The following is a 105,746-nucleotide window of genomic DNA, read 5'->3' on the forward strand; positions in this document are numbered from 1 at the left end:
AACTAAGCCATGCCCAGGGGGCCACCCAAGATGGGAAGGTCATGGTGGAGAGGTCTGACAGAAAGTGGTCCACTGGAGAAGGGAATGGCAAACCACTTCAGTATTCTTGCCTTGAGAACCACATGAACAGTATGAAAAGACAAAATGGTAGTATACTGAAAGAGGAACTCCCGGGTCAGTAAGTGCCCAATATGGGACCGGAGATCAGTGGAGAAATAACTGCAGAAAGAATGAAGGATGTAGCCAAAGCCAAAAAGAATACCCAGCTGTGAATGTGACTGGTGATAGAAGCAAGGTCCGATGCTGTAAAGAGCTATATTGCATAGGAACCTGGAATGTCAGATCCATGAATCAAGGCAAATTGGAAGTGGTCAAACAAGAGATGGCAAGAGTGAATGTCGACATTCTAGGAATCATCAAACTGAAATGGACTGGAATGGGTGAATTTTAACTCAGATGACCATTATATGTACTACTGCGGGCAGGAATCCCTCAGAAGAAATGGAGTAGCCATCATGGTCAACAAAAGAGTCTGAAATGCAGTACTTTTGAAATCTCAAAAACGACCGAATGATCTCTGTTCGTTTCCAAGGAAAACCATTCAATATCACGGTAATCCAAGTCTATGCCCCAACCAGTAACGCTGAAGAAGCTGAAGTTGAACAGTTCTATGAAGACCTACAACACCTTTTAGAACTAACCCCCCCCCCCCCAAAAGATGTCCTTTTCATTATAGGGGACTGGAATGAAAAAGTAGGAAGTCAAGAAACACCTGGGGTAACAGGCAACTTTCGCCTTGGAATACGGAATGAAGCAGGGCAAAGACTAATAGAGTTTTACCAAGAAAATGCACTGGTCATAGCAAACACCCTCTTCCAACAACACAAGAGAAGACTCTACACATGGACATCACCAGATGGTTAACACCGAAATCAAATTGATTACATTCTTTGCAGCCAAAGATGGAGAAGCTATATAAAGTCAACAAAAACAAGACTGGGAGCTGACTGTGGCTCAGATCATGAACGCTTTATTGCCAATTCAGACTTAAATTGAAAGAAAGTTAAGGGAAAACCACTAGACCATTGAGGTCAGGTATGACCTAAATCAAATACCTTATGATTATACAGTGGAAGTGAAAATAGATTTAAGGGACTAGATCTGATAGATAGAGTGCCCGATGAAATATGGACGGAGGTTCGTGACATTGTACAGGAGAACAGGGATCAAGACCATCCCATGGAACAGAAATGCAAAAAGCAAAACGACTGTCGGGGGAGGCCTTACAGATAGCTGTGAAAGAAGAGAAGTGAAAAGCAAAGGAGAAAGGGAATGATATAGGCATCTGAATGCAGAGGAGCAAGGAGAGATAAGACAGCCTTCCTCAGTGATCAATGCAAAGAAATAGAGGAAAACATCAGAATGGGAAAGACTAGAGATCTCTTCAAGAAAATTCGAGATACCAAGGGAACATTTCATGCAAGGATGGGCTCGATAAAGCACAGAAATGGAATGGACCTAACAGAAGCAGAAGACATTAAGAAGAGGTGGCAAGACTACACAGAAGAACTGTACAAAAAGGATGTTCAAGACTAAGATAATCACGATGGTGTTGATTACTCACCTAGAGCCAGACATCCTAGAATGTGAAGGTCAAGCGGTGCCTTAGAAAGCATCACTACGAACAAAGCTAGTGGAGGTGATGGAATTCCAAGTTTGAGGCTATTCCAATCCTGAAAGATGATGCTGTGAAAGTGCTGCACTCAATATGCCAGCAAATTTGGGAAAACTCAGCAGTGCCCACAGGAGTGGGAAAAGGTCAATTTTCATTCCAATCCCAAGAAAGGCAATGCCAAAGAATGCTCAAACTACCGACAATTGCACTCATCTCACAGGCTAGTAAAGTAAGCTCAAATTCTCCAAGCCAGGCTTCAGAAAATACATGAACCTGAACTTCTAGATGTTCAAGTTGTTTTAGAACAGGCAGAGGAACCTGAGATCAAATTGTCAACATCCGCTGGATCATCAAAAAAGCAAGAGAGTTCCCATAAAAGCATCTATTTCTGCTTTATTGACTATGCCAAAGCCTTTGACTGTGTGGATCACAATAACTGTGGAAAATTCTGAAAGAGATGGGAATACCAGGCCACCTGACCTACCTCTTGAGAAACCTATATGCAGGTCAGGAAGCAACAGTAGAACTGGACATGGAACAACAGACTGGTTCCAAACAGGAAAAGGAGTATGTCAGGGCTGTACAGTGTCACCCTGCTTATTAAACTTCTATGCAGAGTACATCATGAGAAACGCTGGACTGGAAGAAGCACAAGCTAGAACAAGATGCTGGGAGAAATATCAATAACCTCAGATATGCAGATGAACATCACCCTTATGGCAGAAATTGAAGAGGAACTAAACCCTCTTGATGAAAGTGAAAGTGGAGAGTGAAAAGTTGGCTTAAAGCTCAACAATCAGAAAAAACGAAGATCATGGCATGTGTCCCATCACTTCATGGGAAAATAGATGAAGAAACAGTGGAAAACAGTGTCAGACTTTATTTTTTGGGCTCCAAAAGCACTGCAGATGGTTACTGCAGCCATGAAAGTAAAGACGCTTACTCCTTGGAAGGAAAGTTATGGCCAACATAGATAGCATATTGGAAAAGTAGAGACATTTACTTTGCCAACAAAGGTCCATCTTGTCAAGCCTATGGTTTTTCCAGTGGTCATGTATGGATGTGAGAGTTGGACTGTGAAGAAAGCTGAGCACCGAAGAATTGATGCTTTTGAACTGTAGTGTTGGCTAAGACTCTTGAGAGTCCCTTGGACTGCAAAGGAGATCCAACCAGTCCATTCTGAAGGAGATCAGGCCCTGGGATTTCTTTGGAAGGAAATGATGCTAAAGCTGAAACCAGTATTTTGGCCACCTCAATGCGAAGAGTTGACTCATTGGAAAAGACTCTGATGCTGGGAAGGGACTGGGGCAGGGGCAGAAGGGGACGACAGAGGATGAGATTGGTGGATGGCATCACTGTCTCGATGGACATGAGTCTGAGTGAATTCCGGGCGTTGGTGATAGGCAGGGAGGCCTGACGTGCTGCGATTCATGGGCTTGCAAAAGAGTCAGACATGACTACCCGATTGAACTGAACTGAACTGAACTTCAACTGATATAGGTTGCCCTTAAGGACATATTTGACTGATGCTCTCAGAAAACTTATTCCTACTTCTAGTTCCCTTCCATTGTTGCTTCTAATTCTTAGGAATTTCACAATGTGGCAGGGACTGGAGGATTTGAGAGTCAATAAAACTGGAGACTTTTAAATATCCCTCATCTGGTGTAGAACTTCTCTGTTGCCACTTAAACATCTGCCAACCAGGCACATGCCACAGCGAGCTAGCGTCCTCAACCCTGTTAGCTTGGTAAAACGTGGTCTTCTAGCTGAGTGAGCATTCCTTCAGCTCTTCATAGCCCCTTCTCCCCACAGGAGACAGAGAGGATTCTAAGTATCCTTTCAGCTACATGTTTCTACAATTTCTTTTTAAAAATTTTATACCTTTATTTTAAATTGGGAGAATAATTATTTTACAATATTGTGATGGTTTTTGTCATTATAGCAACATGAATCGGCCATAAGGTATACTTGTGTCCCTTCCCTCCTGAACCCCCTCCCAACTCCCACCCCACTCCATCCCTCCAGTTGTCACAGAGCACCTGCTTTAGGTGCCCCTGGCCCTGCCTCAGTACCTCAAACTCACACTGGCTATCTATTTTACATATGGTAACGTATATGTTTTCAATGCTGTTCTCTCAAACCATCCCACTCTCTCTTTCTCCCACTGAGTCCAAAAGTCTGTCCTTTACATCTGTGTCTCCTTTGCTGCCCTGCATGGTAGGATCATCAGTACCATCTTTCTAGGTTCCACATGTATGTGTTACTATTACAGTATTTTTCTTTATCTTTCTGACTTACTTCACTCTGTATAATAAACTCAAGTTTCATCCACCTCATTAGAACTAACTCAAATGCATTGCTTTTTATAGCTGAGTAATATTCCATTGTGTATATAATTTCTTAAATTTTTTAAATTTTAAAAGCTTAATTTTTAAAAATTTAATTGAAGTAAAGTTGATTTACAATGTTGTGGTACTTCCATGCTTATAGAATTTCATGTAGAAATACATGTTGGAAATGTTTGAAATCTGCATTTTTGCACTTTTTTTAAGGGATACGTTTTTAGAAAGCACTTATTGAATAAAGTGAGATTCAACCAGTCAAGGAGATCTAATCAGTCAATCCTAAAGGAAATCAGTCCTGAATATTCCTTGGAAGGACTGATACTGAAGCTGAAGCTCCAATATGTTGGCCACCTGATGCAAAGAACTGACTCATGAAAAGACTTTGATGCTAGGAAAGATTGAAGACGGGAGGAGAAGGGGACGACAGAGAATGAGATGGTGGGATGGAATCACCCATTCGATGGACATGAGTTTGAGTAAGCTCCTGGATTTTGGTGGTGGACAGGCAAGCCTGGTGTGCTGCAGTCCCAAGGGGTCACAAAAGAGTTGGACAGGTCTGAGCGACTGAACTGAACTGAACCTACTGAATAAAAGGAGCAAAATATAATTAATTTCAGTTCCATTGTTATCGTTGGTTAGTCACTCAGTCGTGTCCGACTCTCTGTGACCCAGAGCTTCCCTGGTAGCTCAGATGGTAAAGAATCTGCCTGCAATGCTGGAGACCTGAGTTGGATCCCTGGTCTGGAAGATCCCCTAGAGAAAGGAATGACTGCCTACTTACAGTATTCTGCCTGGAGAATTCTGTCGATTAGAGAAGTAACGTGGGCTACAGTCCACGGAGCCAGAAAAGAGTTGGGACATGACTGAAGAAACTAACGATTTTAGTTCCATAGACAGGAACAAGGTATGAGTTTTGGAGATGAAGGTAAGGAATGTGGATGAAAGGGAAACACCAGCGCTGATGGTCTTAGAGGGAAGGACCACGTTGTGAAACTGGCTTACCACAGCGACCCTGGTGGCCCGGAAATGTAAGGAAGCCAAGGACTGACTGACATAACAGCCCTGATACGTGCTGAACCGGGAAATTACAAAATGGGAGCCAGACAGAAGAAAGGTATGACAGGAAAGACAATGCTGCAAGAAGCTAGAAAACAGAGATTCAAGAGCCCTCTTACTTAAACCAGGACATTGCCAAGAAGTGTCAAAACTATCCTTTGAAGTGAGACGAGTTATTTTAGGTATTAACTTGTGGAAGCTTTGACTGGTAAAAAAAATTATTTTTTTTTCTTTTTTGCAAAATTTCTTCTCTAACTCAGGGGACATTTTTTTTTTTTTTTACATATTTTATATCGGTTTATGTTGTGAAGCCCATACTAATGCACCTAGAATTTTTCACGTTGAATGAGCTTCAAATATTCTGTAGACTCCTACTCTATAATTAAGTGTGGTTTAAAAAGCAAACATATATACTCATGCCCATAGCTTCGTGTTCAAGATACATTATCATTGGTTGTCACTGGCAGTTAGTCCTTTTTATTAGATATTAATATTCCCAGCCTTTAAAAGTATTACAAGTCTTTAGCTTAAGAATGATAAAGAGAAGAGGGCTTAGATCATTTGGCTTGCCTATAAATGGGGAAACAGTGGAAACAGTGTCAGACTTAGTTTTGGGGGGGCTCCAAAATCACTGCAGATGGTGACTGCAGCCATGAAATTAAAAGACGCTTACTCCTTGGAAGGAAAGTTATGACCAACCTAGATAGCATATTCAAAAGCAGAGACATTACTTTGCCAACAAAGATCCATATGGTCAAGGCTATGGTTTTTCCTGTGGTCATGTATGGATGTGAGAGTTGGACTGTGAAGAAAGCTGAGAACTGAAAAATTGATGGGTTTGAACTGTGGTGTTGAAGACTCTTGAGAGTCCCTTAGACCGCAAGGAGACCCAACCAGTCCATTCTGAGGAGATCAGCCCTGCGATTTCTTTGGAGGGAATGATGCTGAAGCTGAAACTCCAGTACTTTGGCCACCTCATGCAAAGAGTTGACTCATTGGAAAAGACTCTGATGCTGGGAGGGATTGGAGGCGGGAGGAGAAGGGGACGACAGAGGGTGAGATGGCTGAATGGCATCACTGACTCGATGGACATGAGTCTGAGTGAACTCCAGGAGTTGGTAATGGACAGGGAGGCCTGGTGTGCTGCGATTCACAGGTTTGGAAAGAGTCGGACACGACTGAGCAACTGAAGTGAACTGAACTGAACTGAACCAAGACTTTGGTTGAATTTAAGCTGAAAAACTATGCAGTTTTGCCGTTGTCTATTTCCCAGGCTACTGATAGCCCAGATAAACTTCAAAATTATCTTACAATATGAAGCTAGATTACCCAATGAAATTTTAATTTTTAAAAAATTTAGACTGAGATGCTGTCAAATGCTGGTTAACATCATTTGAACAAAGCAACCATTAAAAAAAATGAGGCAAATGGAAGAAATTTGCATATAGACTGGATAATTTATATTAAGGAATTATTATTGTTTCATATGAGATAATAGTACTGTGTTTCAGTTCAGTTAAGTTCAGTCACTCAGTTGTATCTGACTCTTTGTGATCCCATGGAGTATTGTGTTTATGTATTTTTAAAATTTATTATTTTTTGGAAATATAAATGGGAGGGAAATGGATAGTAGTTTAAATGAAACAACACTGGCCATGTAATGATAATTCTTGAATCTGAGCAATGTTTATATGGGTGTTCATTCATACTCCTACTTTTTTGTTTGAACTGTTTTTCATACTAAACCATAAAAATTTCATCAGAACTTTTGCTTCTATTTGTGAATTTTAAAAAGACCAGGCTATCCCAGAACAATTCTAACGCTTTGCAGTTTATCTTCACAAAAAATGTAATACCAGAAGGAAATCAAGTCTGTAGCTTCCACAATGCTTTTCAAATGCATTTTCTACCTCTTAAAACTTTTATATATCATGCCATCTGTGAATTTCATGATGACCTTACAGGACCCCACCAGGATACTACCAGTGGAGGAGGCAGAGGTTATGGGAAGTCAGATGTGAATGAAGTCAAGACATATTTATATGCTCCTGGTAGTTAGGAGGATGGTCCAGATTGATTAAAAGTCAAGTAAGGACTTTGCTGATACCAGTGGACTGGGTGATCTGAGAATAAACACATACCCCAGAAACTGGAAGTGAGAAGGCAGTACAGCATAATGAAAATTTGAACTTAAGTCAATCATAGATTCATATCTTGATTCAATCAATTGCTAGATGTGATCTTACTATATGTTACAGAGCATCGGTTAACTCATATGGCAGTCCATATAATAGGGGACTGTTGGGGATTAAATAAAATATGTGAACGTGAGGAAGTTGTTAACACAGCAGGTCTGGTTGTTTGGTCCTTGTATGTCAAGGGAACTGGAAACCATGATTTGAGTATTGGTCATCCCTGGGTGAATGTTCTAATGTTAATTGGTTTGATGATCATGTTTTGTTCACCTGATTGCTTGGCACAAACATCAACATCGATAATGTGCATCTGGTGTCATTGTTGGGATCCTGAGTTTCACTTGCCATGTCTGGTTATGGAGCATGATGTACCTATGGGACCTGTTCTCAATAAAAGCCTCAGATGCTGAGGCTTCCCTGGGCAGAGCCATGTTGCACACATGCCTCTAGTTTGTTGCTAGAGAAGAGAGAATGTCCTAGGTGGCCCCAGAGGGGCAAGTACTCAAAAGCGCATGTCCAAACTCTCTGATTCACCCAAAAAGATGTCTTTTTCCTGTTGCTCTTGATTTTGTATATTTTGCTCTAATAAAACCTCAGCCATGGACTATAATCTGCTTTTGAGTCATGTGAGTCCTTTTCTAAATCTGTAAAATTGAGGGGAGGGTGGCCTTCAGATATCCTGGACATAAAGGGACTTAGTACAATGTCTGGCAAGTAGTACACATCCAATATATGCTAGCTATGGAATTTAACTGACCCTGCTGAATGTGACAGGGGACTGACTTCACTGTACTAGAATATAGGCTGGGACTGCAGGATTTTGCCTGTTTTTCTGAACCATGCTCTTGGAAGTGGCAGGGATAACCTCTCATCAGTGAGGAAGCTAGAAAATATAACTCCAAGGTTTTCCCCTGGCCTCCCAGCCCTCTGGATTCTAAGTAAGAAGGTACCCTGTGAAGAAAATGGGTAGATATCCGACCTCTATCTGGGCCATTCTGAGAATGCACAACAGGACAAACTCTTTTTATTCATTTGAAGGGTAACCAAAAGAATCAAAAACCTTGAGAGTGGGGCTGGAGCCTGGACCCTTACTTTGGTAGCAAGTCATCAGAGGCAGTGGTATTAGAAATGAGTATTGGGACTTCCCTGGTGGTTCCAGTGGCTAAAACTCCACACTCCCAATGCAGGGGGTCTGGGTTCTATCCCTGGTCAGAGAATCACATGCTGGCAGCCAAGGGTTTGCATGCCACAACTAAGAACTGGCATGGTCAAATAAATATGTTTTAAAAAGGAAATGACTTATCAGGAATTTCCCCAATGCAGCCAGAATCAAGCACACAGAGCCATTCCGCCACACACTGGGCACCAGAGAAAGACAGTCTTAAGACTGTGAGGACACTCTGTCAAAATTTAAAAAGGATAGTTGGGTTGAACTTCACTTGAGGGTTAATCCAAGGGAAAGAGGAGCCCAGGGCATCCATCTTGCAATACCTTTCTATATTTGTGTGTGTGTGGTGTGTGTGTGTGACTGGTTCACATTTAACCGTGTGCCTGTGTCCAACTCTTTTCGACCCCATCGACTGTAGCCCTTCAGTCTCCCTCGGTCCATGGAATTCCCAGGCAAGACGACTGGACTGGTTGCTATTTCCTCCTCCAAAGGATCTTCCCAACCCAGGGGTCAAACCCACATTCTCTTCCATTGGCAGGTGGATTCTTTACCACTGCACCAGCTGGGAAGCCCATCCAAGTGACCAGATCTACGTTGTTGTTCAACCATCAAGTCCGTGTCCAACTCTGTGACCCGTGGACTGCAGCAGGCTGGGTTTCCCTGTCCTCACCATCTCCCAGAATTTGCCCAAGTAGATCTAAGATACCTCCCAAAGAGATTTATACCTCTAAAATACAATAATAATTACAACAAAATCAGTGTTATGTCACCATTTATGTACTATTTTAATAAATTGCCTCGAGATGGATATAAGTCTAATCTTAATAGTGATACCAAGTGGAGTTTCGTCTACCAGGTTCTTAAATATGGTGAGCATATAATAGTTCATAGAAGCTTGCTTCTTCTGCATGGGTGGTCTTTCTTTTTGATCCCTTAATTATTTTGGGAGTTTTTATAGATGTCTTCCTTGCATTTTATATTGCAGATTATAATCACCTCCCTGTCACTCTCACCATCACTGTTGTATGTTGTGATATCACTGTTCACTCATGTTGCCATACAGTGTGTTGTATTTGGGTTGTTTCTTTTTATATGACTTGTAAAAGTGCTTCAATTCGCGTGAAACAGTGGAACTGGAACATGCTTTTTATTGGCGTCTGAAACATGAGTGATGAACGGCTCAGAAACAGCTCTGCAAACAAGGCACTTTTCCTTGTAGCATCGACAAAACTTCCCTGGTTGAGGTCTAGATAATATTTCTGCCCTACCTGCACTAGCTGGGCATTTTAGTTTAAGATATCTCTGGCGTTTGGTCAGTTTATCTACACTTGATTGCTCAGGGAAGCTCCTGATTCTTTGGATAGGGTAGAGGAGTTTTGGTTGGCTTGGCCCGACACTGTAGACTTGGTGGCCAAGTTGGCTTGATGGCTTCTCTGGATAGGATGGACTGACCTGACCCGACTAGCTTATGGGCATGAGCCTGCCTATGTGCCTTTTTTGGACTGCATGTTCTATGCAACTTTTCCTGGGAGGGGGGTGATCCTACACTTTTTTGGGAGCTGATGGCTTGGATGGTTTTTTGACTCGAGCACCTGACTAACTTTTCTGCACTTGAAGGAACTTTTTTGTGGACTTGAGGGCCCAGATGACTTATCTATTCTGGATACACGGATTGTCTTTCTGGATCGCCCAGACCAGCAGTTGGTGACTTGGAGTAGGTAAATGATATTTTAGATGACCTGGATGCCTTGATGGTGATATCTTCTTTCTTGTCCCTGAAAATACAGAGGATTTGGAATATGACAATTTAAATCAGAGGAGTAAGATTACTGTTACCAGAAAATATGGGCTATTGTGTCAATTTAGACTTGTGGTCTTTTTGTGGCTCTAGCAGGAAAATTGAACACAGTAAGAATCAGAGTGTGGTGAAAACTATGAGTCAGGTTACAGTGTTGAACTCGTGTTGAATGCTTTTTCTTTTTCTTAATTTTGCTGTTTCAACCACAATGGATAACCATATAGTCTATATATGCAATGACACAAACTTGTTTCAAATCTACTGTTGAGAGGGAGAGAGAGAATTTATCTAATCCAGAAATTATAGTTTTTACAAAAAAGCCACAAGTTGATATGCAACTGAGGCACAAATGTCACAACCTGTCACATAAAAAAGTCTTAGACCAAATTCATTGTTTTCCTATCATATTTACACCATCAAGGTTTGTAACCATACATATTAATCCTCACATGCTAACTTCTAAAACTGAGGAATAGAACAGTGGTATATTTCATACCAGTCCTTGGATTGGGAAATTTTTTAGAGACCCAGTATACCAAGTGCCAGCTGATCCTCCTATATTAAAGCCAGGGACTAGAATCACTGAACACAGTTGAAATTTTTCATGTTATTACATTCTCAAAATGATAGATTATCCAAATGTGTTACTATCTTTGGAATGCAGAGACCCAACTCCTTCTCCCTGAGAAGGTTTTGATTCTGTCTTATTTAGATAGTCATTCCTCTTTTCATAGACTCAACTTACAATGAAATTAGCAGCCTGGGGCTCAAGTGAACCCTGAATAGGATATTTTGGCTAAAGTTGATAATGTACTTGAGATCAATTTAAGAGCTTCATTTAAGTGAACATATCCAGCCCACAAGATGTTGGTAGCTCTTCTGAAGTCTAAAGTTATGGTAAGTAACAAAACAACAGTGAACCCGCTTACGTGTGAGTGCACATGCGTGTGCAGGTACAGTTCCTCATGCGCGTGCACCCATCTCCTCACCTCACCCCTACACCCCGCCACTTTGTATTTTTAGCTCAAAGGTGTAAAGACTTAATGTTGCTGCTTTGGGGACTTCCCCGCTCTCACAGTTATAGAGTATAGTGAAGAACACGTGCCTCCCACAACCTTGTACTTTTATTCAAGGTGTAAGACTTACTTGGTTGCTTTATTGGCTTCCTCGCTATCACAGCTATAGTGAAGAAGCAGGTACACGTGACATATAGCCAGTGATAAGGTACCAATTATATATAATGAGTAGACGTCGCCGTAATTCCTGCAGTTTGGTCTGCTTGAATTCAAGCATGTGTATACTATGAAAGAACATGTATCATCAGAACTGTGCTTGGGAACCAAGTTGCTTCCATTTTGATGGGGGTGTACTGTAGATCCAAGTCAAATCTCATCATCAATTATTTCTTTAAGCAGATAACCACTGTCATTTTCCTCCCTCTATCACCTCCCAGCCCAGCCACAGTCTACAAGCCAAATCTGGGAGCTGTCTTTGGCTAATCAGTATAATTATCTAGGTTACCCCACGTCGTGGCTTGTTCAACCCATTACCTAGGTATTTGAATGTGTGAATGCACTGGAGTGTTGATGTGTGCTGTGAATGTGTATGGTGGAAAAGGGATGGGACAAGAAACACAGTTCTTGAAACCTACTATGTGTTAGGGTACCATGCTAGATTCATTCACATAGAATTTCTGGTATGGCTGGTGGGGGAGGGGCAGGGGTTGGTGGATTGGGTGGGGAAGGGGAATGAAGGGGACAGTAAGGCTGTACTCTTCATGTTTCTATGTTTGGAATGTTTACACAGAAGTAAAACTTTCAGGTGTTGTCGTAGAAATTCTCGAAGACCTACTCATAGTAAAGTAGAATAAACAGCAGATTTCTTATACAGCAGCTAGCTTGTTTAAGTACTGGAATACATTTAACATATAGATCATAATTTCTAGGTTTTTAAGGTTAGGGACATACTGCAGTAGCAGATCCATTGCTTTCATTTCTATCTAAACAACTACTTGTCCAAATTGATAAAGGGAGACATAAATGAGAGATTCATGTCAGGACCTTGTTGTCCTGTTTCCTCTCCCAAGGGAAACTGCTGGATTTAAAATGGGCTCAGCTTGTTTTAGGGGCCTATGACTTCATAATCTTCTGTGTCATATCCTGACAACATAATCTCACCATGGTGACACATTGAGCTCCTAGGTACAAATATTATGAAAGAATTTTAATCTTTATTTCTCCATACTCAATATCTTATCAGATTTGAATCAAAAGTTTGAGACATTATTTAAGCACGAGGCGAGAAATGAGTTAGCTCTAGAAATGAAGAACGATTTTCTTTGTAAATGTTAAGGGAGTCACCTTACAGCCCTCTAGTAGTCGTTAATGTGTTTTAGAAGGGTAATGATCCTGGGGTATAAGTTTGTAGGAATTTTTCTTACAAATATTAAGATTTTGAATATCCCTCAAGCTTTTTATTGAGCTGCTTTTAATGGGTACCCAAGATCATGGCATCCTGTCCCATCACTTCATGGGAAATAGATGGGGAAACAGTGGAAATAATGTCAGACTTTATTTTTGGGGGCTCCAAAATCACTGCAGATGGTGACTGCAGCCATGAAATTAAAAGACACTTACTCCTTGGAAGGAAAGTTATGACCAACCTAGATAGCATATTCAAAAGCAGAGACATTACTTTGCCAACAAAGGTCTGTCTAGTCAAGGCTATGGTTTTTCCTGTGGTCATGTATGGATGTGAGAGTTGGACTGTGAAGAAGGCTGAGCGCCAAAGAATTGATGCTTTTGAACTGTGGTGTTGGAGAAGACTCTTGAGGGTCCCTTGGACTGCAAGGAGATCCAACCAGTCCATTCTGAAGGAGATCAGCCCTGGGATTTCTTTGGAGGGAATGATGCTGAAGCTGAAACTCTTTGGCCACCTCATGTGAAGAGTTGACTCATTGGAAAAGACTCTGATGCTGGGAGGGTTTGAGGGCAGGAGGAGAAGGGGACGACAGAGGATGAGATGGCTGGATGGCATCACTGATTCGATGGATGTGAGTCTGCATGAACTCTGGGAGTTGGTGATGGACAGGTAGGCCTGGCGTGCTGCGATTCATGGGGTCGCGAAGAGTCGGACACGACTGAATGACTGAACTGAACTAAAGACTTTCTGTCTAGTGAGTGACATGGTAAGTTCTCCATTTTAGAACATCCCCCCACCCTGGTCTTGTATGGGGCACTAGGATTGCTGGGGTTAAAGTTATTTAGACAATTAGAGGCTGTTATGTAGGTTCCACCTAGATAGAGCATGGTGGCTTGAAGCAGAGTGGTAAAGATGCGAGAGTAATCAATGCATTGGAGGGAGTCTTTTGATGTGGGATAGGACTTGAGGAAGGGCAGGCCATAGGGCTTGAAGGAGAGAGAGGTAGCAGGATGATTATTGCTTCAGAAAAGCATGTTGGAGATCTATGGCAGGAATTTTTATGTTAAAGCATGGAGCATTCAGACAGTTCACAGTCCCCTGCCTTGGAAATCTAAAGAGAGAGACAGACACATAAATAACATCACTAGGTTATGTAATGGGCTTTCCTGGATAGTTAACTGGTGAAGAATCTGCCTATAATGCAGAGCTAGGTTTGATTCCTGGGTCGGAAGATCCCCTGGAGAAGGTAGACTACACCATTTCCAGTATTCTTGGGCTTCCAGGTGGCTCAGCAGTAAAGATCCACCTGTAATGTGGGAGACCTGGGTTCAATCCCTGGGTGGAAGATCCCCTGGAGGGAGGACTGGAACCATGCCCAGTATTCTTGCCTGGAATCCTCATAGGACAGGAGGAGCCTGGCGGGCTGCAGTCCGTGGAGTTGCAGAGTCAGACATGACTGAGCAATTAAGCAGCAGCACAGCGAGCACAGCACAGCACGAGGTGTTTATATTATGGGCTTTCCAGGCCGTCGCTAATGGTAGGAACTCGCTGCCAATGTAAGAGATGTGGATTCAATCCTAGGTTGGGAAGATCCCCTTGGAGGTGGGGGAACGGCAACCCACCCAGTATTCTGTCTGGAGATCCCATGGATAGAGGAGTCTGGCAGGCTGCAAGTTCCACAGGTCACACAGCGTTGGACACAACTGAAGTGACTTAGCACACATGCACACAGGGTGTGTAATGTCATATGCAGGCAGTGATGTCACAGGATACAGTGCCACAAGATCATGCAAAAGGACTATCTCTTCAAAGTGGGGAGTCCTGGAGGAGATGACCCTTGATCTGAGGTGGGTTTTTTTGGGTGTGTGTGTGTGTTTTATTTCTATTTATTTATTAAAAATTATTTATTTTATTAAAGATAGTTGCTTTATAATACTGTGGTGGGTTTGCCATACATAGCATGAATCAGCCATGGGGTAGATGTGGTCCCCCCCCTAATCCTGATGCCCCCTACCCCTCCCTTCCTAACTCCATCCCTCATCGGCCTGTCCCCTACGACGCCACCTGGTTTTTGAGTCGCCCTGCTTGACTTCGCACACCTTGGACTTGCAACTGGGTTCATCTATTTTCACATATGGTAATATACGATGTTTCTTTCTTTTTAAAAATGTATAAATTTTATTTAATTGGAGGCTCAATTACTTCTACAATATGTAATTGGTTTTGCCCATACATTGACATGAAATCCACCATGGGTACTAAACATGTGTTCCCCGATCCTGGGACCCCCCTCCACACCTCCCTCCCCCATCCCATCCTTCTGGGTCATCCCAGTGCACCAGCCCCAGCACCCTGTATCATGCATCCAACCTGGACTGGCGATTCAATTTTCACATATGATAATATACATGTTTCAATGCCATTTTTCCAAATCATCCCACCCTCACCCTCTGCCACAGAGTCCAAAAGACTGTTTTGTGCATCTGTGTCTCTTTTGCTGTCTCACATACCGGGTCATCATTGCCATCTTTCTAAATTCCATATATATGCATTAGTATACTGTGTTGGTGTTTTTCTCTCTGGCTTACTTCACTCTGTATAAGAGGCTCCAGTTTCATCTACCTCATTAGAACTGATTCAAATGCATTCTTTTTAATGGCTGAGTAATACTCCATTGTGTATATGTACCACAGCTTTCTTATCCATTCCTCTGCTGAAGGACATCTAGGTTGCTTCCATGTCATGGCTATTATAAACAGTGCTGCGACGAACATTGGGGTACACGTGTCTCTTTAAATTCTGGTTTCCTTGGTGTATATGCAGAGCAGTGGGATTGCTGGGTCTATGGCAGTTCTATTTCCAGTTTTCTAAGGAATCTCCACACTCTTCTCCATAGTGGCTGTACTAGTTTGCATTCCCACCAACAGTGCAAGAGGGTTCCCTTTTCTCCGCACCTTCTCCAGCATTTGTTTCTTGTAGACTTTTGGATAGCAGCCATTCTGACTGGCATGAAATGATACCTCATTGTGGTTTTGATTTGCATTTCTCTGATAATGAGTGATGTTGAGCATCTTTTCATGTGTTTGTTAGCCATCTGTATGTCTTCTTTGGAGAAATGTCTGTTTAGTTCTTTGGCCCATTTTTTGATTGGGTCGTTTATTTTTCTGGAATTGAGCTGCAGGAGTTGCTTGTATATTTTTGAGATTAATTCTTTGCCAGTTGCTTCATTTGCTATTATTTTCTCCCATTCTGAAGGCTGTCTTTTCACTTTGCTTATAGTTTCCTTTGTTGCACAGAAGCTTTTAATCTTAATTAGGTACCATTTCTGTATTTTTGCTTTTATTTCCAATATTCTGGGAGGTGGGTTCCAGAGGATCTTGCTGTGATTTATGTCGGAGAGTGTTTTGCCTATGTGTTCCTCTAGGAGTTTTATAGTTTCTGGCCTTATGTTTAGATCTTGAATCCATTTTGACTTTATTCTTGTGTATGGTGTTAGAAAGTGTGTTCTAGTTTCATTCTTTTGCAAGTGGTTGACCAGTTTTCCCAGCACCACTTGTTAGAGAGATTGTCTTTTCTCCATTGTATATTCATGCCTCCTTTGTCAAAGATAAGGTGCCCACAGATGTGTGGATTTAACTCTGGGCTTTCTATTTTGTTCCATTCATCTATATTTCTGTCTTTGTGCCAGTACCATATTGTCTTGATGACTGTGGCTTTGTAGTAGAGCCTGAAGTCAGGCAGGTTGATTCCTTAAGTTCCGTTCTTCTTTCTCAAGATTGCTTTGGCTAATCAAGGTTTTTTGTATTTCCATGCAAATTGTGAAAGTATTTGTCCTAGCTCTGTGAAGAATACCGTTGGTAGTTGATAGGGTTTGCATTGAATCTATAGATTGCTTTGGGTAGTACACTCATTTTTCACAATATTGATTCTTCTGATCCAGAAGATGGTATATTTCTCCATCTTTTTTGTCCTCTTTGATTTCTTTCACCAGTGTTTTATCGTTTTCTATATATAGGTCTTTTGTTTCTTTAGGTAGATATATTCCTAAGTATTTAATTCTTTTCATTGCAATGGTGAATGGAATTGTTTCCTTTAATTTCTCTTTCTGTTTTCTCATTGTTAGTGTATAGGAATGCAAGGGGATTTCTGGCTGTGTTGTATTTATATCCTGCACTTTACTGTATTCATTTGATTAGCTCTAGTATTTTTCTGGTGGAGTCTTTAGGGTTTTCTATGTAGAGGATCATTATATCTGCAAACAGTGAGAGTTTTACTTTTTCTTTTCCAATCTGGATTCCTTTTATTTCTTTTTCTGCTCTGATTGCTGTGGGTAAAATTCCAAAACTATGTTGAATAGTAGTAGTGAGATTGGGCACTCTTGTCTTGTTCCTGAATTTAGGGGAAATGCTTTCAAGTTTTCACCATTGAGGATAATGTTTGCTGTGGGTTTGTCATATATAGCTCTTATTATGTTGAGGTATGTTCCTTCTATTCCTACTTTCTGGAGGGTTTTTTTTTTTTTTATCATAAATGGATGTTGAATTTTGTCAAAGGCTTTCTCTGCATCTATTGAGATAATCATACGGTTTTTATCTTTCAGTTTGTTAATGTGGTGTATTACATTAATTGATTTGTGGATATTGAAGAATCCTTGCATCCCTGGGATCAAGCCCACTTGGTCATGATGTATGATCTTTTTAATATGCTGTTGGATTCTGTTTGCTAGAATTTTGTTAAGGATTTTTGCATCTATGTTCACCAGTGATATTGACCTGTAGTTTTCTTGTTTTTGTGGCATCTTTGTCAGGTTTTGCTATTAGGATGATGGTGGCCTCATAGAATGTGTTTGGAAGTTTACCTTCCTCTGCAATTTTCTGGAAGAGTTTATGTAGGATAGGTGTTAGCTCGTCTCTAAATTTTTGGTCGAATTCAGCTGTGAAGCCGTCTGGACCTGGGCTTTTGTTTGCTGGAAGATTTCTGATTACAGTTTCAATTTCCATGCTTCTGATGGGTCTGTTAAGATTTTCTATTTCTTCCTGGTTCAGTTTTGGAAGGTTGTACTTTTCTAAGAATTTGTCCATTTCTTCCAAGTTGTCCATTTTATTGGCATATAGTTGCTCATAATAGTCTCTTATGATCCTTTGTATTTCTGTGTTGTCTGTTGTGATCTCTCCATTTTCATGTCTAATTTTGTTATTTGGTTTTTCTCCCTTTGTTTCTTGATGAGTCTTGCTAATGGTTTTGTCAATTTTACTTATCTTCTCAAGAACCAGCTTTTGGCTTTGTTGATTTTGCTGTGGTCTCTTTTGTTACTTTTGCATTTATTCTGCCCTAATTTTTAAGATTCTTTCCTTCTATAACCCTGGGGTCTTCATTTCTTCCTTTCTAGTTGCTTTAGGTGTAGTTAGGTTACTATTTGACTTAGTTTCTTGAGGTAAGCCTGTATTGCTATGAACCTTCCCCTTAGCACTGCTTTTACAATGCCCATAGGTTTTGGGGTTGTTGTGTTTTCATTTTCATTCATTTCTTGCATATTTTGATTTCTTTTTGATTTCTTCTGTGATTTGTTGGTTATTTCAGCCGCATGTAGTTTTTCAGCTCCATTATGTTGGAAATTTTTATAATTTTTTCCTGTAATTGACATTCTAATTTTACTGCATTGTGGTCACAAAAAGATGCTTGGAATGATATCAGTTTTTTTGAATATGCCAAGGCTAGATTATGGTCGCCGGATGTGATCTATCCCGAAGAAGGTTCCGTAGTTGCACTGAGAAAAAGGTGAAATTCATTGTTTTGGGGTGAAATGTCCTATAGTATATCAATTAGGTCTAACTGGTCTATTGTATCATTTTAAAGTTTGTGTTTCTTTGTTAATTTTCTGTTTAGTTGAACTATCCATAGGTGTGATGGGCTATTAAAGTCTCCAAATATCTGTGTCATTGTTAATTTCCCCTTTCATACTTATTAGCATTATCTTACATATTGTGGTGCTTCTATGTTGGGTGCATATATATTTTATAATTGTTATTTCTTCTTCTTGGATTGATCCTTTGATCATTATGTAGTGTCCTTCTTTGTCTCTTTGCACAGCATCTGTTTTAAAGTCTATTTTATCTGAAATGAATATTGCTACTCCTGCTTTCTTTTGGTCTCCATTAGCATGGAATATCTTTTTCTAGCCCTTCACTTTCCGTCTGCATGGGTCCCTTGTTTCGAGGTGGGTCTCTTGTAGACAACATATGTAGGGGTCTTGTTTTTTTTATCCATTCAGGCCAGTCTTTGTCATTTGGTTGGGGTATTCAACCAATTACATAAGGTAATTATTGATAAGTATGATCCCATTGCCATGGGTTTGAGTTTATACACGCTTTCTGTGTTTCCTGTCAAGAGAAGATCCTTTAGCATTTGTTGGAGAGCTCGTTTGGTGGTGCTGAATTTCTCTCAGCTTTTGCTTGTCTGTAAGCTTTTGAATTTCTCCTTCATATTTGAATGAGATCCATGCTGGGTTCAAGTAATCTGGGCTGTAGGTTATTTTCTTCATCACTTTAGTATGCCCTGCCATGCCCTCCTGGCTGAAGAGTTTCTATTGAAAGATCAGCTGTTATCCTTATGGAATCACCTTGTGTGTTATTTGTTGTTTTTTCCTTGCTTCTTTTAATATTGTCCTTTGTGTTTGATCTTTGTTAATTTGATTATATGTGTCTTGGGGTTTCGCCTTGCATTTATCCTGTTTGGGACTCTCTGGGTTTCTTGGACTTGGGTGACTATTTCCTTCCCATTTTAGGGAGTTTCAACAATTATCTCCTCAAGTATTTTCTCATGGCCTTTCTTACTGTCTTCTTCTTCTGCGACTCCTATGATTTGAATATTGGGGCATTTAATCATTGTCCCAGAGGTCTCTGAGGTAGTCCTCATTTCTTTTAATTCTTTTTTCTCTGTTTCATTTATTTCTACCATTCTATCTTATACCTCATTAATCCTATCTTCTGCCTCCATTATTCTAGCTTTTGGTTCCCTTCAGAGTGTTTTTGATCTCATTTATTGCATTATTCATTATATATTGACTCTTTTCTATTTCTTCTAGGTACTTGTTAAACCTTTCTTGCATCTTCTCAATTCTTGTCTCCAGGTTATTTATCTGTAACTCCATTTTGTTTTCAAAATTTTGGATCATTTTCACTTTCATTCTTTGGAATTCTTCATCAGGTAGATTCTCTATCTCTTCTCTTTTGTTTGGTTGATGGGCATTTATCTTGTTCTTTACCTGCTGGGTATTTCTCTGCTTTTTCATCTGCTTATATTGCCTGGTTTGGGGTGGCCTTCCATATTCTGGCAGTTTGTGATTCCTTTTATGTGGGAGTTTTTTGCTGTGATGGGGTTGGATGGATGGATTGTCAAGGGTTCTTGGTAGGGAAGCTTGTGTCAGTGTTCTGGTAGATGGAGCTGGATTTCTTCTCTCTGGAGTGCAAGAGTGTACGGTAATGGAGTTTTGAGATGTCAATGGGTTTGGTGTGACTTTGCGCAGCTGTATATGAAGCTCAGAGCTGTGTTCTTGTTTTGCTGGAGAATTTGCATGGTATGTGTTGCTTTGGAACTTGTTGGCCATTGGGTAGTGCTTGGTTTCAGTGTTATGTATGGAGGTGTTTGATGAGCACCTATTGATTAAAGCTTCCTGGATCAGGAGTTCTATGGTGTTCTCAGGATTTGGACTTTAGCCTTCTGCCTCTGATTTTCAGTCTTATTCTTACAGTGCCTCAAGACTTCTCCATCTATAAGCACTGATGGTAAAGACAGCTTGATTTATGAGGAAAAGTTTTTCCACAGTGAGGGACACCCAGAGAGGTACACAGAGTTACATAGGAAAGAAGAGGGAGGAGGGACATAGAGGTGACCAGAGGAGAAAGAGGGGGATCAAAAAAGGAGAGAGCAGGCTAGCCAGTAATCAGTTCCGTATGTGCTTTCCTCAGTCTGGATTCCTCAGAGATGTTCACGGAATTACACAGAGAAGAGAAAGGGAGGAGGAGACAGAGGTGGCCCAGGGGAATAAGGGGGATCAAAAAGGAGAGAGACCGATCTAGCCAGTAATAAGTTCCCTAAGTGTTCTCCACAACCAGGAACACACAATGAGATTCACAGATTTGGGGTGGGAGACGAGAAGTGGGAGGGAGGAGATAGAGATGATTTGGTGGAGAAAAAGGAGAGTCCAAGGGGGCAGAGAGCAATCAAGCGAGTAATCTCACTCCCAAGTAAACATGGGTACTGAAGATTTGGTTCTTAAATGCTACAAATTGATAACAATACCAAAAAGCAAAGGTTAAAATTCAGAGTACAGGTTAGATTCTCAAAAATACAATATTAAGAAAAAAACAAAGTCACAAGAATTATAATATATATATATATATATAATATATATATATGAAGTTTCCTTTAAAACTAGGGTCCTTTTTTTTTGCAAAGTAATAGTAGGTTTGTAAAAATGAAATTAAATGAAGTAATAGAGGATTAAAATGAAAAAAATTTTTAAAGATTAAAAAAAATGATAATAGTTAAAATATATCTAGAACTTTTCTCTGGTGTTGTTGTGGGACAGTGTGGGGTCAGTTCATTTCAGATAGTTCCTTGATCTGGCTTATAGTTCTCAAGATCTATGGGCCCCTTCCTATGTAGTTGGTGCTAACTGCAGGGTTTAATCTATTGCACCTGTCACTTGCCAAGTGGGTTCCTCTTTTTTTTTTTTTTTTAGCTTCTTCTGTTTGCTGGTCTCTTCAGTGTCTTAATTTTGGCTCTGACACAAGAGGGCAGTGGTGGTCACTTTTAGGCTTACTTCTTCAGTTGAACTGTAAGGAGGGAGGAACACTGCAACAAATATCACCGGCGTGTGTGGGGATTGCTCTCAGTGTCTCCGCCACCCTGGGCTTGGCCCTGCTCATGGCGTGTGTGCTTTCCCAGTCTACATGTTTAGGCTCTAGGTTGCTCTGCCAGGAACCGTCTGAGGCGGGCCCCTGGGTTTGCATGTACTTCCCAGGTCTACGCCACTCAGTGTTCAGGTTCTCAAGGTACTCCCAAAGGGGCACACTTTGGTTTGGAGCCTGCGTTTTGTGCCGTCCAGGTCTGAGGGCAACCTCAGTGCTGATCAGGTGCTTGGTGAGTGCAGCGTCTCCCTTAGTTGAGGGGCTGTTGTCTTATCGCTTCCCCACCCCAGCCACTCGGTTTTTCTCGGGTGTACAACCAGCACGCCTTCTCAGGCATGCCATGTGTTCTCTTTTGGAGGCTTGATCTCTGGCTGCACACCTCTCCAGGCAGATGTCAACCATCCATAATCCCAGAAGTCTTGGTTAGCAATGAAGCCTACTTGCAGTTTGGTAGATGATGCCTCTCTGGGGCCGTAATTTGCCCCCTTCTGGCTCTGGCTGCCCTCGCCTGCCTGTCTCCAGCAGGGATGGGCCGGTCTGCAGCCGGCTGGCTCTGTTCAGTCCTTTGTTCTGTGAGAGGGCCTGGCAGTGTCTTGAAAGTGAAAGTAAAGTCACTCAGTCATGTCCAACTCTGCAACCCCATGACTGTTGTCTACCAGGCTCCTCTGTCCATGGGATTTTCCAGGCAAGAACACTGGAGTGGGTTACCATTTCCTTTCTCCAGGAGATCTTCCCAACCCAGGAATTGAACCCGGTCTCCCACATTGTAGGCAGATGCTTTACCGTCTGAGCCACCAGGGAAGTACGTATGCACGTGGGATAGCTATCCCACAGACTGGGTTGCTATCTCAAGTTAGTTCCCTCAGATTGCCCTTGGGGCATTCGGGCCTTGTTCCTTACCCTAATCAACGCAGCCTGCACCTCCCTATCCAGTCCCCGCTTGCTAGTGGCAGATGCGAGCGTCTGCACTGCTTTTCCGTTGGGAGTGGCTGTTAGGCACATAATCTGTGGGTTTTAATAATTTATTTATTTTTCCTCCTGGTTATGTTGCCCTCTGAGGTTCGAAGTCTCACCGCAGACCCGCCGGTGAGTGTTCCCTGGTGTTTGGAAACTTCTCTCTTTTTTAAGACTCCCTTCCCCGGATGGATGTCAGTCCCTACCTCTTTTGACTCTCTTTTTGTATTTTATATTTTTTCCTACCTAGTTTTGAAGACAATGGGCTGCCTTTCTGGGTGCCTGATGTCTTCTGCCAGCATTCGGAAGTTGTTTTGTGGAATTTACTCAACGTTCAAATGTTCTTTCAATGAATCTGTAGGGGAGAAAGTGGTCTCCCTGTCCTATTTCTCTGCCATCTTAAGACCGCCCCCACAATATACATGTTTCAATGCTATTCTCTCAAATCGTCCCACCCTCTCTTTCTACCACACAGTCCAAAAGTCTGTTCTTTACATGTGTCTTTTTTGCTGCCTTGCATATTGGATTTCCATCACCGTCTTTCTAAATTCTATGTATATGCGTTAATATACTGTATTGATGTTTCTCTTCCTGACATACTTCACTCTGTATAATAGGCTCCAGTTTCACCCATCTCATTAGAACTGACTCAAATGCATTCCTTTTATAGGTGAGTAAGAATCTACTTCTGCTTTATTGACTATGCCAAAGCCTTTGACTGTGTGGATCACGATAAACTGTGGGAAATTCTGAAAGAGATGGGAATACCAGAACACCTGACCTGCCTCTTGAGAAACCTATATGCAGGTCAGGAAGCAACAGTTAGAACTGGACATGGAACAACAGACTGGTTCCAAATAGGAAAAGGAGTACGTCAAGGCTGTATACTGTCACCATGCTCATTTAACTTGTACGCAGAGTACATCATGAGAAACGCTGGGCTGGAAGAAGCACAAGCTGGAACAAGATTGCTGGGAGAAATATCAGTAACCTCAGATGTGTAGATGACACCACCCTTATGGCAGAAAGTGAAGAGGAACTAAAAAGCCTCTTGATAAAAGTGAAAGAGGAGAGTGGAAAAGTTGGCTTAAAGCTCAACATTCAGAAAATGAAGATCATTGCATCTGGTCCCATCACTTCATGGGAAATAGATGGGGAAACAGTGGAAACAGTGTCAGAATTTGTTTCTTTGGGCTCCAAAATCACTGAAGATGGTGACTGCAGCCATGAAATTAAAAGACGCTTACTCCTTGGAAGGAAAGTTATGACCAACCTAGATAGTATATTCAAAAGCAGAGACACTACTTTGCCAACAAAGGTTCGTCTAGTCAAGGCTATGGTTTTTCCCTGTGGTCATGTATGGATGTGAGAGTTGGACTGTGAAGAAGGCTGAGCACCGAAGAATTGATGCATTTGAACTGTGGTGTTGGAGTAGACTCTTGAGAGTCCCTTGGACTGCAAGGAAATCCAACCAGTCCATTCTGAAGGAGATCAGCCCTGGGATTTCTTTGGAAGGAATGATGCTAAAGCTGAAAAACTCCAGTACTTTGGCCACCTCATGCGAAGAGTTGACTCATTGGAAAAGACTCTGATGCTGGGAGGGATTGGGGGCGGGAGGAGAAGGGGACGACAGAGGATGAGATGGCTGGACGCCATCACCAACTCGATGGACGTGAGTCTGAGTGAACTCCGGGAGTTGGTTTTGGACAGGGAGGCCTGGCGTGCTGTGGTTCATGGGATCATAAAGGGTCAGACACGACTGAGTGACTGAACTGAACTGATATTCTATTGTGTATATGTACCACAACTTCCTTATCCTTTTGCCTGCCAATGGGTATCTAGGTTGCTTCCGTGTCCTAGCTATTGTAAACAGTGCTGCAATGAACTTTGTGGTACATGTGCCTGTTTCAGTTCTGGTTTCCTCTGCGTGTATGACCAGCACTGGGATTACTGGGTCATTTGGCAGTTCTATTTCCAGTTTTTAAAGGAATCTCCACACTGTTCTCCATAGTGCCTGTCTCAGTTTGCAATCCCACCAAAAGTGTTAAGTGAGTGAAGTTGCTCAGTCGTGTCTGACTCTTTGTGACTCCGTGGACTGTAGCCCACCAGGCTCCTCCATCCATGGGATTCTCCAGGCAAGAATACTGGAGTGGGTCGCCATTTCCTTCTCCAGAGGAAATCCGGACCCAGGGATCAAACCCAGGTCTCCCTCATTGCAGGCAGACGCTTTAACCTCTGAGCTACCAGAGGAGACCCCGTGTTAACAGTGTTAAGAGGGTTGCATTTTGTCCACATTATCTCCAGCATTTAGTGTTTGCCAGCTGCAACGGACCTCGCAGAAGCGTGACTGAGAGGAGCTACCCCCACGTCTGAGGTCAGGGGCGGCAGCCAAGAGTAGCTAACCCATGTCCGAGGTCAGGGGGGCGGCCGAGAGGAGCTGTCCCACGTCCGAGGTCAGGGGTGGTGGCCGAGACTGCCAGGCTGCGATGGCACAGGAGCAGCCAGGAGGAGCTACCCCACACCCGAGGCCAGGGGCGGCGGCCGAGAGGAGCTACCCCATGTCCGAGATCAGAGGCGGCGGCCGAGAGTGCCAGGCTGCGAGGGCGCAGGAGCGGCCGAGAGGAGTTACCCCACGTCCAAGATCAAGGGCGGCGGCTGGGAGTGCCAGGCTGCGATGGCGAAGGAGTGGCTGAGAGGAGCTACCACACGTCCTAGGTCAGGGGCAGCGGCTGAGAGGAGCTACCCCAGCCCAAGGCCAGGGGCGGAGGCCGGGAGGAACTATCCCATGCCCCAGGTCATGGGCAGCGGCCGAGGGGAGCAAGCCCATGTCCAAGAAGTGGTGGCTGCGTGGGCGCAGGAGGGCCGAGAGGAGCTACTCCACGTTTAAGGTCAGGAGGGGTGCAGTGAGGAGATACCTCTAGTCCAAGGTAAGGAGCAGCCATGAAGAGATATCCCACGTCAAAGGTAAGAGAAACCTAAGTAGGTGTTGCGAGAGGGAATCAGAGGGCAGACACACTGAAATCATAATACAGAAAACTGGTCAATCTAATCACATGGAACCACAGCCTTGTCTAGCTCATGAAACTTAACCATGCCATGTGGGGCACCAAGACGGGCGGGTCATGGTGGGAGGTCTGTCATGACTGAACGACAGAACTAAAATGAACTGAACTGAGACTTTTTGATGGTGGCCATTCTGACGAGCATGAGATGATATCTTATTGTGGTTTTGATGTGCATTTCTCTAATAATGACCACAGCTCAGAACATCCAAAGAGATTCATTAGAGTTATATAGAATAGAGAAGCGGGAGGAAGGAGATAGAGGTGACCCAGAGGAGAAAAGGGAGAGTGAAAAGGGGAAAGGGCAATCAAGCCAGTAATTAAAATCCCTAATTAAATACTGAAGATTAGATTATTAAAGGTACAAAATTGATAACAAATACCAAAAAGCAAGATGAAAAACCTAGAATAGAGGTTCGACTCTCAAAAATACAACATAAAAAATTCAAACAGAATCGATCACAAAAATTTAAAAATATGTATGGAATTTGTTTTAAAAAATGTTTTTTTTTTTTGGAAAGGTAATCAGTTCAGTTCAGTTCAGTTCAGCTGTTCAGTCATGTCTGGCACTTTGTGATGCCATGAACTACAGGAATAGTAGGCTTATAAAAATGAAAGTTAAAGGAGTAATAAAGAACTAATTTTTTTTTAATTAAAAAGTGATCATCGGTAACAATTATATCTAGGAATTTCTCTGGAGCTGTTGCGTGGCAGCTCAGACAGTCCATTCCCTGCTTGTACTTGTTCTCCGTTCCTGGGTGCACTGTGAGGGCACGTCCAGGTGTGCTATGTATCTCCTCTGGGAGCTGAATCTCAGGCTGTGACTCTCCTGGGAGATGTGAACCTTCCAGGATCCAGGAAGATGTTGTTAGCAACTGCAGTCTGCTCACAGTTTGGTGAATGATGCAGTCTCTGGGGCCGAGATTGCAGCAACCCCTTTCCTTCTGGCTCTGGCTGTCACACACCTACCTCTCTGCTTTCCAGGAGGGAGGGCCCTAACTGGGCAGCCAGCTTGCTCTCCTTTGGTATTTGCTAGGATGCAATCCATTGTTCTGTGATCGCGCCAGGGGTCACCATGCAGCATTAGAGTTTTGGGTGGGAAAGGCCCTTTCTTTTCTTTTTTGTCTCTCTGGAGATCCTAAGGTTTGGGTTGCTCTGTTACATTAGTTCTGTCAGATTGTTCTCAGGGCGTTCAGGCCCAATCCTTACCCTAAGGACCAACCAATGAAGCAGCCCACACTTCCTGCCCAACCCACACTCGCTGGTCAAGGACGCGAGTGTCTGTGTCACTTTGCCGCTGGTATTTGCAGTTAGGCACGTACTCTGTGGGTTTTTTTTTTCCCTCCCGGTTTGTTGCCCTCTGAGTCCAAAGCTCCCCATAGACACGTCTGTGAGAGGGTTTCCTATTGTGTGCAAAGTTGTCCTTTACGACTCCCTCCCCAGGGACGGGTCTCCGTCCCTAAATCTTTTGTCTCTGTTTTCCTTTTCTATACTTGTCCTACCTCGTTTTGAAGAGATTGGGCTGCCTTTCTGGGTGTCTGTGTCCCCCGCCAGCGTACAGAGTTGTTTTGTGGAAGTCGCTCAACATTCAATGATCTTTTGATGAATCTGTGGGGGAGAAACTGGTCTCCCCATCCTATTGCTCCACCATCTTGGAACTGTCCCCCGGGGTTTTTAATTCATTTATTTTTTAATGTGAGTAGGAATTCCTTGAACCCAAATAGGAAGGAAAGAACAGTGCATGAACTTGTGGTTGAGGGAACTTTGTGTCCAGGTGGCCAAAATGAAGATTCCGGGAAGGGGCTAGCTGAAAACAAAGCCGGAGTGGGTAATCAGGGTAACCCTTATAAACAGGTTGTGTGTTAAGAATCTTTCTTTAAGTCTGTTTCTCCATCTTTAAAATGAATAGAAAGAGATGAAGGGGTAAGCCTGAATGGGTAGCAGTCTTTGAAACCATTATTTGGGGGTCATTGGAATAGAACAAAATTAAATATTCTTTGGAAAAATAAAACTCAGTTTTGCCCTGAAGCTCTAAATAATCCTGCTCTTCAAATACTTTTAACTGTATAAGATCAGAAATGCTAGTTTTATGCAATGTTACGTGTAAGTTATATCTCAATAAAGCAAGGGAAAAAAACTAAAAAGAGAAGATGTTACTTTATTGCTTTTTGAATCAAATAATTTTAATTTGGTGCTTATGCTGCTAAGTCGCTTCAGTCGTGTCCCACTCTGTGCGACCCCATAGACAGCAGCCCACCAGGCTCCCCGTCCCTGGCATTCTCCAGGCCAAGAACACTGGAGTGGGTTGCCATTTCCTTCTCCAAATGTATGAAAGTGAAAAGTGAAGGGAAGTCGATCAGTCATGTCCAACCCTCAGCGACCCCATGGACTGCAGCCTATCAGGCTCCTCCTTCCATGGGATTTCCAGGCAAAAGTACTGGAGTGGGGTGCCATTGCCTTCTCTGTTGGTGCTTATAAAGAAAAGAATATCTGTCAACTCTTTTTTCAAAAAACTCAGTATTTTCCCTAGTGGTGGATAGATGATAAAAATATGTTAAAGCCAATATTTCAGAAATAGCTTCCAGTTAATTTATCATTAACTTCACATTGCCAATGGATATAGGAGCTATGGTGTATTTTTTTTTTTTTGCTTTCACATAGATTTATATGATTTTTTTTAATGTGAGCTCACATGCCTAACATGTTAGAAATTCAAATTCATTTCAACTCAGAAATTCTGGGGTACAATTTTGATTAAAATCATGCATAACAGATGTGCTTTAAATCCCATTTTCTTGCTTCAAATTTGTTGTTATTCTTTTTGCTAGAACAAGGATGAGGCTCAGAGACTCTTGCCTCTGGCAGAAAACTTAAGGGGTGTTCAAACACTCCATAATCAAGAAAATAACATTTTCATGTAATATTTTAAAAATAAAATGAATCCACAAAAAATTCATGTTGTAACAAAATAATGAAGTAACTTTAAATAAAAGACAGGATCTGACCCTGTGCTAGCCCCTGCCGATCCAACTCTGTGTTTTAAGTTTGCAGGGCATCCTTATCTTGTCCATTTAAAAAGCAGAGGGGCAGGTTCCAAGGACTCAGTCACTGCCTCTAAACAGGCCTGTGGAACCAAGAGCTCTAGAAATGTCTCTAGCCTTCTGCCCCAGGACTCTGCTCCTGGGCTTGTGTTTGATGATCCTCTGTGAAAATGTCTTTTCCTGCTTTCTCTCCCCTAGATCCCTCTAAACTTTTCTGATTCCCCTCTTTTATCCACTTGTCTTGCTCCCAGAGTCTAGCCCACACCGTCCTCACTGGAAAGTATCTGAGCTGTCCTAGCTCCTTCTTGGCTAAATTATAATCCTTTTCCAGGTGAGAGGAGGAAGAAGAACCTTTCCTGGGTTTCCACCTCAATGGCTTTCTACTGCCTCCTCTGGGCTTCAGTTACCACTGCAGTTCCACTGCAGGCCTTCAGTTCATTTTTCCCATTAGATATTTTTCTAATTAAAACAGCATATGCACCTTATAAAAGTTTCAAATCACACAGAAGTACTTTCACCTTTTCTTTATCCCTTCAGTTCTTCGGACCCTTGAAAAATTGCTTTAAATATTTGTTACCGATAGCCTGCTAAGATACCTTTATTTTATATTGCATTTTAAAATTCTGTGAGAAATGTTTGAATCTATTCTCATTATGAAAAATCAAAAATATAGAAATATGCAGAATAGGAACTTCTCTGCTGGTCCAGTGGGTTAAGACTTCTCCTGCCAATGGAGGGTGCGCGTTGTATCCCTGGCTGGGGAACTAAGATCCTAAATGCTGTGGGGTCCAAAAACAAACAAACAAACAAACACAGAACACAACATAAAAGAGAAGCAGAATGTATGCAATCAATTCAAATAAAGACTTTAAAAATGGTCCACATCAAAAAATCTTAAAGAACTATACAGAATAAAAAGTTACAGTCTTGGCCCATGGGGGAAGGGCCTCTGCACCAAAGGGGCCCAGTCAGCCGGTGGCAGACTCCCAGTGAAGGCACCTGGAAGAGTAGGCCGTGAATCCGCAGGCTCGGGTGGAAGCCCGGCCCGTCCCCAGACCTCCCTGGGGACTGGACTCTGACCAAAGGGCTAGGGTGTGTGGTGAGGCAGAGGCAGCCTAGGGCCTTGTGCTGTATGCTGTTTTGTTTTTTTTCCTCCTGGAGCTTGGTCCTGGCCTGGGAGTGCTTTCGGCTTCACATTCTGTACCCTTGGAACTTTGGTTTAGTAATGCTGGCAACGTCTGAGTGGCCCCAATGTGGAGGTGACACCGGGTTTGTTTTTCTACCTGAAAATGAAAAGCTCTGGAGGGGTATACATTCTCTACCAGATTATGAGGTTTGCACACTTTTGGGCACTCTACTCCCTTGGTAAAGCAACTTCTTGCCGTGAATAGATGACTTTCTACTCCTTGTGAAGACTTTGTTAAGAAGCAGGAATAGCTTGAGGAGTCCTCTAAACAGACAGTGGTCTAGAAAACAGAAATATCTAGAAAACGAATAGTGTATATTTTCAACCAGGTACATTTTTACATTTCTGTTGAGGGCTGTGTCTGCTACTGCATCTGATGGTATCTTAAGAGGGCTTCCACTCCAGAACCTAGATTCACTTCTTTCCCTATGTCCTCACAACACTATGGTTTTGAAAAGCTATCCTTAAACTGCATTTGCTGGTGTTGGCTCATTTCAGACTTAACAGTTGATAGAACTATCAAATGAAATTCACTTTTATGATCCAGAATGATTCCAAGATATTTGTTCTTTTGACACATTACACCTTAGTTCTGCTATGGGCTTTTTATAGTCTTTTGGTTTGACACTTGGAAAACTCCAAAAAAAAAAAAAGGATAATCCTTATCAGGATCCAATATCTGCTTATTGAGCACTTGTCCTGTGCGAAGTAACATGCTAGCTCCTGAAAAAAAGTCACAGTCTTTTCTTTGAATGACCCCATTCTTTTCCCATTCTAGAGGTGATGACACAAATGTTTTATGGGCATTCCTCAAATCGTTTTCTACATATTTAAGTAACTACCAAGTACATGATAGACACAGCCACATAACGTACATAAGTGGGATAATTCCGTGAGTGTTGTTTTTCAGAGTTTTAGAAAAATTACACAACTACATGTACACTCCTATACATAGCAGTATCATTCACAAGAACCAAAAGGTGGAAACAACTCACACGCCCATCAACAGATGAATAGATAAACAAACTGTAGTATGTGCATACAGTGAATTATTATTCACCCTTATAAAGGATTTAAATTCTGAGACATGCTAGAGCATGAATGGACCTTGAATATAATTATGCTAGGAAAGAAGCCAGTCACAAAAGACCAAATACTGTATGATTACACTTACATGAGCTACCCTAAAATAGTCAAATTGATAAAGATATATAGTAGAATGATGGTTACCAGGGACTGGGCAGAAGGGAGAATGCAAAGTTATTGTTTGGTAGATACCAAGTTACAGTTTGGGATGCTAGGAAAAATCCAGAGATGGATGGTGGTGATGATTTTGCATGTATTTAATGCCAGTGTGAATGTATTTAACACTACTGAATTATACCCTCAAAAAGGGTTAAAATGGTAAATTTTAGGTTATGTATATTTTACCACAATTTAAAAACTGGGGGAAAAAATCACACAACTAGTACCTGAATGATTTCCTTGTAAGAAAGTCAAACATAAACATTTGCAGTGGAAAACATGATGAACCCTACTGATCACTTCCCCCTCCATCCCATTCTGCTCTCCTGAGGTAAATGCTTGTAGACGGTCTGGTGTGTGCTCTGAATCTTATCTGTGAACCGACATACATTACAGAGCAAAGTTAAAGACTTTGCTGGGACCAGACTGGGTTAAAATCCTGGCTCTACCATTGACCAACTTGGTGACCCTTGGGCAAGTTAGTGTTTCTGTGCTTTAGGTTCTTCACTTGTAAAGGAAGAATGGTAATTGAAGCTTCTGAATGAGGGCCCCAGTGATGATATTAGATAATGCACTTAGCACAGTACGTAGCACTTAAGTGGTCAAGAAATGTTAGCTTGCTATTGAATGTAGTGTGTTCATATTTAGAGATTGAGGAAAGTAAGCCGGCAGATAATACTTGTGACATTAAAAGCAGAAAGCAAGGGTGGGGTGAAATTTGAGGAGGGGGGCCAAAAAAGGCAGCAGAAGAACCCAAGAAAGGAAATGAATGGCTGCCAATCAAATCTGCTGCTGCTGCTGCTGATTCTAAGTCACTTCAGTCGTGTCCGCCTCTGTGCGGCCCCATAGACGGCAGCCCACCAGGCTCCCCTGTCCCTGGGATTCTTCAGGCAAGAACACTGGAGTGGGTTGCCATTTCCTTCTCCAATGCATGAAAGTGAAAAGTGAAAGTGAAGTCACTTAGTCGTGTCCGACTCTTAGTGACCCCATGGACTGCAGCCCACCAGGCTCCTCCGCCCATGGGATTTTCCAGGCAAGAGTAGCGGAGTGGGGTGCCATTGCCTTCTCCACCAATCAAATCTAGCATCTACCAATGGAACAAAATGTAGAGGAGATACAAGGAATCACAGAGAGAGGCACAGTAAGGAGACTATCATATACTACTCTCAGTAAAAGACAAATCAAATGGACACAAAATTATTAAGGAGATAGAAGATGTAAATGAAATAATTGATAGAGTCCATCTTATGGATATACATAGAACTTTGTACTCCCTCTTATTTTCTCATGAGCATGACAAGTTGTTTTATCTGCTTGGAATGGGAAATCGATTATTTTGGAAAACCACTTCTCCCCACCCCAGCCTGGTTCTGGAAAGGGGTAGCAGTGATAGAATCCCTCCTAACTGGCAACAAGGACGGGCATGTGGCTTAAGCTAGACCAGTAATAATTTCCTATCTTTGGCCATAGTGGTTGGTTTATAGTTGGTCATGTGACTCAGGACAGGTGAACCAGAGGTCTTCAAGTTTTTTCGAACAATTTGGGCTAAGAAGTTCCTTTAGCACCACTGGTGGTAAACCTGATATGGGAAACCTGAATTCACCATATGGTAAGTTCAAGGTTATGAATTCAGAGTTGCCTGTGCCATGGGACTGTTGGTAGGACTTAGCTGACTAGAAAGAATAAAACTGACATAAGGAGCAACAGAGATGCAAAACAGAGAGAGTTTTCCAAGGAGAGTCACAATTCTGATTGTTCCTGAGGCCGTCTGCATCACTGCCATTTCGTGGGTTGATTATACGCATCTGTATATACTTGAGCCTTGAACAACTCAGGCTTGAACTGCATGTGCCTACTTATAGGTGGATTTTTTTCCCAATAAATCCCAGGATGTGGAGCTGTGGATATGGAGGTCAACAGTGAAGTTTACAACTGCAGGGAGAATCGAGAATTCCTGCCCCTAACTCCATGTTGTTCAAACATGAACTGTATTCCTTCTCTTGCTGATTGGAATTGGGGCTTATGTCATTTCAGCCACAAGAGTTGTAGTTAATATGAACTGGTGTGGTATGTGTAAACAATAGGATAATAACACAGGGTGTTCCTGGGCCATTAATAAAGGAAAGTGGGGCAAAGGGAAGCCCAACATGCTTGTTCGTAGGACAGCAGCCCCCAGCCTCACCTCTGTGGCACAGGGCCTGCTGCTAAGGTGTGATGAGGCCAAGGCCAACGCTGACCGAAATTTCAAATTGCCCCCTTCCCACATTTGGCAGTGCACCCTGTCATTGCAGGCTTGAGCATTTCCAGTGAGAAGGATGTTCTCAACTTCCCCTCCTAATCCCTCTGTGCTTACCCACAAGACTTCCCTGCCAGTGTGGTGCATTTATCTTGTCACCTGCACATGCTCACAGCATGTGTGCACATGTGCCCTCAAGTGCCTTCACGAACACACACATCAGTATCCATGAAACCTCAAGTGAGATTTTGCAGAAGAAAGCATCTGTAGGTAAAAAAATTTTGTCTTGTTGACCTTTAAATAGTTGGTTTTTAAATTTCATATGCCTGTTGTGCTCTAGTTATTGCCACATAAACAGCAAGAAGCCGTTTTGATCTCAGCTGCCTGTCCAGTCTCATTTTATTCAGTGTCCAACATTAATGAACTGGCAGTTCATTACTTTCTAGGTCTTGAGCCTCCAAAGGAGATCCTGACAGATGAGTATCCACTTCACCATTCTTAGCCTGTTCTGCCCTCGTGTGGGCAAGGGACACAAATGCTTTGGGATTTAAGCCCCAAGTTCCATTTGCAAAGAGCTCTAATGGTCAGAGATCTGTTTCCCTCCAGGGGTGAAGGAGATGTGAGTAGGACACTTAGAGAAAACATGAGTTTTAAACCAAGTAAGACTGACTCCTTTTGTTGAATCCTTACAACTGATTCAGACTGGAGGATTTGCTCCTCTGAATGCAGCGTCCCTCAGAGGATCTAGCATTTATTAGCCCTGCCAGGTACCAGGCAAGGAATTCCTACAGCAGTTCTCCTGGTGCCCATTATATTATTATCTTCATCTTACAGATGGTTTATTGAGGCTGGGAATGGCTAAGTAGTGTACCCAATTTCCCAAAGCCAGGAAGTGGCAGGAGGTTTTGAAAATAAACTGGGAATATAAATGGGAAATATAAAATATAACATTTCATTAGGACATTGCATGGAAATAATCTAGGTTGTATCTGTCTGTCTGAATGTTGTGGTTCAGCCATTAAGTCATGCCTGACACTCTGTGACCCCAAGGACTGCAGCACACCAGGCTTCCATATCCTTCACTAACTCTCGGATTTTGCTCAGACTCATGTCCTTTGAGTGGGTGATGCCATCCAATCATCTCATCCTTTGTTGTCCCCCTTCACCTCCTGCCCTCAGTCTTTCCCAGCATCAGGTCTTTTACAATGAGTCAGCTCATCGCATCTGGTGGCCAAAGTATTGGAGCTTCAGCTGCAGCATGAGTCCTTCCAATGAATATTCAGAGTTGATTTCCTTTAGGATTGACTGGTTTGATCTCCTTGCCATCCAAGGGACTCTCAAGAGTCTTCTCGAGCACCACAAGTCAAAGGCATTGATTTTTCTATGCTCAGCCAAGAATTAACATGAATGCTCATGAACCCATTAACCTGAGAACACCATCAGTGCCATTAAATTTTCCACTGTATCCTTACAGGCCTGCCTCGCTGCCCTGAAATACTAACGTTTTTTTTCTTTCTTTCATTTGGCTGCACTGCCTGATCAGGGATTGAACCTGCACTCTCCGCAGTGAAAGCACAAAATCCTATCCAATGGATTGCCAAGGAATTCCTGATCCTGACTTTTAAAACATTCCTTTGGTTTTCATTAATGCTTTATCCCACAAGTACGTGTCATAAGTTTGGCTTAATTTTTAAGTGTATAAAAATGGGATGATATTTTACATTTCTTCTGGAGTTTGCTTTATTCACTCAAAATTTCTTGTGACTTCCATCCATGTTCCTGTGCGCACGTGCAGTTATTTCCCCCCCTGATGTATAGGACTCTATTATATGACTATACCAGAATGTTCTCATTCCCTTCTCCTGGTAATGGACACTTTACTTGTTTCTAGCTTTCCACTATTATATCCAGTGCTGCTGTAAATCCATGTACCTGCCTCTTGATGTGTATGTTTGAGTTTATCTTGGGAACATACCTGGAAGAGAATGGTTGGATTATAGGCAATGCAGATGTTCAACATTTGCATGATAATCTAATATTTTTCCCCAAAGTGTTTGAATCACCTTATAGTCCCTCCAGAGTGTCTTAGAGTTGCCATTGTTGCAAATTCTTGCTATCATTTGAATTTCCCAGAACTTTACATTTTGTCCCAATTAGTGAGTGCAAAAAACAGTGGTATGTCACTGTGATTACTAGGAGTTTGTCAAATTTGTTTTCAAATTCAATGGCCTTAAGCTGAGTCACTGAATGGGGCAGTGGAGTAGTATTCCAGATGGATGGACCACTTAGGAGAGTTTCTTTGTCCACTTGGGCCACTGTAACAAAATATCACTGGACTATGTAGAAAGCTGAGTGCCTAAGAATTGATGCTTTTGAACTGTGGTTTTGGAGAAGACTCTTGACAGTCCCTTGGACTGCAAGGAGATCCAATCAGCCAATCCTAAAGGAATCAGTCCTCAAAATTCATTGGAAGGACTGATGCTGAAGCTGACACTCCAATACTTTGGCCACGTGATGTGAAGAACTGACTCACTTGAAAAGACCCTGATCTTGGGAAAGATTGAAGGCAGTAGCAGAAGCGGATGACAGAGGATGAAATGGATGGCATCACTGACTCAATGGACACGAGTTTGAGTAAACTCCCATAGTTGGTGATTGACAAGGAGGCCTGATGCGCTGCAGTTCATGGGGTTGCAAAGAGTCGGACACGTCTGAGCTACTGAACTGAACAAAATGCCACAGACTGGGTGGCTTATAAACAAGGACATCTATTTCTTACCATTCTGGATGCTGAAGTCTAAAACTGGAGTGCCAGCATGATTATGTGAGTGCCTTTTCCAGATCACAGACTTCTTGTATCCTCACATGATGGAAGGGTATAGATCTCCCTGGGGATCTCTTCTTATTAGGGTGCTAATCCCATTCATGAGATTAGTACACCCTCAGGACCTAATCATCTCCTAAAGATCCCACTTCCTAATACCATCATATTGGACATTTGGATTTCAACGTATGGATTTTGAGGCGATGCAAATATTCAGATCATAGCAGAAAGAGTTCTGAGTCAGGTCAGAATTTAGTACGTTTAAAGAAGAGAAAAAAGTCACCACAGGTGGAACTGAGTTGACTGCTGCTCAGTTAGCTAACCTCTCAGTACCCATGTCTTACCTGGCTTGACTTGTGAATTTTGCCAGAGTCCACCTGCCAGTCCTTATCTCTTCTGACCAGCTCTCAATGATTGCATCATATAATATGGTGAAATTGTATTTTAAGTTTAACCAAGTTGATTCATACTGGGTCTTATCTTTCTTATCTTTTATCAGATAGGTTTAAAATTTGGATGAACTTCCAGAAGATTATTTCAAAATATCATTTTTATCATCTTATCACTGGTTTCTTGCCAATTCTTCCTTGATAATGAAACAAGGTTAAAACTGATTTTTGAAGCACATGTGGACTCTCATATGGAGTCCTGAAAGATGGGTGAGAATGAGTTTTCAGGACTTTATTTTAGAGATTTCTTAACTGTAGTACTTTGGCCACCTCATGTGAAGAGTTGACTCATTGGAAAAGACTCTGATGCTGGGAGGGATTGGGGGCAGGAGGAGAAGGGGATGACAGAGGATGAGATGGCTGGATGGCATCACTGACTCAATGGAGGTGAGTCTGAGTGAACTCCGGGAGTTGGTGATGGACAGGGAGGCCTGGCGTGCTGCGATTCATGGGGTCGCAAAGAGTCGGACACGACTGAGCGATTGATCTCATCTGATCGGATTGGCCAAGAAAATGTATAGACCCTGCCAACTCAGTGGCTTTGAATTATAGGTATATTTATTCTTTGGACAATATAACTGCTGGTTAACTGAGGGTGATTCTACATGAGATTTTGCCCCTCCTTACCATCTTGTTGGGGCTTCTCCTTCAGCCTTGGATGTGGGGTATCATTTTTTGGTGGGACCCAACATTCTCCTGTCGATGGTTGTTCAGCAGTCAGTTTGAATTTTGGAGTTCTTGCAGGACAAGTTTAGCATGTGTCCTTCTACGCCGCCATCTTATTCTCCTTTCTATAGTTCTGTGTATTGTGCCACCTCTTTTTAACATCTCCTGCTTCTGTTAGATCCATACAATTTCTGTCCTTCATTTTGCCCATCTGTGCATGAAATGTTCAATTGGTATCTCTAATTTTCTTGAAGAGATCTCTGGTCTTTCCCATTCTATGTTTTTCCTCTATTTCTTTGCATTGATCTCTTAGGAAGGCTTTTTTTTAAATCACTCCTTGCTAGTCTTTGGAACTCTGCACTCACATGGATATATCTTTCCTTTTCTCCTTTGCCTTTCTGATTCTGATGATGGCCCTCAATGGACCACACCAACTGGTATTTGTGCCCTTGTACAGTCCCTGCCGCATGAGCTTCTGGCTGGCACCTCCTAGTAGGATGCTATGAAAAGGATAGTGTGCCAGTTCCAGACACAGTCTTTTTTTTTTATTCAGCCCTTATATTTTCCCAACTTTATTGCTATGTTATTGACATCTAACACTTTGTAAGTTTAAGGTGTACAATGTGATGATTTAATATATGCATATATTGTGAAATGATTACCATGAAATAAGGCTAGTTAACACAGCCATCACCTCACATAGCTACCTTTTGTGTGTGTGTGGTGAGGACTTTTCAGATTTAATCTTTTAACAAGTTTCATGTATTCTATGTAGTATTTTTAACTATAGTCATCATGCTACACATTAGATAGGCAAGAAATTGTTCATCTTATAACTGGAAGTTTGTACCCTTTGACCACATTTACTCATTTCTTCCTCCTGGCCTCTCCAAAAACCATGAATCTACTGTCTGTTTCTATGAGTTTGGGTTTTTCTTTTTTCTCAGATTTTACATATAAATGAGATCATAGAATATTTGTCTTTCTCCGTGTGACTTCATTAAGCATAGTGTCCTCCAAGCCCATTCATATAATCACAAATGGCAGGATTTCCTTGTTTTTATTGCTTAATAATATTCCACTTTGTGTGTATATGCACACATGTGTACACATATACACACACACTACAGTTTCTTTACCATTCACCTGTCAATGGACACTTAAATTGTCTCCATGTCTTGGCTATTGTGAATACTGTTGCAGTGAATATGGAGGTACAGCCATCTCTTCAAGACAGTAATTTCATTTCCTTCAGATATATACAGAGAAGTGGGATGGCTGGATTATATGGTAGTTCTAGTGTTAATTTTTTGAGAAACCTCCACACTGTTTTCCAAAGTGGTTGTACTAATTTACATTTCCATAAGCAGTGTACAAAAATTCCCTTTTCTCCACATCTTTGCCAGCATTTGTTATGATTTATCTTTTTATAATAGACTTTCTAACAGATTTGAGAGGATATCTTATCGTGGTTTTGACTTGCATTTCCCTGATTATTAGTGATGTTGAGCACCTTTTCATATATTGGTTGGCCATATGTATATATTCTTTGGAAAAATGGCTATTGAGATTTATGCCCATTTTAAAATCTTATTATTTTGTGTTATTGCTGTTAAGCTTGATCAGTTTTTATATATTTTGGATATAACCCCTTATCAGATAGTTGGTTTGCAAATATTTTTTCCCATTCTGTAGGCTGTCTTTTCATGTTCTTTGATTATTCCTTTGCTGACAGTAGCTTTATTTTGCTGTAGTCCTACATGGTGAGTTTTGCTTTTGTTGAAAAGCAAAAAACTGAAGTAGCATAGTAGAAACTAATTCATGAAGGCTGAAGGAAAATTTCATTTTGGAGAGATTGCTTAGTCACAATGTAAGAAGTCTAATGAAGGAGTGTCCAAGAGCCGGAGAAGGAAGAACCCTTAGCTCAAGTCCTTCCATGAAATTTATCTATCTTAGAGAGCTTCCATTGATAAAAGAAGACCTACAGAAGGCAGAAAATATGTACAATGAAATTTACAAAGAAGGAGCCACAAAGAGTTGGCTAGGAGGGCCAGATATGTGGTATAGGTTAAGACCAATAACTCCCTGAGCAGGAAAACTCACAAAGGGGAGAAAGTTACAACTGCAGGAAGTTCTCCCAAAGGAGGAAGGTGTCCAAGCTCTACATCAGGCTCCCCCACCCTGGGGGTTCTGTGCCAGGAAAGACAAACCTCTAGAATATTTGGTTTGGGAGACAACAGGACTTAGTTTTCAGGAAGTGCCATAGGCCTGGAGGAAATAGACTCCTCTCTTTAAAGGGTGCACCACAAAAGCTCACATTGTTTCAGGACCCAAGGAAGAACGCAATAATTTGGGATGCAGCTTGGGTCAAGCCCTACTGTTGACCTTGGGAAAGCCTCCCCCAGGGGAGGCAGGAGGCACTGGAGCTCACCCAGGGGACACAGATGCAGCGCCATTTTGGGGAGCTTGTTTCTATCCACAAAAGACACTGGTTACTTGCAAATATCATTTTTGGAATCCCTTCTAGCTTATTCACACTGGGTTTCCTAACCAACCTGTTGGCACCAGTACTTAGACAACTCAGGACAAGCAGCTGGCCAGGGTGGTGACACAGCCTTACCCACCAACAGGCGGGGCTGCCTTAATACCCATTGAACCTCCAGTCATCCCAGGACTAGGCCGCCTATACCAGAGAGCCTTGGAACCTTCCCCACACCTTCAGGGCCCTGCAGCAAGCCTTTGATACCCTGCCCTGCCTAGAAGCTCTCTTGCCTGGAGCATTCCATGGGATGTAAGAGCCTAGTGGGGCTATAGTCCCTGAGGTGGCAAAAAAGATGACTGAATGCACACACATACCCCTGTCTACCAGCAGGCCCAGCACCAACCCCTGAAGAGCCACAGTTCTGGAGCCAGAGACCACAGCATACTATACATAGAAAATCCTAAAGACACCACCCTAAAAACTCCCTGACATCATCAATTAAATTAGGATTCAAAATTTAGTAGTTAGCAATCTGTTTGTGTTTCTATATACTAACAATTGAACTGTGAGAAAGAGAAATTTGCCAGTGCAGGAAAATGAATTAAAATATCTAAGAGTAAATGTAACCAGGGGGTAAAAGACTTGTCCTTGGAAAAACTTGCCAAACAGGCAAGTTTGGCCCTGTGAGTACAAAATGAAGCAAGGCAAAGCCTAACCAGAGTTTTGCCAAGAGATGCATGGTCAAAGCAATACCCTCTTCCAACAATGCAAGAGATGACTCTACACGTGGGACATCACCAGCATGGTACAATACCCAAATTCAGATTGATTATATTCTTTGCAGCCGAAAGATGGAGAATACCTATACAGTGAACACAAACAAGACCGGGAGCTGACTGTGGATCAGATCATGACATCCTTATTGCAAAATTCAGACTTAAATGGAAGAAAGTGGGGAAACCACTAGACCATTCAGATATGACTGAAATCAAATCCCTTTTGATTATACAGTGGAAGTGACAAATAGATTCAAGTGATTAGATCTGATAGAGTGCCTGAAGAACTATGGATGGAGGTTTGTAACAATGTACAGGAGGCTGTGATCAAAACCATCCCCATGGATAAGAAATGCAAAAAGGCAAAATGGTTGTCTGAGGAGGCCTTAGAAATAGCTGAGAAAAGAAGAGAAGTATCAGGCTAAGGAGATTAAGGAAAGATATATTCATCTGAATGCAGAGTTGTAAAGAATAAGAAGGAGCGAAAAGAAAGCCATCCTAAGTGATCAATGCAGAAAAAGAGAGGAAAGCAATAGAATGGGAAAGCCTAGAGATGTCTTCAAGAAAATCAGAGATACCAAGGGAATATTTCATGCAAAGATGGGCACATCAAAAGACAGAAACGGTATGGACCTACAGAAGCAGGAGGTATTAAGAAGAGGTGGCAAGAATACACAGAGCTATACAAAAGTAGCAAGAATAAACAGAAGAACTGTACATGAAAAAGATCTTCATGACCCAGATAATCACGATGGTGTGATCACTGACCTAGAGCCAGACATTCTGGAATGTGAAGTCAAGTGGGCCTTAGAAAACATCACCTCGAACAAAGCTAGTGGAGGTGATGGAATTCCCGCTGAGCTATTTCAAATACCAAAAGATGTTGTTGTGAAAGTACTGCACTCAATATGCCAGCCAATTTGGAAAACTGAGCAGTGGCCACAGGAATGGAAAAGGTCAGTTTTCATTCGAATCCCAAAGAAACGTAGTGTCAAAGAACGTTCAGACTTCAGCACAGTTGCACTCATCTCACACACTACCAAATTAATACTGAAAGCGTTGCCGGAAGGGTGTCCCCTTCCAGGGCCCGAAAGTGGGCTCTTGTCTAACACTCGGAAATGAATTGTGTGAGGATACAGATGTGCTGACAGAGCACACGATTTTATTGGAAAGGGCACCTGGGCGGAGAGCAGTAGGTAAGGGAACCCAGGAGAATTGCTCTGCCACAGTCTTCTGTTTTCTGGTGATGGGATTAGCTTCTGGGTTGTCTTTAGCCGATCATTCTGACTGTCAACTACAAATTGCACTTCCCAGTGCAATTGCATTGCATTGCCAGTGACTGAACAGCAAAGGCATTTGCCATCTGCCTCTATGGAGATTGAAGACCATGCTGCTGTAGCTATTGACCTTCAGCAAACCCTGAGGGAGTTCAGGGTGGAGTGAGGCACTCTGTGCTCCAGGGAATCTGGTGGGACAGGTCTTTAGATAGTTGGATGTTTTTAGGAACAAATTTTATCCTCTTAGTCCTTGCATCTCCTCATATCTAGAGAAGCACTAACTTCCTTCATGGTGACATCAGACCCTCATGACTAACAAAAACCTTTTGCAAATTGAGTGCTTCATGGCATTGAACTCCCCCTTCACCAAAACCTTATATATTGACTTTCCCCCACTGCCACTTTGGAGCAGTCTCTCAGAGCTATTTGAGATGCTGCCTCCCCGGCCGCAGTCTGCATTTTGCTCCAAATAAAACTTGCAGCTCTCAAGTTGTATATCTTTTTCTTTTAGTCGACAGTTATGGTGACCACGAAGGGACCCAGAGTGGACTTCCTTTCTTCGACTGGACTCCACGAGGAACCAGAGCTTTGGTACCAGCAGTGGCCCCTTGTGCCCATCCGCATCCTTGGGGAGTGCTGACGAATTTGAGTAAGTCTCTCCTGGTTTTTGAATCTCACATATTGGTTGAGATTCTGAGTTTTATTTGGCGGTGGAGCAGGTTACCTGCCACCTCCTAGTAGGAACGTACTGGTGGGGAGGGGGGCACGACTTGGGTCAAACATCCAAGGACTACCCAATTATGGTCTAGACAGTGAGTGGGGCTCAGTAGAAAGATACTGAGGAATTCCAGTCAAAAAATTCCAGTCAAAGATACTGGGTGGGGGGCTGGCTGAAAGATGCCAGGAGAATTGCCCACCCAGTGGAAAGGTACTGAGTAGGGGGTCTTGATTGGAAAAAATCAAGAATACCCGGGTCTCGGCTGAAAGATTCTCAGGTCGCTCCATTGTAGGGGACTGTATGGTCTTGACTGAGTGGTTAAGTAAAAGGCTAATCTGACACTTTCCCTCAATTTGACTGCCTTTATAGAAATTGTCAGGATAAAAGTGAGGAAAATACATGAGAGCTTTGCTCTGAAGAAAAAAGACAAGACTCCTCCTGGTCTGTTTTGGTTTTCTCAGGTGACTGAGAAATTCATGGAGCGGTTCAGGCCTACTCCTCATACCATGCAGTGGTCCCATAGGGAAACCCACACATTAATTAAAATGCTTGCTCATCCGGGGGTCACACATGAGAACTGGCCATTCAGCAACCTGAGCAGCCATGGTGACCTTAGATTGCTGGAGGCAGAATCCGAGACACATAAGACAAGCTGAAACGAGTCTGGGGTGACTCCTGGAGAAGTTAAGTTCACAAGAAGCACATGGGCCACTACACAAGTTCACTAGTGAGTTTTCTCCCTGACAAATTCAGCTTAAAATGGGAAACAGAATCTCTCAAAAACAGAAACAAAGGGGTATCAGAAAGACCAGCGTGTGACTAACACTCCAGCCAGATTCATGTACAATACATACGGAGCACTAGTTAATTGGAGAAATTATACTGAAGGAAATCTCAACCTAAAATGGTCAAATTGGGGTTCTTTTGATATTCCGAAATTGATATTTTTTGCATGCACAATTTGAAAAGGTCGGTGTGCTTACTTTGACTGGTATCTAGAAGCTTCTAAAACAGGAAATGATAGAGTAACTTCTTCACAGAAAATCAACGAGAAAATGCTTGAAAATTATACCAAGACTAAAAAGGCTGCTAGCACTGACTTTGCCAGGTCTCAGGTCTAGTCAAACTGGGACGTCACGTTTGACATTTATGGCATTTGGTTTTTGATTTCTGGGCATCACTTTACCACATTTTGGGGGCACTCTTGCCACTTGGCTTTTGATTTCTGGGCATCTCTTTGTCTTTTGTTTCATTTGGAGTGTGACTCCTGGCTGGTGAAATTCTGCTTCAGTTTGGTTTTGTTCTTTTGGTTTGAGTGCACAGACATCTGGTATAAACTGTTTGAGCTAATGTGGGAATTGCTCACTGTAAATGAAAGGTTGTTGTTGAATCAGGTGAAGACACCAGGATTCTTGGCCCCCAGAAGAGAATTCAATCCAGGGCCAGAGATGAGGCTTGATCGCCCAGAGCTTTTGTGTAATAAAGTTTTATGAAAGTATAAAGGAGATATAGAAAGCTTCTGACATAGGCATCAGAAGGGGGCAGAAAGAGTACCCCCTTGCTTGTGTTAACAATGAAGTTATATACTCTCCAATGAATCCAAAGAATGTGTGGAGGTTGTAAAGACCTCACCAGACCTACTCCCATAATTTACATTTTAAGATAACAGAATTAGCCAGAAAGTATAATCCAGAGACTGTCCTCAGGCAAGATACTTGATTGTTATATTAGTTCAGTTAGTTAGTTCTGTCGCTCAGTCATGCCTGACTCTTTGCAACTCCATGAATCGCAGCACACCAGGCTTCCCTGTCCGTCATCAGCTCCCAGAGTTCACTGAGACTCACGTCCATCGAGTCAGTGATGCCATCCAGCCATCTCATCCTCTGTCGTCCCCTTCTCTTGCCCCCAATCCCTCCCAGCATCAGAGTCTTTGCCAATGAGTCAACTCTTAACATGAGGTGGCCAAAGTACTGGAGTTTCAGCTTTAGCATCATTCCTTCCAAAGAAATCCCAGGGCTGATCTCCTTCAGAATGGACTGATCGGATCTCCTTGCAGTCCAAGGGACTCAGGGATTTCTTAAGAGTCTTCTCCAACACCACAGTTCAATGGCATCAATTTTTGGCGCTCAGCCTTCTTCACAGTCCAACTCTCACATCCATACATGACCACAGGAAAAACCATAGCCTTGACTAGGCGAACCTTTGTTGGCAAAGTAATGTCTCTGCTTTTCAATATACTATCTAGGTTGGTCATAACTTTCCTTCCAAGGAGTAAGCGTCTTTTAATTTCATGGCTGCAGTCACAATCTACAGTGATTTTGGAGCCCAGAAAAATAAAGTCTGACACTGTTTCCACTGTTTCCCCACCTATTTCCCATGAAGTGGTGGGACTGGATGCCATGATCTTCATTTTCTGAATGTTGAGCTTTAAGCCAACATTTTCTCTCTCCTCTTTCACTTTCATCAAGAGGCTTTTGAGTTCCTCTTCACTTTCTGCCATAAGGGTGGTGTCATCTGAATATCTGAGGTTATTGATATTTCTCCCAGCCATCTTGATTCCAGCTCGTGTTTCTTCCAGCCCAGCATTTCTCATGATGTACTCTGCATATAAGTTAAATAAACAGGGTGACAATATACAGCCCTGACGAACTCCTTTTCCTATTTGGAACCAGTCTGTTGTTCCATGTATAGTTCTAACTGTTGCTTCCTGACCTGCATACACATTTCTCAAGAGGCAGTTCAGGTTTTCTGGTATTCCCATCTCTTTTGAATTTTCCACAGTTTATTGTGATCCACACAAAGGCTTTGGCATAGTCAATAAAGCAGAAATAGATGCTTTTCTGGAACTCTCTTGCTTTTTCCATGATCCAGTGGATGTTGGCAATTTGATCTCTGGTTCCTCTGCCTTTTCTAAAACCAGCTTGAACATCAGGAAGTTCATGGTTCACATATTGCTGAAGCCTGGCTTGGAGAATTTGAGCATTACTTTACCAGCGTGTGAGATGAGTGCAATTGTGTGGTAGTTTGAGCATTCTTTGGCATTGCCTTCCTTTGGGAATGGAATGAAAACTGACCTTTTCCAGTCCTGTGGCCACTGCTGCGTTTTCCAAATCGGCTGGCATATTGAGTGCAGCACTTTCACAGCATCATCTTTCAGGATTTGGAATAGCTCAACTGGAATTCCATCACCTCCACTAGCTTTGTTCGTAGTGATGCTTTCTAAGGCCCATTTGACTTCACATTCCATGATGTCTGGCTCTAGGTCAGTGATCATACCATCATGATTATCTGGGTCATGAAGATCTTTTTTGTACAGTTCTTCTGTGTATTCTTGCCATCTCTTCTTAATATCTTCTGCTTCTGTTAGGTCCATATCATTTCTGTCCTTTATCGAGCTCATCTTTGCATCAAATGTTCCTTTGGTATCTCTGATTTTCTTGAAGAGATCCCTAGTGTTTGCCATTCTGTTGTTTTCCTCTATTTCTTTGCATTGATTGCTGATGAAGGCTTTCTTATCTCTTCTTGCTATTCTTTGGAACTCTGCATTCAGATGTTTATATCTTTCCTTTTCTCCTTTGCTTTTCACTTCCCTTCTTTTCACAGCTATTTGTAAGGCCTCCCCAGACAGCCATTTTGCTTTTTTGCATTTCTTTTCTTTCTTTTTTTTTTTTTTTGCATTTCTTTTCTATGGAAATGGTCTTGATCCCTGTCTCCTGTACAATGTCACGAACCTCATTTCATAATTCATCAGGCACTCTATCTATCAGATCTAGTCCCTTAAATATATTTCTCACTTCCACTGTATAATCATAAGGGATTTGATTTAGGTCATACCTGAATGGTCTAGTGGTTTTCCCTACTTTCTTCAATTTAAGTCTGAATTTGGCAATAAGGAGTTCATGGTCTGAGCCACAGTCAGCTCCTGGTCTTGTTTTTGCTGACTGTATAGAGCTTCTCCATCTTTGGCTGCAAAGAATATAATCAATCTGATTTTGGTGTTGACCATCTGGTGATGTCCATGTATAGAGTCTTCTCTTGTGTTTTTGGAAGAGGAGCTACCCTACGCCCAAGGCCAGGGGCAGTGGCCGGGAGGAGCAACCCATGCCCGAGGCCAGGGGCGAAGGGCGGGAGGAGCTACCCCACGCCCCTAAGCCCGAGGCCAAGGGTGGTGGTGGGGAGGAGCAACCCCTCATCCAAGGAGCCATGTCTGCGCGGGCACAGGAGGGCCTAGAGGAGCTATCCCACATTGAAGGTCAGGAAGGGCGGCAGTGAGGAGATACCCCTCGTCCAAGGTAAGGAGCAATGGCTGTGCTTTGCTGGAGCAGCCGTGAAGAGATACCCCACGCCCAAGGTAAAAGAAACCCAAGTAAGACGGTAGGTGTTGCAAGAGGGCATCAGAGGGCAAACACACTGAAACCATACTCACAGAAAACTAGTCAATCTAATCGCACTAGGACCACAGCCTTGTCTAAATTACAATCCCATCCTGCAATTAAAATTATTCTGCAAAAGACAAGGGAAATGGACAGAGATCCCCTATATCCAAATTTTCTTCCGACTAAGAGATATGAAGGAACTCTGTCTTAAGTATGGGATTGTAGTACGCCCTAAAAGTGAGCCCACTAGGCAAATGGTGTTAGGCACAGGCAACCAAGAAAAAGAACCCCCTCGTGTAGGCTCACCTCCCACAGCTCCCGAGTTGCCTGGTGCTCCTTCCTCGTACCCAAATGTGCCTCCATATCCGGGAGCACCTCCTCCACAAAAGACAGCTTGAGTATGTCCCTTAGTTAAAACTGGAGGAGAATCTGGACCAACCCGGGTCCATAAGCCCTTCTCCCTCTTAGAACTAAGGCAGATCAAACAAGACCTGGGAAGCTATACAGATGACCCGGGCAAATATATAGATACATTCCAACATATTACCTTGGCCTTTGACTTGACATGGAAAGACATCATGGTCATATTTAGTAAAACTTTATCTGATCCTGAACATACCAGGGTCTTAAAGGAAGCCCGGAGGTATGCAACAGGGCTCCACATGTCGAGTGATAGATACTCAGAAGGGGAAACTGCAGTCCCCTCCTCCGATCCTAATTGGAATTATAATGACCCTGAGCACATCTGGGAAAGAGATCATTTTCTAATCTGTGTGAAGGCAGGACTGAAAGTAGCCCAACAAAAAGTAATTAGCTATGCCCGGGTCTCAGCAATAACTCAGGAGCCCAACAAGAACCCCGTTGCCTTTCTGGAGAGGCTAAAAGAGGCACTCCAAAAGTTTACCAACCTGGACTTAGACTCTTACGAGAGACGGGTGATTTTAAAGGACAAATTCCTGTCCCAATGTGCATCAGATATCAGAATTAAGTTACAGCAGCTACAACAGCAGGACCCTGCTGCCTCTTTAGATGAGATGGTCCAGACAGCCACCAATACCTTTTATAACAGGGAACAGGAGAAGGAGGCCAAGGCCCAGGAAAAGAGAGAAAGAAAGAGACAAGGCATGCCCAGATGCTGGCCGCCCTCCAGAGAAGCCCGATGGCAAACCCCGAGTCCTTGAGGGACAAGACACGAGACAGATGCCTGATCTGTAGACAGGCAAGGCTTTGGGCCAAAGAGTGCCCAAACCATGACAAGTCTCCTAGAACGGCTTGCCACAAGTGCCATCAACTGGGATATTGGGCGGCACTCTGCCCTCGGGACCCAAGAGCCTCAAAGTCAAGTGCCAAGCCTACCCTCACGATGGTTCAAGAGGACTGAAGCGGCCTGCTCCAGCCAGCCCGCCTGTCACAGATAACCATCACGGGGCTGGAGCCAAGGGTGCAACTGGATGTGGCAGGTAGGTCCGAGAATTTCTTGGTTGACACAGGGGCTACCTACTCTGTCCTGATCTCCTACTCTGGAGCCTTCTCTTCCCAAACCTGTACCATTTTGGGTGCTACAGGAAAAGCAACTACTAAAAGATTCACCCAAGCACTTCTTTGTTGCTGGGATGGACAAATATTTTCCCACCAGTTTCTGGTGGTCCCTGAGTGTCCTACCCCCTTATTGGGAAGAAATATACTCACTAAACTGGGGACCACCCTTGTGATGGGAGGTTTTTCAGCCCCTAGAGCTCTACAGCTCCTGGTTACTACTGAAGAACCCATTACACCTTCAATATAGAGGGACCAAAAACTACGGGAAGACAAAATTAACCCCCAGGTGTGGGACCAGGGGATTCCTGGACGAGCCCACCAAGCTGAACCGGTCATCATTGTCCTCCGAGATCCCACTCGGTTTCCTAATTGGAAACAATCTCAAAATAGAGGCTCGGGAGGGACTACAGCCTTTAATAAATAAATTCCTTGCTTGTGGGCTATTGGTCCCCACCAGTTCGCCATGTAACACCCCAATCCTCTCAGTAAAGAAAAAAGACGGAACCTGGCGACTGGTTCAAGATCTCCAGATCATAAATGAAGCTGTAGTCCCCCTCCACCCCACAGTACCCAATCCCTATGTAATCTTGGGAGAAATCCCACCCAGTGCCAAGTGGTTTACAGTCTTGGATCTCAAAGATGCATTTTTTTGCATACCACTGGCTAAAGAATCCCAATACCTTTTGCCTTTGAGTGGGAGGCCCCAGGAGAAAAACACCAACAGATGATTTGGACAGTATTACCTCAGGGGTTCAGAGATAGCCCCCACCTGTTTGGACAGGCCCTTACCCAGGACCTCCTAGATCTGGACCTGGGACCTAATGGGAAAATATTACAATACGTGGATGACCTACTAATCTGCTCTCCAGATGAGAAAAGTGCCCATCGACATGCAATTCAGGTTCTAAGCTTGGCAGAAAGGGGATATAAAGTCTCCCGTGCTAAGGCACAGATGGTGGAGACAAAGGTCACTTACCTGGGAGTTCAGATTACGCACGGGTCCAGGAGGCTGTCCTCTGATCGGGTACAAGGAATCCTCCAGTTGCCCTCCCCCACGACTCGAAAACAATTGCAAGCTTTCCTAGGGCTAACTGGTTATTGTAGAATCTGGATACCCAATTATGGTCTAATTGCCCAGCCTTTATATGAAAGCTTAAAGGGACGAGATGATTCAATCCCACTGATGTGGGGAACTCCTCAAAAGAAGGCAGAGCTACACTAAAACAGGCCTTAACTCAGGCACCAGACTTGAGGTTGCCAGACCCAGAAAAAGCATTCCAACTTTATGTCCATGAAAGAGAGGGAATAGCCTTGGGAGTGTTAACTCAAAGGTTGGGATCTGAGCCCCAGCCTGTAGCTTACTTATCCAAGAGGCTCGATCCAACTTCCCGAGGTTGGCCCCCCTGCCTTCGAAATCTTGCAGCTATTGCAATCATGATAAAAGATGCTTTAAAACTCTCCTTTGGGGGCAAACTAACTATTTTTACCAGCCACCAAGTAAAACAACTCCTAAATGGGAGAGGCCATTTATGGATGTCTGATCAAAGAATCTTCAGATATCAAGTAATGCTGATGGAAAACCCAGGCCTCACTATATCCCCTTGTGAGGTTCTTAACCCAGCCACCCTCCTGCCTATCCCCCGAGGGCTCTCTCCCCTTTCACTCTTGTCTAGAAACCTTGGACCACTGGACAATACCCCGAGAGGGATTGTCAGAAGATCCTCTGACCAATCCTGAGGAAATCTGGTACACTGATGGAGGCAGCTTTGTCTTGGATGGAAAAAGAAGAGCCGGGTATGCAGTAGTCTCCAATTTTGAGACCATAGAGGCTAAGCCTCTGCCACCAGGTACTTCAGCCCAATTAGCTGAGCTCATAGCCCTGACTCGAGCTTTAGAGCTGGGAAAAGGAAAAAGAATAGCCATTTACACTGACTCCAATTATGCCTTTCTGGTGCTACATGCACATGCGACTATTTGGAAAGAAAGGGGCCACTTGACCACCTAAGGGTCCCCAATCAAATATGGTGATCAGATTCTTCAACTCTTGAAGGCAGTCCATCTGCCCACTGAGGTTTCAGTCTCCCACTGTAAAGGACACCAAAAAGGGAACACAGAAGTGGCACGAGGGAACCAAGCAGCTGATCAGGCAGCTAAGAGAGCAGCATTACAGAACCATGACCTAATAGAGATTGCCACCTTAGTTCCACAGACTAATTTGCCAGAAACTCCTTCATATACTGAAGGTGAGACTCTTAAAGCTAAGAGCGAGGGCTTTCAAGAAGATCATATGGGATGGTTCCAAAAGGAGGGACTCCTTTTTCTGCCTGGAAACCTCCAATGGAAGTTGGTTAACTCCTTACATGCCACTACTCATTTAGGAGAAAAGGCCCTCCAAAGATTACTAGAAAGGTCCTTCAGAGGAACAGGCCTCCAAACAACTATAAGACAGGTGGTCTCCTCTTGTCCCACTTGCCAATTAAACAACCCCCAATGAGCTCGAAGACCCCAGCTGGCCCAGACCATCCAATGACGTGGGGCCTACCCAGGAGAGGACTGGCAGATGGACTTCACCCAGATGCCAGTTTCTCAAGGGTATAAATACCTATTAGTTATGAGAGATACATTCACAGGATGGATTGAAGGCTTTCGCACCTGGACCGAGAAGCCTGAGGAGGTGGTAAAAAAACTGCTCCATGAAATCATTCCAAGATTTGGTCTGCCCCAGTCATTACAAACTGACAATGGGACATCATTTACTTCTAAGGTCACCCAAGGAGTCTCAAAAGCATTGGGCATTACTTATTATCTCCATTGTGCCTGGAGGCCTCGATCTTCAGGAAAAATAGAAAGAGCCAATCAATTCTTAAAATCAGCGATAAAAAAATAACCCAGGAGACTTCCCAGGGATGGAAGGAGGCTTTACCAATAGCTCTCCTCCATACCCGCATTGCCCCTAAGGAACAGGTTGGTCTTTGTCCTTATGAGATGCTATATGGGAGACCTTTTGTTTATGTCAATGACCTCTTCCTAGATCCAGAGGTTCAGACCCTCCAGTCTTATACCATAGCCACTGGGCAATTCCAACAGGATATACGCTTGTGGGGTATGAACCAGGACCCAAAAGATTCTAAAGAGTCACCACTATATGCTCCAGGAACTCAAGTCCTAATTAAAGTCTGGAAAGATGGGTCCCCAAAGGCTCAACTCCAGTCCACATGGAAGAGCCCCTACCCTGTAATACTTTCTACCCCCACAGCAGTCAAGGTACCAGGACATGACTCCTGGATTCACTACTCATGAGTCAAGCCGTGGAATCAAACAGAAGACACTCAATACACCTGTGAGCCCCTGGGAGCTCTCAGATACCTATTCAGGACTACCAATGAGTGTCATTCTAATGAACACCCCCAAAATCTGGTTTCTGGGGATAAGATTTCTCAGGATAACTCTAAGGAGCCAACACAGTTTGACAGAGATTGTACTCCAAGACAGACAGGAGATAAATCTTTTGATCCCTGAACAAGGAGGGACTTGAGCTATCCTGGCGATGTGAATTTAAAATTGACCAATGTCCCTACTAGTCCTTGTTATGTTATATTGATGATGCCTATGATTATTCCATGTACTGTCAATTGTCTAACCTGTTTTGTCTCTGCCCAGGTCAACCAGCTACAACATGCAGTGCCAGTTCAACAAAGATATAAAACTACAGCTGACCACGGAAAATATCACACACCCTTGGACACCGCTATAAGGACTCTGAGGCTTGAGACTAGCAAGAGGGGGAGGCCCAATGCCCCTCACCGTCCCAGTTCAGCAGGAAGTAGCCAGAAAGACCTCAACGCCCCTATTCCCAAAAAATTGGGCCTCCCATCTCTTGAAGGGGGAATGTTAGGTAGGTAGAATAGGGAAAAGGAGTCCAAAATGGCGGTGACTAAAAGACAAGGTCAAAGGAAGGTCCGAGGACCAGAGTGAAGACTTCAGGCAGAACAAACAGCACTCCTGGCTAAGCCCAATTTGCATAGGGCAGGCCCAGGTAGAGGAAAAAACGTATAAAAGGAGGAGCCAAAATGCTTTCTCACGGACTCTCTCGCGCGCGCGTGCATGCACTCCTCCACTCTCTTCTCTTCGAGTCTTGGATTCTCCTGCTATCTTCTAAATAAAATGGAGCTGTAACACTGATTTGTCTAAGAGCTGTAGCATGGTTTGTCCAAGACCCGAGAGCTGTGACGCGCTGAGGGCTTTAATGTCTGTTGCTCCAAATCTTTGTTGTGACGAGACAAAGAACCGAGGAACATACACTCGCATGACACTTCCATGTCCTTGTTAAACCTTTCTTGCATCTTCTCAATCCTTGTCTCCAGGCTATTTATTTATGATTCCATTTTCTTTTCAAGATTTTGGATCATTTTCTCATCATCATTGGGAATTCTTTACCAGGTAGATTCCCTATCTCTTCCTCTTTTTTGGTTTGATGGACATTCTTTCTCTTTTGGTTTGATGGACATTTATCCTGTTCCTTTACCTGCTTGGTATTCCTCTGTCTTTTCATCTTGTTTATATTGCAGTATTTGGGGTGGCCTTTCTGTATTCTGGCAGTTTGTGGAGTTCTCTTTATTGTGGAGTTTCCTTACTGTGGGTGGGGTTCTATGGGTGGCTTGTCAAGGTTTCCTTGTTTGGGAAGCTTGTGTCGGTGTTCTGGTGGGTGGAGCTGGATTTCTTCTCTCTGGAGTGCAATGAAGTGTCCAGTAATAAGTTATGAGATGTCGATGGGTTTGGAATGACTTTGGGGAGCCTGTATATTGATGCTCAGGGCTGTGTTCCTGTGCTGCTGGAGAATTTGCATGGTATGTCTTGCTCTGGAACTTGTTGGCCTTTGGGTGGTGCTTGGTTTCAGTGTAGGTATGGAGGCATTTGATGAGCTCCTGTCAATTAATGCTCCCTGGAGTCAGGAGTTCTCTAGTGTTCTCAGGATTTGGACTTAAGCCTCCTGTTTCTGGTTTTCAGTCTTATTTTTACAGTAGCCTCAAGATTTCTCCATCTATACAGCACTATTGATAAAACATCTAGGTTAAAGATGAAAAAGTTTCTCCATAGTGAGGGACACCCAGAGAGGCTCACAGAGTTATATGGAGAAGAGAATAGGGAGGAGGGAGATAGAGGTGACCTGAATGAGATGCAGTGGAATCAAAAGAGGAGAGAGCAAGCTAGCCAGTAATCACTTCCTTATGTGCGGTCCACAGTCTGGACTGCTCAGAGATGTTCACGGAGTTATACAGAGAAGAGAAGAGGGAGGAAGGAGACAGAGGTGGCGAGGAGGATAAAGGGGGGAATCCAAAGGAGAGAGACAGATCCAGCCAGTAATCAGTTCCCTAAGTATTCTCCACCATCTGGAACACACAAAGAGATTCACAGAGTTGGGTAGAGAAGAGAAGGGGGAGGAAGGAGATAGAGGCGACCTGGTGGAGAAAAAGAGTCTAAAGGGGGAGAGAGCAGTCAAACCAGTAATCTTGCTCCCAAGTAAAAATGGGTACTGAAGATTAGGTTCTTAAAGGTACAAAATTGATAACAAACACCAAAAAGCACAGATTAAAAAATCTAGAGTTGGATTTTCAAAAATACAATATTAAAGGGAAAAAAGTCACACAAATTATAAAATATAAATATATATGAAGTTTGTTTTAAAAAATAAGGTGTCTTTTTTTGCAAAGTAATAGTAGGTTATAAAAATGAAAATTAAAGGAGTAATAGAGGACTTAAAATTTTTTTAAATTAATAAAAAATAAAGAATGATAGTAAAAATAGTAAAAATATATCTAAGACTTTCTCTGCTGTTGTTGTGGGCAGTGTGGGATCAGTTCATCTTCGGATAGTTCCTTGATCTGGCTTATATTTCTCAAGATCTATAGGCCCCTTCCTATGTAGTTGGTGTTAACTACAGGGTTTTAATCTATTGCTCCTGTCACTTCCAAGGAGGTTCCCTCTGGTTTAGCTTCTTCTGTTTGCTGGTCTCTTCAGTGGCTAATTTGCCCCCTGACACAAGGGGAGGTGGTGGACACTATTTTAGGCTCACTTGTTCAGTCGTGCTGTGGGGAGGGAGGGACGCTGCAAACAAATAACACTGGTGTGTGCTCGCAGTGTCTCAGCCACACTGGGTTTGCCCCCGCTCACGGAGTCTGTGCTTTCCCTGTCAACACTGCTTAGGCTCTAAGTTGCTTGCCAGGAACTGTCTGAGGCCAGCAGTGGGGTTGTTTGCACTTCCAGGTCTAAGCCGCTCAGGTTCAGGTACTCAGGTAGTCCTCAGAAGCGCAGAGTCAGTTGGGCCTGTGTTTTGTGCCCTTCCAGGTCCGAGCAGCTCAGGTGACCAGGTGTTTGCCGAGCACGGTCGCTGCGACTTATCGCCTCCCCGTTCCTGCTGCTTGGTTTTCAGGGTGTACAACTGGTGCACCTTCTCAGGCGGATGTTGATCGTCCAGAATCCCAAGATGTCTTAATTAGCAATGAAGCCTGCTTGCAGTTTGGTAGATAATGCCTCTCTGGGGCCGCGATTGCCCCCTTCTGGCTCTGGCTCCCGGTCACCAGAGGGGGATGGTCTACAGCCTGTTAGCTCCGCTCAGTCCTTTGTTCTGTGAGCAGGCCTGGCAGTGTCTTAGGTTAGGGCTTTTCACGTGGTGGCTATCCTGCAGTCTGGTTTGCTAGCCCAAGTTAGTTCCCTCAGATTGCCCTCGGGGTATTCAGGCCCGGTCCTTACTCTAAGCAATGCAGCCCACGCCTCCCTGCCCAGCCCCTCCTTGCTAGTGGCAAATGCAGGCGTCCTGTACTGCTTCTTTGCTGGGGGAGTTACTGTTGGGCACATAATCTGTGGTTTTAATTATTTATTTATTTTTCCTCCCAGTTATGTTGCCCTCTGTGGTTCCAAGGCTCACCACAGACTCGGCAGTGAGAGTGTTTCCTGGTGTTTGGAACTTCTCTTTTTTAAGACTCCCTCCCAGGATGGAGCTCTGTCCCTACCTCTTTTGTCTCACTTTTTTTCTTTTATATATTTTCCTACCTCCTTTGGAAGAAAATGGTCTGCATTTCTGGGTGCCTGATGTTCTCTGCCGGCATTCAGAAGTTGTTTTGTGGAATTTACTCAGTGTTCAAATGTTCTTCTGATGAATTTGTGGGGGAGAAAGTGGCCTCCCCATCCTATTCCTCCGCCATCCTAGAACTGCCCCCTGGAGAAGACTCTTGAGAGTCCCTTGGACTGCTAGGAGATCCAACCAGTCCATCCTAAAGGAGATCAGTCCTGGGTGTTCATTGGAAGGGCTGATGTTGAAGCTGAAACTCCAATACTTTGGCCACCTGGTGTGAAAAGGCCCTGATGCTGGGAAAGATTGAGGGCAGGAAGAGAAGGGGATGACAGAGGATGAGATGGTTGGATGGCATCACCGACTCAATGGACGTGGGTTTGGGTGGACTCCAAGAGTTGGGTGATGGATAGGGAGGCCTGGTGCACTGCGGTTCATGGGGTCTCAAAGAGATGGACACTGAGTGACTGAACTGAACTGAACTGATCATAGATTTAAGTTCTTTATCTCTTAAATGATCTGTTCTGAAATCCCTTATTGTTACTTTGGCTAAGTTTTCGCTAAGTATTGTTTCACACTGACCTATAATCCCATCTGACTAAGTGTTTCTAAAACTTTTTTGATATTTATTCACAAAACTTCCTAAATCATTCTAATGAAGAAGATTTCTAGCTAACTTTGGGATGCTTCAGAGGGCCCCTGAAACATCCCAAAGAGAGATATTACACTAATAGGTTCATTTTGTATATAGAATTACATGGAAGGTATTCTCAAGTTAGCAATAAGTCTCAGGTTATATTGTATGGTAAATGTTATTAATATAGATACACTAGAAACTGGTACAAAGTTCCTAAAATTCCTGATATGTTTGGGTAAAATGTTACCAGGCATAATTCTAGTTACTATCTCAAAATATTGTCATAGCACTAACCAAGTTTTGCCTCTTCAAGAAGATTATAAAAAGGACTTTTGGATAAATACCAGTTTCTGAACTGTGTAAAAATTCTAATAGAAAACTGATGACTTCACAAAGTTTAACAAAAGGACTGAATGAACTGGTGAATATGCTTATAAGTTTTATGGTTTCTCTCTGAAAAAATTACTGATTGAATCTGTGTTTTCCAGGTGTAAAGAAACCTTCCCCTCGAATTATGACAGTAATTTGGTAAATTATATTTTATAAACAAATTGAAACATTTAATATTTCTCTCTATCTGAACCCTCCGAGCTTGGAAACCTTTAGTTTCCAGTAAATTTATCAGATAAGTTAGGAAAATATCTCAATAACAGGTACAGAAATCTCAAGGAATTTTTGGAGACCTTGAGAAGGGAGGAGTTTACTTAGATCTGTTAGCAAAATCTGTGATAAGCCTTTGGCATGACTTTCCTAGCCTGAAAGCTGCTTATTTTAAAAGTTAAGTCTGAGACGCTATAACAGTCTCAGCAAAGCAAAAAAGTCTATGACCAATTATGGTTTATATAAGTCATTCAGGCCAAGTTTATTGAGAGCAAACCCATATTACAAACAGGTCTCAATTGGGTTATATTGGTAAAAATGACGGTGATTTCAGGTAGAAAGAGATGTTTCAATGAATGTTGAATCCAGTTTGTTAATGGAGGTCTGTATCTACTAAGACTCATTTCCTTGGGGTTCTTTGCTGTTAGGTATATTAACATAAAATTGAATTATTAAGGACACTCTAGGGTTGTTTCTGAAGCTAGTCTCAGTAATCTGTCTTAAATGAAGCTCAGGTGCCTCACACATGACCTTCAATCAAGACGGAAGAAGATATAATTTAAGAGAACTGTCTCCAGCCTGGATGGAAGGACCTTTCCATCAGGAACTCTTAACTAGCTCATGCCCAGTGACATTGAAGGGAAATTGACTCTTGGGTTAACTCCACCTCCAAAAGGCCCTAAGCTGGACTGGTCTATAGAGAGGCCTGCTGACCTCAAAATCACCTTAAAACAGTGCTCAAATAGAGGAAACTATACTACACGAGGGAGAAGGCAATGGCACACTCAGTACTCTTGCTGAAAATCCCATGGATGGGAGCCTGGTAGGCTGTAGTCCATGGGTTGCTAGAGTCGGACACGACTGAAGCGACTTCATTTCACTTTTTCATTTCATGGATTGGAGAAGGAAATGGCAACCACTCCAGTGTTCTTGCCTGGAGAATCCCAGGGACGGGGAGCCTTGTGGCTGCCATCTCTGGGGTCGCACAGAGTCGGACACGACTGAAGTGACTCAGCAGTAGCACACTACACTAGGATGAGAAGAAGATGACATCAGAAGCAGACAGCTTGCCCAAGATGCTGATCTGACTTTTATGATCATTTATAATGTTTTCTTGATTCCTTGGACCTATGCCTATTAATCAAATTTTTCTATCATGGACATGATTCTATGCTAGTTTAAAACGCAATCCAATTGTTCGGTTGTGCCCAGTTACCTGTGTCTAGTACTTCTGGATTACCTTGGTGGATTTCTGTTCTCTAGGGATACTCACAAGGAAATTTAGATGAGTGTTCAGTCCTGTTCTATCTTCATGATATTACTAGATGGGATTCTCTCAGCTGGCCAGTTAATAGTACCTGTTGTGATCCTGGCCATAGATTTAAGATTTCTCTTAGGGTGATTTAAACTCAAAGGGAGTGACAAGCTAAGTCTCCATTAAAAAATTAACCTCTCATTTATGAAAAGTAAAAATCCCGCAATTATGGGGTAGATCTACATGGTTAACAGCAGACTATGGTCATTTAAGTTTAAAAGCTCCTCTACGTTGGGAAGGGTTAAATCATATTAAAAATGATCAACCCGGTTATTATGAAACAAGGCTGGGTGCTTTATGAACTGTGTCTATTATTACCCTTAGAGAGTGTGATTGGTATGGAACTCAGTGGATTTGTGGCACTAGTTCATGGCCTTCACATCTACAAGGATGGATACGAAGGTGTAGCCTGGGATTCCAGGAATTTAAGGTCATACATGTTAACAAGTTAGAGGGTAACCCTAACCAATCTAGCACTGGTATGATGTCAATGGGTCAAAGATCTGTATTCTACTGGTATGACCATTTAGCAGCTTGTGTGTGTGTGTGCCTTCAGTGGGGTTGGAGGATTTAATTGACCATATCTAAAGCCTTAACACACAGGCACATAGCGCAGCTAAGAGGAGCTACCCCACTTCCGAGGTCAGGGGAAGAAGCCAGGAGGACCCCATGTACGAGGGGCGGCAGCCCAGAGGCAGTTTACCACATGTCCAAGGTCAGCGCAGTGGCAGAGAGTGCCAGGCTGTGACGGCACAGGAATGGCTGAGAGGAGCTACCCCACGTCCAAGGTCAGGGGCAGCGGCCGGGAGGAGCAACTCCACGTCCAAGGAGCGTGGCTGTGCAGGCGCAGGAGGGCCTAGAGGAGCTATTCCATGTTCAAGGTCAGGAGCGGCGGCAGGGAGGAGATAACCCTTTTCCGAGGTAAGAGAAACCCAAGTAAGATGGTAGGTGTTGCAAGAGGGCATCAAAGGGCAGACACACTGAAACCCATAATCACAGAAAACTAGCCAATCTAATCACACTAGGACCACAGCCTTGTCTAACTCAATGAAACTAAGTGATGCCTGTGGGGCCACCCAAGATGGGAAGGTCATGGTGGAGAGGTCTGACAGAAAGTGGTCCACTGGAGAAGGGAATGGCAAAGCACTTAGTATTCTTGCTTTGAGAACCCCATGAACAGTATGAAAAGCAAAATGATAGTATACTGAAAGAGGACTCCCTGGGTCAGTAGGTGCCATATGCGCCTGGAGATCAGTGGAAAAATAACTCCAGAAAGAATGAGGGGATGGAGCCAAAGCAAAAGCAATACCCAGTTGTGGATATGACTGGGTGAAGAAGCAAGGTCCGATGCTGTAAAAGAGCAATATTGGCATAGGAACCTGGAATGTCAGGTCCATAATCAAGGCAATTGGAAGTGGTCAAACAAGAGATGGCAAGAGTGAATGTCGACATTCTAGGAATCAGCGAACTGAGATGGACTGGGGATGCGTGAATTGAACTCAGATGACCATTATATTACTACGTGGGGCAGGAATCCCTCAGAAGAAATGGAGTAGTCCATCATGTCAACAAAAGAGTCTGAAATGCAGTAATTTGAAATCTCAAAAACGACAGATGATCTCTCTTCGTTTCCAAGGCAAACCACTCAATATCACAGTAATCCAGGCTATGCCCCAACAGTAATGCTGAAGAAGCTGAAGTTGAATGGTTCTATGAAGACCTACAACACCTTTTAGAACTAACACCCAAAAAAGATGTCTTTTTCATTATAGGGGACTGAATGCAGAAAGTAGGAAGTCAAGAAACACTGGAGTAATAGGCAACTTTGGCTTTGGAATATGCAATGAGGCAGGGCAAAGACTAATAGAGTTTACCAAGAAAATGCACTGGTCATAGCAAACACCCTCTTCCAACAACACAAGAGAAGACTCTACACATGGACATCATGAGATGGTTAACACCGAAATCAAATTGATTATATTCTTTAGCCAACAGATGGAAAAGCTCTATACAGTCAACAAAAACAAGACTGGGAGCTGACTGTGGCTCAGATCATGAACACTTTATTGCAATTCAGACTTAAATTGAAGGAAAGTAGGGAAACCACTAGACCATTGAGGTCAGGTATGACCTAAATCAAATACCTTATGATTATACAGTGGAAGTGAAAAATAGGTTAAGGGGCCTAGATTCTGATAGTTAGAGTGCCTGATGAAATATGGACGGAGTTCATGACATTGTACAGGAGACAGGGATCAAGACCATCCCATGGAACAGTAATGCAAAAACCAAAATGACTGTATGGGAGCCCTACAAATAGCTGTGAAAAGAAGAGAAGTGAAAAGCAAAGGAGAAAAGGAAAGATATAGGCATCAGAATGCAGGAGTTCCAAAGAATAGCAAGGAGAGATAAGAAAAGCCTTCCTCAGTGATCAATGCAAAGAAATAGAGGAAAACATCAGAATGGGAAAGACTAGAGATCTCTTCAAGAAAATTCGAGATACCAAGGGAACATTTCATGCAAGGATGGGCTCGATAAAGCACAAGAAATGGAATGGACCTAACAGAAGCAGAAGAAACATTAAGAAGAGGTGGCAAGAATACACAGAAGAACTGTACAAAAAAGATGTTCAAGACTAAGATAATCACGATGGTGTGATTACTCACCTAGAGCCAGACATCCTAGAATGTGAAGTCAAGCGGGCCTTAGAAGCATCACTACGAACAAAGCTAGTGGAGGTGATGGAATTCCAGTTGAGCTATTCCAAATCCTGAAAGATGATGCTGTGAAAGTGCTGGCACTCAATATGCCAGCAAATTTGGAAAACTCAGCAGTGCCCACATGACTGGAAAAGGTTCAGTTTTCATTCCAATCCCAAAGAAAGGCAATGCCAAAGAATGCTCAAACTACCACACAGTTGCACTCATCTCACACGCTGGTAAAGTAATGCTCAAAATTCTCGAAGCCAGGCTTCAGCAATATGTGAACCGTGACTTCCAGATGTTCAAGCTGGTTTTAAAAAAAGGCAGAGGAACATGAGATCAAATTGTCAACATCCGCTGGATCATGCGAAAAAGCAAGAGAGTTCCAGAAAAAGCATCTATTCTGCTTTATTGGACTATGCCAAAGCCTTTGACTGTGCTGGATCACAATAAACTGGTGGAAAATTCTGAAAGAGATGGGGAATACCAGAACACCTGACCTACCTCTTGAGAAACCTATATGCAGGTCAGGAAGCAACAGTAGAACTGGACATGGAGCACAGGCTGGTTCCGAATAGAAAAAGGAGTACGTCAGGGCTGTATATTGTCACCCTGGCTTATTTCACTTATATGCAGAGTACATCAAGAGCAAATTGTGGCTGGAAGAAGCACAACGCTAGAACAAGATGGCTGGGAGAAATATCAATAACCTCAGATATGCAGATGACACCACCCTTATGGCAGAAAGTGAAGAGGAACTAAACCCTCTTGATGAAAGTGAAAGTGGAGAGTGAAAAAGTGGGCTTAAAGCTCAACATCAGAAAACGAAGATCATGGCATCTTGTCCCATCACTTCATGGGAAATAGATGAAGAAACAGTGGAAACAGTGTCAGACTTTATTTTTTGGGGGCTCCAAAATCACTGTTACATGGTGACTACAGCCATGAAATTAAAAGACGCTTACTCCTTGGAAGCAAAGTTATGACCAACATAGATAACACATTGAAAAGTAGAGACATTACTTTGCCAACAAAGGTCCGTCTAGTCAAGGCTATGGTTTTTCCATTGGTCATGTATGGATGTGAGAGTTGACTGTGAAGAAGCTGAGGCACCGAAGAATTGATGGTTTTGAACTGTAGTGTTGGCTAAGACTCTTGAGAGTCCCTTGGACTGCAAGGAGATCCAACCAGTCCACTCTGAAGGCGATCAGCCCTGGGATTTCTTTGGAAGAAATGATGCTAAAGCTGAAACTCCAGTACTTTGGCCACCTCATGCGAAGAGTTGACTCATTGGAAAAGACTCTGATGCTGGGAGGGACTGGGGGCAGGGGGAGAAGGGGACGACAGAGGATGAGATGGGTGGATGGCATCACTGTCTCGATGGACGTGAGTCTGAGTGAACTCCGGAGTTGGTGATGGACAAGGAGGCCTGGCGTGCTGCGATTCATGAGGTTGCAAAGAGTCAGACATGACTGCCCGACTGAACTGAACTGAACTGAACTGATATAGGTTGCCCTTAAGGAGATATTTGACTGAAGCTCTCAGAAAACTTTCTTCCTACTTCTAGTTCCCTTCCTTTGTTGCTTCTAATTCTTAGGAATTTCACAATGTGGCAGGGACTGGAGGATTTTGAGAGTTGATAAAACTGGAGACTTTTAAATATCCCTCATCTGGTGTAGCACTTCTCTGTTGCCACTTAAAGATCTGCCGACCAGGCACATGCCACAGCGAGCTAGCATCCTCAACCCTGTTAGCCTGGTAAAACATGGTCTTCTAGCGGAGTGAGCATTCCTTCAGCTCTTCATAGCCCTCTCCCCACAGGAGATAGAAGAGAGGATTTCTAAGCATCCTTTCAGCTACATGTTTCTATAATTTCTTTTTAAAAAATTTATGCCTTCATTTTAATTGGAGAATAATTATTTTACAGTATTGTGATGGTTTTTGTCATATTAGCAACATGAATTGGCCATAGGTATACTTGTGTCCCTTCCCTCCTGAATCCCCCTCCCAACTCCACCCCACTCCCATCCCTCCAGGTTGTCACAGAGCACCTGCTTTAGGTGCCCTGGCCCTGCCTCATACCTCAAACTCACACTGGCTATCTATTTTACATATGGAATGTATATGTTTCAATACTGTTCTCTCAAATTATCCCACCCTCTCTTTCTCCCACTGAGTCCAAAAGTCTGTCCTTTACATCTGTGTCTCCTTTGCTGCCCTGCATGTAGGATCATCAGTACCATCTTTCTAGGTTCCACATGTATGTGTTACTATACAGTATTTGTCTTTCTATTTTTGACTTACTTCACTCTGTATAATAACTCAAGTTTCATCCACCTCATTAGAACTAACTCAAATACATTCCTTTTATAGCTGAGTGATATTCCATTGTATATATAATTTCTTAATTTTTTTAATTTTAAAAGTTTAATTTTTAAAAATTTTATTGAAGTAAAGTTGATTTACAATGTTGTGTACTTCCATGCTTATAGAATTTCATGTAGAATACATGTTGGAAGTGTTTGAAATCTGCATTTTTGCACTTTTTTAAGGGATAGGTTTTAGAAAGACTTTATTGAATAAAGTGAGATTCAACCAGTCAAGGAGATCTAATCAGTCAATCCTAAAGGAAATCAGTCCTGAATATTCCCTTGGAAGGATTGATACTGAAGCTGAAGCTCCAATACGTTGGCCACCTGATGCAAAGAACTGACTCATGAAAAGACTCTGATGCTAGGAAAGATTGAAGGCGGGAGGAGAAGGGGACGACAGAGAATGAGATGGTGGGGTGGAATCACCCATTCGATGGACATGAGTTTGAGTAAGCTCCTGGATTTGGTGGTGGACAGGCAAGCCTGGCGTGCTGCAGTCCAAGGGTCACAAAAAGTTGGACAGGTCTGAGCGACTGAACTGAAATGAACTTACTGAATAAAAGGAGCAAAATATAAATAATTTCAGTTCCATTTTATCGTTGTGTTAGTCATTCAGTCGTGTCCGACTCTCTGTGACCCCAGAGCTTCCCTGGTAGCTCAGATGGTAAAGAATCTGCCTGCAGTGCTGGCGACCTGAGTTGGATCCCTGGGTCTGGAAGATCCCCTAGAGAAAGGAAGGACTGCCTACTCCAGGATTCTTGCCTGGAGAATTCCGTCGATAGAGAAGTAAGGTGGGCTATAATCCACGGAGCCAGAAAGAGTTGGACATGGCTGAAGAACTAACGATTTTAGTTCCATAGACAGGAACAAGGTATGAGTTTTGGAGATGAAGGTAAGGAATGTGGATGAAAGGGAAAACCAGCGCTGATGGTCTTAGAGGGAAGGACCACGTTTGAAACTGGCTTCACAGCGACCCCTGGTGGGCCGGGAATGTAAGGAAGCCAAGGACTGACTGACATACAGCCCTGACACTTGCTGAACCGGAAATATAAAATGGGAGCCAGACAGAAGAAAGATATCATGACAGGTAAGATAATGCTACAAGAAGGCTAGCAAATAGAGATTCAGAGTCCTCTTACTTAAACCAGGACATTGCCAAGAAGTGTCAAAAACTATCCTTTGAAGTGAGACGAGTTGTTTTAGGTATTAACTTGTGGAAGCTTTGACTGGTAAAAAAATTATTATTTTTCTTTTTTGCAAAATTTCTTCTCTAACTCAGGGTACATGCTTTTTTATATATTTTATATTGGTTTTATGTGTGAAGCCCCATACTAATGCACCTAGAATTTTTCACGTTGAATGAGCTTCAAATATTCTGTAGACTCCTTCTCTATAATTAAGTGTGGTTTAAAAAGCAACATACATACTCATGCTCATAGCTTGTGTTAAGATGTCATTATCATTGGTTGTCACTGGCAGTTAGTCCTTTTTATTAGATATTAATATTCCCAGCCTTTAAAGTATTACAAGTCTTTAGCTTAAGAATGATAAAGAGAAGAAAGCTTAGGTCATTTGACTTTGCCTACCAAGACTTCGGTTGAATTTAAGCTGAAAAAACTATGCAGTTTTGACATTGGCTATTTCCAGGCTACTGATAGCCCAGATAAACTCCAAAATCATCTTACAATATGAAGCCAGATTACCCAATGAAATTTTAATTTTTAAAAAATTTAGACTGAGATGCTGTCAAACGCTGGTTAACATCATTTGAACAAAGCAACCACTAAAAAAATGAGGCAAATGGAGGAAATTTGCATACAGACTGGATAATTTATATTAAGTAATTATTATTAAGTTTCATATGAGATAATAGTATTGTGTTTCAGTTCAGTTAAGTTCAGTCACTCAGTTGTATCTGACTCTTTGTGATCCCATGGAGTATTGTGTTTATGTATTTTAAAATTTATTATTTTTTTGAGATATAAATGGGAGGGCAATGGATAGTAGTTTAAATGAAACAACATTGGCCATGTAATGATAAGTGTTGAATCTGAGCAATGTTTATATGGTGTTCATTCATACTCCTACTTTTTGTTTGAACTGTTTTCATACTAAACCATAAAAATTTCATCAGAACTTTTGCTTCTATTTGTGAATTTTAAAAAGACCAGGCTATCCCAGAACAATTCTAACCCTTTGCAGTTTATCTTCACAAAAAATGTAATACCAGTAGGAAATCAAGTCTGTAGCTACCACAATGCTTTTCAAATGCATTTTCTACCTCTTAAAACTTTTATATATCATGCCATCTGTGAATTTCATGATGACCTTACAGACCCCACCAGGAGACTACCAGTGGAGGAGGCAGAGGTTATGGGGAAGTCAGATGTGAATGAAGTCAAAACATATTTATATGCTCCTGGTAAGTTAGGAGGATGGTCCAGATTGATTAAAAGTCAAGTAGGACTTTGCTGATACCAGTGGACTGGGTGATCTGAGAATAAACACATACCCCAGAAACTGGAAGTGAGAAGGCAGTACAGCATAATGAAAATTTGAACTTAAGTCAATCATAGATTCATATCTTGATTCAATCAATTGCTAGATGTGATCTTACTATATGATACAGAGCATCAGTTAACTCATATGGTAGTCCATATAATAGGGACTGTTGGGGATTAAATAAAATATGTGAATGTGAGGAAAGTGTTAACACAGCAGGTCTGGTTGTTTGGTCCTTGTATGTCAAGGAACTGGAAATCATGATTTGACTATTGGTCAACCCAGGGGGAATGTTCTAATGTTAATTGGTTGATGATCATGTTTTGTTCACCTGATTGCTTGGCACAAACATCAACATCGATAATGTGCATCTGGTGTCATTGTTGGGATCCTGAGTTTCACTTGCCATGTCTGGTTATGGAGCATGATGTACCTATGGGACCTGTTCTCAATAAAAGCCTCAGATGCTGAGGCTTCCCTGGGCAGAGCCATGTTGCACACATGCCTCTAGTTTGTTGCTAGAGAAGAGAGAATGTCCTAGGTGGCCCCAGAGGGGCAAGTACTCAAAAGCGCATGTCCAAACTCTCTGATTCACCCGAAAAGACGTCTTTTTCTGTTGCTCTTGATTTGTATATTTTTGCTCTAATAAACCTCAGCCATGACTATAATCTGCTTTTGAGTCTTGTGAGTCCCTTTTTCTAAATCAGTAAAATTGAGGGGGAGGGTGGCCTTCAGATATCCTGGACATAAAGGGACTTAGTACAATGTCTGGCAAGTAGTACACATCCAATATATGCTAGCTATGGAATTTAACTGACCCTGCTGAATGTGACAGGGACTGACCTCACTGTACTAGAATATAGGCTGGGACTGCAGGATTTTGTCTGTTTTTCTGAACCATGCTCTTGGAAGTGGGCAGGGATAACCTCTCATCAGTGAGGAAGCTAGAAAATATAACTCCAAGGTTTCCCTGGCCTCCCAGCCCTCTGGATTCTAAGTAAGAAGGTACCCTGTGAAGAAAATGGGTATATATCCGACCTCTATCTGGGCCATTCTGAGAATGCACAACAGGGCAAACTCTCTTTATCAATTTGAAGGGTAACCAAAAGAATCAAAAACCTTGAGAGTGGGGGCTGGAGCCTGGACCCTTACTTTGGTAGCAGTCATCAGAGGCAGTGGTATTAGAAATGAGTATTGGGACTTCCCTGGTGGTTCAGTGGCTAAAACTCCACACTCCCAATGCAGGGGTCTGGGTTCTATCCCTGGTCAGAGAATCACATGCTGCAGCCAAGGGTTTGCATGCCACAACTAAGAACTGGCATGGTCAAATAAATATGTTTTAAAAAAAGGAAATAACTATCAGGAATTTCCCCAACGCAGCCAGAATCAAGCACACAGAGCCATTTCTGCCACACACTGGGCACCAGAGAAAGACAGTCTTAGACTGTGAGGACACTCTGTCAAAATTTAAAAGATAGTTGGGTTGAGACTTCAATTGAGGGCTAATCCAAGGGAAAGAGGAGCCCAGGGTACCCATCTTGTAATACCTTTCTATATTTGTGTGTGTGTGTGTGTGTGTGTGTGTGTGTGTGTGTGTGTGACTGTGGTTCACATTTAACCCTGCACCTGTGTCCAACTTTTATCGGCCCCATCAACTGTAGCCCTTCAGACTCCTCTGTCCATAGAATTTCCCAGGCAAGACTACTGGAGTGGGTTGCTATTTCCTCCTCCAAAGGATCTTCCCAACCCAGGGGATCAAACCCACATCTCTTCCATTGCAGGTGGATTCTTTACCACTGCACCAGCTGGGGAAGCCCATCCAGTGACCAGATCTACGTTGTTGTTGTTCAGCCATCAAGTCGTGTCCAACTCTGTGTGACCCCATGACTTGCAGCAGGCTGGGTTTCCCTGTCCCTCACCATCTCCAGAATTTGCCCAAGTAGATCTAAGATACCTCCCAAAGAGATTTATACCTCTAAAATACAATAATATTACAACAAAATCAGTTGTTATGTCACACATTTATTTACTATTTTTCAAGTAAATTGCCTCGAGATGGATATAAGTCTAATCTCAATAGTGATACCAAGTGGAGTTTTCCTCTACCAGGTTCTTAAATATGGTGAGCATATAATAATTCATAGAAGCTTGCTTCTGCATGGGTGGTCTTTCTTTTGATCCCTTAATTATTTTGGGAGTTTTTAAACATGTCTTCCTTGCATTTTATATTGCACATTATAATCACCTCCCTGTCACTCTCACCATCACTGTTGTATGTTGTGATATCACTGTCACTCATGTTGCCATACAGTGTGTTGTATATGGGTTGTTTCTTTTTATACGACTTGTAAAAGTGCTTCAATTCGCGTGAAAACAGTGTAACTGGAACATGCTTTTTATTGGCGTCTGAAACATGAGTGATGAACGGCTCAGAAACAGCTCTGCAAACAAGGCACTTTTCCTTGTAGCATCGACAAAACTTCACTGGATGAGGCCTAGATAATATTTCTGCCCTACCTGCACTAGCTGGGCATTTTAGTTTTAAGATATCTCTGGCGTTTGGTCAGTTTATCTACACTTGATTGCTCAGGGAAGCTTTGATTCTTTGGATAGGGTAGAGGAGTTTTGGTTGGCTTGACCCGACACTGTAGACTTGGTGGCCAAGTTGACTTGATGGCCTTCTCTGGATAGGATGGACTGACCTGACTGACTAGCTTATGGGCATGAGCCTGCCTGTGTGCCTTTTTTGGACTGCGTGTTCTATGCAACTTTTCCTGGGGGGTGATCCCTAACACTTTTTTGGGAGCTGATGGCTTGGATGGTTTTTTTTGACTCGAGGGCCTGACTAACTTTTCTGCACTTGAAGGAACTTTTCGTGGACTTGAGGGCCCAGATGACTTATCTATTCTGGATACCACGGATTGTCTTTCTGGATCTCCCAGACCAGCAGTCGGTGACTTGGAGTCAGTAAATGATATTTTAGATGACCTGGATGCCTTGATGGTGATATCTTCTTTCTTGTCCCTGAAAATACAGAGGATTTGGAATATGACAATTTAAATCAGAGGAGTAAGATTGCTGTTACCAGAAAATATGGGCTATTGTGTCAATTTAGACTTGTGGTCTTTTTGTGGCTCTAGCAGGAAAATTGAACACAGTAAGAATCGGAGTGTGGTGAAAACTATGACTCAGGTTACAGATTTGAACTCGTGGTTGAATGCTTTTCTTTTTCTTTTTCTTAATTTTGCTGTGTCAACCACAATGTATAACCATATAGTCTATATATGCAATGACACAAACTTGTTTCAAATCTACTGTTGAGAGGGAGAGAGAGAATTTATCTAATCCAGAAATTATAGTTTTCACAAAAAAGCCACAACTTGATATGCAACTGAGGCACAAATGTCACAACCTGTCACATAAAAAAAGTCTTAGACCAAATTCATTGTTTTCCTATCATATTTACACCATCAAGGTTTGTAACCATACATATTAATCCTCACATGCTAACTCTAAACTGAAGGAATAGAACAGTGGTATATTTCAGTCACCAGTCCTTGGATTGGGAAATTTTTAGAGACCCAGTATACCAAGTGCCAGCCTAATCCTCCTATATTAAAGCCAGGGACTAGAATCACTGAACACAGGTTGAAAATTTTTCATGTTATTACATCTCAAAACGATAGATTATCCAAAATGTGTTACTATCTTTGGAATGCAGAGACCCAACTCCTCCCCTGAGAAGATTTTGATTCTGTCTTATTTAGATAGTCATCCCTCTTTTCATAGACTCAACTTACAATGAAATTAGCAGCCTGGGGCTCAAGTGAACCCTGAATAGGAGATAGTTTTGGCTAAAGTTGATAATGTACTTGAGATAATTTAAGAGCTTCATTTAAAGTGAACATATCCAGCCCACAAGATGTTGGTAGCTCTTCTGAAGTCTAAAAGTTAATGGTAAGTAACAAAACAACAGTGAACCCGCTTACGTGTGAGTGCGCATGCGTGTGCAGGTACAGTTCTTCATCGCGCGTGCACACCCACCTCCTCACCTCACCCCTACACCCCGCCACTTTGTATTTTTAGTTCAAAGGTGTAAGACTTAATGTGGCTGCTTTGGGGACTTCCCCGCTCTCACAGTTATAGAGTATAGTGAAGAACACGTGCCTCCCCCAACCTTGTACTTTTATTCAAAGGTGTAAGACTTACTTGGCTGCTTTATGGGCTTCCTCGCTATCACAGCTATAGTGAAGCAAGCAGGTACACGTGACCATATAGCCAGTGATAAGGGTACCAATTACAATAATGAGTAGACGTCGCCATAATTCCTGCAGTTTGGTCTGCTTGAATTCAGCACGTGTAGTTACTATGAAAGAACATGTATCATCAGAACATGTGCTTGGGAACCAAGTTTGCTTCCATTTTGATGGGGGTTTGTTACTGTAGATCCCAAGTCAAATCTCATCATCAATTATTTCTTTAAGCATGATAACCACTGTCATTTTCCTCCCTCTATCACCTCCCCAGCCAGTCACAGTCTACAAGCCAAATCTGGGAGCTGTCTTTGGCTAATCAGTATAATTACCTAGGTTACCCCACATCGTGGCTTGTTCAACCCATTACCTAGGTATTTGAATGTGTGAATGCACTGGAGTGTTGATGTTTGTGTGAACGTGTATGGTGGGAAAAGGGATGGGACAAGAAAACACAGTTCTTGAAACCTACTATGTGTTAGGTACCATGCTAGACTCATTCACATAGAATTTTCTGATGTGGCTTGGTGGGGGAGGTGCAGGGGTTGGTGGATTGGGTGGGAAGGGGAATGAAAGGGGACAGTAAGGCTGTACTCTTCATGTTTCTATGTTTGGAATGTTTACACAGAAGTAAAACTTTCAGGTGTTGTCCTAGAAATTCTCGAAGACCTTCTCATAGTAAGTAGAATAAACAGCAGATTTCTTACACACAGCTAGCTTGTCTAATTAAGTACTGGAATACATTTAACATAATAGATCATAATTTCTAGGTTTTAAGGTTAGGGGACATACTGCAGTAGCAGATCCATTGCTTTCATTTCTATCTAAACAACTACTTGTCCAAATTGATAAAGGAGGACATAAATGAAGAGATTCATGTCCAGGACCTTGTTGTCCTGTTTCCTCTCCCAAGGAAACTGCTGAATTTAACATGACTCAGCTTGTTTTAGGGGCCTATGACTTCATAATCATTCTATGTCATATCCTGACAGCATAATTCTCACCATGGTGACACATGAGCTCCTGGCTACAAATACTATGAAAAGACTTTTAATCCTTTATTTCTCCATGACATCAAATATTCTATCAGATTTGAACCAAAAAGTTTGAGGCATTATTAAGCACAGAAGGCAGAGAAAATGAGTTAGCTCTAGATACTGAAGAACTATTTTTCTTTGTTAAATGTTAAGGAGGGCACCTTACAGCCCTATAGTAGTTCTTAATGTGTTTTAGAGGTTAAATCATCCTGGGGTATAAGTTTGTAGGAATTTGTCTTACTAAAATTAAGATTTTTAATGTCCCTCAAGCTTTTTTATTGAGCTGCTTTAATGGATACCACTAAAGACTTTCTAACTAGTGAGTGACATGATGAGCTCTCTATTTTAGACCCAACCCCAGCCCCCCCTCCCCTACCAGCTCTTATATCGGAACTAGATTGCTGGGGTTAAAGTAATTTTGACAATTAGAAGGCTGTTATGTAGGTCCACCTGATAGAGGATGGTGGCTGAAGCAGAGTGGTAAAGATGGAGAGTAATCAATGTATTGGAGGAGTCTTTTGATGTGGGTAGGGATTTCAGGAAGGGCAGGCCATAGGGCATGAGGGAGAGAGAGGTAGCAAGGACGATTCATTGCTTCAACAAAAGCATGCTGGAGATCTATGTGACAGGAAGCTTTGTGTTAAGCATGAGCATTCAGACAGTCACAGTCCCTGCCTTTAAGAGTTGGAAATCTAAAGGGAGAGACAGACACGTAAATAACCAATCACTAGGTTATGTAATGGGGCTTCCCTGGTCGCTCAGCTGGTGAAGAATCTGCCTATAATGCAGGAGAACCAGGTTTGATTCCTGGTCAGGAAGATCCCCTGGAGAAGGGATAGGCTACCCATTCCAGTATTCTTGGGCTTCCCAGGAGGCTCAGACACTAAAGAATCCACCTGTAATGTGGGAGACCTGGGTTCAATCCCTGGGTTGGGAAGATCCCCTGGAGGAGGACATGGAAACCCATGCCAGTATTCTTGCCTGGAGAATCCTCATGGACAGAGGAGCCTGGCGGGCTGCAGTCCGTGGAGTTGCAGAGTCAGACATGACTGAGCAACTAAGCAGCAGCACAGCAGAGCACAGCACAGCATGGTGTATATAATGGGATTTCCAGGCGTCGCTAGTGGTGAAGAACCCGCCTGCCAATGTAAGAGATGTGGATTCAATCCCTAGGGTTGGGAAGATCCCCTGGAGGAGGGGGGCATGGTAACCCACCCCAGTATTCCTGTCTGGAGAATCCCATGGACAGAGAAGTCTGGCAGGCTGCAGTCCACAGGGTCACACAGCGTTGGACATGACTGAAGTGACTTAGCATGCATGCACACAGGGTGTGTAATGTCATATGCAGGCTGTGATGTCACAGGATACAGTGCCACAAGATCATGCAAAAGGACTATCTCTTCAAAGTGGGGAGTCCTGGAGGAGATGACCCTTGATCTGAGGTGGGTTTTTGTGTGTGTGTTTTATTTATTTATTTATTTTAAAATTATTTATTTTAATTGAAGGATAGTTACTTTACAATATTGTGGTGGGTTTTGCCATACATCAGCATGAATCAGCCATGGGTGTACATGTGACCCCACATCCTGAACCCCCCTCCCCACTCCCTTCCCACTCCATCCCTCTCGGTTTTCCAGAGCACTGGTTTTGAGTGCCATGCTTGATGCATTGGACTTGCCACTGGTCATCTATTTTACATATGGTAATATAACATGTTTCTTCTTTTAAAATGTATAAATTTATTATTTTAATTGGAGGCTAATTACTTTACAATATGTATTGGTTTTGCCATACATTGACATGAATCCACATGGGGGTACACGTGTTCCCCATCCCTGGACCCCCCTCCCACCTCCCTCCCCATCCTATCCTTCTGGGTCATCCCAGTGCACCAGCCCCAAGCACCCTGTATCATGCATCAAACCTGGACTGGTGATTCATTTCACATATGATAATATACATGTTTCAATGCCATTTTCACAAATCATCCCACCCTTGCCCTCTGCCACAGAGTCCAAAAGACTGTTCTGTGCCTCTGTGTCTCTTTTGCTGTCTCACATACAGGGTCATCATTACCATCTTTCTAAATTCCAGGTGGCTGCAACGTGCGCGCTAAAATGCAGCCGAGAGGAGTTACCCAACGTCCGAGGTCAGGGGCAGAAGCCAAGAGGATCCCATGCCCAAAGGGCGGTGGCCAAGAGGAGTTACCCCACTTCCGAGTCAGGGGGGGGCGGCCGGGAGGAGATACCCCATGCCCTTAGCCCAAGGCCAAGGGTGGCGGGCGGGCTGGAGGAGCTACCCCACGCCCCCATGCCCGAAGCCAGGGGCGGTGGCCGGGAGGACCAACCCCAGGCCATGGCTGCCAGGCACAGGAGGGCCTAGAGGAGCTATCCCATGGTGAAAGGTCAGGAAGGGTGGCAGTGAGGAGATACCCCTCGTCCAAGGTAAGGAGCATTGGCTGCACTTTGCTGGAGCAGCCATGAAGAGATACCCCACGCCCAAGGTAAGAGAAACCCAAGTAATACAGTAGGGGTTGCAAGAGGGCATCAGAGGGCAGACACACTGAAACCATACTGACAGAAAACTAGTCAATCTAATCACACTAGGACCACAGCCTTGTCTAACTCAATGAAACTAAGCCATGCCCGTAGGGCAACCCAAGATGGGCGGGTCATGGTGGAGAGATCTGACAGACTGTGGTCCACTGTAGAAGGGAATGGCAAACACTTCAGTATTCTTGCCTTGAGAATCCCCATGAACAGTACGAAAAGGTAAAATGATAGGATACTGAAAGAGAAACTCCCAGGTCAGTAGGTGCCCAATATGCTACTGGAGATCAGTGGAGAAATAACTCCAGAAAGAATGAAGGGATGGAGCCAGGGCAAAAAGAATACCCAGCTGTGAATGTGACTGGTGATAGAAGCAATGTCTGATTCTGTAAAGAGCAATATTGCATAGGAACCTGGAATGTCAGGTCCATGAATCAAGGCAATTGGAAGTGGTCAAACAAGAAATGACAAGAGTGAATGTCCGACATTCTAGGAATCAGCGAACTGAAATGGACTGGAATGGGTGAATTTAACTCAGATGACCATTATATCCAGTATTGCGGGCAGGAATCCCTGAGAAGAAATGGAGTAGCCATCATGGTCAACAAAGGAGTCCAAAATGCAGTACTTGGACGCAATCTCAAAAACGACAAAATGATCTCTGTTCATTTCCAAGGCAAACCATTCAATATCACAGTAATCCAAGTCTATGCCCCAACCAGTAATGCTGAAGAAGCTGAAGTTGAATGGTTCTATGAAGACCTACAACAGCTTTTAGAACTAACCCCCCAAAAAGATGTCCTTTTCGTTATAGGGGACTGGAATGCAAAAGTAGGATGTCAAGAAACACCTGAAGTAACAGAGGCAAATTTAGCCTTGGAATACGGAATGAAGCAGGACAAAGACTATAGAGTTTTGCCAAGAAAATGCACTGGTCATAGCAAACACCCTCTTCCAACAACACAAGAGAAGACTCTACACATGGACATCACCAGATGGTCAACACTGAAATCAGATTGATTATATTCTTTGCAGCCAAAGATGGAGAAGCTCTATACAGTCAGCAAAAGCAAGACTGGGAGCTGACTGTGGCTCAGACCATGAACTACTTATTGCCAAATTCAGACTTAAATTGAAGAAAGTAGGGAAAACCACTAGACCATTCAGGTATGACCTAAATCAAATCCCTTATGATTATACAGTGGAAGTGAGAAATAGATTTAAGGGACTAGATCTGATAGATAAGAGTGCCTGATGAGCTATGGAATGGGGTTCGTGACATTGTACAGGAGACAGGGATCAAGACCATCCCCATGGAGAAGAAATGCAATAAAGCAAAATGGCTGTCTGGGGAGGCCTTACAAATAGCTGTGAAAAGAAGAGAAGTGAAAAGCAAAGGAGAAAAGGAAAGATATAAACATCTGAATGCAGAGTTCCAAAGAATAGCAAGAAGAGATAAGAAAGCCTTCTTCAGTGATCAATGCAAAGAAATAGAGGAAAACAACAACAGAATGGGAAAGACTAGAGATCTCTTCAAGAAAATCAGAGACAGCAAAGGAACATTTGATGCACGGATGGGCTCGATAAAGGACAGAAATGGTATGGACCTAACAGAAGCAGAAGATATTAAGAAGAGATGGCAAGAAAACACAGAAGAGCTGTACAAAAAGATCTTCACGACCCAGATAATCACGATGGTGTGATCACTGACCTAGAGCCAGACATCCTGGAATGCGAAGTCAAGCAGGCCTTACAAAGCATCACTATGAACAAAGCTAGTGGAGGTGATGAAATTCCAGTTGAGCTCTTCCAAATCCTGAAAGATGATGCTGTGAAAGTGCTGCACTCAATTTTCCAGCAAATATGGAAAACTCAGCAGTGGCCACAGGACTGGAAAAGGTCAATTTTCATTCCACTCTCAAAGAAAGGAAATGCCAAAAAATGCTCTAACTACCGCACAATTGCACTCATCTCACATGCTAGTAAAATAATGCTTAAAATTCTCCAAGCCAGGCTTCAGCAATATGTGAACCGTGAACTTCCTGATGGCATCCGGTCCCATCACTTTATGGGAAATAGGTGGGGAAACAGTGGAAACAGTGCCATACTTTATTTTTCTGGGCTCCAAATTCACTGCAGATGGTGACTGCAGCCATGAAATTAAAGGATGCTTGCTCCTTGGAAGGAAATTTATGACAAACCTAGATAGCATATTCCAAAGCAGAGACATTACTTTGCCAACAAAGGACCATCTAGTCAAGGTTATGGTTTTTCCTGTGGTCATGTATGGATGTGAGAGTTGGACTGTGAAGAAGGCTGAGCGCCGAAGAATTGATGCCATTGAACTGTGGTGTTGGAGAAGACTCTTGAGAGTCCCTTGGACTGCAAGGAGATCCAACCAGTCCATTCTGAAGGAGATCAGCCCTGGGATTTCTTTGGAAGGAATGATGCTAAAGCTGAAACTCCAGTACTTTGGCCACCTCATGTGAAGAGCTGACTCATTGGAAAAGACTCTGATGCTGGGAGGGATTGGGGCAAGAGGAAAAGGGGACAACAGAGGATGAGATGGCTGGATGGCATCACTGACTCGATGGATGTGAGTCTGAGTGAACTCCGGGAGTTGGTGATGGACAGGGAGGCCTGGCGTGCTGGGATTCATGGGGTTGCAAAGATTCGGACATGACTGAGTGACTGATCTGATCTGGTCTGATTGGTGTTTTTCTTTCTGGCTTACTTCACTCTGTATAATAGGCTCCAGTTTCATCCACCTCATTAGAACTGATTCAAATGCATTCTTTTTAACAGCTGAGTAATACTCCATTGTGTATATGTACCACAGCTTTCTTATCCATTCCTCTGCTGATGGACATCTAGGTTGCTTCCATGTTCTGGCTATTATAAACAGTGCTGCAACAAACATTGGGGTACATGTGTCTCTTTCAATTCTGGTTTCCTTCGTGTGTATGCCCAGCAGTGGGATTGCTGGGTCATATGGTAGTTCTATTTCCAGTTTTTTAAGGAATCTCCACACTGTTCTCCATAGTGGCTGTACTAGTTTGTATTCCCACCAACAGTGTAAGAGGGTTCCCTTTTCTCCACACCCTCTCCAGCATTTATTGGTTTTAGACTTTTGGGTAGCAGCCATTCTGACTGGCATGAACTGGTATCTCATAGTAATTTTGATTTGCATTTCTCTGATAATGAGTGATGTTGAGCATCTTTTCATGTATTTGTTAGCCATCTGTATGTCTTCTTTGGAGAAATGTCTGTTTAGTTCTTTGGCCCATTTTTTGATTGGGTCGTTTATGTTTATGGAATTGAGCTGCAGGAGTTGCTTGTATATTTTTGAGATTAGTTGTTTGTCAGTTGCTTCATTTGCTATTATTTTTTCCCATTTTGAAAGCTGTCTTTTCACCTTGCTTACAGTTTCTTTTGTTGTGCAGAAGCTTTTAATATTAATTAGGTCCCATTTCTTTATTTTTGCTTTTGTTTCCAATATTCTGGGAGGTGGGTCCTAGAGGATCCTGCTGTGATTTATGTCAGAGAGTGTTTTGCCTATGTTTTCCTCTGCTACTGCTACTGCTGCTAAGTCGCTTCAGTCGTGTCTGACTCTGTGAGACCCCATAGACGGAAGCCCAGCAGGCTCCCCCATCTCTGGGATTCTCCAGGTAAGAACACTGGAGTGAGTTGCCATTTCCTTCTCCAATGCGTGAAAGTGAAAAGTGAAAGGAAGTCTCTCAGTCGTATCCGACTCCTAGCGACCCCACGGACTGCAGCCTACCAGGCTCCTCTGTCCATGGGATTTTCCAGGCAAGAGTACTGGAGTGGGGTGCCATTGCCTTCTCTAATGTTTTCCTCTAGGAGTTTTATAATTTCTGGTCTTATGTTTAGATCTTTAATCCATTTTGACTTTATTCTTGCATGTGGTGTTAGAAAGTGTTCTAGTTTCACTCTTTTTCAAGTTGTTGACCAGTTTTCCCAGCACCACTTGTTAGAGAGATTGTGTTTTCTCCATTGTATATTCATGCCTCCTTTGTCAAAGATAAGGTGCCCACAGATGTGTGGATTTAACTCTGGGCTTTCTATTTTGTTCCATTGATCTATATTTCTGTCTTTGTGCCAGTGCCATACTGTGTTGATGACTGTGGCTTTGTAGTAGAGCCTGAAGTCAGGCAGGTTGATTCCTCCAGTTCCATTCTTCTTTCTCAAAATTGCTTTGGCTATTCGAGGTTTCTGTGTTTCCATACCAATTGTGAAAGTATTTGTCCTAGCTCTGTGAAAAATACCATTGGTAGCTAGATGGGGTTTGCATTGAATCTATAGACTACTTTGGGTAGTATACTCATTTTCACAATATTGATTCTTCCGATCCATGAACATGGTATATTTCTCCATCTATTTGTGTCGTCTTTGATTTCTTTCACCAGTGTTTTATCATTTTCTATATATAGGTCTTTTGTTTCTTTAGGTAGATATATTCCTAAGTATTTTATTCTTTTCGTTGCAATGGTGAATGGAATTGTTTGCTTAATTTCTCTTTCTGTTTTCTCATTATTAGTGTATAGGAATGCAAGGGATTTCTGTGTGTTGATTTTATATCCTGCAACTTTACTGTATTCATTGATTAGCTTTAGTAATTTTCTGGTGTAGTCTTTCAGGTTTTCTATGTAGAGGATCATGTCATCTGCAAACAGTGAGAGTTTTACTTCTTCTTTTGCAATCTGGATTCCTTTTATTTCTTTTTCTGCTTTGATTGCCGTGGCCAAAACTTCCAAAACTATGTTGAATAGTAGTAGTGAGAGTGGGCACCTTTGTCTTGTTCCTGACTTTAGGGGAAATGCTTTCAGTTTTTCACCATTGAGGATAATGTTTGCTGTGGTTTTGTCATATATAGCTTTTATTATGTTGAGGTATGTTCCTTCTATTCCTGCTTTCTGGAGGGTTTTTTTTTTTTTTTTTTTTTTGTCATAAATGGATGTTGAATTTTGTCAACGGCTTTCTTTGCATCTGTTGAGATAATCATATGGTTTTTATCTGTCAGTTTGTTAATGTGTATTACATTGATTGATTTTTGAATATTGAACAATCCTTGCATCCCTGGGATAAAGCCCACTTGGTCATGATGTATGATCTTTTTAATATGTTATTAGATTCTGTTTGATGGAATTTTGTTAAAGATTTTTGCATCTATGTTCACCAGTGATATTGGCCTGTAGTTTTCTTTTTGTGTGTGTGGCATCTTTGTCAGGTTTTGCTGTTAGGATGATGGTGGCCTCATAGAATGAGTTTGGAAGTTTACCTTCCTCTGCAATTTTCTGGAAGAGTTTAAGTAGGATAAGTGTTAGCTCCTTCTAAAGTTTTGGTCAAATTAAGCTGTGAAGCCGTCTGGACCTGGGCTTTTGTTTGCTGGAAGATTTCTGATTACAGTTTCAATTTCCATGCTTCTGATGGGTCTGTTAAGATTGTTCTATTTCTTCCTGGTTCAGTTTTGGGAAGTTGTACTTTTCTAAGAATTTGTCCATTTCTTCCAAGTTGTCCATTTTATTGGCATATAGTTGCTCATAATAGTTTCTTATGATCCTTTGTATTTGTGTGTTGTCTGTTGTGATCTCTCCATTTTCATGTCTAATTTTGTTAATTAGGTTTTTCTCCCTTTGTTTCTTGATGAGTCTTGCTAATGGTTTGTCAATTTTATTTATCTTCTCAAAGAACCAGCTTTGGCTTTGTTGATTTTTGCTATGGTCTCTTTTGTTTCTTTTGCAATTATTTCTGCCCCAATTTTTAAGATTTCTTTCCTTCTACTAACCCTGGGGTTCTTCATTTCTTCCTTTTCTAGTTGCTTTAGGTGTAGAGTTAGGTTATTTATGTGACTTTTTTCTTGTTTCTTGAGGTAAGCCTGTATTGCTATGAACCTTCCCCTTAGCACTGATTTTACAGTGTCCCATAGGTTTGGGGTTGTTGTGTTTTCATTTTCATTCGTTTCTATGCATATTTTGATTTCTTTTTTGATTTCTTCTGTGATTTGTTGGTTATTCAGCCGCGTGTATTTTCAGCCTCCATATGTTGGAATTTTTAATAGTTTTTCTCCTGTAATTGACATCTAATCTTACTGCATTGTGGTCACAAAAGATGCTTGGAATGATTTCAGTTTTTTTGAATATGCCAAGGCCAGATTTATGGCCCAGGATGTGATCTATCCTTAAGAAGGTTCCGTGTGCACTTGAGAAAAAGGTGAAATTCATTGTTTTGGGGTGAAATGTCCTATAGATATCAATTAGGTCTAACTGGTCAATTGTATCATTTAAAGTTTGTGTTTCTTTGTTAATTTTCTGTTTAGTTGAACTATCCATAGGTGTGATTGGGCTATTAAAGTCTCCCCCTATTATTGTGTCATTGTTAATTTCCCCTTTCATACTTATTAGCATTTGTCTTACATATTGCGGTGCTTCTATGTTGGGTGCATATATATTTATAATTGTTATATCTTCTTCCTGGATTGATCCTTTAATTATTATGTAGTGTCCTTCTTTGTCTCTTTGCACAGCATCTGTTTTAAAGTCTATTTTATCTGAAATGAATATTGCTACTCCTGCTTTCTTTTGGTCTCCATTTGCATGGAATATCTTTTTCTAGCCCTTCACTTTCAGTCTGTATGGGTCCCTTGTTTCGAGGTGGGTCTCTTGTAGACAACATATATAAGGGTCTTGTTTTTGTATCCATTCAGCTAGTCTTTGTCTTTTGGTTGGGGCATTCAACCCACCTACATTTAAGGTAATTACTGATAAGTATGATCCCGTTGCCATGGGTTTGAGTTTATACACCCTTTCTGTGTTTCCTGTCAAGAGAAGATCCTTTAGCATTTGTTGAAGGGCTGGTTTGGTGGTGCTGAATTCTCTCAGCTTTTGCTTGTCTGTAAAGCTTTTGATTTCTCCTTCATATTTGAATGAGATCCTTGCTGGTTTCAGTAATCTGAGCTGTAGGTTATTTTCTTTCTTCACTTTAAGTATGTCCTACCATTCCCTTCTGGCCTGAAGAGTTACTATTGAAAGATCAGCTGGTATCCTTATGGGAATCCCCTTGTGTGTTATTTGTTGTTTTTCCCTTGCTGCTTTTAATATTTGTTCTTTGTGTTTGATCATTGTTAATTTGATTAATATGTGTCTTGGAGTGTCTTGCCTTGGGGTTATCCTGTTTGGAACTCTCTGGGTTTCTTGGACTTGGGTGACTATTTCCTTCCCCATTTTAGGGAAGTTTTCAACAATTATCTCCTCAAGTATTTTCTCATGGTCTTTCTTTTTGTCTTCTTCTTCTGGGACTCCTATGATTTGAATATTGGGGCATTTAACATTGTCCCAGAGGTCTCTGAGGTAGTCCTCATTTCTTTTAATTCTTTTTTCTCTGTTTCATTTATTTCTACCATTCTATCTTCTACCTCACTAATCCTACCTTCGGCCTCCATTATTCTACTGTTTGATCCCTCCAGAATGTTTTTGATCTGATTTATTGCATTATTCATTATATATTGACTCTTTTTTATTTCTTCTAGGTCCTTGTTAAACCTTTTTTGCATCTTCTCGATCTTTGTCTCCAGGTTATTTATCTGTAAATCCATTTTGTTTTCAAGATTTTGGATCATTTTCACTATCATTATTCTGAATTCTTTATCAGGTAGATTCCCTATCTCTTCCTCTTTTGTTTGGTTTGATGGGAATTTATCTTGTTCCTTTACCTGCTGGGTATTTCTCTGCCTTTTCATCTTGCTTATATTGCCTGGTTTGGGGTGGCCTTTCTGTATTCTGGCGGTTTGTGTTTCATCTTTATTGTGGAGGTTCTTCCCTGTGGATGGGGTTGGATGGTTGGCTTGTCAAGGTTTCCTGGTTAGGGAAACTTGTGTCAGTGTTCTGGTGGATGGAGCTGGATTTCTTCTCTGTGGAATGCAAGAGTGTACGGTAATGAGTTTTGAGATGTCAGTGGGTTTGGTTTGACTTTGGGCAGCCTGTATATTGAAGCTCAAAGCTGTGTTCCTGTTTTGCTAGAGAATTTGCATGGTATGTGTTGCTTTGGAACTTGTTGGCCCTTGGGTAGTGCTTGGTTTCAGTGTAGGTATGGAGGCATTTGATGAGCACCTATTGATTAAAGTTTCCTGGAGTCAGGAGTTCTATGGTGTTCTCAGGATTTGGACTTAAGCCTTCTGCCTCTGGTTTTCAGTCTTATTCTTACAGTAGCCTCAAGACTTCTCCATCTATACAGTGCAGATGGGAAGAGAGCTAGATTTATGATGAAAACTTTTCCACAGTGAGGGACACCTGGAGAGGTACACAGAGTTACATGGAGAAAAGAAGAGGGAGGAGGGAGATAGAGGTGACCAGGAGGAGAAGAGGGAGAATCAAAAGGGGAGAGAGAAAGCTAGCCAGTAATCAGTTCCCTATGTGCTTTCCTCAGTCTGGATCCCTCAGAGATGTTCATGGAATTACACAAAGAAGAGAAGCGGGAGGAAGGAGACAGAGGTGGCCCAGGGGATATAAGGGGGAATCAAAAAGGAGAGAGACAGATCTAGCCAGAAATAAGTTCCCTAAGTGTTCTCCACATCCCAGAACACACAATGAGATTGACAGAGTTGGGCAGAGAAGAGAAGGGGGAGGGAGGAGATAGAGATGACCTGGTGGAGAAAAAGGAGAGTCCAAGGGGGGAGAGCAATCAAGCCATTAATCTCACTTCCAAGTAAAAATGGGTACTGAAGATTGGGTTCTTAATGCTACAAAATTGATAACAAATACCAAACAGCAAAGATTAAAAATTTAGAGTAGATATTAGATTCTCAAAAATACAATATTAAAGAAAAAAACAAAGTCATAAGAATTATAATATGTGTGTGTATGTGTGTGTGTGTGTGTTTGTATATATATGTATATATATATGAAATTTCCTTTAAAAATAGGGTCCTTTTTTTTTTGCAAAGTAATAGTAGGTAATAAAAATGAAAACTAAATGAGTAATTGAGGACTTAAAATAAAAAAAAATAAAAATTAAAAAAATGATAATAGCAAAAATATATCTAGGGCTTTCTCTGGTGTTGTGGACAGTGTGGGGTCAGTTCATTTTCAGATAGTTCCTTGATCTGGCTTATAGTTCTCAAGATCTATAGGCCCCTTCCTATGTCAAATCAGTTCAGTTCAGTCGCTCAGTCATGTTCAACTCTTTGTGATCCCATGAACCACAGCATGCCAGGCCTCCCTGTCCATCACCAACTCCCAGAGTTCACTCAGACTCACGTCCATGGAGTCAGTGATGCCATCCAGCCATCTCCTTCTCTGTCGTCCCCTTCTCCTCCTGCCCTCAATCCCTCCCAGCATCAGAGTCTTTTCCAATGAGTCAACTTTTCGCATGAGGTGGCCAAAGTACTGGAGTTTCAGCTTTAGCATCATTCCTTCCAAAAGAAATCCCAGGGCTGATCTCCTTCAGAATGGACTGGTTGGATCTCCTTGCAGTCCAAAGGACTCTCAAGAGTCTTCTCCAACACCACAGTTCAAAAGCATCAATTCTTCGGTGCTCAGCCTTCTTCACAGTCCAACTCTCACATCCATACATGACCACTGGAAAAACCATAGCCTTGACTAGATGGACCTTTGTTGGCAAAGTAATGTCCCTGCTTTTGAATATGCTATCTAGGTTGGTCATAACTTTCCTTCCAAGGACTAAGCGTCTTTTAATGTCATGGCTGCAGTTACCATCTTCAGTGATTTTGTAGCCCCAAAATATAAAATTTGACACTGTTTCCACTGTTTCCCCATCTATTTCTCATGAAGTGATGGGGCCGAATGCCATGGTCTTCGTTTTCTGAATGTTGAGCTTTTGGCCAACTCTTTCACTCTCTACTTTCACTTTCATCAAGAGGCTTTTTAGTTCCTTTTTGCTTTCTGCCATAAGGGTGGTGTCATCTGCATATCTGAGGTTATTGATATTTCTCCTGGCAATCTTGATTCCAGCTCGTGTTTCTTCCAGTCCAGCGTTTCTCATGATGTACTCTGCATAGAAGTTAAATAAGCAGGGTGACAATATACATCCGTGACACACTCCTAGACCAAAGGGGCCCAGTCAGCTGGTGGCAGACTCCCAGTGAAGGCACCTGGAAGAGTATGCCGTGAATCTACAGACTCGGGTGGAAGCCCGGCCGGTCCCCAGACCTCCATGGGACTGGACTCTGACCGAAAGGGCCTAGTGTGCGTGGTGAGACCAGAGGCAGCCTAGGGCCTCACGCTGTATGCTCAGTTTTTTTTTTTTTTTTTTTCTCCTGGATCTCGATCCTGGCCCTGGAGTGCTTCCGGCTTCACATTCTGCACTCTTGGCACGTTGGTTTTGTAATGCTGGTGAGGTCTGTGTGGCCCCAATGTGGAGGTGACACCGGGTTTGTTTTTCCACCCAAAAATGAAAGCCTCTGGAGGGGTATACATTCTCTACCAGATTATGAGATTTGTACACTTTCGGACACTCTACTCCCTTGGTAACAGCAACTTCTTGCCATGAATAGATGACTTTCTACTTGTGAAGACTTTGTTAAGAAGCAGGAATTGCTTGAGGATTCTCTAAACAGACAGTGGACTGCTGCTGCTGCTAAGTCACTTCAGTCGTGTCCGACTCTGTGTGACCCCATAGACGGCAGCCCACCAAGTTCCCCCGTCCCTGGGATTCTCCAGGCAAGAATACTGGAGTGGGTTGCCATTTCCTTCTCCAATGCATAAAGTGAAAAGTCAAAGTGAAGTCTCTCAGTCGTGTCCAACTCTTAGTGACCTCATAGACTGCGGCCCACCAGGCTCCTCTGTCCATGGGATTTTCCAGGCAAGAGTACTGGAGTGGGGTGCCATTACCTTCTCCGGACAGTGGTCTAGAAAATCGAAATATCTAGTAACGAATAGTGTATATTTTAAGCCAGGTACATTTTTACATTTCTCTTGAGGGCCGTGTCTGCTACTGCATCTGATGGTATCTTAAGAGGGCTTCCACCCCAGAACCTAGATTCACTACTTTCCCTATGTCCTCACAACACTATGGTTTTGAAAAGCTATCCTTAAACTGCATTTGCTGGTGCTGGCTCAAGTCTAGACCTACGAACATATGGCTCATTTCAGACTTAACAGTTGATAGAACTATCAAATGAAATTCACTTTTATGATCAGAATGATTCCAAAATATTTGTTCTTTTGACACATTACACCTTAGTTCTGCTATGGCTTTTTATAGTCTTTTGGTTTGAGACTTGGAAAACCTAAAAAAAAAAAAAAAATGAAAATTCCTTATCATGATCCAATGTCTGCTTATTGAGCACTTGTCCTGTGCAAAGTAACATGCTAGCTCCTGAAAAAAAGGTCACAGTCTTTTCCTTGATGACCCCATTCTTTTCCCATTCTAGAGGTGATGACACAAACGTTTTATGGGCATCTCTCAAATCGTTTTCTACACATTTACGTAACTACCAAGTACATGATAGACACAGCCACATAACGTACATAAGTGGGATAATTCCGTGAGTGTTGTTTTTCAGAGTTTTAGAAAATTACACAACTACATGTACACTCCTATTCATAGCAGTATCATTCACAAGAACCAAAAGGTGGAAACAACTCACATGCCCATCAACAGGTGAATAGATAAACAAACTGTAGCATGTGCATACAGTGAAATATTATCCACCCTTATAAAGGATTTAAATTCTGAGACATGCTAGAGCATGAATATAATTCATGAAATAACCTTGAATGTAATTACACTAGGAAAGAAGCCAGTCACAAAAGACCAAATAATGTATGATTACACTTACATGAGCTACCATAAAATAGTCAAATTGATAAAGATAGAAATTAGAATGATGGTTACCAGGGACTGGGCAGAAGGGAGAATGCAAAGTTATTGTTTAGTAGATACCAAGGAAGGCGCCAAGATGGCGGAGGAGTAGGACGGGGAAAACACTTTCTCCCCCACAAATTCATCAAAAGAGCATTTAAACGTCGAGTAAATTCCACAAAACAACTTCTGAATGCCGGCAGAGGACATCAGGCACCCAGAAAAGCAACCCAACTCCTCGAAAGGAGGTAGGAAAAAATATTAAAGACAATAAAAGAGACAAAAGAGGGAGGGACAGAGTTCCGTCCCGGGAAGGGAGTCTTAAAAAGAGAGAAGTTTCCAAACAGCAGGAAACCTTCTCACTGCCGAATCCGTGCCGAGCTTTGGAAGCACAGAGGACAACATAACAGGGAGAAAAAATAAATAAACAATTAAAACTCGCAGATTGCGAGCCCTACGGTAATTCCTCCAGCGGAGAAGCAGCGCAGACGCCTGCATCCGCCATTAGCAAGCGGGGGCTGGGCAGGGAGGCGCGGCGCGGGCTGCATCGCTGAGAGTAAGAATCTGGCCTGAATACCCTGAGCACTATCTGAGCGAAATAATTTGGGCTAGCAAACCAGACTGTGGGATATCTACCATGCGAAAAGCCAGCCCTAACCTAAGACACCGCCAGCCCGCGCAGGGAACAAAGGACTAAACAGAGGTAGCTGGCTGCAAACCTTCCCCCTCTGGTGACAGGCAGCCAGAGCCGGAAGGGGGCAATCACAGCCCCAGAGAGACATTATCTATAAAACTGGCTTCTTTGCTAACTAAAACTTATTGGGGGTCTGGACGGTCAACATCTGCCTGAGAAGGTGCGCCGGTTTTACACCCAGATAACCAAGTGGCAGGGAGGTGATAAGTCGCAGCATTGGCGCTCGCCAAACACCTCATCACCTGAGCTGCTCGGACCTGGGAAGAGCACAAAACGCAGCCCCAGCTGAGTCTGCGCCTCTGAGGACTACCTGAGTGCCTGAACCTGAGCGGCTTGGACCTGGGAGGTGTATGCAACCCAGGGCCAGCCTCGGATTGTTCCCGGCGGAACAACCTAGAGCCTGAGCAGTGTGGGCAGGGAGGCTACACGCGCCGTGAGCGGGGGCAGACCCAGTGTGGCTGAGGCACTGCGAGCGCACGCCAGTGTCATTTGTTTGCAGCATCCCTCCCTCCCTCCCCATAGCGCGACTGAACAAAGAGAAGAAATACAGCTCCACCCACCAGAACACCGACACAAGCTTCCCTAACCAGGAAACCTTGACAAGCCACCTCTACATACCCACACACAGCGAGGAAACGCCACAACAAAGAGAACTCCACAAACTGCCAGAATACAGAAAGGACTCCCAAACTCAGCAATTTAAACAAGATGAAGAGACAGAGGAATACCCAGCAGATAAAGGAACAGGATAAATGCTCACCAAACCAAACAAAAGAGGAAGAGATAGGGAATCTACCTGATAAAGAATTCAGAATAATGATAGTGAAATTGATCCAAAATCTTGAAATTAAAATGGAATCACAGATAAATAGCCTGGAGACAAGGATTGAGAAGATGTAAGAAAGGTTTAACAAGGACCTAGAAGAAATAAAAAAGAGTCAATATATAATGAATAATGCAATAAATGAAATTAAAAACACTCTGGAGCCAACAAATAGTAGAATAACAGAGGCAGAAGATAGGATTAGTGAATTAGAAGATAGAATGGTAGAAATAAATTAATCAGAGAGGATAAAAGAAAAACGAATTAAAAGAAATGAGGACAATCTCAGAGACCTCCAGGACAATATTAAATGCTACAACATTCGAATCATAGGGGTTCCAGAAGAAGAAGACAAAAACAAAGACCATGAGAAAATACTTGAGGAGATAATAGTTGAAAACTTCCCTAAAATGGGGAAGGAAATAATCACCCAAGTCCAAGAAACCCAGAGAGTCCCAAACAGGATAAACCCAAGGAGAAACACCCCAAGACACATATTAATCAAATTAACAAAGATCAAACACAAAGAACAAATATTAAAAGCAGCAAGGGAAAAACAACAAATAACACACAAGGGAATTCCCATAAGGATAACAGCTGATCTTTCAATAGAAACTCTTCAAGCCAGGAGGGAATGGCAAGACATACTTAAAGTGATGAAAGAAAATAACCTACAGCCCAGATTATTGTACCCAGCAAGGATCTCATTCAAGTATGAAGGAGAAATCAAAAGCTTTTCAGACAAGCAAAAGCTGAGAGAATTCTGCACCACCAAACCAGCTCTCCAACAAATACTAAAGGATATTCTCTAGACAGGAAACACAAAAATGGTGTATAAACTCGAACCCAAAACAATAAAGTAAATGGCAACGGGATCATACTTATCAGTAATTACCTTAAACGTAAATGGGTTGAATGCCCCAACCAAAAGACAAAGACTGGCTGAATGGATACAAAAACAAGACCCCTACATATGTTGTCTACATGAGACCCACCTCAAAACAGGGGACACATACAGACTGAAAGTGAAGGGCTGGAAAAAGGTTTTCCATGCAAATTGGGACCAAAAGAAAGCAGGAGTCACAATACTCGTATCAGATAAATTAGACTTTAAAACAAAGGCTGTGAAAAGAGACAAAGAAGGTCACTACATAATGATCAAAGGATCAATCCAAGAAGAAGATATAACAATTATAAGTATATATCCACCCAACATGGGAGCACCGCAGTATGTAAGACAAATCCTAACAAGTATGAAAGGAGAAATTAACAATAACACAATAATAGTGGGAGACTTTAATACCCCACTCACACTTATGGATAGATCAACTAAACAGAAAATTAACAAGGGGGAAAAAAAAAAAAACATGTATCTATAAAGCTCACTAAAGCAAAGCACAGTAAAATGAGGTATGGCAATAAAAGGCGTTAAATTTATCAAATAAAAAAAAATAAAGTGCTGAAAAATTAAAGCTGTCAAAAAAATAAATAAATAAAAATAAAATACCCAGTTATTGAATGAAAAAAAAAAAAATACTGAGAGAAATTTTTCTACCCATCACAGATGCTTCCAGCCATATCATTACATGATCTACAAAATAAAAGTCCATTAGTTAAAGGAAACAGTAATTGATACTCAACTTAGTGATCTGAAGGAAAATGTATCTCAAGGCTCAAAGGCATAAGTTGAATAGAAGTTCTTACGCTAAAAATAAAGATACAACGTCTTTCCTGCTCTCTGATTACAGAGAACTTTCATATTCTCACCAACTTAAGTACATCTAACAGATAAAGAAGCCCACTAATTTTAGTTATTTAAGTTATTAATTTAATCTGATGTCAGAGATTCAAAGGACACCTACTAACTATAAAGCACCATGGTACATAATACGTAAGGACAGAAAGGAAGTAAGTGATGTTATCTATACTAGCTCACAGGAGGAGAGCAGGACTTGTCTCTGGAGTCCAGGAAAAAAAATATTAGTAGCTCTAATTATATATGAAAATTGTAAATTTACAGATTATTACTATCTAGTTTAACCTAAACTGAAACCCACAAAATGGGCACTGATTTAAACAGATTCTCACAAAGAAACACCACATTGAACATGCACTAATAGTAAGACAAAATGTGCCCACATTCAAACAAGCAGAGCTAACACACACACACACAAAAAGTGAACACTGGTACCAGAGCCCAGCTGACTGGGAGAGAAAGTGTGCCAAGTGCCAACAGCACCGATTTTATATTGTGACTGTCACCAAAGTTTCCAAAGATGGCCGGTATTTATATTCCCATGTGCCTTTTTCCCCCAGTGCTTTGATACTCCCTATGAAGAAGGAGGGTCTATTCCCTCTCCCCTTGAACCTGGTTGGGACTTCACTCAGCCTCAGTGAATTGCAGCAGAAGAGATGCTAGAGGATTTCTGAGGATTGGTCATTGAAAGCCACATCACTTCTGCTTGGCCCTCTCTTTCTTGAGATGCCAGTCCATGGAACACAGCCCCCATCCTGTGTGGAAGCCCAGGTTACGTGGAGAGTCCAGGTGAGGCTGTTCCCGATGACTGTCCCAACTAAGTTCCAAGCTTCCAGCTGTTAATAGCATCACCCGCCAGACATGTGAGTGAATGAGACTTTCAATGATCCCAGCTTATGCTGAATAGAGCAGAGATGAACTTCCACTGCAGAAAGTATTAGTCGCTCAGTCGTGTCTGACTCTTTGCGACCCCAGGGACTATAGCCCACCAGGCTCCGCTGTCCATGGGATTCTCCAGGCAAGAATACTGGAGTGGGTAGCCATTCCATTCTCCGGGGGATCTTAATGATCCAGGGACTGAACCCAGGACTCCCGCATTGCAGGCAGATGCTTTACGATCTGAGTCACCATGGCTAATCACCACTGCTGAGCCTTGCCCAAATTAGATTAGTGAGTAAAATGAACATTGTATAGCTTTAGGCCATAAAGTTAGAGGGTAATTTTGTTGTAAGTCATAGTACTGGAATGGTTACTTCCCTAGATCTGGAATCCAGGGTCCTGAAAAGGTTACTAGACTCCATTGTCACCAAGTCAGTCTCTTCCAGGCCCATCTAAATCTTGGTTCCCCTAAGGATGCTCCCTGTGACTATGACCACCTCCCCACATTGGCCTTGTTTCTGAACAGCTGGGCTTCTGCACACATCCATCCTCATCATACCTAAAAAAAAAAAAAAAAAAATTCTGAGACATGCTAGAGCATGAATGGACCTTGAATATAATTATGCTAGTAAACAAGCCAGTCACAAAAGACCAAATACTGTATGATTACACTTACATGAGCTACCATAAAATAGTCAAATTGATAAAGATAGAAATTAGAATGATGGCTACTAGGGACTGGGCAGAAGGGAGAATGCAAAGTTATTGTTTGGTAGATACCAAGTTACAGTTTGGGATGCTAGAAAAAATCCGAGATGGATAGTGGTGATGGTTTTGAGTGTATTTAATGCCAGTGTGAATGTATTTAACACTACTGAATCATACACTCACAAAGGTTAAAATGGTAAATTTTAGGTTATGTATATTTTACCACAATTTAAAAACTGGGAAAAAAAAGCACACAACTAATGATTTCCTTTTAAGAAAGTCAAACGTAAACATTTGCAGTGTAAAACATGACAAACCCCACTGTCCACTTCCCCACTCCCTCCCATTCTGCTCTCCTGAGGTAAATGCTTGCAGACGGTCTAGTGTGCGTTCTGAGTCTTATCTGTGAACTGACATATATTACAGAGCAAAGTTCTTGGGCCAGATTGGCTTAAAATCCTGGCTCTACCATTGGCCAACTTAGTGACCCTTGGGCAAGTAAGAGTTTCTGTGCTTTAGGTTCTTCACATGTAAAGGAAGAATGGTAATTGAAGCTTCTGAATGAGGGTCCCAGTGATGATTATATTAGATAATGCACTTAGCCCAGTACGTAGCACTTAAGTGGTCAAGAAATGTTAGCTTGCTATTGAATGTAGTGTGTTCATCTTTAGAGAATGAGCAAAGTAGGCCGGCAGATAATACCTGTGACATTGAAAGCAGAAAGCAAGGACTGGATGAAATTTGAGGAGGGAGGCCAGAAAGGGCAGCAGTAAAACCCAAGGAAGGAAATGAATGGCTGCCAATCAAATCTAGCGTCTACCAATGGGACAAAATGTAGAGGAGATACAAGGAATCACAGAGAGAGGCACAGTAATAACAGAGACTATCATATACTACTCTCAGTAAAAGACAAATCAAATGGACACAAAATTATTAAGGAGATAGAAGATGTAAATGAAATAATTGATAGAGTCCATCTTATGGATATACATAGAACTTTGCACTCCCTCTTATTTTCTCATGAGCATGACGAGTTATTTTATCTTCTTGGAATGGGAAATCGATTATTTTGGAAAACCACTTCTCCCCACCCCAGCCTGGTTCTGGAAAGGGGTAGCAGTGATAGAATCCCTCCTAGCTGGCAACAAGGACGGGCATGTGGCTCAGGCTAGACCAGTAATCATTTCCTATCTTTGGCCATAGTGGTTGGTTTATAGTTGGCCATGTGACTCAGGACAGGTGAACCAGAGGTCTTCAAGTTTTTTCAATTTGGGCTAAGAAGTTCCTTTAGCACCACAGGTGGTATACCTGATATGGGAAACCTGAATTCACCATATGGTAAATTCAAGGTTATGAATTCAGAGTTGTCTGTGCCATGGGTCTGTTGGTAGGACTCAGCTAACTAGAAAGAATGAAACTGACATAAGGAGCAACAGAGATGCAAAACAGAGAGTTTTCCAAGGAGAGTCACAATTCTGATTGTTCCCAAGGCCATCTGCATCGCTGCCATTTGGTGGGTTCATTATACGCATCTGTATATACTTGAGCCTTGAACAACACAAGCTTGAACTGCATGTGCCTACTTATATGTGGATTTTTTTCCCAATAAATCCCAGGATGTGGAGCTGTGGATATAGCGGTCAACAGTGAAGTTTTCAACTGCAGGGAGAATCGAGAATTCCTCCCCCTAACACCATGTTGTTCAAACATGAACTGTATTCCTTCTCTTGCTGATTGGAATTGGGGCTTATGTCATTTCAGCCACAAGAGTTGTAGGTAATATGAACTGGTGTGGTATGTGTAAACAATAGGATAATGCCACAGGATGTTCCTGGGCCATTAATAAAGGAAAGTGGGGAAAGGGAAGCCCAACATGCTTGTTCGTAGGACAGCAGCCCCCAGCCACACCTCTGTGGCACAGGGCCTGCTGCTAAGGTGTGATGAGGCCAAGGCCAATGCTGACCGAAATTTCAAATTGCCCCCTTCCCACATTTGGCAGTGCACCCTGTCATTGCAGGCTTGAGCATTTCCAGTGAGAAGGATGTTCTCAACTTCCCCTCCTAATTCCTCTGTGCTTACCCACAAGACTTCCCTGCCAGTGCGGTGCATTTATCTTCTCACCTGCACATGCTCACAGCACGTGTGCACATGTGCCCTCAAATGCCTTCATGGACACACATGTCAGTATCCATGGGAACTCAGGTGAGATTTCATAAAAGAAAGTATCTGTAGGACAAAAAATTTTGTCTTGTTGACCTTTAAATCATTGGTGTTTAAATCTCATATGCCTGTTGTGCTCTAGTTATTGCCACATAAACAGCAAGAAGCTGTTTTGATCTCAGCTGCCTGTCCAGTCTCATTTTATTCAGTGTCCGACATTAATGAACTGGCAGTTCATTACTTTCTAGGTCTTGAGCATCCACCAAAGGAGATCCTGACAGATTAGTATCCACTTCACCATTCTTAGCCTGTTCTGCCCTCGTGTGGGCAAGGGACACAAATGCTTTGGGATTTAAGCCCCAAGTTCCATTTGAAAAGAGCTCTAATGGCCAGAGATCTGTTTCCCTCCAGGGGTGAAGGAGATGTGAGTAGGACACCTAGAGAAAACATGAGTTTTAAACCGAGTAAGACTGACTCCTTTTGCTGAATCATTACAACCAGTTCAGACTGGAGGATTTACTCCTCTGAATGAAGCGTCCCTCAGAGGATCTAGCATTTATTAGCACTGCCAGGTACCAGGCAAGGAATTCCTACAGCAGTTCTCCTGGTGCCCATTGTATTATTATTATCTTCATCTTACAGATGGTTTATTGAGGCTGGGAATGGCTAAGTAGTGTGCCCACTTCCCCAAAGCCAGGAAGTGGCAGGAGGTTTTGAAAATAAACTGGGAATATAAATGGGAAATATAAAATATAACATTTCATTAGGACATTGCATGGAAATAATCTAGGTTGTATCTGTCTGTCTGTATGTTGTGGTTCAGCCATTAAGTCATGCCTGACACTCTGTGACCCCAAGGACTGCAGCACACCAGGCTTCTGTGTCCTTCACTAACTCTCGGATTTTGCTCAGACTCATGTCCTTTGAGTGGGTGATGCCATCGAATCATCTCATCCTTTGTTGTCCCCCTTCACCTCGTGCCCTCAGTCTTTCCCAGCATCAGGTCTTTTCCAATGAGTCAGCTCATCGCATCTGGTGGCCAAAGTATTGGAGCTTCAGCTGCAGCATGAGTCCTTCCAATGAATATTCAGGGTTGATTTCCTTTAGGATTGACTGGTTTGATCTCCTTGTCATCCAAGGGACTCTCAAGAGTCTTCTCCAGCACCACAAGTCAAAGGCATTGATTTTTCTATGCTCAGCCAAGAATTAACATGAATGCTCATGAACCCATTAACCTGAGAACACCATCAGTGCCATTAAATTTTCCACTGTATCCTTACAGGCCTGCCTCGCTGCCCTGAGATACTAACGTTTTTTTCTTTCTTTCTTTCATTTGGCTGCACTGCCTGACCAGGGATTGAACCTGCACTCTCCACAGTGAAAGCACAAAATCCTATCCAATGGGCTGCCAAGGAATTCCTGATCGTGACTTTTAAAACATTCCTTTGGTTTTCATTAATGCTTTATCCCAGAAGTATGTGTCATTAGTTTTGCTTAATTTTTAAGTTTATAAAAATGGGATGATATTTTACGTTTCTTCTGGAGTTTGCTTTATTCACTCAAAATTTCTTGTGACTTCCATCCATGTTCCTGTGCTCACGTGCAGTTATTTTCCCCCCTGATGTATAGGACTCTATTGTATGACTATACCAGAATGTTCTCATTCTCTTCTCCTGGTAATGGACACTTTACTTGTTTCTAGCTTTCCACTATTATATCCAGTGCTGCTGTAAATCCATGTATCTGCCTCTTGATGTGTACGTTTGAGTTTATCTTGGGAACATACCTGGAAAAGAATGGTTGGATTATAGGCAATGCAGATGTTCAACTTTTGCATGATAATCTAATATTTTTCCCCAAAGTGTTTGGATCACCTTATAGTCCCTCCAGAGTGTCTTAGAGTTGCCATTGTTGCAAATTCTTGCTATCATTTGAATTTCCCAGAACTTTACATTTTGTCCAAATTAGTGAGTGCAAAAAACAGTGGTATGTCACTGTGATTACTAGGAGTTTGTCAAATTTGTTTTCAAATTCAATGGCCTTAAGCTGAGTCACCGAATGGAGCAGCGGAGTAGTATTCCAGATGGATGGACCACTTAGGAGAGTTTCTTTGTCCACTTGGGCCACTGTAACAAAATATCACTGGACTATGTAGAAAGCTGAGTGCTTAAGAATTGATGCTTTTGAACTGTGGTTTTGGAGAAGACTCTTGAGAGTCCCTTGGACTGCAAGGAAATCCAATCAGCCAATCCTAAAGGAATCAGTCCTGAATATTCATTGGAAGGACTGATGCTGAAGCTGACACTCCAATACTTTGGCCACGTGATGTGAAGAACTGACTCACTTGAAAAGACCCTGATCTTGGGAAAGATTGAAGGCAGTAGGAGAAGCAGACGACAGAGGATGAAATGGATGGCATCACTGACTCAATGGACACGAGTTTGAGTAAACTCCCATAGTTGGTGATTGACATCCTGATGCGCTGCAGTTCATGGGGTCACAAAGAGTCGGACACGTCTGAGATACTGAACTGAACAAAATGCCACAGACCAGGTGGCTTATAAACAAGAACATCTATTTCTTACCATTCTGGATGCTGAAGTCTAAAACTGGAGTGCCAGCGTGATTATGTGAGTGCCTTTTCCAGATCACAGACTTCTTGTATCCTCACATGATGGAAGGGTATAGATCTCCCTGGGGATCTCTTCTTATTAGGGTGCTAATCCCATTCATGAGATTAGTGTGCCCTCAGGACCTAATCATCTCCTAAAGATCCCACTTCCTAATACCATCATATTGGACATTTGGATTTCAACGTATGGATTTTGAGGGGATGCAAATATTCAGATCATAGCAGAAAGAGTTCTGAGTCAGGTCAGAATTTAGTACATTTAAAGAAGAGAAAAAAGTCACCACAGGTGGAACTGAGTTGAGTGTTGCTCAGTTAGCTAACCTCTCAATACCCATGTCTTACCTGGCTTGACTTGTGAATTTTGCCAGAGTCCACCTGCCAGTCCTTATCTCTTCTGACCAGCTCTCAATGGTTGCATCATACAATATGGTGAAATTGTATTTTAAGTTTAACCAAGTTGATTCATACTGGGTCTTATCTTTCTTATCTTTTATCAGATAGGTTTAATATTTGGATGAACTTCCAGAAGATTATTTCAAAATATCTTTTTTATCATCCTATCACTGGTTTCTTGTCAATTCTTCCTTGATAATGAAACAAGGTTAAAACTGATTTTTGAAGCACATGTGGACTCTCATATGGAGTCCTGAAAGATGGGTGAGAATGAGTTTTCAGGACTTTATTTTAGAGATTTCTTAACTCGAGTACTTTGGCCACCTCATGCGAAGAGTTGACTCATTGGAAAAGACTCTGATGCTGGGAGGGATTGGGGGAAGGAGGAGAAAGGGATGACAGAGGATGAGATGGCTGGATGGCATCACTGACTCGATGGACGTGAGTCTGAGTGAACTCCGGGAGTTGGTGATGGACAGGGAGGCCTGACGAGCTGCGATTCATGAGGTCGCAAAGAGTCGGACACGACTGAGCAACTGATCTCATCTGATCTGATTGGCCAAGAAAATGTATAGACCCTGCCAACTCAGTGGCTTTGAATTATAGGTATATTTATTCTTTGGGAAATATAACTGCTGGTTAACTGAGGGTGATTCTACACGAGATTTTGCCCCTCCTTACCATCTTGTTGGGGCTTCTCCTTCAGCCTTGGACGTGGCGTATCATTTTTTGGTGGGACCCAACATTCTCCTGTCGATGGTTGTTCAGCAGTCAGTTTGAATTTTGGAGTTCTCACAGGACAAGTTAAGCGTGTGTCCTTCTACGCCGCCATCTTATTCTCCTTTCTATAGTTCTTATGTGTATTTTGCCACCACTTCTTAACATCTCCCGCTTCTGTTAGATCCATATCATTTCTGTCCTTCATTGTGCCCATCTGTGCATGAAATGTTCAATTGGTATCTCTAATTTTCTTGAAGAGATCTCTGGTCTTTCCCATTCTAAGGTTTTCCTCTATTTCTTTGCATTGATCACTTAGGAAGGCCTTTTTTTTTAATCACTCCTTGCTAGTCTTTGGAACTCTGCACTCACATGGATATATCTTTCCTTTCCTCCTTTGCCTTTCTGATTCTGATGATGGCCCTCAATGAACCACACCAACTGGTATTTGTGCCCTTGTACAGTCCCTGCTGCATGAGCTTCTGGCTGGCACCTACAAGTAGGATGTAATCAAAAGGATACTGTGCCAGTTCCAGACCCAGTCTTTTTTTTTTTTATTCAGCCCTTATTTTTTCCCAACTTTATTGCTATGTTATTGACATCTAACGCTTTGTAAGTTTAAGGTGTACAATATGATGATTTAATATATGCATATATTGTGAAATGATTACCATGAAATAAGGCTAGTTAACACAGCCATCACCTCACATTGCTACCCTTTGTGTGTGTGTGGTGAGGACTTTTCAGATTTAATCTTTTAACAAGTTTCATGTATTCTATGTAGTATTGTTAACTATAGTCATCATGCTACACATTAGATAGGCAAGAAATTGTTCATCTTATAACTGGAAGTTTGTACTCTTTGACCACCTTTACTCATTTCTTCCTCCTGGCCTCTCCAAAAACCATGAATCTACTGTCTGTTTCTATGAGTTTGGGTTTTTCTTTTTTCTCAGATTTTACATATAAATGAGATCATAGAATATTTGTCTTTCTCCGTGTGACTTCATTAAGCATAGTGTCCTCCAAGCCCATTCATATAATCACAAATGGCAGGATTTCCTTGTTTTTATTGCTTAATAATATTCCACTTTGTGTGTATATGCACACATGTGTACACACATACACACACACTACAGTTTCTTTACCATTCACCTGTCAATGGACACTTAAATTGTTTCCATGTCTTGGCTATTGTGAATATTGTTGCAGTGAATATGGAGGTACAGCCGTCTCTTCAAGACAGTAATTTCATTTCCTTCAGATATATACAGAGAAGTGGGATGGCTGGATTATATGGTAGTTCTAGTATTAGTTTTTTGAGAAACCTCCACACTGTTTTCCAAAGTGGTTGTACTAATTTACATTTCCATCGGCAGTGTACAAAGATTCCCTTTTCTCTACATCTTTGCCAGCATTTGTTATGACTTATCTTTTTGTAATAGACTTTCTAACAGATTTGAGAGGATATCTTATCGTGGTTTTGACTTGCATTTCCCTGATTATTAGTGATGTTGAGCACCTTTTCATGTGTTGGTTAGCCATATGTATATATTCTTTGGAAAAATGGCTATTTAGATTCTATGCCCATTTTAAAATCTTATTATTTGTTTTATTGCTGTTAAGTTTGATCAGTTTTTTACATATTTTGGATATTAATCCCTTATCAGATAGATGGTTTGCAAATATTTTTTCCCATCCTGTAAGTTGTCTTTTCATTTTGTTGATTATTTCCTTTGCTGGACAGTAGCTTTTATTTTGCTGTAGTCCTACATGGTGAGTTTTGCTTTGTTGAAAGCAAAAACTGAAGTAGCATAGTAGAAACTATTCATGAAGGCTGAAGGAAAATTTCATTTTGGAGATTGCTTAGTCACAATGTAAGAAGTCTAATGAAGGAGGTCCAAGATGCCGGAGTAGGAAGAACCTTAGCTCACGTCCTTCCATGAAATTTATATTACTTAGAGAGCTTCCATTGAAAAGAAAGACCTACAGAAGGCAGAAAATATGTACAATGAAATTTACAAAGAAGGAACCACAAAGAGTTGGGTCGGAGGGCCAGATATGTGGTATAGTTAAGACCAATAACTCGCTGAGCAGGAAACCCACGAAGGGGAGAATAATTACAACTGCAGAGGTTCTCCCAAAGGAGGAAGGTGTCCAAGCTCTACATCAGGCTCCCCGTCCTGGGGGTTCTGTGCCAGGAAGACAAACCTCTAGAACTTGGCTTTGAAGACCAGAGGGCTTAGTTTCAGGAGCGCCAGAGGCCTGGAGGAAATAGAGACTCTGCTCTTAAAGGGTGCACACTAAAGCTCACATGTTTCAGGACCCAAGGAAGAAGCAATAATTTGGGATGAGCTTGGGTCAGCCCTACCTGTTGACCTTGGAAAAGCCTCCCAGGGAGGCAGGAGGCAACTGGAGCTCACCCAGGAGACACAGACACTGGCAGCAGCCATTTTGGGGAGCTTGTTCTACCACAGAGACACTGGTACTTGCAAATACCATTTTGGAATCCTTCTAGCTTATTCACACTGGGACCTACCAGCCTTTTGACACCAGTACTCAGACAACTCAGGACAAGCAGCTGGCCAGGTGGTGACACGGCCTAACCCACCAACAGGCGGGCTGCCTTAATACCCTTGAACCTCCAGTCATCCCAGGACTAGGCCGCCTATACCAGGGAGCCTTGAAACCTTCCCCACACCTTCAGGGCCCTGCAGCAAGCCTTTGATACCCTGCCCTGCCTAGCAGCACTCTTGCCTGGAGCATTCCATGGATGGAGGAGCCTTTTGCGCTATAGTCCATGAGGTGGCAAAAAGATGACTGAATGCACACACATACCCCTGTCTACCAGCAGGCCAGCACCAACCCCTGAAGAGCCACAGTTCTGGAGCCAGAGACCACAGCATACTATACATAGAAAATCCTAAAGACACCACCCTAAAAACTACCTGACATCATCAATAAATTAGGATTCAAATTAGTAGTTAGCAATCTGTTGTGTTTCTATATACTAACAATGAACTGTGAGAAAGAGAAATTTGCCAGTGCAGGAAAATGAATAAAATATCTAAAAGTAAATGTAACCAGAGGGTGAAAGACTTGTCCTTGGAAAACTGGAGTAACAGGCAAGTTTGGCTCTAGAGTACAAAATGAAGCGAGGCAAAGCCTAACAGAGTTTTGCCAAGAAAATGCATGGTCAAAGCAAATACCCTCTTCCAACAATGCAAGAGATGACTCTACATGTGGACATCACCAGATGTCAATACCCAAATCAGATTGATTATATTCTTTGCAGCCGAAGATGGAGAATATCTATACAGTGAGCAGAAACAAGACCGGGAGCTGACTGTGGATGAGATCATGACGTCTTTATTGCAAAATTCAGACTTAAATGGAAGAAAGTGGGGAAAACCACTAGACCATTCAGATATGACTGAAATCAAATCCCTTTTGATTATACAGTGGAAGTGACAAATAGATTCAAGTGATTAGATCTGATAGAGTGCCTGAAGAACTATGGATGGAGGTTTGTAACAATGTACAGGAGGCTGTGATCAAAACCATCCCCATGGATAAGAAATGCAAAAAGGCAAAATGGTTGTCTGAGGAGGCCTTAGAAATAGCTGAGAAAAGAAGAGAAGTATCAGGCTAAGGAGATAAGGAAAGATATATTCATCTGAATGCAGAATTGTAAAGAATAACAAGGAGCGATAAGAAAGCCATCCTAAGTGATCAATGCAGAAAAAGAGAGGAAAGCAATAGAATGGGAAAGCCTAGAGATGTCTTCAAGAAAATCAGAGATACCAAGGGAATATTTCATGCAAAGATGGGCACATCAAAAGACAGAAACGGTATGGACCTACAGAAGCAGGAGGTATTAAGAAGAGGTGGCAAGAATACGCAGAGCTATACAAAAAAGGTCTTAATGACCCAGATAAACACGATGGTGTGATCACTCACCTAGAGCCAGACATCCTGGAATGTGAAGTCAAGTGGGCCTTCGGAAGCATCACTATGAACAATGCTATTGGAGGTGATGGAATTCCAGCTGAGCTATTTCAAATCCCAAAAGATGTTGCTGTGAAAGTGCTGCACTCAATATGCCAGCCAATTTGGAAAACTGAGCAGTGTCCACAGGAATGAGAAAGTCAGTTTTCATTCGAATCCCAAAGAAACGTAGTGTCAAAGAACGTTCAAACTTCAGCACAGTTGCACTCATCTAACACACTACCAAAGTAATGCTGAAAGCGTTGCAGGAAGGGTGTCCCCTTCCAGGGCCCGAAAGTGGGCTCTTGTCTAACACTCGGAAATGAATTGTGTGAGGAAACAAATGTGCTGATAAAGCAAACGATTTTATTGGAAAGGGCGCCTGGGCGGAGAGCAGTAGGTAAGGGAACCCAGGAGAATTGCTCTGCCACAGTCTTCTGTTTTCTGGTGATGGGATTAGCTTATGGGTTGTCTTTAGCCGATCATTCTGACTGTCAACTACAAATTGCACTTCCCAGTGCAATTGCATTGCATTGCCAGTGACTGAACAGCAAAGGCATTTGCCATCTGCCTCTATGGAGATTGAAGACCATGCTGCTGTAGCTATTGACCTTCAGCAACTCCTGAGGGAGTTCAGGGTGGAGTGAGGCACTCTGTGCTCCAGGGAATCTGGTGGGACAGGTCTTTAGATAGTTGGATGGTTTTAGGAACAAATTTTATCCTCTTAGTCCTTGCATCTCCTCATATCTAGAGAAGCACTAACTTCCTTCATGGTGACATCAGACCCTCATGACTAACAAAAAACCTTTTGCAAATTGAGTGCTTCATGGCATTGAACTCCCCCTTCACCAAAACCTTATATATTGACTTTCCCCCACTGCCACTTTGGAGCAGTCTCTCAGAGCTATTTGAGATGCTGCCTCCCAGGCCGCAGTCTGCATTTTGCCCCAAATAAAACTTGCAACTCTCAAGTTGTACATCTTTTTCTTTTAGTCGACAGTTATGGTGACCAAGAAGGGACACAGAGTGGACTTCCTTTCTTCGACTGGACTCCACGAGGAACCAGAGCTTTGATACCAGCAGTGGCCCCTTGTGCCCATCTGCATCCTCGGGGAGTGCAGACGAATTTGAGTAAGTCTCTCCTGGTTCTTGAATCTCCCATATTGGTTGAGATTCTGAGTTTTATTTGGCGGTGAAGCAGGTTACCTGCCACCTCCTAGTAGGAACGTACTGGTGGGGAGGGGGGCACGACTTGGGTCACACATCCAAGGACTACCCAATTATGGTCTAGACAGTGAGTGGGGCTTGGTAGAAAGATACTGAGGAATTCCCACCCAGTCAAAAGATACTGGGTGGGGGGCCGACTGAAAGATGCCAGGAGAATTGCCCACCCAGTGGAAAGGTACTGAGTAGGGGGGTGTTGATTGGAAAAAAATCAAGGAATACCCGGGTCTCAGCTGAAAGATGCTCAGGACACTCCATTGTAGGGGACTGTATGGTCTTGGCTGAGTGGTTAAGTAAGAGGCTGATCTGACACTTTCCCTCAATTTGACTGCCTTTATAGAATTTGTCAGGATAAAAGTGAGGAAAATACATGAGAGCTTTGCTCTGAAGAAAAAAGACAAGTCTCCTCCTGGTCGGTTTTGGTTTTCTCAGGTGACTGAGAAATTCATGGGAGTGGTCCAGGCCTACTCCTCATACCATGCATTGGTCCCATAGGGAAACCCACACATTAATTAAAACGCTTGCTCATCCTGGGGTCACACATGAGAACTGGCCATTCAGCGACCTGAGCAGCCATGGTGGTCTTAGATTGCTGGAGGCAGAATCCGAGACACATAAGACAAGCTGAAATGAGTCTGAGGTGACTCCTGGAGAAGTTAAGCTCACAAGAAGCACATGGGCCCAGTACACAAGTTCACTAGTGAGTTTTCTCCCTGACAAATTCAGCTTAAAATGGGAAACAGAATCTCTCAAAAACAGAAACAAAGGGGTATCAGAAAGACCAGCGTGTGACTAACACTCCAGCCAGATTCATGTACAATACATACGGAGCACTAGTTAATTGGAGAAATTATACTGAAGGAGATCTCAACCTAAAATGGTCAAATTGGGGTTCTTTTGATATTCCACAATTGATTTTTTTTTTTCCATGCACAATTTGAAAAGGTCGGTGTGCTTACTTTGACTGGTATCTAGAAGCTTCTAAAACAGGAAATGATAGAGTAACTTCTTTGCAGAAAATCAACAAATTTATATTAAAAAAAAGAAATTGCTTGAAATTATATCAAAACTAAAAAAGACTGCTAGCACTGACTTTGCCAGGTCTCAGGTCTAGTCGAACTGGGATGTCACATTTGACATTTATGCCATTTGGTTTTTGATTTCTGGGCATCACTTTACCACATTTTGAGGGCACTCTTGCCACTTGGCTTTTGGTTTCTGGGTATCTCTTTGCCTTTTGTTTCATTTGGAATGTGACTCCTGGCTGGTGAAATTCTGCTTCAGTTTGGTTTTGTTTCTTTTGGTTTGAGTGCACAGACATCTGGTATAAACTGCTTGAGCTAATGTGGGAATTGCTCACTGTAAGGTTCCACACTCCACCTGGGAACCCCTTGGGAAAAAAAATTTTTTTTGACTGGTCAATCTATAGCTATGATCCAGTGATGAAATGATGGCCTGTAATATTAGATTCTCTATTGACATAGGGTAGGAAAATGGACTGAAGTTCCCTAATGTCAGGACTTTCTCCTGTAATCAACAAGCCTGGGGCTGACCAAACTAAAGACCCCTACTTCCCCAGAGGGGCAATCTCTGCTGGACCAATCTGTCCTTGTTATCAGGGCCAAGTTGAGCAATAAAACTATGGTCACACACACACACACACAAACGATTTTTGACAATGTGGTCCACAATATTCTTTAGACTCCAGAGGAAGCTTGAAGGAAAAATTCTCTCTTTAAGAATTCTTGCCCTGAGGAAATAACTCCTCATATACCTTTAGACCAGAGTTCCAAGGATCACTTATCTATAACATATCTAATTCCTGAAAGCAAAAAGAAAAAAAAAAAAAAAAAGAAAAGGGAACAAAACCTTTTAAAATCTTATTCCAACCATTTTATTCATAACTAAGTTTGGAAAACCAAAGCTATAGGATCTCATATGTCTGTTCGGATATATTTATGTCTCAGTGTGTGTCTTTATATATATATATATATATATATATATATATAATATTGGCTGATTGCTGAGATCAGTTTATAAATGAGCTCTAACTTAATAGGCCTTAAAAAAAAAAAGTATGTGCTTACAGGAGGAGGGTAAGATGGCGGAGGAGTAGGATGGGGAGAACACTTTCTCCCCACAAATTCATCAAAAGAACATTTAAACACCGAGTAAATTCCACAAAACAAACTTCTGGATGCTGGCAGAGGACATCAGGCACCCAGAAAAGCAACCTGTCTTCGGAAAGGAGGTAGGAAAAAATATAAAAGACAAAAAAGGGACCAAAGAGGGAGGGATGGAGTTCCGTCCGGGAAGGGAGTCTTAAAAAGAGAGAAGTTTCCAAACACCAGGAAACCTTTCTCACTGCCGAATCTGTGCCGAGCCTTGGAAGCACAGAGGGCAACATAACAGGGAGGAAAAATAAATAATTAAAACCCGCACATTGCGAGCCCTACGGTAACTCCCCCAGTGGAGAAGCAGAGCAGATGCCCTGCATCGCCATTAGCAAGCGGGGCTGGGCAGGGAGGCGCGGCTCGGGCTGCATCGCAAGAATCTGGCTGAATACCCTGAGCACTATCTGAGAGAAATAATTTGGGCTAGCAAACCCAGACTGTGGGATATCTACCACGCGAAAAGCCAGCCCCTAACCTATGACACCAACCAGGCCCTCGCACGGAACAAAGGACTAGACAGAGATAGCCGGCGGCAGACCATCCCCCCTCCGGTGATAGGCAGCCAGAGCTGGAAGGGGAACAATCGCAGCCCAGAGAGACATTATCTATAAAACTGTAAGCAGGCTTCTTTGCCTCTAAAACTTCTTTGGGGTCTGGACGGTCAACATCTGCCTGAGAAGGTGTGCTGTGCACAACTAGATAACGAGCGGCGGGGAGGCGATAAGTCGCAGCAATCGTGCGCGCAAAACACCTCATCACCTGAGCTGCTCGGATCTGGGAAGGGCACAAAACGCAGGCCCAACCAAGAGTCTGCGCCTCTGAGGACTACCCGAGTGCCTGAACCTGAGCGGCTTGGACCTGGGAAGTACAGGCAGCCCAGGGCTGGCCGCGGATGGCTCTGGAGAGCAACCTAGAGCCTGAGCAGCATGGGCAGAGAGGCTACACGGGCCCGTGAACAGGGGGCAGACCCAGTGTGGCTGAGGCACTGCGAGCACACGCCAGTGTTATTTGTTTGCAGCATCCCTCCCTACCTCCCCTCAGCGGGACTGAACAAGTGAGCCTAAAAAAAAAAAAAAAAAAAGTGTCCTCCACTGTCCCCTTTGTGTCAGGGTGGAAACCAGACACTGAAGAGACCAGCAAATAGAAGAAGCTATAACAGAGGGAACTGCCTTGGAAGCTACAGGCAATAGATTAAAACCCTGTGGTTACTACCATCTACATAGGAAGGGGCCTATAGATTTGAGAAATATAAGTCGGACCAAGGAACTAGCCAAAAATGAACTGAACCCACAATACTCACAACAAAACCCGAGAAAGTCCTAGATATATTTTTACTATTTGTACGATCATTCTTTCTTTCTTTTTTTTAATTATTTTTTTAATTAAAAAAAATTTTTTAAGTCCTCTATTATTCCTTTAATTTCCAGTTTTATAACCGATTACTTTGCAAAAAAAAAAAAAGAAGACCCTATTTTTTTAAAGCAAACTTCATATATATATATATATATATATTATATATTTTTTGACCTTTTTTTCCTTCTTTTCTTTAATATTGTATTTTTGAAATTCTATACTCTAGATTTTTAATTTTAGCTTTTTAGTATTTGTTATCAATTTTGTACCTATAGTTTTTTTTTTTAATATCTGTGACCCTTTTTTTTTTTTTTTTTTTCTTTTTCTCTGTGTCTTTCTCTTCTTCTTTTAAATAACATTGTATTTTTGAAATTCCAAACTCTACTCTAGATTTTTAACTTTTGCTTTTTGGTATTAGTTATCAATTTTGTACCTATATTTTCTTTATAATTTTTGCGACCTTGTTTGTTTTTGTTTGTTCGTTTTTCTCTCTTTCTTTTCCTTCTTCTTTTCTTTAACATCGTATTTTTGAAATTCCAAACTCTACTCTAGATTTTTAATTTTTGCTTTTATGTATTTGTTACCAATTTTGTACCTTTAAGAACCCAATCTTCAGTACCCATTTTTCACAGGAGCGAGATTACTGGCTTAACTGCTCTCTCTCCCTTTGGACTCTCCTTTTTCTCCACTAGGTTGCCTGTGTCTCCTCCCTAACCCCTCTCTACTCTACCCAACTCTGTGAATTTCTATGTGTCCCAGACGTGGAGAACACTTAGGGAACTGATTACTGGCTGGATCTGTCTCCCTCCTTTTCATTCACCCCATTTATACTCCTGGCCACCTTTGCCACCTTCCTCCTTCTCTTCTCTGTATAACTCTGTGAACAACTCTGAGCGGTCCAGTTGTGGAGTGCACATAAGGAAGAGATTACTGAATAGCCCACTCTCCTCTATTGATTCCACCCATCTCAT

General features: G+C 42.4%; 2 pseudogenes; both read right to left on the reverse strand.

Moving 5' to 3' along the window:
• Positions 1-9,372: 9,372 nt before the first annotated feature.
• LOC112445182 (uncharacterized protein CXorf66 homolog) lies at positions 9,373-66,090 on the reverse strand (annotated as a pseudogene).
• Positions 66,091-67,600: 1,510 nt separating this feature from the next.
• Positions 67,601-70,199, reverse strand: LOC112445183 (uncharacterized protein CXorf66 homolog; annotated as a pseudogene).
• Between the last annotated feature and the right edge of the window lie 35,547 nt (positions 70,200-105,746).

Source organism: Bos taurus, chromosome X, assembly GCF_002263795.3.
Source record: "Bos taurus isolate L1 Dominette 01449 registration number 42190680 breed Hereford chromosome X, ARS-UCD2.0, whole genome shotgun sequence".
Classification (NCBI taxonomy): domain Eukaryota; kingdom Metazoa; phylum Chordata; class Mammalia; order Artiodactyla; family Bovidae; genus Bos; species Bos taurus.